Genomic DNA, 144,179 nt, shown 5'->3' on the forward strand with positions numbered 1-144,179 from the left:
TACTAGGACCCGGGTGGTGTCTCCCCAACATGCAGCCTTGGGGAAAATCTTCAGAAAGGAGCCAGTCAAAAACTCTTTTAGGTGGAAGCAGGAGCAGCCACAGCAAGGATCTCTGGACATTGAGAACTCTACAGTTTTGACAGGACTTTCTCTGCTGTGTGCCGATGGGCTGTTTGCTCATACCCTCTCCCTCAGTTTCTTCACTTCAGCTTCACTCCAGACCTACCCTTCTTACACTCTTCTCCCCAACCTGGCTCCTCACTCCCTTTCCCTCCTTTGTCTTTCCATTTACCTTATGCCCCTAAGCAACTCCTCCCCCTCTAAAATGTGGAACTAACCTGATGTTTGCTGGTGTCACATTGTTTGTTTGCTTTGCTTGTGTGTTATAGCCCTTCCCAGACCTGTCTGTCTTGTCTATTTCTATAGTAAGCTCTTTGGGGCAGGGGCTGTCTATTACTTTGTGCCTGTACCATGCATAGCACAATGGAGTCCCATTCTTGGTTGGCCCTGAGGCAACATGATGAAAAATAATGAGAGAGATTATGGACTTGTACTTTTATAACAATGACAGGTTATTCATTAAAACAATAGCAAAGCAACTGTCTATTTTAAGAATTACTTTGATTGTCTCAACCTGTGTGACCTGGGATGTACACGTACCTAAAATGTGCATTGTTCTTGAAATTCAGGAGGTTTAGTATAATTGTTATTTATGTTAATCTTGTTATAGATATTGTGTGCACTGATATCTAGCGATGAGGTGGAAAAGTGCATGAGAAAATGGAAAAGGAGGTGCGGATACCAAACAAAGGTTTGTTTCAGCATGTTCACATGAGGTAGAAGGTGACAATGGGAAATTAAACACTTCACATCCTTTAGAACAAACATGCTGAGACATGATTGGATGGCCGTTTACTGGGCCAAGCATCTACTATGTTCATTTCATGATCATTTACATGTGTTATATCCAGCTCATTTGTGTGATCCTTTGCTAGAATCTTTGTTCTTGTATGAAGGGTTTTGTAAGTCTTATTCTCTTTCCATACCTAGTAGGGATGGCTGATTTCTTAGGCCACGTCCAGACTAGGGTATTAAAATCGATTTTAGATACGCAACTTCAGCTACGTGAATAACGTAGCTGAAGTCGAATTTCTAAAATCGAGGTACTCACCCGTCCAGACGGCGCGGCATTGATGTCTGCGGCTCTCCATGTCAATTCCGGAACTCCGTTTGGGTTGATGGAGTTCCGGAATCGATGTAAGCGCGCTCGGGGATCGATACATCGCGTCCAGACTAGACGCGATATATCGATCCCCGAGCAATCGATTTTAACCCGCCGATGCCGCGGGTTAGTCTGGACGTGGGCTTAGAAACATTCAATAGTAGGGACATGATGCTGCTACCCTGCATATCTGCCACCATTCCAGACGAGAGCAGAAAGTTTGCACCTAAGAAAAAAAGTGATAAACATGTATTGTACCACGCAGTATAATTATTTTGCCGCACAGTTTTAAAAATCTTTCTCAATAACTTGGGCTTTCAAAGACAGGATTTTAGCTGCTTACCAGCAGCCAGACCACTTGAAAGCCTTTACATGGGATGACTCATTTCCACCATAATCTAGAACTGTACAATTTTAATCCAGCTATGTTAGCCTACTGCCACAGAACTATATTTAAATTTCTTCCTCATCATCCTCAGAAACTGTAGCCTCTTACTTCTGCAGTTTGTCTCCATTAAATTTGTTTATCACTGGTACCTGAGTTCTTATAGGAGTGCCAAACCATGCAGTTTTGACCTATGTCGTGTCTCCACAGGGAAAATATGTTCCTCATATTTTTGGTTATAAAGTTCATGCCACTAGGGTACAGATTAATGATTGCTATTGGATTATGCCCACCACTTACTGTGTCAGAGCTGCTACTTGTCCTGTTGCAGCTACTTGCTTTTTCAACAGCTAAACTTGCTAATAAGCTTTATGATGGCTGGCTCTTCAGCCAGTGTGAGTGAGTAACAGGAAGAAATCCATAGTGATCAACAATAATCATCTCACTTTTTAAAAACTAATTTTGTTTTAAAATATACTATTAGAGCTGGTCAGAAAATGAACTTTGCAGAAAATCTCATCAGAATACAAGAAAAAATGAAATTTGCAGTGGAAAAACAGAACACACCCCCCCCAAATCGAAATGTCTTCAGTTGTGAAAAACTGAAAAACAACAAATGTATGAACACTGGTAACAATAAAACATTTTATGGTTTTTGGCCAACATTTTTAAGTTTCTGAAAAGCAGACTTTCTATGAAATCTCTTTAATCAAAAACTCAATTTTCCATCAAAAATTTCTATGGAAATTTTTTTTGCCAGACCTCAGTTCTCTCCTATACTTACTTATCTGGAATCAGTAATAGCTGTCTCTAAAAGCAGACTGACTTGTTTAAGTATGACCAACTGTCATAAACAGATGGTTAAGGGTTAATGTCTCTTTTACCTGTAAAGGGTTAAGAAGCTCAGTGAATCTGGCTGACACCTGACCAGAGGACCAATGGGGGGACAAGATACTTTCAAATCTTGGTGGAGGGAAGTCTTTGTTTGTGCTGTTCGTTTTGTTCATTGTTTGCTCTTGGGGCTAAGAGGGACCAGACCTGCGACCAGGTCTTTCTCCACCCTTTCTGAAACAGTCTATCATGTTCAAAATAGTAAGTACTAGCTAGAAAAGGCGGATTAGTCTTATGTTTGTTTTCTTAACTTGTGAATGTGTATTTTGCTGGAAGGATTTTTTACCTCTGTTTGCTGTAACTTTGAATCTCAGGCTAGGGGGGGAGGGAGTCCCTCTAGGCTATATGAATCTGAATACCCTGTAAACATTCACCATCCTGATTTTACAGAGATAACTTTTACTTTTTTCTTTCTTTAATTAAAAGCTTTCTTTTTTAAGAACCTGATTGATTTTTTTCCCCTTGTTTAAGACCCAAGGGGATTGGGTCTGAACTCACCAGGGATTGGTAGGGGGAAAGGAGGGGGGATGGTTTATTTCTCCTGGTTTTAAGACCCAAGGGGTTTAGGTCTTGCCTTCCCCAGGGAAGGTTTTGGGGGAAGAGAAAGCGTGCCAAACACTATATTTTGGCTGGTGGCAGCGCTATCAGATCTAAGCTAGGAATTAAGCTTAGAAGGGTCCATGCAGGTCCCCACTTTTGGATGCTAAAGTTCAAACTGGGGGAAAAATACCTTGACACCAACATATGGCCCAATATTGGATTTAGCTAGAAGACTTAACGTAGGAAAATATAGGAATTGATTTCTTATTTTTTCCCAAACTTTTTGTTATTGCAGGTTGCAATGAAAAAGAACATAATCAGTACAGTGGTTGTTCACAGGCTCAGGTAAGTTACATTTAAATCTAAATATATTCTAACATATTAGTTTGGGATAACGTTAGACAATATTTTTTCTTTTTATAATTTAATGGCTCTTCCTGCACAAAAAAAATGCTGGCTGTTAGGACTGTAATAAAGAATTTTTTTCTAAAACTAGTTATCTTAAATTCTGTCTCTCACTTTAGTGAATAATTTATTAAGACAATATACTCAAATTTCCAGTTCTTAGCAATACATTTTAGAATATTAACCGTAGTATCAGCATTAAGTGGTAGTGATCCGTTTTGTCAGTACCAAGCAATACTTCTAATCCTGTAATTGTCTATGTTCCTGTAATGTTTTCCAATGTGATCCTTTCTGAGTGAAAATAATCTATGAAAATTCTGCCATGTGTGTTCAGAATTCCCCACTTCACAACAAACCATCTCATATAAAAGCCTGGTCTTGCAACTGACTGTGGATAGACCGTGTGGAATTCCATGTGGGTGCCGGATGCAGTCTCTATTTGTGCGTCATTCATTGGTCCATGTGTATCTTGTAAATTATTTTTATAGGATCTTTAATAAATAGTTAAGGATCATAATGAGTAGAGCTTGAAATAAATAGCTGAGCCTAGCTAAAATGTTCATTTTCAGAATATTAATGTTAAAGATCCAAGATATAAAGGTTTCCCATGCTATAAATCTCAAAGAAATTTCTTGTAAAGAGTGTATAATTCAGGTCAAGTGTCTGTAAATTTTCCCTTGAGCTGCACTCTAAGGGCTTGTCTACATAATCAGTTACTGCACAGCAACCATGATTGTGTGAATCTACAGAACACCACCTTGCCACGCAGTAATGTGCTGTGTGGACGCAGCAAGCTGAAAGTCCTAGAATGTGGTTTAGTACTCCGACATTCACTGCACTGTGGCAGTGTCTGCATGGGACGTTTCTGTGTGACAAGCCTGTGTGTTGTATCCCTGCTTGCTGTGCAGTAATTTATCATGTAAACAAGCCCTAAGATACTAAATGGTATCTATCTGAATGTTCTTTCAGACCTTTCAAGTAACTGTTGTTATTCATTGAGTACAGACAATGTGCTTGGTGCTGTACAAGGCATGGACATATAGACAGGTCCTGCTCCTTGGAGATTTGTCTAAAGCCCAGATCCTGCATTGAGAACCACACACATATCCCCCTGCAGTGAAGTCCATGAGTGGTTTTCAGTGCAGAATAGGAACCTAAAAGACACACCAATAAGCACCCAGAATGATCAGTTCAAGAGCTCCAATATAAGAGTTGCACAGGGGAAGCCATTTGCAATCTCTAGTGCCCCTTCCCCCTCAAAAAATTTTTATATTGGTCCTACAAACCCAGGAGCCAATGCCATATATGTGAGCATCACTTACTGACACCTTATCTAATAACTAGCTATTCTGTTGACATGTGAGCCCTGCTACAACCCATGGAAAGCCGTTAATGTAGGTTGGGTTTTTGTTGCTAATGTTTTCCTGATCTCACTGTCTTCCCCACATGTGTGATAGGGAAGGTATTTACAAGAATGCTAATGTCTGTGCATTACAGATTTAGTGAGTTTTTTGGAGGGACTTGAATGCTGGGGGATGGGGGAAAGGTGTTTCTGTACTGGAGTTGGTTGGGATTCCATGCAGGAGGGCAGCCTGGAAATGAACTGAGATGAACATGGGAGAAGGAAATGAACAGGATGCTGAGTCTGGTATTACTGCACCCAGTAAAAGAGTAGGGAGCAGTGCACTTAGTGAAACCTTGAGCAGAGCTGGTTTGCCACACAGGGAGTTGTAAGCTATACCCTAGAAAAGATTGTGGCAATAAGCACAGCTCCTGGCTCCTCACTGTGGGCTGGGTCTACAAGGAACAATGAAGCCCATTGTGAATAAGGCTTGCAGGACTGAGCCCATTCTTCTGTGAGCCCAATTTCTGCCACGTTTAAACAATGAATTGAGCTGTAACTATATTTTCATACCAGGTATTGTAAATTTAAATTCAAATAAGTCACCCTACAGGGTTTTAACCATATGTCTGTAAAGGCCATTAAAGAATGCCATTCTCAGCTATGTGGAAGTATTTATCATGTATTATTTTGCATACTAATGGAAATAGAAAGTATTACTTCTTGTTACTCCCTTACATGATTCATCTGTTAGTATTTCTTGCTGGACAATATGGACTTGATTAACTGGAGAATAGCTAATACATGCTGAAAATAAGGCCTTCATTTTTCTTTCCAAATAATTTTTTTTTCTAGCCAGTGCATGCTACTAACAAAATATTTGAAATGCAAAAATTAGTTATGTTCTAGTGTTAAGGTTTTTATTTTTTAATTTTTTTATGGAGTATGTATATTCAACATCAAATCTCAGATAACTGGGCACAGAATAACACATTGTACCAAAGTAAAAGAAACACACAATTATTAGGCCAAAACTAGTGTCCAGTCTCAGAGACCAAAAATATATCCTCATGGAGGACAAAAAAATCCTCACTCCAAAGAACAAGCAGTAATGAAAGACATTTAAAATGAAATAACAAAACTCCAACATAATTATCCCGGTACCTAAAACCAGCAAAGAATGCCTGTAGACATTTAAATGTTATTCTAAAGAGGAAAATGAAGATCATTAAACCCATGGATTATTTCTGTTTGAGAACATTTTGTGTGTGTGGAGGAACTTGGGCTACATGGCAATGATTAGAAAGCGGCATTAAAATATATAATGAGACTGTTATAGCCCTGTTGGGCTTCCTTTTCTGGACACTCACCAGGCTGTTGTTTGGATTCCAAGGCTTGATCTGTGTTTTTAAGTTTGCCTTTGGTCTGGGTAGGCTCCAGCACTGTCTTTCTTTGCCCTCCGGGCATACTCTGTCTGTCTGGTAGCCCTTTTAGGAAATGCGATCTTGCAGTCCAGCTGCCCAGACCCCAAGACCAATGCCTTACCCCACAAGACTCTCTTGTAGTTTAAGGACTCTCCACCTTTGTGCATAGTTTAAACCTTCAGGGACTCCGATAACTGAGGCAAACAGACATATAGACATTGCAGAAGAATTTCTAAAACAAGCCCTCTTTTATTTAGAAAGCAGATCTAGGCAAAACAATAAACATCTGTATGCTATACCCTGTTTCAGTTTCCCCACCATGCTTGAGTGTTCTTTGTGGTTTGGGTCAATGCCCTTTCAGGGTTCAAAGTTCCATCTCCTGAGCCTCACACCTCAAGCTCATGGTGTTTCCTCTCTGACCTCTGCAACCAGCTTCAGATGATCTAGTAGTCAAATGGTGGCCTCTCACCCATTCCTTCAAACCCTAACTCCCCTGCAGACCAACTGGGGTCAAACTATTTTCACCCAGATTTGAGCTAGCAAATTGGTTTTTCTATTCAGTTCTTGGTGATCTTTAACAACAATTCCATTCAGAGGCAGATCTTCAGGTATCACTTGTGTCTACTTAGCATTAAATGTGTCTCAGGAAAGAAACTATATCTTTGAGAAGAGGTAGTTTTAGCAACAGTTTAAGTGCGTAAACTGAGTCACACAGTTTTCATAAAAGCAATACAGAAATTTCACATGATCTCCATAGTGACCTTTGCTGGCTGCTCACACAAAGAATTTTGGGTAGCACAGTGATAGGAGGTGGAGGGAGGAGTCTGCGGGAGGTGGGCAGCAGGGGTTGGGAGCAGGCAGCATCAAGGCTACATACCCCAGCACATCAGGTAGTGTAACTGAACTGGAATACCATGGAAGCAAGCTGTGCCACGCATTCTGCTGGTATAGATTATTTCCATCTCAGAACCAAGGAGGGAGCAGGGATCAGATTGTGACTCTACAGATTCAATGGTTTTCTTCATTTCTTGTCAATACGTGGCTAACTCATACATGTGGCCTTTCTTTTAGATAAAATGTTTACATGTGGGCAGACTTTTTGTTTTTGTTTTGTGTTTGTTTTTTTGTCACTGGGATGAGGCATAAATATTAAAGAAGCCCTACAGGGCTGGGAAAAATGAAAAGGGAAGGGAAGAATCACCTAGCTTAGAAGCTACTGAGTTCTTTAGCCCCCTGGTACCATAGAAGGCTGCAAAGCAGAAAGAGTGGCAAATATTGGGCAATACAAAAGACTAGACTTTCTATGGGTAACTCTTTCCCTTGGGTTCTGTGTGAGGCTGCAAAATTGCTACATCTTAGCCAGAGCTCAGAATCATTTCTGAAGATTCACATGTCCAAGCTGTTTTCAACTTGCTTGTCTCTAGAAAAAAGATGAATATTTCTGTCTAAAATATTTTAATAAAAGCATGGGTGCTTTAATAAAAGCATAAGTGAGAAAAAAAATCCCCACACGGTAATCTCAAGAAACTGTGTTAAATGCCAGGGAGGTAACTGAAAAACAAAATAACCAGCCTCTGACAATGCAAAATAGAATTGTTTACCTATAATTTAAGGGAAAGCTTGTAGCAAAGGCAATTCTAAAGTCACCTTTGTGGCATTGGTAGATTCCTAATGAACGTGAACTTCATCCTAACCTGTGTTTTTCTGAGATAGGTGTCAACTGGATAGCATTAAATAGAATGTATATGTATGTGTGTGAGGTTGAATTTCCTAAAATTGTAGGTCTGGAAATACATTGCAATCATGGGTATAGTGAAAGTAATTTACAAAAACCCTTCATTAATGTTTAGATAGTCTGTGGCAGATTGATCTTAACTCAGGTTATTTTGGGCAGTTACTCTGTGAATTGAAGTACACATGAAAACTTTATTTGGAACTAGACTGTTCTGAAATTACTATTTATTCTTTAAATTAAATTAAATAGTATATTTGGGCTATTTGGCACTTCTAATTTTAACTATGAGCACCTTTATTTTGGGTGCATTAAGGATTCTTCTGTCGAACCTGTCAAAGCCCTAATGGGAAGCCTACACCTCATCTACATAATACAATTCCAGGACTGTCACCTATTTGTGTGTCATTCTGAAGCCCAGGAATATCTGAAGTGGTGAAAAGAGCTACAAGCATGGTTGAGAGCTCTTGTTTAAAATATCACTTGCTTGAATCATCAGTGGGATTTGCACCCTACCATCTAATTTTTAAGTTCTCAGCCGTTTTGATTTTATGAATTACACTTGTCCGGTGTACAGCTACAATAAGGCATATCAAGAGTCTTAGACCATCATGATATTAAAGGTAACATAACCAGTCACCACCTGTATTTTGTAGCTAATTTACATAAAAAGACTTCATTGATCATATGAGGGAGACTACACAGATGGTGTCTTACTTGGCCCAACTGCTATACCAATGCAACAGCATAGGCTTTCAGCTACCAGTAACACGTAACATAAGTGTAAAAAAAAATCACTTTACAGTCAGCAGCATACAGAAAATAACCTTGGGAATGTCAGCACTGTACATGCAAACAAAACTGTAGACATGGAACCATAGAATCTATAATGGTATCCTTATCTCCTATGGCAGTGAATTTCATGAGGCCAGTGGAGGAATTTTTTCTTAGTGGACTGAGTTGACTTTTATAGTGTCAATATTTTGCTGGTCAGAGGAATCCTCTTGTTGTTTGTGATGTAGGGGGGAGAGTGAATATTAGTGGTAATGAATGTAAGGCACTAATAGAATTAGTTGGTCAGCAAGTGGGAAAATATTGTTAGGAAGAGAAGAACTTGTTCTGTCAAATTTGGAGCCCACTCAAAAATTGGTTCAAAGTCTAGAATAGAGGTGAATATTTTGAAGTTTGAATTGCATTTGCCCATGGAAAAATACAAGTTCTAGGGCTACAGAATGACTTTGTACTTAATTTTGCTAGTAGTCCTGGGAGAAGGGCAAAACTCCTATCAAAAAAGAATTTTTGTTTTCATTGCAACAGTTCTATTAACTAAAGGTATGATTTCAAAAACAGGAACCATATTTATGCACACAAACATTTGGCCGGATTTTTCAGCAGTTGCTAGGTACTCAGCTGCTCCCACTGAAATCATGTTCTTAATGTTTTTGAAGATATGATACTTCTTTAGTGCCTGAATATGGATTTAGGAGCCTAACTCTAGGCTCATTTTTTTTTAAATATACATTTATTTCAATGAAATATTTGGAAAACAACACAATGTTTTAACTGAATCTACATCTATGCAACTCACGCAGACATCCTGATGCTGGCTGTCATCTGATCTAGCATACTAAAAAGAATGGTGTAGCATGGACAGTGTCGGCATAGATTAACTGTCCCGAGTATAAACCCACCTGAACCTCATGGATACACACTTGGGGCAAGTAGCCCGAGCCACTGCTGCCACTGCTCATGCTACTGCAGCTACACTATTGTTTTTAGCATGCTAGCTCACATGAGAGTAAGAGTAAGTATGTCTGCGCAAGCTGGGAATCACACCCCTAGTCTGAAATGCAGATATACCCTAAAGGGGTGAATATATTTAATAAGAAAAAATTCCAGTTAGCTCTCCTGAATATTCAAGTTTCTCAGCACAGCTCTGCCAACAAATCTAAGGGGGGGGGGTGCGCACTCTCAACTGGGAGGATAATTTCCAGCTTGAAGAGACACATCTCTTCTCATTGAGCTAGCATGCTAAAAATAGAGTCTGGCCACAGCAGTGTGAATGGTGGGATGGACATCTTGGCTAGGTACATACTTGGGGCGGCCACTCATTGCTAACACTCTATTTTTAGCATGCTAACTTGATGAGCACTCGTGCAACTGTCTCCTTGAGCTCGAAATTACATCTCTAGTTTGACGTGTAGACAATATCCATTGTCCTCCCCCACAAAACTGCTCCTATTCCAGTTCGTTCTCTCTCTCTCTCTCTCTCTCTCTGAAAAGGACTTCTAGTCATGCTCTATATTGTTAGATGATCAAATAAGGACACGTATCAGGCCACTAATCTCCTCCTTTTTACATGATTTAATAAGGATTTGAACCCTGATTTCCAGAGGTGAAAGACCATTCCACTGAACTACTGCAAACTAAATCTTACAGTATTTACATTCCTTCCACTACGTAGAGTATTAAGGAGATCAGAATAATATCATTTGCATTATTGATAAAACTGAATTTGTTTGGAGTGAAATTTGAATTCCCCTTTATGGCTACTTCTATAACAGGAGAGTTTTCTCATCACTTTATGGACTTTATCTCTGTCTTTTCTTATTGCGATACTAATTTTTGTGTTCAATCCATAGAATGTTTTTCACGATGAGTCAATTGTGCTATAAGTTTTACTATTAATTCTCAGCTACGATATAAAGTGCCTCACCCAGGTGGCAGTACTTGATTATGATGCTATTACAAATGTAATGTTTGAATTTCAAATCAAATGAAAATCTCACTCTTTTTCTGTATTAGTTTATCCAATATGACCATTTCAGTTTGGAGCCTGACAGGCAGTTTCATTTGCATATAGACTAAGGTTATCTCACTGCCCAGAGCAGAATCTTTATTTGTGGCTTCTCTCTGTCTGATGATCTAGGTTTGATTTGCACTGTGCTCTTCAGGATTGAGTGTAAGGAGTACTGAGAGTTCTGTGTTGGTCTGGTTAGAAGCTGCCTTTGGAACGGCATTTGCACAAGAGACAGAATATTTTTTTTTCAATTTCATATTGATTACTGGCATACTGATCTACAGGTTAAACCCTTGTACTACTGCCATTTGACTTGCAGGTGAAAAACCTGCTATACTATACAACCTTTTTGTTCATAATTTGCTAAGACTTGTTTTCAGTGTTTAGGAGACCATGTTGCAACTTATTAAAAATATATCAAAATATATCACATTGGCAAATTGTGTAAAACAAACAAAACCCATGAATAAAGACAAACTTCAGCTAAATGGGTATTTGATCTTATATATGCCACTGAATCAAAACTCCAGTTTTTGGAAGCCTACCTTGCAGTTTGCAGTTTTTGTTCATGTGTCTTTCACAGTTGGTAGATTTAAGAGCACTCTTCTGTCAAGTGTCAACAATTCTTTCTTGCCATGGATAGTGTAACTTCATCTTTGTGTTCCCCTTCAGAGTTGCTCATCTCTTTTTGATATCTTCAACACTTCACCTTAATGCTGATTAGGCTGTTCCTGAAGCAGTGAATGCAATCCACATTTGATTTTAGTCAGCCTTGTTCACTCCCTTATCTCTCAAAACAAATAAATGATCTTTCCGCTGGATTATCACTTCAACTAATCTTTCAAGTTCAGTATCTGTGAATGTATGTGTTCACAGCCACCCTGGATAATCATTGATGTCATCTTTGGGAAAGGATCAAAATTATATCACCTATAAATACATCTTAAAAATTAGCAGTGCTCTAACACAGATTACCTGAATTTCTACCAGCCTATTTTCTCATAGAATCATAGAATGTCAGGGTTGGAAGGGACCTCAGGAGGTCATCTTGTCCAACCCTCTGCTCAAAGCAGGACCAATCCCCAACTAAATCATCCCAGCCAGGGCTTTGTCAGCCTGACCTTAAAAACCTCTAAGGAAGGAGATTCCACCACCTCCCTAGGTAACCCATTCCAATGTTTCACCATCTAGTGAAAAAGTCTTTCCTAATATCCAACCTAAACCTCCCACACTGCAACTGCAAGGAGACCATTACTCCTTCTTCTGTCATCTTCTACCACTGAGAACAGTCTAGATCCATCCTCTTTGGAACCCCCTTTCAGATAGTTGAAAGCAGCTATCAAATCCCCCTCTCATTCTTCTCTTCTGCAGACTAAACAATCCCAGTTCCCTTAACTTCTCCTCATAAGTCATGTGCTCCAGCCCCCTAATCATTTTGTTGCCCTCCGCTGGAGTCTTTCCAATTTTTCCACATCCTCCTTCTAGTGTGGGGCCCAAGACTGGACACAATACTTCAGATGAAGCCTCACCAGTGTTGAATAGAGGAGAATGATCATGTCCTTCGATCTGCTGGCAATGCCCCTACTTATACAGGCCAAAATGCCATTAGCCTTCTTGGCAACAAGGGCACACTGTTGACTCATATCCAGCTTCTCGTCCACTGTAACCCCTAGATCCTTTTCTGCAGAACTGCTGCCTAGCCCTTCGGTCCCTAGTCTGTAGCTGTGCATGGGATTCTTCCATCCTAAGTGCAGGACTCGGCATTGTCCTTTTTGAACCTCATCATATTTCTTTTGGCCCGATCCTCTAATTTGCGCACCTTTTGAAAGGCTCTCTGTTCCTTAAAACAGATAAACTAATATAGCTGCAACAAACCACTGCGATAAACAGAGTAGAATAATTAAAAATTCACACTGTTATTGCACCTTCAAAACACTTTAGAAACAGATGAAGACCAGGAATTTCAAAGGGGACAAAGGGAGTTAGGCACTGAAATTCAAGGGGCACTGGACACTTATCTCCATCGGATCCTTCTGAAAAGTCAGTTTGACTCATCTCACACCTTGAGAGTAAGTATTGCTCCCATTTAACAGATAGCAAAATGGAGGTAGAGAGAGGACAGTGATTTGCCCAGTGTTCCAAGTTGAACATGGCTTAGATAGATTTATTGGAACTGTGCTGTGTGGTGTGATAGCTTTACTTCTATAGCCAAATATTGCCTTCATTAGTCATCTTGCTCCCTTATTGCATTGCAGTGTCATGCTGATTGAATTAATAATCTAGCAATGTTGTATCTAATTTGTTCATTACTACAGAAGGTCTACTATAAAACTTCCTCTCTTTCATTGAATATTTATTTCTATTTTTTTCCAAAATTATACTGGCCTGTTGATTATAAGAACATAAGAAAGGCCATACTGGATCAGACCAAAGGTCCATCTAGCCCAGTATCCTGTCTTTCAACAATGGCCAATGCCAAGTGCCCCAGAGGGAATGAACAGAACAGGTAATCATCAAGTGATCCATCCCCTGTGATAGAATCATAGAAGATTAGGGTTCAAAGAGACCTCAGGAGGTCATCTAGTCCAACCTTTGCTCAAAGCTGGACAAACCCCAACTAAATTATCCCAACCAAGGCTTTGTGAAGCTGGGCCTGTTGCCCATTCCCAGCTTCTGGCAAAGAGAGGCTAGGGACACCATCTTGGACCAATTTATCATCCTGTATGAATGTCATGTGTTACTCCGTTTCCCCACCTCATTAATGAAGATATTAAATAAAATATGAAATGACTCAGATCTTTGGGGTACTATATTGTAGTGACTCTGGCTGCGGGTGTATACGTGCACATGCATACGTATATGCATGATGTTACACTCTCATGGATGGTACACAGAGAAAATAGGGGCCTACAGAGAAATCTTGTTTAGACTATGAGGTAAAATCATAGATTATTAGGGTTGGAAGGGACCTTAGGAGATCATCTAGTCCAACCCCCTTGCTCAAAGCAAGACCAATCCCCAACTAAATCCCCAAATAGCCCCCTCAAGGATTGAACTCACAACCCTAGATTTAGCAAGCCAATGCTCAAACCACTGAGCTATCCCTCCCCCCTAAAAACATAATTTTGAAGCTGAAACATGAGGATTCTTATCCCAGTTTCCATGCGTGTCATTTAATATACTCACTGTCCGTCTGAAAGACAATGATTTGTTAGAATGCCCCTGTTAGACACCTTCCCCTCTTCCAGTTCTATCCATCAACACTTATCCTTCTTCTGTGAGGGTGAAAAGTGTTCTCTATATAACTTGTGTATCCATCTCTTTAGCACCTTTCCAGATGAAAGGTGCTAATGTAAACTTACTGTATGATGTTCTCCGTATTAATGTATAGGAATGCATAGCAGCTAGCATGGGGGGGAAAGGAAATGAGAAAGCTACTGTGCCACACAACCCAATTTTTACTGGGGGATAGTCATATCACAGGACAGCACTTACAGAGACAGACTACAAACATTTCAATTAAAGGTCCTGCTGAATCTCTCAGTTAATACATATGAATGAATAGAGCCCTTTAAGAATTTCTATTGCTCTTTGTAATTTGATTTGCCATCACTGAGCCTCGGAAAGCCTCTCTCCTTGGGACAGTCCGAAGGGTCATGGGCATGCTAAGCCATGCATCATGGATGTAGTTATTAGTTTAAAAGCCATACCAATGCAGAAATTATTTTAGGTACAGTGCCTATGATTGAAAAGAGTAGAGCCATTCATGCATGTCCCTCAGGTCGTGCAGAGTCAATAGGTGCCTGCTGGGAATCTCCATTACAGTGCACTGACTTGCCTAGCAAGACACCTGCAGACCTACAGGAATAGTTCTACGTTTTTCAAATGATGGCCATAATGTACTGTATACCATTATATGGTTGTTAAAGGGAACACAGAGCTGAAAGATCTGTTTAAGTAGCGAAGAGAGAGGGGTAAAGAGAGGAATACCATAACCAACACTTCACATCTGTGCCAAGAAAATAGTGAGGGGGTTTTGTTTGATTGGTTGTTGTTGTTTTTTTTTTCCCCCTTGAATCATAACTGGACTCCACAGATGCTGAGCTGCAAAAATTTGTGAACCACTATTCTTTACTGTATAGATTCCTTAGCTTATATATACAGTACTATAATAATTGCACAGTGATTAGTTATTTTTAAGGATATGGTTACGTTTATTTTTACGGATTTTACGGTATTTTTACGGATAGGTTGACCAGATGTCCCAATTTTATAGGGACAGTCCTGATTGTTCAGTCTTTTTTATTTTTATATATATAAGCTCCCCCACCCCCATCCTGATTTTTCACATTTGCTGTCTGGTCATCCTAGATATGGTACCTTTTTAGATGAAACCCATATAACCCTTCTGGCAGTCAGAGTTGGCAGCAACAAGGGCCAGGTTGAGTATCTGGGGTTCCTTTTCAACAATACAGCACAAAACTGGCTTGAACCACCACCCAATGACCTGGGACAATTACACAACACCCCAGGGTGCCTCTAAGAGGCAATACTTCCCCTCTAGCACACTCAGAGTCTGAGTATAGCAAAGATGCTTTTAATAAAAGGAGGGAAGTCAACCAACGTTAAAGAGAGAAAATGCCACAAGCAGGATTCATAATCATAAAACTGTGAGCAGGAAACCCACCCAGAGTGTGTGGGCCCTTCTAGGAGTTTTGAGTAAACCATGATGGAACTTCTATTTGTCTTGCAAAGGGGTAGGTTCTGATTTCTGCCCTAAGGAATGGTCTGATCAGGATAGTTCTTATATTTCTAATCTCCATATTTAAGCCAAGGATCCAGGTCAAGGAATGTCTGACCGTGTGCGGGTCCGCTGACTTCCTGTGAGAAGCATAAGATGGGCAAATCAGATAGGAAGTTTGTGCTGAAGAATCTGGGGTTTCCTCTGCATAGATAGTGCGGCCTCCTAAGGAGAACTTCATCTATGTATCAAATAATGTTAATCAGTTCTTCTGGGAAACCTTTTGTGTCTAGAGGTCTATGGCTCAGTATGTTTGATTTATCTCTAGTCTTTGAGATAAAGTGAATGCACTCCAAGGATTAATTTAACTTTTCTTACATTTGAGCTTGTTGTTTTCTCTTAACTTACAGTGTATAGCAGTGTTGCCCAAATGGTGGGTCCTGACCCACAGAAAGTTCTAGATAGGTCGCCACATCCAAGGCCAAATTCATCCAACACTAGCCCCTGGCCTAGGCAAATATACACTTCTCCAAGCCTGGAGCAGAGAGGAGGCCCCAGGCGGGAGGAAATTTGAGAGCAGCCTGACCCACACTCACTCCACAGAGGTAGCTGTAAATCTGGGCCTGGCTCCAGGCATTGCAACTTGGCATACAGGATTGCAGTGTCACTCAGGTTAGATCCAGTTGCCACTCCACACCATGACAGAGGGGTGGCCAGGCCCAATCTGAATGGCACCTCAACTCCGTGCTCCAGATTGCAATGCTCATAGTATGGAGCTGGACTCAACCCTATGGAACAAGAGCTGCTACACTAGAGTGAGTGCAGGGTGGGATTTCTCTCCCAAGCCCCACACCTACCACCAGGGCCTCTCCCTTCAACACTGGTGGGACTCAAAAATAGACAAAATACAGTTGGTGGATCAACTTACTAAAATATTTGGGAGCAACTTATGTACGGAGTAATTGGGTGAGAATTAACTGTGCTAACATTGGATCTGCAGTGTTAATCAGACCAGGATGAGTGACTCTTCTTTGATGAAATCATGGATGGTGATAGGTTTGTTGACTCTGCTCATGCATTTAACAACATGTAACTAATGTCCTGATTCTTGTCTATTTTAGCTACTGGGTGGATATGTTTCATTTTTACTTGTCTTCTGAGATTGTCTTTCCATTTAAAAAAAAAATCCTTATTTCCTTCCATTCATTCTCCCTTCTCAGTAGTCACTATAACTCTGTCCTGCCTATCATCCATTCAATTCACTTCTTTCTTCCTCACATATCCACAGTATGGCCATAGCTAGTATACTCTTTATCACGTGCTCACTTCTATTATCAGCTCCCTTATTTGGCTGCTTCTTGCATTCTTCATCCACTCTTAAACAACTCAGCCCTGCTATATTGCTGCTTAGGTTTCTTCCTGATCACCCAAAACTTTCCCCTGAACCACTCATTTTTGTATCCTTCTCGCATTCATGCCTTTGTGTGTTACTCCTTGCCGTATTGGTGCTCAAAGTTACTACCTCTGTCTTTATTTAAACTCCTCCTGAAAACTTATTTCCTCCATCATGGCTTAAAACTAATTTCTTCCTTGAAGCCCTCTGGTGAGCTCAGTGAGAAATGCTTATAATGAAAACAGGATTGCAACCTTCCATAGAGAGAGAGGCCTGCTGTTTCTCATTAATAATCATGAAATCATAGAATATTAGGTTTGGAAGAGACCTCAGGAGGTCATGTAGTCCAATTGCCTGCTCAAAGCAGGACCAACCCCAACTAAATCCTAACTGTAACTGCTCTTTTTCAGAGAGGTTGGTTTTCTTCATCTCAAATAACTAAATATCGGGGGGGGAATAGGAAGGGCCAAGGATTCACTTTCAATATGAGAGTTGTAAATGATAAATACCCTGGTGTCAGTTGTCATTTGCTATTTCTCAGTAAGCTGCTGATAATTACAGCACATTAGCTCTCATTTCACTCTTTCATATGGCTGTGCAGTTCTGAACAGGAGTGCACCAAATTAATTAACAAATATGTGGAAAAGAGGCAGCTTTTTAATTAGCTAACATGTTTGGTCATAATTCTGAATGTTTTTAGAAGCCTCAGCTAAAACATAAGTTAGTTGAAATGGGGTCATTTTCAGTTGCGTAGGTCAAATGAATTTTGTCTGCCTGTTTCAATGTATTGAACTTGCATGTGAATTTACCCTGGCTGCTATTTTAAAAGTCTCATGGCAAAACAACCTGTATTGAAAGACACCACATTCTCTCCTTTTGCTTTAAACTAGCTATTAAAAATGCTACATTACTTTAAGCGATTCAAATATAGGATCCAATTCTGTAGTCCTCATTCACATGAGTAGTAATTGAAAGTAAATGGGCAATATATAGTAATGATACAGTAATGATTGTAACCTGGGATGGGACCTTGTGATGAGACAAATGTGTTTTCTTCTAGGCTACTGATTGCAAAGTGAGTGGAAGTGAGGAAGTACTACTCAACATTAGTAAGGGTTGCAGATTTAGGCCTATAATGAATGATTTTACTATTAGGTAATTAAAATGTTCTAAATCCATAATGCTTTTGAATTAAAATCCCCCCTTAACTGAGGAATACATCATTATCTTTCAAAGTGTGATATTATTTCCACCCTGCCTCTGAACATTAATTATTTGTAAAGTAAAGCTGATTCAATTTTTTTTCCATAGAAAAATTCAACTTTATATTGGAAAACTTAAAACCATAAAGGTGAAAACTGACAATGATGAAAAAATGGCTAAAAAATACAGATATTTGAAAAAATAGTTCATTTTTGGCTCAATTTTTGCTTCTTTTTTGTTTCACTTTTTTGTTGAAAAACCAAAATTTTTCAAAGAGAGAACACACTTCACATTAAAATTTGTTTAGTCAAAAAGCCCAATTTTCTGTGGAAAAATGTTTTGAAGGAAATTTTTTGACCAGCCCTTTTGCAAAGGTATAGAAATTGAGTACCACAAGATTTGACCCATAAGAATTCAGGTCTGAAATGAAATATCTTGAATATAGCTCAAATTTTAGATGATAGAAAATGAATAACTAATTGGAATGAAGCATCAGAAGAATATATGTGGAACATTATCATAATCATTTTAATACACAATTACAAAACATGGTAAACATGCTATAATCTATTCTATTTGAGTAAGGAAAACGTATCCAACATAACAGAAATGACTGAGGAAGTCTGACACACTTATGGCCTAATTCTCCAGTTCTAATGCCTGCAGCGTGACTCACACATGCAAAAATGACAGCAGTAACCTTCCTTGAAAATGTTTGTCCTTGTCAACGATGGCCTCCTTCTTTACCCTTTCTTTGACTAGGTAATAAATAATGGTGATTATTTTATTAATATCATTATTTAAAGAAAATCAATAACAATTCCATGTCAAGAAAAAGGAAAACAAAATTCAATGCAATAGCATTCTTATTCTGGACTACAATAAATGGAAAATGAACTGCTTACAAAATTTAAAAAGCAGAACTGTCATGCAAATCCTACAAAACTCCTTTATTTGCAGTTCTTCAGTATGTGTAACAAAGGATGGCTCATTACATCTTTCCATTTTTTTCAGGTACTTGGCCATATGACACAGTTGTTAAAGGTTATTTGTTGTTGCTGTTGCTATGGTTTAAACTTTAATTTTAATTGGAACTTCTGTTCTGGAAGCACCAGTATGGCTGTCTTTGTGACATTTGCTGGGCAGGAGCATGCATCCAGAACCCCCAAGCATCAGCTTAGTTTCCCCTGACCAACAGAAACCATCTGTGCTTTTTATTTCTTTCACTCTACTTGTCAGAGCTTTTTATTGACTTCTGGCTAGAAAATTGAACTTCTTTCCCAAGTCTAGCTGTCTCATTAGAATCATGATACACTCATTCCGTCTTCCCGGACTGGTGGCACACTGTAGGGGCTAACAAGAAAGGAAAGTAATTGTGATTTTTTTTTTCCCTTCACAAATTCTAGGCTAGTGTCGCATCAAACTCCCAATTATTTCTTGAGATCAGGGAGCCTCTGGAAATATCTCAGTATAAAGCCAGATTTCCAGGCATGGACATAACAGGCATGCAATCATAAACATGTGCTTATGTGACAGCCAGCAAAATATCTGTCTGCAATAGGAGGGTTAAGTGTGCTCTGTTCAGGCCATGTAGCCATATGCTAGGGGAAGGAACCAATACCACAGGAGACTCAGCAGGGGTCAGTAATTGGACTCAGGGCAAAGGAGAAAGCAGCCAAACTTCTACATGACTCGCATACTGCTTTTTTACAGATCGTTGCCTTAAAATACTGCATGCAGTTGATTATAAGAAAGCTGGCTTTTTAGTTCTAAGATTTCTGTATTTGATTAGTTAAAAGCTAGTGGTCTGATTCTCTATTGCCCTGTACTTTGTGTGGTCATATACAAGAGTGCAAAGTGAAGACAAACTATTTGTAAAATGCTACCAGATCAAAATATTAGTATTTTACATCCCCTTTATATAGTCTTTAACAAGATTCAACTTGCAGGGCCATGAATAATCAGGCAGATGAATTGTAGGAAGATCTGGTTATTAAATCTCTTATTGTTATTTATTTACATACTCAGGTACCACAGAATTGGGGACTGCCTCCCAAGTATTTATCTTTACAACATCTCTGTGAGGTAGGAGAGTGTTTTCCATGCTATACAGATGGGGAATTGAGGCACCACAAGATTTAAGAGACTTGCCCAAAGTCACACAGGAAGTCCAGAACAGAACTTAGAACTGAACTCAGGGCTCTGGAGTCCCAGTACTTCTGCCACAAGATATCCATTAAACTGAATTCTCCTGGGAGCCACATAAGTTAATGTGGGGAATTAAAACTGCAGTGTATGAAACACCAAATACTTTTAAAGTGAACTTTATACATAATGGGCCAAATCCTCAGCTAGTCACAGCAGTGGTTTTATCTGAACTGTGTTTAAGGCACTTCTTTCTTGACATCTGAGAATTATAGTTTGTAACTAATTGTGTTTTCTTTCTCTATTACCCTAATTAAAAAGTGTGAATTTGTTTGTTTTTAATTGTGTTTATTTGGTATAACAATGTATTTACAGTATCAGAGGGGTAGCCGTGTTAGTCTCTATCTGTAAAAAGCAACAAAGAGTCCTGTGGCACCTTAAAGACTAACAGATGTATTGGAGCATAAGCTTTCGTGGGTGAATACCACTTCGCATGCATCTGACGAAGTGGGTATTCACCCACGAAAGCTTATGCTCCAATACATCTGCTAGTCTTTAAGGTGCCACAGGACTCTGTTGCTTTTTACAATTTATTTACAGACATTCCTAGGCACAACCTTTATCAAAATGGTATGTGGAATGGGGTGTATACACCCCACACAGGATTAGAGAGGGTTAAAGGGAGCCAGAGGGCTATATTAATCTCACCTAGTATATCTGGGGAAGTGTAATATGTTCTCTTACCCCCTCAGGGCTGAAAGGCTGGGGTTAGCCTAGGGTGACCAGATGTCCTGATTTTTTTATAAGGACAATCCCAATTTTAGGGCTTTTTCTTATACAGGCACCTATTATCTGTCCCAATTTTTCACACTTGCTGTCTGGTCATCCTAGGCTAGCCAACCCTGATTACAGATTAAGCCACACCTGGGAGAGATCAGCATGATTGTTCTATAAAGAACACAGGAGACTATAATGAATAGGGTGGAAGGTGAAACTCAGAGATTGGGAGGTGTGAGCAGTCTTCAGCTGAGAGTTAGGACTGAGACTCCAGCCAAGTGAGGCTTAGGAGTAGCCTGCCAAAGCAGGAAGGCCTGGGAAGAGGAAGATAAAGCTTTGTTTTGTGTGGACTTCTGGATGGAATTAAAAACTTTATTCTGCAAGTTTGTTAACTCAATAAAGCAAAACCCGAAAAGGGATGGGAATGGACAAAAGTAGTTGAGTTTCTTAAACAGTCCAAGAGGATGAAACTGAGGTAGTGTAACCTGAAGCTACGAGTGGGTGCATGGGAGGCATTAGTCCTGCTACCAACTGGTGTAGTTGCAAGGATCCTGTGGCCCTCCTCCCATTAAGGAGGGAATGTGAAGGCATGGGGCAGGGCAGATCCAGAGAACAGAGGAAGCAGTTTCTTTGCTAGCTGAACACCAGCAATAGAGGCCGGCTGTTCTTCTTCAGGAGCAGTGGCAGCAGTATAAGACACAGTAAGACAAACAGCAGGCAATCCAGGTGGTGAAGCTCCAGGCACAGCAGGAGTGGCAGGGAGACCGCTGTTCCCAGCAGGTGAGGAGAATCCTGCTGACTTGTTAAGTTTTAGAAGTGGGAAGCTAGGACATAAGAGTAGAATGCCCCAGTTGGCAGTGGGAGTGCTTGGAGTGAGCTCAGGGAAGACACACTCCTAGAGTGGTGTGGAGGTAGAACGATCTGTCCAAACGTTTTAAGTATATCAAGGGGACTACAGCTCTGAGAAATGTAAAAAATGCAAAGGGAAAAGAAGAGAGGCAATGAAGTAAGGAGAATGACCCCTAAGAGGCAGAGGAAGGGTGTATAGAACTGCGACAAGGAAGGAAGAACCCTCTATGAATTGTTTTGCTTGTGGAATGGAGGGTTGCATATTAAAGATTTGTTCGGAAAAGATCTAGAACCTTGGGGACGTTAAAGAGGAGAGCCTGTGAGACAGGGAATGCTAGGCCATCTCAAAGAGACAGTCCCTAGACCTATAAATTACTGCAAAATACATTGCATAGGTTGTTTGTTGAACTTAAGCCACTTGAGGTGTTTGAACTAGGAAGGGAAGAAAGACTGCAGCTTTCCGCATTTACAAGTGAGAGCTTCTGCGGGGAAGACCCTGGCACAAGGGAGTTTGGAGGCTTCTGTGGGAAATATTGACTCGGAGAGAAGGGTTGGACCTGGAAACCACAGCCAGAAGCAGCTGTGGGAGCCTCAGCTGTCCTTATTGCCATGAAGCAAGGTAATGCAGGAAGCTCAGAGGGGAAATAGAGCTGTTGATGGCTAGGGGAAAAGATATTAAGTCTGAGAGCAGACCAGTCTTGGAAAGGCATGACCAGAGTGTGGAACCATGTAGGGTGTGGCAGAACGGACTTGATGGGTAGGAGAGGGTGTGGAAAGGACATTGATGGTATGCTCTCCTTTAAAGAGAAGTACTACAGGGAAATCGCTTGCTGCTTATCCTCCTTCAGAGCAGCCCTGCAAGAAAGGAATGAACTAGCCCTGCAGAGAAGTGGGGCTTGGAATGGCAAAGTGAAGTGCTGGTGGATGAGGGGATTGGGCTACAGCTCCACGTGGGGGAGATAAAAGGTGTCATGTAGGAAAGAATCCTCTCACTCATGGGGTTTAGTCAGCTGTAAGTATTGCCAATGGAAAAATAAACTGGCAAGGATGAAAAAGGAAATAAGGCATTCTCTCAAAGAAAACTTGACCTGGGGTGGGCAGCAAAGGGTGTTTTTGGTTTTTGTTTTTTCTTTTAAAAAAAAAAAGTCTCTGGGGGACATATGTAAGCTTGCCAATCCTGATTACAGAACAAGTCACATCTGGGAGAGATCAGAGTGATTGCCTTATAAAGAACAGTGCAAGGCTGTAATGAAGGGGCAAATGCTCAGGGATCAGAGACAGTGTCCTGAGCATTAAGACTGAGACTCCAGCCGGGTAGGGTTTGGGAGTGACCTGCCAAAGCAGGAAAGGCCAAACACAGGAAAGTGAGAGAATCCTTTGTTTTGTGCAGACTTTTGGATGGACTTAAATTTATTTGAATGTTTAATGAAGCAGAACTTGGGAAGGGACAAAAGTGTTCGGGTTTCTTGAACAGTCTGAGGGGAAACTGAGGCAGGCTACCCACCATGGGGGGTGCGTGGAAGGCAGTTGGTTCAGTTATGGGCAGGTATGCTTAGGTAAATGGAAGAATTCAGTGGCATGCAAAACAGTCAAAGGAAGAGGATGGGCAGAAGTCCTCTCCTGGGAGTAGAGATTGATAAGCTAAGGATGTGGAGGTGGGGAATTTAGCTTTTAGTGGGCCCTGTAAAGGGCAAGACTGATAGGCCCTGTGAGTAAATGTCCTGAGGTAAGGACAAAGAAGTGGAGTAAGGAGGAGGAGGGGCTGAAACCTCAAACTTATCTGGAGTGAGAGAGGTCCAGAGAGATTTATGGTTTGGACACTACACTTGTTGGAGAGGTGGATTGAAAGGAAGTCCCAGAAGGGCCATAAGACCGTTGGGGTTTGCTGGGTTTGCTTTAATGCCCTGGAAAGAGTGGGGCTTTAAAGGAATCAGGCCAGATCCAAAATGCAGGAGATCATCAGAAAAGGCCACAGGGGAGCACTTCACAATGATAAGGCTGCTCAGTTCAATATTCACTTTCTTCTAAACAGTCGGGTGTGTGCTCAGTCTGATCATTGCCAAGGTCCTGTTGCTACAGTTCTTCCTACAGCACCTGCAAGTATAAACCTGGGTCTCTACAGCTACATTGTCCCTATGGAGTGCAGCTTCATGAATGAGGCAGTCTCAAGACAAGTTAGATCCCTATCTGTCCAGGACTCTGTAGACGAGGATCAGGGTATCGAAATCTTTTGAGAAGGAAGTGAATAGCTAGCAGAACTTGTGAAACAGGAATGGGATGTGTTCACATCAGCCTTTGCTGCTCAAGAGATGCTGCAGTATCCAGCACCAACTTCAGTGCTTTGGTGGCAGTTATATTTCTGGAACAGCCTTCCAAGAGGAGTAGTGGGGGCAAAAGACATATCTGGCTTTAAGACTAAGCTTGATAAGTTTATGGAAGGGATGGTATGATGGGATAGCTTAATTTTGGCAATTGATCTTTCATTACCAGCAGATAAGTATGCCCAGTGGTCGGTGATAGGATGTTGGATGGGATGGGATCTGAGTTACTGCAGAGAATTCTTTCCTGAGTGCTGGCTGGCGAGTCTTGCTCACATGCTCAGGGTTTAGCTGATCGCCATATTTGGGGTCGGGAAGGAATTTTCATCCAGGGCAGATTGGCAGAGGCCCTGGAGGTTTTTCGCCTTCCTCTGCAGCGTGGGGCATGGGTCACTTGCTGGTGGATTCTCTGCAGCATGAGGTCTTCAAACCACAATTTGAAGACTTCAATAACTCGGACATAGGTTAGGGGTTTGTTATAGAAGTGGATGGGTAGGCTTCTGTGGCCTGCTTTGTGCAGGAGGTCAGACTAGATGATCACATTGGTCCCTTCTGATCCTAAAGTCTATGAGTCTATATTCAGCATCTGTATAAAAGGTAGCATCAGCCAGATCTGAAGGAGACACAAGCATGGATCTCTGATTAGGTCTTTGCCTTAAAAAAGGGTGTCACTTCTGGGTCAGACAGAAGTGGGAGAAGGCATTCTTAAAGTGATTCTCATTCTAATGCAATAATGTACTGTGGCAAGTGAGAGCTGGAAGCAGCCAGACCTATGTATGACTGTCTTTTCATTGTGCTATGTTTTTTCATTGTGCTGTGTTAGTAATATCATTCTCACATTGCCTTGGTGTTTTGAAGCCATAACACACATACCCCACTGTATGTACAAAAATCTGTATTTGCATGCCCAGTCAACTAACTGAATATGCAAACAGATAATGAGGTTCACAATTATTCTTTTTGTGACTCTGTGCAGGATTTGCAGATATAGTATCTACAGCACATGGCTGGAAACTTGCCGTATGGACTCATGTAGCTTCTATATTAAAGTGGCTGCTGCAACTAAAAGTTTACTAGCATTCCATTTTAAGACTCTATTTGTGGGTTTATAAAGTGATAGGAAGAAATAATGCTGTACACAGAAAGTTGTAATAGAAAATTGCTGTCCAGGATATTTTGTGTGTGTGTGTAAATAAAATTGGATTACCCTTATTTTGGCTACTTCCTTTAAAAGGGTGATGAGAAATGGCAGCTGTTTTGTGGTTGTGAACTAAACCTACATTATTAATTTTTTTATTTTACTATATGGGCTAGCTCTAGAAAGTAATTTATTTAACTTCAATGGTTGAGAGAGTGGGAATTTGAAAGGCTGCAGTTTACTAGAAAACCTTACGAGGTGGTTAAACATTTTACCCAATATGCTTTTTATATTCGGCAGAGTACTTGGAGCACACCACATTTTAAGTGATTTTTTGTTTGTTTCTTTGCTCTAAAAGAGGCAAGAAATTAACTATATAGAATATCTTTCTGCAGAAGCCTTAAAAGAAAAGGTGGCAAGGTGCGTGAGGTAACTTCTTATTGGACCAACTTTAGTTGTTGAAAGAAATCAGCTGAAGAGCTCTGTGTAAGTTTAGAAATTGAAAGAAGGGTGTCAGATATACACTTAAGTAACTGCAGGAGGCCTATGTGCAGGATACAAGAAAGGGGGCCATTAGCAGCCCTGGGGTGCTGTGCTGGCTCTGAATAGACCAATGAGGATATGATTGGAGGCAGGGCCAAGGAAGGCATGCTGGATTTACACTTACATGGATTCAAAGGCAGCATACCTCACAGGAGTTGTAGAGTGGTTTCAGTGCAGCTCTGTACCCTGTCTCAGTATTGTGAGGGGGCTGAATTTCAACCCTAATTTCTGCTTAATTCCTCCATAACATATGTAATTCCTTGACCTTTGTCCAGGGTGGTTTAATTTGCCCTTTAGATGGTAGAGCAGAGTGGGAGGTATACAGGTCATGTACACAAATTGTAGAGATCAGTTTTATATTCGCAATTTTGTTTTCGAGCAATTCTTCCCACTTGCTCCATCTTTCGATAAATATAACTCAGCTGTTAACCTAAATCAGGCAGTCTGTATCTCCCTTAGTGGCTATTTTCAGACGTCCATTGATGTAGCAGGCCAAATCGACTCCCAAATCTCACAATGTCACCTTGCCTTCAGCCTGTCAAAGCACAAGCAGTGCCCTCTGTCAATCATAGATGGGAAACTGTGCTTCAAGAAGAGCTGAATAATCAGAATGAGGAAGAAACCTGTGAACTGTCAGCAGCAGCAGATGGAGGAAATGATGTGGTTGGAGCAGCGTAGAAGCCAGCTCAGGGCATGCTGTGAGGTGAGGAGGAGGCCTGAAGGAAGGAAGACAGCCAGTTGTAGAGGAAAGGTCTGAAGACAATGGCAGATGGACAGAGGGGATAGGGAAGACAGTAGTGATTGCCGGAGTGCTGTGCTGGGGCACAGTGCCTGAAGCAAAGGCTAAGACATGGGACAAAGAGACAGTGAAAGAGTGACAGGCCCTCAAAGGAGAAGAGGGGAGAGATTAATGTAATGTATGCAAATCATTAAAACCAATAAATATCCTCAAGAAACAAAAGACAAACTAGCATAGTTAGTTGAAAATCGTTTTTAATCATTTCAACGTTTCTTTCCTTGAGCACAAAAACCTTTTACCCTGTCACTAAGATCAGTAACAAGCAGCACGAGAGAGAAAAATCCTCCTCTGAACCATGCAGAACAGAATGGGCAGCATCAGGGCCAGCTCTACCGCGTAGCCCTATTAGTGACAAATTGTCATTTTTGACACAAGCGACATAAGGACCCAAGGGAGAAGGTTGCAGGTACATTCCCCTACTGGCTTTTTAGCTGCCAAGTGAATTTTAGTGTCTGCAGTATCAGAGATTAGCCCAAGTTGCACTGTCTGAAGATGTGTGGTTCCGGATGTTAAATCATTCCATCTTATGGATCAGGACAATTTAAATTCATATAGAGAGATGGATCAAGAGCCAAACTTTCTCTAAGTCTGGAAGTGCTTGGTTCAAATTCATCTCTGTTCAAAATTAAACTCTTCCATCATCAAACATTTAAATGGGTTGTGACTAGCCATGTGCAGGCCCACAACATGGGGAAGGTGCAAGGAATTGTCTTTGTTTTCCCTATTTGGGCTGTTCACAGTTGTAATCCTTGTTCCTAATAAAGGGTAAGGTGAAGGGGTCTATGGTCCTGTTCCTTGTCTCCCTCACACCCTTCACTGGATAGCACTCCTGGCCAGCTACACATGAGCTTCATAGACTGTATCCCCTTAGCTTCTGTAGTAGTGACTATGATCCCCTGTGAAGCTGGGAGCTCATACAGGGGTAATGTGATCCAGAACTGCCCCTTCCCCCCACAGGCGTAAATATAATGCTAAAGGCCCAATTAACCCCAGAGTGATCAGAAGTGAAATTGTTAACCATATTGTTGACTTCTAGGATCACATTTGTAAGATGTGTAGGCTGAAGTTCTCAGGAAAAACTGTGAGTGTGTGTGTGTGTGAGAGAGAGAGAGAGCGAGCGAGCGCACACATCCATGTTGGCTGACACAGGATGGAACTCAGGACCTCCCGCACTAAACATACAAGTCTCTAAGTCTGAGCTTGAGAGCCAGTTTTATAAGCTGGGAACTGTAAAAGATCCCTGTCATCTGTGGACTAGGTACAGAATGAGGGATCTAGTACACACTGACCAGTGGGTTACTTAGTTACATTAATCATGTTGTGGTGGAGCGCCTGCCCCACCCCCATGTGAGAGGGGGCTAGAGTAGGCCAGAGAGGCTACACAGGCCTGCAGCCAATCAGGGAACGGATTACTGAGAGCCAATTAGGGCTGTGATTGGAGACAGCCAATCAGGGCTCAGCTGGGCCATAAATAAAGGCTGCCCAGAATAGCAGCAGGTAGTCTGTTCCAGACCTTCATGGGGAAGGTCTGTCTGCAGAGTAGGAGATCAGCACCAGGGACAGTGCAGTGCTGGGCAGGCTTTGGGGAATGGAAGAGAACTGCAGCCACTACCTGCCAGGCTGCAGGCCCTGAGGGAAGGGCCTAGCAGGTGCAAGTGGTCTGAAGTGCAAGTGGTCTGAAGCGGAAGTGGCCCAAGGACAGATGGACAAGGGGAGAGAAGGAGAGCAGAGAGACTGCCACTAAAGGGTCCCTGGGTTGGGACCTAGAGTAGTGGGCAGGCCTGGGTCCCCCCCCTTCCCCCTTGTACTGCACCTGGCCATGCACTAGGGAGCTGAAACAAAGTGCAACTGGCCCTTGCGACAAAGGGCTAGACTTTGGAGGTTGTGGTTGGCCACTGGGGTCAGTGCAAGGACTGTTGCTAACCCCTGCCTGAGGAAGGACTAGGGGACACTGCCAGAGGGCAGTGGCCTGAATAGGACACCACTGAGTGGGGAGCATTGTGGGCACAGACACCAGCAAAGAACAGACAACGGATGGGACACCACCGTCAGAGGGTGCTTCTCCAAGGTCTGAGCTAATTCTCAGAGAAACCATTGGGAGGCGCCACGGTGGTGAGTCCCAACCCTGTCACACACGTCAACTATTCATTGCAATTCTGTATGGGTATTGGGTAATGTTAGGAACCTTGCTTTCTGGCATGTGTGTTTGATATGCAGGCACAGTTGTAGCAATTGGTCATACAAATGTGGGCACGTACCAATATACAGATTTTGCACGAAGGCCTCCTTTTCTGAAAATGTTCATGATTAGTTTGACACTAAACCATGGAGGAAAAAATGATGGCAGCTCACACCTCTGTTAAAACCGCAAATAGTCTAAAACAGCATCAAACTTTTGAAACAGTTCTCAACCTTTTTCTTTTTGAGCCCCACCCAGGGCTGGCTCCAGGCCACAGTGCGCCAAGTGCGTGCTTGGGACGATACACCGCAGGGGGCACTCTGCTGGTTGCTGAGAGGGCAGCAGGCAGTTCTGGTGGAGCTGCCGCAGGCGTGGCTGCGGACAGTCCGCTGGTCCAGCAGCTCCGGTGGACCTTCCACAGACACACCTTTGGCAGGTCCATCGGAGCCACGGGACTATTGGACCCTCCGCAGAAACGCCTGTGGCAGGTCCACCAGAGCCGCGGGACCAGCTGACCATCCGCAGAAATGCCTGTGGGAGGTCCACCAGAGCCGCGGGACCAGCGAGCGACAGAGCGCCCCCCGCAGCGTGCCGCCATGCTTGGGGTGGTGAAATTGCTAGAGCTGGCCCTGGCCCCACCCCAAACATTCTATAAAAACTCCACGACCCACCTTTGCTGCAGTAACTGGTTTCCTGCATATAAAAGCCAGGGCCAGCATTAGAGGGTAGCAAGCTGGGCAATTGCCTCGATCCCTATGACACAGGGGCCCTCGTGAAGCTACATTGTCCAGGCTTCAGCCCCAGGTGGCAGAGCTCAGGATCCGGGCTTCAGACCCATGCCGTGGGCTTCAGCACTCTATCCTGGGTCTTGGCAAGTCTAAAGCTGGTCCTGCTTGGCAGCTCCCCTGAAACCTGTTCATGGTCCCCCAGGACCCTGGAGCCTCGTTGAGAACCACTGAGGTAGGCAGCCTTATATCACTTCATATTCAAAAGGATATCTTTGAAAATTTGATAAATACAAAGTAATGAACATTGGAAGACATAATCCCAACTATACATATAACACACTGGGGTCTAAATTAGCTGTTATCACTAAAGAAAGATCTTGGAGTCATTGTGGATAGTTCTCTGAAAACATCCACTCAATATGCAGCAGCAGTCAAAAAAGCAAACAATGTTGGGAATCATTAAGAAAGAGAGAGATAATAAGACAGAAAATATCATTGCTTTTATGTAAATCCATGATACGCCCATATCTTGAATACTGTATGCAGATGAGGTTGACCCATCTCAAAAAGATATATTGGACTTGGAAAAGGTTTGGAAAAGGGCAATAAAATTATTAGGGGTATGGAATGGCTGCCATATGAGGAGAGAGTAATAAGACTGGGATTTTTCAGCTTGGAAAAGAGACAACTAAGGAGCGATATGATAGAGGTCTATAAAATCATGACTCGTATGGAGAAAGTAGATAAGGAAGTGTTATTTACTCCTTCTCATAATGCAAAACCTAGGGGTCACCAAATGAAATTAATAGGCAGCAGGTTTAAAACAAACAAATGGAAGTATTTCTTCACACAACACAGTCAACTGTGGAACTCCTTGCCAGAAGATGATGTGAGGTCCGATACTATAACAGGGTTCAAAAAAGATAAGTTCATGGAGGATCAATCAATGGTTATTAGCCAGGATTGAGAGGGATGGTGTCTTCAGTCTCTGTTTGCCAGAAGCTGGGAATGGGCAACAGGGAATGGATCACTTGATGATTACCTGTTCTGTTCCTTCCCTGTGAGGCACCTGGCATTGGCCACTGTTGGAAGACAGGATACCTGGTTAGATGGACCTTTGGTCTGACCCAATATGGCCGTTCTTATGTTCTTAATGCAAATATAGTGTTAAATTAATATTTCTGAGAGGTTGGGATGCAGAAAGAGGGAGGAACACCACCAGCAACCCAAGTGCTGCAGGACGAGGCATTCAACCAAAATAAGGCACCATACTTTGTCCATTTTTGGAGAGAGCTCATGACAGTGGCACTGTACTCTTTTAAAAGGTACAAAAAGTTCTGGTTTCAATGTAAGTCTAAGGATAACTGCCAGCATATTGGAGGTGGTGGGGAGATTGTGGTCATGCCTCTACACAGACCTATCCCACCTGGGGCAGGAGGTATGCAGCCTGTGGTTGGATGACCTCCCCACTTGTAGAGAGATTTGCTTTCACACTTTGGCCTCTTCTCTGTACAGATGCTCTGTAAGTGAATGGGATCCCTGTGCGCTTTCCCTTTATAATACAACCATGCAAGGCAAAATCCTTCCCTGTCCCCCAATTGTTTATGGGTGAAGTCTTAAATATCAGCAGAAACCAAAGGAGCCACCAGAGACCTCATCAGCTCAGTCTAATTCCTGTACTTTTTTTTTTTACAGTTACACAGGAATTTAGTGTTTGTGGCAGTTGAGTGGCTAAATCTAGCACACCTCTGAAATGCAATATATTACCAGTAATTTCTGAAAAACAAAAAATAAGTCCAAAACTTTCATGTGCCTGAATCATAACATTGCCACTTTACTGCTGCTTATAATGTTGTAGATATGCTACTGTTAGCAAATTAAAATGTGCTCTTGTCACTACATTGGCGTAATGACAAGAAAACTCCTTATTTCCATACTGGATCTTGTAAAAGACCAATATAGTAGACAGGTTTGGGTTTTATTAAAACATTTTTATAACAAATCTGAAGTTATACATTGCTTAAAGGAGAAAGTGTTTTGTTAATTATGCAGTTTGAATTACAATATCTGAAGTTGTCATCTCGTGCAGTGTCCAGAGAGGAGGTAAGCACAGAAAGAGAAGCTTTCCCTTTTAGTTAAGTGACTGGATGCTGATTAGGATTCAGGGGATAGGAATTCATTTCTTAGCTCGGCCACAGATTTATGTGACATTGGGCAAGTCTGTCTGCTAGATTTTTTTTTCCCCAAAAGAATTCAGCTCTCAGGCACCTAAATAAACTTGCCACACTTTCGGAAGTGCTTAGACATTCTCACTGAGAACAGTGGTAGCTGCTGGAAGTTCAGCACTCTTGAAAATCTGACCTGTGTGGGCATCAGTTCTTCATCTATAAGATGGAAACAATAGATACAGTGAGGGAGAAAGAAAATAGTATGTTGTCCACTTCAGTCATGATATATGTATAGCATCGAGCACAATGAGGCTCTGATCTTGGCTGGGATGCCAAGGCTACTGTAACAGAAATATCAGTACTAATAATCTGAACCAATTCTTTATCTTTCTGATTTTTCTTAAAGCTGATTTTTTTTTAAATTGATTATAGATCGCTGTTAGACTTGTAAATGGTGTTGCTTTTATAATAAGTCTCTCATCAGCAGGGCTTTGGAGTGGAGCCCGAAGCTGGAGCACGGAGTAGCAAAGCTGCAGGTTTTTGCCTGGAGATGGAGCGGAGCCAGAGCACAGCTCCAAAGCCCTGCTCATCAGACCAGTACACTTCCATTAAAAATGGAGACTAATAATTGTATGCTTTATTATCAATGCAATCCTATAGCTGGCTTAGGTTAAAGGTATGTATTGAGTTATTGATCGTGCCCATTATCTATTCACTAAAATCCCATAAGCAACTTTCTCCTATAATATTTGCAAAATATTCAGGAAGTTAATCCCATAACAACTGTGTCCTGTAAAACAAGATGATAGGCATATGATTTAACACATGCACATATGTATATTTAATGCATTTGTACAACAGGGTCTTGTTCTTGCAATCATCTGCTAATGGGAGTAATTGTATTGACTTCAGTGGGATTTTAGTGGGACTGCTCATGTGAATAAAGTCCAGCACATGCATAATGTGTTTGCAGGATCAAGGCCACAATGATCATAATGGGTCAGCACCCAACAGCTCCCATTTTAGGCACCTAAATAAAGTGACCAGATTTTAAATAGTATTTAGCACCCAGCTGCTCCTGCTTCATGGAAAGAAGAGGCCTTCTGTCTTCACTACGGTGGATATACTTATGGTTAAATATTCAAAGACGCTTAGCATCCAGTGAACTAAGCTCTTGAAAATCTTCCCATCTGGTGCCTCAGTGGGTGCTGAACTTCTTCTTTGGAAATCTATTCCCAAGTGTGGGTGCTGAGTTCTATTGACAATCTGGCTCAGCGAAACCCGCTGCGTGCTGTGCACTTCTGAAAAGTCTGCCAGTACTCCCTTTCCTGCCATCCTTTCTCATCTAAATAATGAGCATGTCATCTGTGATTCTCAGGTAACAAGTGTCTCAGAATAACTTCAAATAAAAGATGCAGAGAGGGCAATAAAGGGAAGGAGGGTGACGTTTGAGTTATGAGGGCAATATATTTATACTTTGCTGTCATTTGCTTCCTGCTAAATTACATAAAAACTAAAAGCCTCATCCTCCTCTTATTAATGTTCAGCTAACTGTTAATTTAAGAAGGCTATAGACAAAGTTGCCTGAACTTTTTTCCTTTCTTTTTGAGAAATGGGGTTTGTTCCACGAGAGGTGGGTCAATCACTTTAGCAGAGGTCTGTGAGATAGGCCCAGATTAATGTACTAGAGATGTGAACACCTATGAATCTTTAGGTTTCAGTAGTCTGAATTGTAGGCTTTATGATAACTTTTGTTGTTTGGTAGTGATGATAAGCGAGACGACTTACCAGCAAAGAAACTGAAATTTACAGGATAGAATCTGCAAGGCAGCAAGTCAGATACTATTAAAATGAAAGGGTTTCTTTCTCTTTCATTCCAGTTTTATTTCTACTTGCTGAAAAACTAAGATATTTGAGGCCTCCTGAGTACAAATGAATATCGTGAACCTAGCTACCCAATGTCTTTGAATTCTTGTGAGGCTTTCATACTCTGGAAGATTTCTTGGGTAGGAGGCAGGAAAATCAGATCTACAGCTTGACACATCTTCAAACTCCCTAATGCCTATGCTAAAGTAAACAAGAGACCAATTTGTTGTCGTCCTAACCCATGATTCATGTGGTGGAGGGGGAAGGAACCCTGTCATGTAGGTGTAATTTGTACCAGCCTTTGACATCCTCTTTGTAAACTTTCATCTGAGAATAAATATCTGTATGTATGTTTTCATATTTAGGAGAGCAGCAGCCATTGTTATTTTGGGACTATGTCATAGCATTTATGCAAAGAAGTTTCAAGAGGCACAACTAACTTTCTGAAATAAATGTGTGGGGTTTTTGTTTTTGGTTTTTTAACCCATTTTCAACTGTAAAAACTGATGTGTAGATGGGCTTCCTAGTAGAAATAAGCTAATCTGAGGAAAATGTAGCTGTTCTTCTTACATACAGAAAGATGATGCATCTGAGTGATCTCCTTGCAGTTGCTTTGCTGTTTTTCCTTCCTAATTGAGCATTTCAGCAGATTGGGAAGGTAATACAACAACTGTTTGCAAGTCTACACACTGTCTGATGTTACTAAGGTAACTGTAAATTGCACACCAATCTACTCGGAAGCACCTATGAAGATGAAGTGGTCAGAGATGCTGCTCTTTGGAAATGTCAGGCATTGGCACTTTTTCATATTACTCATAATCTAATGAAAGAGGCAAAAATTACCTGGTCATAATATCTGCGATGGATTTTTATATCCAAATTTTCTGTAAGTTGTATTCCCTCTCACATGCCTTTTTCACAGCATTCCCCACTCACTTGAAACGTTGCACATTCAAGGCTCAATCTTCAGCAGTGCTGAAATTTCACTTGGCACAGCTGAAAGGGGAATTGCAGGGAAAATGGCTTTAAACCCCCTTTCTGTTTTCCCAGTCCTGGGCCACCTGGGGTCAAACAATCCCCACTCTAATAGAGAGTAACCCTGCTGTACTGTGATATAATTAATGTAGACTAGCCAACTGTTGTACTAACCATTATCCACAATGTGTCATATCTGACATTCTGTACATAAAGTTGTCCCCTGGAACCCCATATTCACCACTGCCATATAACTATATGTTTTGTACAAAGTTCACTTTTGAGGTATCATTTGAAAAGTCTTGATCTGTTGAACATTAATATCCAGTTGGATTGCATATGCTATCATTATATGTGAGGTTATGATGTATTGCTGCATATGCCACTGAAACATATGGTGAGGTTGGGAACACCCACAACCAGCCTTTCAGGTACAACAATGGAGTAGCCATGGATAGCCAGACAGTATTAATGGCTCGTCAATACCCATCACGGAAAGAATTCGCTATTGCAAAGATGATATCCGATAGAGATTTCTTGCCCAATCAGGACTGCTTATCTCTATGTCATAGCAAAGATCTTTCCAGCAAGAAATGTCCAAGACCTGCTAACATCACTTGGCTTTCCCCCCCACCACACCCCCAACTAAACACCTGAAAGAATGGCTGGAGGACAAAGACTGCAAAGTGTGTGTGTGTGTGTGTGTGTGTGTGTGTGTGTGTGTGTGTGTGTGTGTGTGTGTGTAAAAATAATAGAGCTTTTCAAACTGTGTTAATTTTGGGGGAAAAAATCAGAGCTGGGGGATGTGGCAATGCACACATGACAAAAAGCACACTATGTATGTACGCGTATGCCTACATGCACACTTCATTACAGTTGTAAAAATGCATGATGTCCGCATTTGCTCCCACAATGAGTTGCCAGAAAGAAGCATAAGAGCAAAATTGCAGTCGTCATGATTCATTGAAGGTGTCAAATTGTGCCCTCAAAAATGGTAGCCCAATTTGAAAATTAGATTTATTTTCCTCAGTGAACTACTACCCACAGAAACTTGTTAGCATTAGTTTTCAATCCCAAAGTATAAAATGATAGCATAGATGGGGAAGAGGTTTGGATGAGATTTGTACTCCACAGCAGGAAGTAGAAGCCTTCAGATAAAGACACTTGTTTTGGTGAGAATATAAACTATTGCAAGAAATCAGGCTGAATTTGAGACTTTTCCTTTTTAAAACACATTTTCATATCCTGTACTGTACTGCACTAGTGAGCTGCTGTCTTAGTCCCTTTGGGGATGTCAGACCAGTGGTCTGTCTCTTCACCTTCTTTTGAGCAACTCATTACCAACAGCTGCTTTCAGGTTTCATAAACGCTTTCCAGGAATCCAGTAGGATTACAAAAAAACACAAGCTGCTAGTTCAGAAATGATTATGTAATAGTGAATATGAAAGTCTAAACACTGATCTTTTAAATAATGATGAAGATAGTTACATTGTAAAGTAGCAATTTTCTCCACACAATATTCTCTAATCATATTGGACACCACTAAATCAGTCATTGCATTATCTTTCTGTACCCATGCAAAATCTGTTTGCTTACAAAAACCCACACCGGTAAATGTTCGTGGACAAGTGCATGCAGAAATCAGGTGACTGCATGCCTAACTGTTTCATTTACACAAGCAAATATCTCATTTGCAAGGTCAAATGTGGGGTTTACATGCATAAACAGGTGCAGATATAGGCATATTTTTCCGGCTAGAAACATGCTGTTTGAAAATGTAGGCTTATGAGGAATGAATCACAAGCGCTCTCTCTCTTCCCACCTCCAACCGGAAGAGTAGCTTAGGGAGATTGAGGTCCCGGGGAACCTTAAACTCTGGTTCATTGTCTCTAGAAGCTTAGAATACCAGGCCAGTTATTTGTACTTGATTAGCTGCCTCTTCACGCTGTGGCAGTGTTTTTCTCTGCATCTTATTTTGATGGGTTTGCTAAACAGCCTCTTAAAAATTATTAAACAATATGCTAATCTCGCACTGATTACTTCTCTTGGGCAGCAAAATATTTACATGAGGTTGTTCTTCTTGACTAACTTAGTAAGCAAGTACTAATTTACATGAATATGTCCTTTAGGACTAATCTATGCAAATAATGACCCTAACTTGTTTTCATACAGTAGTTGTGACTTATTAAGGCTTTCAAAGCATTTTGAGTTTCTAAAATAGGAACTATGTAAATTATTCCTCCTTAGTGTCACAGTGTACTATAGCTAGTAACTCCTGATAGTAAGTTTTTATTGACTTTTTGTTTTGCACTGTTTTACAAATATATACTCCTACACATAAAAGGGAGTTCAGACACATTGAGTAATACATTGTAACATCTTCCTACTCAGAAGTCATAAAATTGTTTTCTTTTCATTTGTCTTCTATAAAAGTGTTGTTCTTTTTATAGTGAGACAAGAGACTGGATGACTCAGGGATTGGATTGGGATGTTTTAGAGAAATATTTTTGGAGTCAGGATATATAAATCTGTTTTACACACACAGTTTGTTTAATTTCTGCATTTGATTGTACCAAACAGTTTTTATTGTTTTGAAATCCGTGAGACTTCTAAGCTGTTGGAAAAACAGCTGAGAGTTGGAAAAAGTCACATTTGCTTACAGATGGTCTGGGAAAGAAACGTCCAAGACCTGCTAACAAAAAGTCTATCACCAAAGTGTGTTGGAGGGTTCTTTAATTATTATAACACACAGCTCTGTCTGAAATATAAACTATTTTCTGTCATTTTATCTACATAAGTGCCATTATGGCTAAGCTCATTATGGCTAAGCTCTTCTATACAATAAGGATCCACAGATGGACTGGGGTAGAAGGAAGTAGTTTTCATATGTCCCAATGAGATGGTCTTCAGATTATGCTCCTAGATTCAAAAACAGGGTCTACTCTGTGAAAACCTAAAAACTGGTGTCTTCACTATAGAAAAGACAGTCCCTGTATGAAAGGGCCAATGTGGCCTTTTGGGAAAAACAATCTAGAGAAACTGTCAGCACCAAGGAACAATTGTAGACTGAGACTCTGGCAATGGCATATAGAAATACAGCTTCTACTTTAACCTTTAACTTAGGCTTCCAGACCAGAGTGAGATTGGTTTTCAATAGCTCTCATCTGAACAATATTTGGTATTTTATTTTTAATTTATGTTGAGGAAAGCCTCAACTGTGATGATATAGCATTATCTCAGATAAGGAGATCCCAATTGTTTGACTTCATAGGCCAAATCCAGAACCCTAACCTCCACCCAGAAATCACAGGTAGCCAGTGTAGACTGTGAAACAAGGGTGTAATGTACTTTCAGTGAAACATCCTATTTAACAAGCAGGCCAATTCATTCTATACTTGTTTCAGTTTCTTAATTAATTTAAGATGTAACCCTAAGTGAAGTAAATTGCAGTAATCTACTCTTGAAATGAAAAAGGCATGAATCAAGATAGTGAGGGCTTGCATCAGAAAGTGTCCGTGTCCCTGAAAACTACTGAAATCCAATCATTCAGCAATGATAGGTAATCTGATTGGAACCCTAAATTGCAAATGTGGGTTTAAAAAAAAAAAGAAGAAAACACCTTCAGTCAAAGGGTCAGGTAGAATCCTAATCATATCTATCTATCTATCATATATATATGCACTAATGCAAGAAGTATGGGGAATTAGCAGGAAGAATTCAAAATGCTAGTAAATAAACACAACTATGACATAGTTGGTATCACAGAGACTTGGTTGGATAAAATGCATGACTAGAATATTGGTATAGAAAGGTACAGCTTGCTCAGGAAGGACAGGCAGGGAGAAAAGGGAGGAAGTGTTGCTTTCTAAATTAAAAATGTATACACCTAATCTAAGATTGAGATGGAAATAGGAGACAGACTTGTTGAAAGTCTAGGTACAAACTAGAGGGTACAAATAAGAGGTAAAAAACAAGGGTGATTTTATTGTAGGGGTCTACTACAGACCGTCTAACCAGGAAGAAGAGGTAGATGAGCCTTTTTTTAAACTAACAAAATCATCCAAAACACAGGACTGGTGGTGATTGGTGACTCCATCTACCCAGACATCTGTTGGGAAAATAACATAGCAGGGCACAAATTATCCAATAAATTATTGGATTATTGGAGACTTTTTTTTATTCCAGGAGGTGAAGAAAGCTACTGGGGGAGGGGCTGTTCTAGATTTGATTTTGACAAATAGGGAGGAACTGGTTTGAAAGTGAAAGGCACCTTGAGTGAAAGTGATCATGAAATGATAGAGTTCATGATTCTAAGGAACGGTAGGAGGGAGAACAGCAAAATAAAGATGATGGATTTCAAGAAGGCAAACTTTAGCAAACTCGGGAAGTTGGTAGGTAAGATCCCATGGGCAATAAGTCTAAGGGGGAAAAGTATAGAAGACAGTTGGCAGTTTTTTAAAGAGACATTATGGGCGCAAGAGCAAACTAGCTCACTGGGTGGGAGAGATAGGAAGTGTGGCAAGAGACCACCCTGGCTTAACCAGGAGATTTTTCAATGATCTAAAAATCAAGAAAGAGTCCTAAAAAAAAGTGGAAACTAGGTCAAATTAAAAAGGATTAATACTTTTTAAAAAAAAATATGTAGGGACAAAATTAGGAAGGCCAAGGCACAAAATGAGATCAAACTAGCTAGAGACATAAAGGGTAATAAGAAAATGGTCTTCCTCTTGCTTCTAATGTATTTGTAGAATAAGGACAGGGGGAATAACAACAGAAAATGTGAAATTGACAGAGGTGCTTCATGGCTTCTTTGTTTTGGTTTTCATCAAGAAGGTTGGTGGTGATTGGAGGTGTAACGTAGTAAATGCCAGTGAAAATGAGATAGGATCAGAAGAGGCTAAAATTCCTACCTACCTTCCCCAGCACCAATGGGGGTTCTGGGGCACCTCCCTCAGCACCCCCAGACCACTCTTACCCCTCCATCCACCAAAGTTTTAGTCACTGAGAGTATTTTTATTAAAAGTCATGGATAGTTCATGGGCCCATGACTTTTTGTTTACGGCCCATGACCTACCCATGACTTTTACTAAGAATAAAATAAGTGCAAAACTGGTTGGAAAACCATTTCCAGAGAGTAGTTATCAGTGGCTCACAGTCATGCTGGAAGAGCATAATGAGCGGGGTCCCGCAGGATTCAGTTTTGGGTCTGGTTCTGCTCAATATCTTCATCAATAATTTAGATAATGGCATAGAGAGTACACTTATAAAGTTTGTGGATGATACCAACCTAAGAGGGGTTGCAAGTGCTTTGGAGGATAAGATTAAAATTCAAAATGATCTGGACAAACTGGAGAAATGATCTGAAGTAAATAAAATGAAATTCAATAAGGACTAATGCAAAGTACTTAGGAAGGAACCATCAGTTGCACACATACAAAATGGGAAATGATTGCTGAAGAAGGAGTACTGAGGAAAGGGATCTGGGGGTCATAGTGGACCACAAGCTAAAGATGAGTCGTCAGTGTAACACTGTTGTATGGTGGTTGGTTTTGTTTTTTTTTAATTACCATCATTCTAGGATTTATTAGCAGGAGTGTTGTAAGCAAGAGACAAAAAGTAATTCTTCTGCTCTACTCAGCGCTGATTGGGCCTCGACTGAGTATTTTGTCCAGTTCTGGGCACCACATTTCAGGAACGATGTGGACAAATTGGAGAGAAAAGAGAAGAGCAACAAAAATTACTAAAGATCTAGAAAACATGACCTATGACAGAAGACTGAAAAAAATGGGTTTTTTTAGTCTGGAAAAGAGAAGACTGAGAGGGACATTAAGTTTTCAAGTACATAAAAGGTTATTACAGGGAGGAGGGAGAAAAATTGTTGTTCTTGTCCTCTGAGGACAGGACAAGAAGCAATGGGCATATATTGCAGCAAGAGAGGTTTAGGTTGGACATTAGGAAAAACTTCTTAACTGTCAGGCTGGTTAAGAACTGGAATAAATTGCCTAGGGAGGTTGTGGAATCTCCATCATTGGAGAATATTAAGAGCAGGTTAAACAAACACCTGTCAGGAATAGTCTAGGTAATACTTAGTCCTGCCACAAGTGCAGGGGACTTGACTAGATGACTTCTTGAGGTCTCTTCCAGTTCTATGATTCTGATTCATGCTGATCGCTTGAGCATGAACTTCGTGTTAAAGCTATAAATGGCATAGAGGAAGTGTTTAGTAAGACACATTTTCCAGTTGTCCTATTATTCTTTTGCCTCCTTTTGACAAAAACAGATGAAATTTCATTTTCTCTTAGGAACCTATGATCCAAATAAATCAGCTCTGAGCGAGAGGAAAGTTATAACAACACACACACTTAACATTCTAAACTCTTAAAAGATAATATGATTATATTCAAAATGACTGAGTCACATGACTTATTGAATACTTCCCCATCTTATGATGGTTTGTGAGTATTAAAGAAATCTGAATTATCAACTCCAAAAATGGAAACACTTTATCTGCTGTTACTTAAAAGTGAAATTTTCCAAAAATGCTTTAAAATATAAAATTTAGACTGCCCCATCCTCCAAACCCTCAGTTTTCAAATGAATTCCTAAACAGAAATAAAGCCACTCAAATGTTTGTAGGGACTCTTTGTTTCAAAGCTCAAATGTTTCTCATTTTTTTAGGTTCCGATGTCATTGCAGCAATGTCATGCTGTTGTTCTAAAATATTGCGAAAGGATCAAAGAAGGCTGATTAAAGAGTAAAATAAATTTCCAAATATTACACATGAAGACAGAACGAAAAACAATACCTTAAAAAGACTTCACTATTTTAATAAGAAGTGTGTGTCAGTCGGTGAGGAGTTCATATTTTTCCATAAGTAGCTTATTGGTCTGTCCATGAAATGTTCTAAACTTGTCCCCCCAAGTGGTGAATGTGAGGTGCACATAAAGGTCATATTTGCCTTCCATAATGCCATGTCAGAATGTTTAGAAAGCCTTCTTAATGGATTTTAGAGATCAAGAATGATGGCTACTGACATTTTCATGAAAGATGTAGTATGGACATAGCATTCTGATTTCAATTATTTAGAGATTAAAAATCCCAGTGCCTGAAACGAATGATGGAAATGTCAGTCTTGACTTGTCTGGGAGAAGGGATGCGTAGGAGTAGGGTGAGGCATTTCTCACCTGTTTGTTTGTTCTGGATGCAGGCCCCTCAAATGTTAATAGAAAATTGAAAACAGAGATTTATTTAACTGCTCCAGGTAGTGGATATATAGAAAGGCAAAGTAATAAATGAATCCAACCTTTCGATCCAGTTATTATAAATTTAGATAGCTGAGACAAGATCATACGACCCTCTGCCCTGGAGCAGAAGAACCTCAATATGTAGAGTAAATCTGCTTAAATTATTCTACATATAATGAAACATTGAAGACCATAATTTCTCTCTTTCTCTCATCATATTTATGAGCCACAGAAGTCATGATTAAAACTAAAAAATGTGTGTAAAAATGAAAGTAAATGTTTTGATGGTTTAAGTGTAAGATTCTATACAAAGAGAGGATTTGAACTCATGAGGGTAGATTCTGGCCACTGGACCTCTCACTCACACATCTAAAGAGCAGAATGGCCCTCCAAGGGAATTTCTCCAGTGTGAGAAGAGCATAAGGCTTACATGGATATCCCACCGTCCTGGCTATGGCTGGATTGGCCAGGATGTGAGGGGAATGGCTGGACCTCTCTGTGCTCTGGCTATTCTGGGAAGTTATGCAAGGCAGCCAAAAGTCAGAGCAGCCCCAGGAGCTGCTCCAAATTGTACTGGGAGCTTTACCGGTCTCTCTCCCCCCACTCCACCCCGAATAGCACAGAATTAGGGTAACTCTTCCTCTGCTACACCAGGAGAGGTACAGCACTGAATTTGCCCCTGGATTGTGTAATTAAAGGGTACAAGTGAGCTTCCTTAAGCCTAATTGCAGAATGTAGGTTGTCAGTATAAATTATTGAAAAGAGATCAGAGAGTAAATATTTTGCAATGTCATCAACATTAGTAAAAGAAACTAAATTACACTGTGGAAAGCTTTTGACCTTGGAAATTAACATGAAATATAACAACTTGCAGACTGAAGCATAAGAATGGTATAAGGAAATGTATTCTTTAGACAGGGCTCCGGGTGCACCCAGATTGGGACAAAAACAACCAAAAGAAAGTATTATCTCTATATAATTGTAGATATTTTTTTTTAATTTTATTTTTTTAAGTCAAACTGTGTAGTGGAACAGTAGTGACTTCTGGTGGACTCTAAGAAACTGCATAAAAATTTAGGACAAATTTGTTTGTAGTTAACTTGGTGTCTGCTGCTTGTGCCTTGTAAAGAAATGCAGAGACTTTTTTTAATCACTGGATTTCACTTCAGTCTAACAAGAATAAGAGGAGTTTGAGTGTGTTGGAGCCGCAGGAAGTAGAGATGAGAACAGTGGAGGCCCTACTAGGAAAACCTTACGAACAGCCAACTTTGGAGAGAAAACTTAATCTATGTCTCGTTCTTGGGTTGTTGTGTGGTGGGTTTTTTAATTATTTATTTTATTTTTGAGCCTTTGCCTAAGTTTGGATTATATATCATATGTGAATACTCTACCAAAGCAAAGTGAGAACTTCCTCTTCTTATAATCACATTAGATCCAAAACAACTAACTGGAGTTACTTCAACCTCCTTGGCAAATGCAAACAATGTTGAAATAGAATATGGACCCGTTTCTCTCTCTCTCGCTGTGTACATTACACAACAGTTGAAAACAGGAGTAGAAGAATATTGCCTCCAGTGATTCCTACTGTAATTAGTCAAATAAGAATAAAGCCTGAGCATTCCAGTTAGCATTCCTGTTCTTGGAGTAAATAGAATCTTTATCATAATTTAGAATATTTTCTTCACAATCCATCAGTCAGATGGATCATAGCTTTATACAGCATTGTGAAAATCTTTATTATACTTTGTGTTGAAGAAGGGAATATGATTATAGAGCTAATCAATCCTCTTAGAGATACCCTTTTGTGTTTTCCCATAGGCCATATTCTTTTCCAGCTACAAGGTTTGAAGATGTCAGATCTGCAAAATATCAGAAAATTGTATTGCAGATGCTCTCAAGTGAGTGATCACCTTCTCTGGGCTTTCTTAATTTGAACACCAATTCCTTAAGCATTTCTTAAACTCAGATATCTTATGACCAGTATCAGCATTTTTTTTAAACTTATAGCATGCCAATTGACAAATGTAGAGCTTCTAAATGATCCAGATTATTTTGGACATTGCTGCAAAGAATTGCATCTTTTGTGCCTTTTTTTATTTTACAGTCTTTAACAAAGAGGCCAACATCTCTTTACAGCAGCTCAATCTGATTTCGGAGAAGGAGGTCATGAAGCTAAAACAGTAATGTCTGGGCTGTATGTGGAGAAATAATTCATTAGAGTTGGAAAGTCATGAATGGGTTTCTAAAAAAAAATAGTCTGCTCTTGAAATCTTTCTTAGAAAGAAGAAATGTTTCTTCTTTCTAGAGATGGGACAACTAGAAAGAGGCAGATGTGTTGCTGTTAATCTGACCCCAGTCTTTTTGGGTTTAGATTAAATGCAAGGGGATCTGAATCCACCCCACTTGGTTTGCAAAACCAAAACCTGACCAAGAATTTACAGATCCTTGCACTCCAACTACGTTATGTAATTCTTACCTTCTCTTTCATACATACAGTATGAACTTTCACAGGATAGTGCTGGATCATTGATCTATACCAGTGTTTGCTTATAAGTAATCTACATCTACATGATCTTTTGCTTAAATACTAATGGTTTGGGTAGTTGCACATATTATTTTTATCCACTTACCCCCTCCAGTTTCTGGCACCTGCATGACCAGGAAGTCATCTGTGCACACTGAGAAGCACAGAACGGCCTATATAGATAAATCAAAGTACAGCATCCAAAATATTGATGGAAGAACACTGAAGCCAAAAAATGTCAAACTTGAGTTCCTAAAACCAACTAAAATCATATTTAGACAGCTAAATGCTTCTGATTTTTCAGAGGCAATGAGCCCCCACAATTTGTAGTTAACGCCAGATTTCTCAAAAGATCTCAACACCAGAGTTGGTCAAAACGTTTGAAAAAAAAAAAAGAAGTTGGTTTGTGATTTTTCAGGGGTTTATAATTCAGGTTGGATTGCTTGAAAAAGCAAACCTTTCTTTTCTCATAGTAGTTGCCAGATCAGATGGCATTCAGAGTTGTATAATTATCTCTAATAACACTATGTGAATATACTTCCAGCTTCATGTAACTGTAGTATGTTCAGAAATAGCTCATTTTGTTCTATCCTGGATGGAATCATTCACATTTATGCAATATTTCTCAAATATCTGATCAAGTTGTTAGACCATTGGTATAGAAATACATGCAACATTGTCATCAAAGATATGTTTGTATTAATAGACTGTAAATTAACTTGAAGTATTCCTATGAAGCTTTATCACATTATCTAATTTGATCATTTCTATCATTTTTCAATGTATTCCTTTCACTCACTCTGTCCTGCCTCAAATATTTTTCTTCCATTCAAGTAAAATAACAAAAAGGCATTACAGTTGCTGTAAAAATGCTTCCTTTTTAAACGTAACAATACATCTTTACTTTGCTGTGTTTCATCTGATCTAAATAGTTTTGAAGTTAGTACCTTAGAAATCCCATTATTCCATATAAACGAGTGGATACTCTGACAAAAGAGTAGATTTTTCCTTTAAAATTGCATTTTATGTGGATTTTTAAAAAAAGCAGATGTAAGAATCCCTGCTGGGAGTACTCTATGTAGTCAGACATAGAATGGAAATAAGACAAGATACAAGGAATATTCTTAAGCACTTATGTGTAGCTTACTCTCACTAAGCCAATTTAAATCTTCAGAAAATATGAGGTGTTTATCGGAGAGTAGATCCACTCAGTAATAGGCTGGGGATACAAAGTCTTAAAAAAAATTCTATTTGCTATTGCACAATACTCCAGATAAAAATGCTCATCCTATAAATTTCATCGCAATGACACATAATACTATATTATATTCTTTCCTTGTATTTCAGTTCAATTTACTTTGTATAATACAAACTGTGTCCCAAAATGTTTATGGAACTAATGCAATAAATAACAAATAGAAGCAGAGGGAGAGAGAAGTTAAGTGAGATGATTGCAGAAGGGATGGCGAGTTGATAGAAGACAAAAAGATGGTTTAAAAAAGTAAGAGATGTAGAGGAGAAGACTCTCATACTGAGGTTGATAAGACTGTAAAGGAACAAAAAAAATTGTACTAGGCAAGCAGGATGAGTAGGAAGGGAAGTGGAGAGAAAGAGACCTTCTAAAAGGTTAAAATGTATTACTAGCATGCAAAATCTTAAATTACAGTGAATAAATGAAGACTCGGCACACCACTTCTGAAAGCTTGCTAACCCCTGGTTCTGCTGGGGCTTAGGTGAGAGACAGGTATCCAGGAACTTACTTGAGGCAGCAGTGGACATACCCGGTGGCTGAAACTTAGGTGTGTTCGGGACTCTTATAGCAATAATGTAGGTGCTTAGGGAATTTAGGCTTCTCCAGAGTTTAGGTGGCAGTTGCGGGGCGGGGTTATAAATGCCAGTAGTGCCTAAATGTTGGACCTTAGGTGCACCTACTGATTAGAAGGGTAGCTGTTTTCAATATCCTTGTGTTCGCCTGGAATCATGTTTCTAGGATATTGAGGCATCAGCCTATCCATGAGAGGCTATTTTCATGGTATATCCTCAGACCAGATCGAAGCAGGAGAAATCTCACAGGAAATCTCTGGTAGCCCAATTCCAACATCAAAGTAGGCTGGATAAATTTGGAAAAGCCCCTCGCCCCCTTCTCTCTGTAATGCTTAGATGAAATGAACCTTTCCATGCTTGTCCATTACATTGTACCATGCACTGTATAAGATTGCTTTTCCTTCTATTGATCTTTAAAAATATGAAATACTTTTACAGAGATATAGCAACAAGGCCAGTTTTTATGAGCCTTTGCCAGGATCTTTTTAGTACTTTCATTATTCTTAACAAATTCTTCCATCAGTAAGTCCCAACAATGTGCAAATATGACGTGAATTTGTCATCTGGTGCTCAGATATCAAGCCTACAGTAGCTTTATTGTTGTTAGTGCTAATAAAAGAAGGGGAAAGACCTCTGGAACAAAGCCATACATTCATTTCATTTTGAAGATTTGATATGTTGGCTGATGTATGATCATTATTAAACTAGAAATTCAAAGTGCAGTCTATTTTTTTTTTAAAGTCACTGCCAGTGACTGTAATTGTCCCCCTGTCCTCTGGCTGCCTTGGCCACTTCTCTTCCTTAGCCAGTTTTACCCATTGTTTGCACTGTGTTGAGTAGGTGCAGGGTCCCTTATGGATGGGAAGGTGCAGTGTCTGTGAACCCTGAAGGCACTTTCTGATTGCACACTGGAATAGACCAATGTAGACGGTGGATAAGTTTTCACCATATGGTGATAGTTGTTGCTAAGCATTAAAACTAGAGACTGGCAAATAAAATGTGAATCTGGGGTTTAAAGACCATATCTCCTCCCAGCCCCTGACCCTTTCCCTCCTAATTTCAGGAGTATTAGGATCTAGAATTTGGATTTGGCTCATTATAGGGAAAGGAACTAATCATGAAAATCAGAACTGGAACCAGAAAAGTGTTCTTAATCCGTAGGAAAATTTGAAAATCATTTTGTTTCGGGCCAATTTCTACTTTTTTTTAAAAAAAAAGAGAGAGTGAGAGCGATGGTGCTACTGCAACTACCACTGGACCCAATGAATCAGAGTCAGACAATAAACCTTTATTCCCTCCTGCTACACTATAAAACTCCAGCTAACCCATACAACTGTTCATTCTTCCTATGTACAGTACTGCATTCCAGTGCTTCCGATATTTTTTTCCTGATTGTCAAATATACCATCTCTCTCTTCTAAATCAAGCAAAATTTAGCTATTCAATAATTGTGTATCAAGCAACTGTCACGATAATGTCCTGATATTTGTCAGACTAAATAAGTACATCAACCATTTGATAGTATTAGAATGAATAGCCTTAGGGGTGGTACTGGTGAATCAGAAAGTGGCACTCTTTTGAGCTTGTACCTAACCAAGGGTCACTGTATGATAGGGGGTTGTGCTCTTAGGGGTGTTGTGATCAATGAAACGTAAACCTCAACTCTTTGACTCTTTTCGTTAAAGATCCCATGACCTCTTCTCAAGAGTTAATTTTAATCCTGCCATTAAATTATAGATCAGTTAGTTACCTTTTACTTGTCTAAACTCTATGGATGAGGGATTCATGTTGTAAATTTCTTGCCTGCCATGAATATCAGTAGTTCTTGGGTGTCAGCAAACACTCTGAATGCAGACCACATGTGGTCAATTGCATGAATGGGGTGTTGTTTCATTTCCATTATATACATGGGAAGAGATGGACTAAGTCCACCAATCATAAGAACAAAGCTAATGAGAATTGTGCTAAAAGTGTGTGTGAAGTTGTTTGAAACTGCCTGATTGCCTCAAGTAGCTGGGAATTATAGAGGATTCAAGTTGAATTGTTTTTTTTTCTTTTTTCCTTTCCCCAACTTTGAACCATTTGAAGCAGCTAGGGCTAACTTTTGTTCTCAAGGAAAGAAAAAAAAAACGTTAATTTGATGAATGGTTTGAACTTGACTTACATTGTTCTATCTCATTCATTTCTTAAATAATTCAGACTCAATGCCCAGATACACATTCAAGCTAAAATGGTGTTCTGTGTGAATTGTATGCCCTGGCAAGATCGTTTCTGATTTCAAACAGGATATCATGAAGGTTTGTATTAAATGGTTTGTAATTCCAATAATTAAATTCAGCAGGATTAATGGTGTTAAACTGTAAGGACATTGTATAACTTTTCTAACCAACATGCATCACCATTATCAGTGATCTGTTTGCCTTAGCTTATTGTTAACTTCACTAGAGCTGGTTCAGGACAAAAATACCTCATGTTCTTGGCTTTCTGCACGTGTACTCAAAACATCCCATTTCTTAACAAAATGTGCACGGAGAGTGGATCATGCATGTACAGTTAAACTCTAGAAATTCATAGAAGAATTCTGACTTAACAGAAGTTACAAAGATTCTTATTTTTAAATGAGAGACTCAGTACATGGTATTTCTTCTATTAATGGAAACATCAAGTACTGGAAATTGTGTAAGTGCCAGTCTTATGAGATTTCCAGCCCATTTTTCGGCACCAAGATGCTGGATGGGTTCTGTATCTGAACTTCTGGAAGCTTCCTCTGTAGCAAATCTTTTATTCATCAGTCACAAATTATGATGTCACTATCTTAGGTATTGATCCTGCAAATCAATGGGACTAAAATTAGCCACTATCTCTGGTGGACCCCTTGCAGAATCAGGGCATCTTACAAAAAGTATCAGAGAAAGAGATTTGTCTATTCGTTCCCATGCTATTCATGCAAAGTTCTTGAAGTATCTGCAGTTAGTTCATAATTATTTGGAATCCACACAAATTTTTCTTTTTCAAATTACATGAAATTATCACATGCTATTTGTATGTTGTGCACTTAACTAGTTTGTATCTGGTAAGAATCATGGCAAAAAAGGTTATAAAATAATTCATTTGTTGACACTGCATCATGGCACACTTTTGTCATAACAAGTTCAATTATATCTGCAAGACAGCCTGGCATGCAGACGTAGCACCCCACACCTCCACATCCCTATGGCAGGTAACCTATTTCCACTCCTACATGTGACCCAACACCTCTATTGACATGGGTTGTATGTGTGGAGGACATCTCTTGCTCCACCGATTTCCACTGAATCAGTTTCCTCTACTGAGGGAGTAGAAATAAAGTGCCACCATGCTCCCTTCAGCACAAGTGCTGCAATTATGGCTAGCCCTTATGCTGTTGTCTGTAGGTAACTGATAGATTTTAAGGCCAGAAGGAACCATTGTGATCTGGTGGTCTAGCTATTATATAACAGTCCATAGGACTTCCCTGAACTAATTCCCCCTTCACGTCCAACGGTGGTTGAACTAAACTGTCTTTCAGAAAAAGAACATTCGTTCCTGGTGTGTGTGGAGACTTCTTGCCTTCCCAACACCACATCCACCTGCCACAGAGCCACATAGAATTTGGTTGTGTTCTGGCATGGAGAATACTTTACACCTATAGAATATGCCTTTCTATATATAGCCAGTACATCCATATTACCATAATGCTGTAGTTTCAATGTTTTTTTTTGTTCTATTCATTATTTTATTTACTTTTAAACCAAAACCAATTTGCAGTGTGATTTAAGGCTTTTTCCCCTGAATTTCATAACTTCATTAATATCTGAAGCCAGCTTTTTCTAGCATAGGTGTACTTAAAACTTGTTAAACAGTAATGATTTCAGTTGTATGTTTTTAAGTTCAAAAAGGCTGATTTGCTTTCTCCAGCAGGCTTCATCTGTTACAGATATAGAAGCACCGAACGGATAAGGTGTTTTTTTTTTTCCATTTGTTTTCCCTCTAGCCTTAGTTTTGTATATATGTATTCCGTTTAAATAGAAAATAGTGATTTTAATTACTTTCCTTCTCTAAGCCTAACTTGTATAATGTTGCATACTATGAATATGGTGTCTTTCAACAAGTTTCTCTTCGAGGTCAAAGATAAAGGTCCTATAGAAAATAATGAAATCATTGAATAGACAGCTAGAAGGTTTAGAATTCACTGTAGCAAATGAAGTATGCAGAAACATAATTAAATAACTAGACATCTGAGACACACTTGCACCATAATAGTTCAGCAGGAAGCAATGACACAATGCTATTAAAAATCATAGGTAATGAAAAATACTCTAGTTTAAATTTTGAACTCATCATAAAATGTACTGATTAACTATGCTGAAGGGGACTGGAAAGGAGTGGTCTGCTGAATTTTTGATTTATTCAAGCATTACATTGGAACCCATACAATGTATGCAATAAAAAGATACAGTTTTCCCAAAATAGTGACAGTTAAATTTGGTACCTAAGAAACAGCCCAGTGTACAGTTTCTAAGACTACACATACATCCAATTTAAGAGAAAATAATGCAAGGGAAGAATTTCACTTTTAAATATACTTTCAATGTGAGCAATAAGTTGGCAAAATATTTGAGCTATGAGTGCCTATGAAAACCCATCTGGCAACTTAGGATTTTTATATGAATATAAAGCTTAGCCAAGCTTAATAAAAGTGGCAAATAACAAGACAAGATGACTTAGTACAAAACTAATTCAAAATTGCCAAATCCATATCAGGAATGTAACTGCTGCCAGTGATCAGTGGTTGAAATTATGGTATGTCAAGTCTAAGGAATATAATATGGATGGTGTAATGAGGTAAATAATGAACCAACACAGTAAAGTTCAAATTTTGGGTTTGGTTCAAATAAATGCCCCACAAGCAGAAAACAGACTTGTTTCAACTACAATCCCAACTTCTTCAGTTGAGAAGGAATGAGAGAGAGCAATGGACATGCAAGGCTCTATACTATTCTGGGACTGAATGAGAAAATATCCAGGACAGTATGTGGCACTCCATGATATTCAATGACATAATATCACAGATTTCTCAGCTTGATATTCAGCAGTGATACTAAACTAGAGGGTTCTTTGTCCAGGTAAATTATAATGTTTGGCACATGCCTCTCAGCTCTCATCACACAGACAAATTTAACTTGCTTCCCACTCATACCATGTGTTCACATTGACATGACTGTAGATTATTTACATTACAAATGCTAAGTTATGGAACTCAGGTTACAGGCAATGTTAGAGATTCTTTTAGCATAATGTTTAGATTTCTAGAGCCCAGCCGCTCTTGTGATGTTCATTTTCTGCTTCTCGTTGAGTCCATTGGAACATGGAGCGTGAAAGGAGAAACAGTGGAAGGGCTGACAAAGGGAGCAGGGCAATTTCTTGCTCAGCCATCTTGGATCCAGGCCCAGAAGCAAGGAGAACTTGAGAAACTGACCATCTTGCTTACCCAGAATGGCCTCAACTCCTGCAGCCTCAGATGTGGGGAGATTTTGTCATGGGCCAGTAGGGAAAGAAAACCTATGGTCCCTTTAAGGATTGCCCCTTCCTTTCTTCTGGGCTTGAGGAAGGGATTCCTCTGGCTTATGTAGCACCTTTGTTTCTAGCCAGCTACCTCCCATATACCCAAGAGTGGGTTTATAAGCCCTTGCTCCCTGCATGGAGCACCATGTTATGCCCTGAGAAAAAGCTTCCTCCCTACTTGTGGGAGAAGAGTTAGGACCAGGCTTTGAGACTTTGCTGTAATCATATTATTCACCTGGGAAGGAACTTTTCCCTCACTGCCAGATTGAGCCTGGTCTGGATGGGTTCTTTCCTCTTCCTCTCAATGTACACTCCAGTTCCCTGGGCTGCTAAGCATAAAATTTATGTTGTTGCAATTTGGGAGGTGCCTAGTGCAGGTATTTGTTCAATAAAAACTCTGGTTCCATAATAAACCAGAGTTGGAAGCGGATTAGGAGAAGGCTGTTCCTAAAGACGGTGGGGGATGGGACTGGCGTTCCTTATGTCTGGTGCAGAGAGAAAACCGCACCTTCTTTCCCACTCTCTTAATCCTTGCGTGAGGGGAGGACTCTGCGGTCTCAGCAGCAGAGCTAGGATCAAGTTAAGAGTATACAGGGTGTCTGGGACCAGCCCTCCAGTAGATGGTATGGATTACAAAGAAGGAAAGCCTGCACTGGACAAGTTACTGCTAGCTCCCATATATGTTACTTAATCAAAAAGTGACCTAGTTAAACCACATTCCAGGTGTCTTGCCTTCCTGTGGTGCCTAAAACAATGGCAATACTGTTTAAAAGAGCTATTTCATTTAAGGGGCTGCTTGTATGTTTATCCCCACTGAAGAAAATCCTTCTTTGTCTGTCATTTTCATGTATTTTGGGAGTGCAGAAGGGGATGTCAGATTGGAGGTAGCTGTGATTCTGAATCCCCCTGTACGATGAATAAGGGCAGATAAATGTTCTGTGGAGATGCATTTGTGTCTTATGTTAATAGGTTTATTTTTATTTTTTTTTATTATTCTCCCTTTCCTGTTACCTGTGGCACTGGCTCATGCTGCACTATACAGAGCCCTTGTCGTGTGAAAACAAAGTGATATTTTAAAACGTTTTGACAACCTGTATAAATATCAACTGACCTGCTGTCAAAGCTAGGCTGTGCTGCTACCACTATTGAGCTGAGCCAGCAGTGGGGGTGATATGGATCAAGGTGAACAGACTGAAAGAAATTGTGAGGGAAGAAGTCTGATGAAGGCATGGAGGAGGGGAAGAGGGCCAAGACAGAAATGGACTCAGTAAGGCAGAAAACTTGTAGAATATGGGAGGGGATATTTGGGGTATGGAGGGAGCATGAATGGGAATGCTAGGCTGGAGCAGACATTGAAAAGAGCAGGGAGAGACAGAGTCTCTTGGCCATGGTTTGTTTTATTGATCTTTTTATTTTAAATTTTGCTAGAAATATAAATCTTTAAGGGCGTGACTTAGAGAAATGTTGAATATGCACAACTCTTACTGAAGTCAATGGAGGTTGTGGATACTTGACTTCTGAAAATCAGGCTCTAAACACTTCACACTTGCAGTACAAAAGCTCCTTGCATTACCCACCATAACCTTAAGTATGGTTTCAGGCACACGGCTGCATGCACACATTTTATAGACTTGCTGAAATCTTTGGACAGGGAGCCCTGCTTACCTGTGTCCCTAGAGATTTGTAAGAGCAGGAATCTCTTAGACCTTAAACGCCAGCTTGATTTAAGTGCTATGGCCTAGATTAGGGGAGGGCAAACTACAGCCCGTGGGCCACATCTGGCCCTTCAGACCATTTAATCTGGCCTTAGGTTTCCACCGGGGAGAGGGGTCAGGGGTTTGCCCCACTCTATCCGGGGAGTAGAGTCGGGGGCTTACCCTGCTCTGTTCCCAGAAAGCAGCTGGCATGACCCCCCTCTGGCTCCTACATAGTACACGGAGGCATAGCCAGGCAACTCTGCATGCTGCCCCAGCCACAGGCACCACACTCACATCTCCCATTGGCCACAGTTGCCAACCAATGGGAGCTGCAGGAGTGGTGCCTGCAGATGGGGCAGCATGTAGAGCCATCTGTCCATGCCTTGGAGCCAGACGGGAGACATGCTTCTGGGAGCTGCTTGCAGTAAGCACTGCCACGAGCCATTCCCCCACCCGCCCCAACCCCCTGCCACAGCCCTGATACCCCTCCTGCCCTCTGAACCCTTTGATTCCAGCCCAGAGCCCACTACTGTATCGCAAGCTCCTCATCCCCAGAGCCTTCACCCCCAGTGCCCCAACAGCCTGCCCCACCCCGATCCCTCTCCTGCCCTCTGAACCCATTGGTCCCAGCCTGGAGCACCCTCAGACACCCCAAACACCTCACCCCCAACTGGAGCCCTCACACCTCTCCCCCACACTGCACCCCCCTGCCTCAGCCCTGATCCCCCTCCTGCCCTCCAAACCCCTTAGTCCTAGCCTGGAGCTCCCTCCTGCACCCAAACCCCTCATTCCCAGCCCTACCTCAGAGCCCTCACCCCCCCCATTGCAACACGGAGCTCCCTCCCGCAACCTTAACTCCTCATTTCTGACCCTACCCCAGAGTCCGCGCCACCAGCCAGAGCCCTCAACCCCTCCCACATGCCACCCCCAATTTTGTGAGCGTTCATGGGCTACCATACAATTTCCATACCCTTATTTGGCCCTCAGGCCAAAAAGTTTGCCCATCCTTGGCCTAGATCCTCAAAATAGGCACCTAGCAAGCGTTTAAATCAATAGGATTTGGGTGCCTAAATCCTTCTGAGTATCTGGGCTTTTGATCACCTTTAAAAAATACAAGTAGGTTTGCAAAAAAAAAAAACTTGTTAAAGTTAAGATCCAACCTCATCACTTTTTAATGAGGCTTGTTTACAATACCCCTCGTTAAAAAGAGTTGAGATTGAATAATACAAAAATAGAGAATGAATCCTTTAATTTGCAGCCTGATGTGAAGTAAAGGGCATTTAACATAGTATCCACCCTTTTTAGACTGATAAAGGACTGACATGGGAGTTCTCGTATGATAAAACTTTGATAGGTCATTTTTAAAGGTAAATTGCTTGTTCTCTTTACTGGTAAATTTCAGCCATAGGTTTTTACCTTCCTTCTGCTTTTTCTCCCACAGTGTCACAAACAATAAACTAAGGATCACATTCCCTTCAACCTTCCAATAAATATAAGTTTACTTCTTCCTCTGAGCATTCCACTGTCTTGCGATCTGAATGCTGAACTTGTAGGTGGAGTGCTTTTTTTTTTAACAGGGACAGTCTTTACACATGGGTTTATAAAGGACTGAGCAAATTTGCTCAATGTAATTTTGCATCCACAAAACTTTTTGATTTTTCATGAAATTTTAAACACTGTTAGGCTCTCTGCCTAATCCATTGGACGACTGTGGCTTCCAGATAAGTGTGAATGGCAGCCTGTGAAGGAGGTTAAGGCATATGGCTTCAGTCTTTCTTCGGAAGCAATGCCTAGGAGTCGCAATCTCATAGAAAAGTAGGGATCTTGAGCCATCACCTAGTTCAGCCCCTGCACCGAGGCAAGACCAAGTACACCTATACCAGTGGTGGGCAACCGCCCATTAGGGTAATCTGATTGTGGGCCGCAAGACATTTTGCTGATGTTGACCATCTACAGGCATGTCCCCACACAGCTCCCTGTGTTATGCAGACAAAACTACACAGGATCATTTCAGGGGGCAAAAGGCAAAGATGCCACATTTTATTACGATAGCACAATTTGATTTGTGACCAATAACTAATATCTATACACACACACGCGCACACATGCACACACATCCATTAGATGTTCTGCAGCTGCTGTATAGTTACCAGTCCTGAGCATAGCTTAAGTCCATGGCTTGTTATCACAGCTTGGGTTCATAGCTTGTAGTGGCTAACTGGCCAGGAAAACCACGCACAAGGAAGGGCTGGGTCTACCCTCGCATGTTGGCAGCAGAATGTTGCCGTCCAAAGTCTTCCATCTCACCCATCCTTTTTTGTAGGCTTTAGTTTGAATCTGGAGTCTATAGGTCTTGCTGTGTCATGCTGCCTCTGGGTTTGGTGTTATTGTTCACCCGTCAATTGCAGACTTGACTTTCAGCCTCGGACCTGGCTTTGATCTTCCTTCTATTGTACCTTTGTTCTTTTCTTTTTAGGGTGGACTCTTCTTACTTTGTTAAGGCAGTTGTTGGTGTCTTCAACCATTGGTGTTTGAACTCTATTTCATCAGGACAGGCTGGAGGTTCATTCCATTATCCATACATACCTCATTCACACATCTAAACTAAACTAAAAGATTACAGCAGGGTTTTGCAAAAATGAAGGTTGCAGCAGGCTTTTACAAATGGAGTAACCATTGTAAAATGGATTTTGAATTACAATATGGCGAACAGTGAACAGAAGTTACAATACTGAAACAGTGCAAGTCACAGTGATTTAAGCAGGAACTGGATTGACAGAGAAACTTACAAGGGCAACTGTCTGAACGCTGTGGCTCTTAAGAAGCATCTTAATTGTCAATTAGCCAGTTATTGGGGTAACTGGTTTTATGAATGAATGTTGTTTCATTCATAAAACATTACTTATGAACAATTTCATTTATCAGTTCTACATAGTTGTGTGCGGTTCACCCTGCAGCTCCCATTGGCCAGGCACGAAGTGGCAGGCTGCGGGGACCACTGACCTAGACCATTTGTGACAGGTGTTTGTCTAACTTGTTCTTATAAACCTCCAATGAGGGGGGGATTCCCCAAGCTTCCTTGGAAGCCTGTTCAGTACTCAACTATTCTTATAGTTAGGTTTTTTACTAACATCTAATTTAAATCTCCTTTGCTCTATATTAAGCCATACACTCCTTGTTCTACCTTCAGTGGATATGGAGAACGGCTAGTTAATATCTCCTTTATAATGGCACTTATGATATTTGAAGATTATCAAGTCTTCCCTCTGTTTTCTTTTCTCAAGATTAACTAGGTCAATTTTAACATCTCCACATAGGTCAGGCTTTCTAAACTTTTTGTCATTTTTTATTGCTCTCCTCCAGACTCTGCAATGTATCCATGTCTTTCCTGAAGTGTTGCAAGCAGAACCAGATAGAACTAGACAGCTCAGGCCTCACAGTGCCAAATAGATCAGGACAACTCCCTCCCTGTGTTTTATATGTGACTCCTTAGAACAGTAGCTTCTTTGGAACTACATCACATTGTAGACTCATATTCAATCTGTGATCCAGTATAACCCTCATATCCTTTTTCAGCAGTACTACCATCTACCCAGGGTTATTCCCCATTTTGCAATTTGATTTTTTTCCTTCTCTTTTACACTTGTCTTTTATTGAATTTCATCTTGTTGAACTCAGACCAATTCTCCAATTTGCCATGGTCATTTTTAATTCTAATTCTGTACTCAAAAGTGTTAGCAATCCCACCCTGCTTCCTGTCATCTGCAGGTTTTATAAGCATTTTCCACTCCATTATCAAAGTCACTTAATGAAAATATTGAATACCACCACACCCAGGATAGGCCTCTGTGGAGCCCCACCAATATAACAGCAAACCATTGATAATTTCTCTTTGAGTTCAGTTTCTAAACCAGTTGTGCACCTGCCTTATAATAATTTTATCTAGACCACATTATAGTAATTTAAAGATTTATATTTCCCTATTTTGCTTATGAGAATGTCCTATGGGACAGTGGAGAGGGGGGAAAAAAAGCCTTTCTAAAGTCAAGATGTATCTATTGCTTCCTCAATATTCACTAGGCCAGTAACCCTGTTAAAGAAGGAAAATAAGTGGTTTGTAATGATTTATTCTTGACCTATCCATTCTGGCTATTCCTTATAACCCTATTATCCTCTAGGTGCTTACAAACTGATAACTTAATAATATGTTCCAGTATCTTTCCACATTTCAAAGTTAGGCTGACTTGTCTATAATTTCCCCAGGTGGTCCTCCTTGCCCTTTTTAAAGATAAGTATTATGTTTGCCCTTCTCCAGTCATCTGGGATCTAACCTGTATTCCATGAGTTCTCAAAGATAATTATCGGTTCTGAGGTGGCTTCAGCTAGTTCTTTAAGTACCTTATGGTGAATTCAGATTCTGCCTACTTGAATACATCAAAGTTATCTAAACGTTCTTTAACCCGCTCTTTCCTTATTGTGGCTTTTGTTCCATCCCCCTTTGTGTTAACTATCTGGTCACAATTAACCTTTTTCATGAAGACAGAAGCAGAACTGGAATTAAACACCTCAGCATTCAGGTTGTCATCTGTTAGTTCTCATTCCACATAATGTATTAGACATATATTTTCCTTGCTCTATCTCTTTCTCCACTCCTAATGTATATAAAGAACCTCTTTTTATTACCTTTTATATCCCTTGCTAGATGTAACTAATTTTTATGCCTTAATCTTTCTCATTTTTTCCCTATGTGTTTATGCTATTCTTTTGCATCGTTAGCAATCTGTCCGTGTTCCCACTTTTTGTGGGATTCCTTTTTAGTTTTCTGATCATCCGTGATCTCCTTATTGAGCCCTATCACCTCTTCCTATTCTTCTTCTCACATTTGAGTAGTTTGCTGCTGTGCCTTTACTGATGCCTCCTTGAGAAACTGCTAGATCTCATTTTTATTCTCACTTAGATCGTCTTCTCATGGGACCTTGCCTACCAGTCTGTTAAAATCTGATTTTTATTTTTTTTTAATTCCATTGTTCTTATTCTGGGTTCATTCCATCCTTTCCTTGAATCATGTAATCATCATTTCATAATCACTTTAACCCAAACTGCCTTCAACCTTAAGATTTGCAATCAAATCCACCCTGTTAGAATCAAATCTAAAATCAAACCTAGTAAATCTTTACAACTTGTTTCAAAAGGTGGCTCCAATATATTCCAAGAATGTTTTGGACATGTTTTGTGATTTTTAAAAGCTCTTTGCTGCTTTTACAGATCCAGACTAACACGGTTACCCCTCCTGATACTTTTGTGATTTTTGTTGCATTATTCTTCCAACAGATGTCTGGATAGCTAAAGGAATATCAACTTCCATTATGGCAATGAGAGGGCCAAATGACCTGAATATATGAGGTGTTGTCCCTGTCTGGAATCAGAGAGATAAGAACTGCAAATTGACCAGTCAGAATGCTCCTCATGTATATAACCATTAATTTTTATAATTCTCTGCAGTAGTGGTAACACTAATACTGTCTGATTCCTTTCCCACTGAAATCCATAAGAACAGAAGTTAGCAATTCCAGAGGAGTTGGTGGGTCTGTGTGTCTGTGTGTGTGAGAGAGATGCAGTTACACCAGGGTGGGATATCAGGGTAATAGATGAGAAGGAGAAAATAAGACTTCTTTTTTTTACATCAAAAACTTGCATGCTTTATCATTTTTTTTTCAAATCAGAATTTTGAAAAGAGCTCAGATGCAAACTATCTTATTTGTTCCATTCATTCTTTCCATAAAAGTATAAAAATGGTGTCCAGATTCTCAGCTAGTATCAATTAAAGTACCTCTGAAGTCAGTGGAGCTATGCTAATTCACATTAATTTAAGACCTATCCTGCTTGTTGGTTTTGTTTTTGTTTTCAATAACTACTCACTCTCAATTGAAATATTCCAAAAATATCTTTATAGAGATCCAAAGCATTTAACAACTTTCTAACTGGCTGGACACCTATAAGACAAATTAAATGAAACAAAGTATTCTATTTGAATCTTAAATAATTTGTTTGGGTAAACATTACAATAAAAGTGCTGACAAAACTTCCTTCAAAATGATTGGTTTGATTTTGCATCTGATATTTACCACTGTGTTTGTGTTCACATTTCTGTTACTGAAGAACTGAAGATAAGCTTTTTTTTCTGATCTATTATATGAGCCATATTCTAAATGCATTTGAGCTGAACTACAAAACGATCTGCTCTAATTCATTTTATTGTATCATGTTGCACAAATTGCACCAGCTAAAGATCCTAGTCTGAAAGTTAAGATGCTTCAATTGATTTTTTTTCAAGTCTTAATTTCTCATTGTTCTACATCCCAGTCATAAAAATTGATATTAAGAAAGCTGTTCATGTCACTACTTTTGTTTCCAGTGCAGAAATGCATACAGAAATGCAGTGGTCAGCCATTGTTTCTCATATTAATGCATTAACCTGTGTAGCGGGGTGCTCACCCCGCTCTGGCCCTGAATGGGCTAAAGCAGCCCTGGAGAGGGCTGTGGCAGAGAAGCTAGGCTGATTGGGAAAGCAGCCACAACTGTAGCCAGTGCAACCAGGGCCCAGCTGGCCCTTATAAGAGGCATGCCCTCAATCAGGCCACTGATACTAGCCCTATAAGAGGGCTGAGGATCAGAGGCTGAGGAAGACATACTCTCTCTCTCTAGCTCCCTAGAGAGAGAAGGACTTGGCTGCTGGGGAAGCTGAGGAAAGCACCTAGGGTGGATCAATGCTGGGGAAGGGCAGAGGGAGTTGGGGAGCTCCAGCCTAGAAAAACCCCAGGCTGCAGGCCTTAAAAAGGGCCAGATAGGTACTGGGGCTGCAGAGGGGCAGCCTAGAGATAGGCAAAGGCAGCAGGTCCTAACCCCCTTGCTGCTGATGAGTGGTTTATAGAGTGCAGTCAGCCCCAAGGAGTTGGGGCTAGATGATGACTGGCAGTAGCCACTGAGGCAAGGTGAGGATAGAGGGTTAGAGGTTCCCCTGGGAGGGGAGACACAGAGAAGTGGGCTGCTGCTGGGGACAGAACCCTGAAGTAGAGGAGCACCGGGCTCCAGGAGGGACACCGGCTTGCAGAGGGAGCTCTGAGCTGGAAAGAGCTAATTCCCGAGACGGCCAGCAGGAAGCACTGTGCCAGTGAGTCGTCATCCGGCCACACCTGTCTTGAAAAGCTTAGTTAAAGTAAGCACTATATTTAACAGTTCTTTCAGCTACCCAAAGGGGTGGGCAAAGTTTGCCCAGTCCTTCAGCAAGTATGGATGGATAAGAACTCAGTGGAACTAGTGTGGTCAGCTGCATGGGGAGCCGAGGATATTAAAGGAACTGGCGCGTGAAATTGCGAGCCCGTTAGCGAGAATTTTTAAGCGATCGATAATCTCGGGTGTTGTGCCGTATGACTGGAGGATTGCTAATGTAGTTCCTATTTTTAAGAAAGGGAAAAAGAGTGATCCGGGTAATTATAGGCCTGTTAGCTTGACGTCTGTAGTATGTAAGGTCTTGGAAAAAATTTTAAGAGAGAAAGTAGTTAAGGACATAGAGGTCAATGGTAATTGTGACGAATTGCAACACGGATTTACTAAAGGTAGATCGTGCCAAACCAATCTGATCTCCTTCTTTGAGAAGGTGACGGATTACTTAGATAAAGGAAATGCGGTAGATATAATTTACCTAGATTTCAGTAAGGCGTTCGACACGGTTCCGCACGGGGAGCTGTTAGTTAAATTGGAAAAGCTGGGAGTGAATATGAAAGTTGTAAGGTGGATAAGGAACTGGTTAAAGGGGAGACTCCAGAGGGTCGTATTGAAAGGTGAACTGTCGGACTGGAAGGAGGTCACCAGTGGAGTCCCTCAAGGATCGGTTTTGGGACCGATCTTATTTAACCTTTTTATTACTGACCTTGGCACAAAGAGCGGGAATGTGCTAATAAAGTTCGCGGATGACACGAAGCTGGGGGGTATTGCTAACACGGAGAAGGACAGGGATGCTATTCAAGAAGATCTGAACCACCTTGTAAACTGGAGTAATAGAAATAGGATGAAATACAATAGTGAAAAGTGCAAGGTCATGCATTTAGGAACTAATAATAAGAATTTTGGATATACGTTGGGGGCGCATCAGTTGGAAGCGACGGAAGAAGAGAAGGACCTTGGGGTACTGGTTGATAGCAGGATGACTATGAGTCGCCAATGTGATACGGCTGTTAAAAAAGCAAATGCGATTTTGGGATGCATCAGGCGGGGTATTTCCTGCAAGGATAAGGAGGTGTTAGTACCGTTGTATACGGCGTTGGTGAGACCCCATCTGGAATACTGTGTGCAGTTCTGGTGTCCCATGTTCAAGAAGGATGAATTCAAACTGGAACAGGTTCAGAGACGGGCTACAAGGATGATCCGAGGAATGGAAAAACTGCCTTATGAAAGGAGACTCAAAGAGCTTGGCTTGTTTAGCCTGGCCAAAAGAAGGCTGAGGGGGGATATGCTCGCCCTATATAAATATATCAAGGGGGTTAACGTTAGGGAGGGAGAGGAATTATTTAAGTTTAGTACTAATGTAACCACGAGGACGAATGGGTATAAACTGGATATTAGGAAGTTTAGGCTTGAAATTAGACGAAGGTTTCTGACCATTAGGGGAGTGAAGTTCTGGAATAGCCTTCCGAGGGAAGTAGTAGGGGCAAAAGACTTTCCTGGCTTTAAGACAAAGCTTGATAAGTATATGGAGGGGATGTTATGATAGGATCGTTAATTTGGGCAATTGATCTTGAACTACCACCAGACAGGTCTGCTCAATGGTCTGCGGGGAGATGTTGCATGCGATGGGTACTGAGTTGCTGCGGAGAACTCCTTCTTGGGTGCTGGCTGGTGACTCTTGCCCACATGCTCAGGGTTTAGCTGATCGCCATATTTGGGGTCGGGAAGGAATTTTCCTCCAGGGCGGATTGGCAGGTGCCCTGGAGGTTTTTCGCCTTCCCCTGCAGCGTGGGGCACGGGTCGCTTGCTGGTGGTGTCTCTGCAGCTTGAGGTCTTCAAACCATTTTTGAGGATTTCAAAAACTCAATCCTGGGATAGGGGTTGTATAAAATTGGATGGGTGGGGTTCTGTGGCCTGCCTTGTGCAGGAGGTCAGACTAGATGATCAGATTGGTCCCTTCTGACCTATGAGTCTATGAGTCTATGAGTCTATGAGTCTAAGATTTGGGGAGACTGCATAGGATATGCAGTCCTACTATACACAGTTGAGAAGTACTGTGGAGGGGCTCCTTGCACCCTAGCAGGTAGGGAGTGTTTTGGGAGGGATGGTGTGGGTGAATCTGTGGAGATCCACCAGCTAGACACACCCATAAGAGAATGAGCACAGAATCCTCGGGAGGGGAGGGGGCTACTGCACAAAAATAGCTAAAGAGCAGTTTTGTGGTCTGCCTGGAGGATTCCTTTCCCAGACTCCATCGAACAGCTTTGTTTTGTATTCTGACTGCAGGCGGCAAAGAAGTCTTGGCCCTAAAAGACATTATGCTTATTTTTACACATGATCATCCCTGACTGTGGGATGACTAGCAGTAATCTTAATTGCTACTCAGATCTAGAGATGCTGCCGTTACTTGGTAGTCATGGATTGTGTCTCTACTTAAATCCATGTGATGAATTTAGGGGACAAATATCACTGGAAAATTCCTTCCTGAATGTTGTCTATTTCTATGTGTTTCGTGCACTACCAAGTAGTAGAAACCCTATTCAGTTATGTAAATTGGATCTTTTGGTGCCTTTTTACTTCTCTGAGAGGAAGAGAATATAATAGGGTCTGGCAAGTGTAGGCCTCACTTAGGTGTGTGTGTGTGATGCCTCAAAACTTCAAACTTCATAGCGTCTTGAACCAGGTTTTTAATCCTCTCCTAGCCTGAAAACTAAACTGCAGAAGCAGTGAAGAAAGGGATGGGGGCACTACAAGAACTAAGTCACAGTGATGCTTCTCATGAAAGCAGAACTGATTTCTCAGGAAAGGGGCGGGTCCCGTGTTTTCTTGTATTTACTTTCCCCTCCTTCCCCTACTGCTTTGTTGTCTAGTTTGTAGGGCAGGCTAATTGCTTCATCTCAGTGAGGGCCGCTAAACGGTTCTGAAGCTAGGAAGAAGAAAAACGCCTTAAGAACTTAGGTGAAAAAGGGACCTATTTTTCCCCATCCCAATCTCTTAGCAAAGAAATCTTTTTCCCCTTACCACTTCTGGATGGTCAAGTCCCCTTAGTACAGGCTTTGGCTACACTACTTGCTTTAGAAGAGCTTCTGTCATAAACAGATAAGGGTTAATGCCTCTTTTACCTGCAAAAGGTTAAGAAGTTCACCTAGCCTAGCTGACACCTGACCAGAGGAACCAATGGGGGAACAAGATGTTTCAAAGAGAAAGAGGGAAGTTTTCCTTTGTTTAGAGTCTCAGTTTCAGCCGGAGTGAAAAAGATCAAGGAACCAGCCTCTTATCAGAGTAGTAAGTTTTAGAAAGGGATCAATAGGTTTATGTTTATTTTCATTGTAACTTGTCTTGGTACCATTAAGGGAATTATCAAATTTGAGTATTCTTGTGTGTATTAAAGTTTTTGCCCAGGAGAACATCCTCTGTGTTTTGAATCTGTTGTCTGTGAGAGAAGCTGATATGCTATTCTCTCCAACAGGGTTTTCTTTTACCTTTCTTTTCTTTAATTAAAAGCCTTCTTTTTAAATACCTGATTGATTTTTTCCTTGTTTTTAGATCCAAGGGGATGGATCTGGATCCACCAGGAGTTGGTAGGAGAAAGGAGGGGGGATGGTTAATTTGTCCTTGTTTTAAGATCCAAGGGGTTTGGATTTAGGTTCACCAGGAAATTGGTGAAGTTTCTCAAAGCTACCCAAGAAAGGGAGTGCTTGTGAATGGAGGCAGTCAGACCAGATCTAAGCTGGTAATTGAGCTTAGAGCTTCTCATGCAGGTTCCCCACATCTGAACCTTGACAGCTTCTCTGAAACAACCCTGAGATCCATTATACTTTTTAGTTTAATGAAATTTCTCAAAGATCTGTAAGCTAAAGAGAGTGAGAATACCTTGTTTGTTTCTTCAAGTCTGTACTAAATCATTTTTTCACTTTTATATAGCATTGATTGGTTGATATCGGCTATAACAATGTGTATTTAGGAAATGTGACTGTCAAAGTTATCATTTTGTTCCATGAAAAATGTTACTTTTTCCATTTAAAAAATGTGTGCCTTATAAGAGAGATTTGAATCCGTTCAATATCTATGATTTGGCTAAGTGAAGGCTACGTAGGGGTGGGTGACATAACAGTAGACAATAATACTTTTGAGGGAGTAGACTATAGGGCTGTTCAAAGCTCTTGTGGGGAAAAAATGAAAACAGCTCCTGTTTTGCATTCTTCTGCAAAACCAAATACTCTGATACTTGTGGATCTAGATGAGATGTACCTGTGAAATGGATCTCGGGCAGGGCCAGGGCCAGCATGGTACTCTCCAATATGTATCATGGAATTGTGCTTGCGTGTTTAATAAGCATCATCTTGTCCTCCAAGGGATATCCACACACAATTTTTGGCATTATTTGATGCAGATAGCCTGATACATTTATAGACCCGAGTTCAGCAAGGAACTTTATCCATATGGCTAACTTTTAAACATGTAAGATGTTCCATTGTCATCAATGGACTTCTCACATGCTTAAAGCTTTGGTACATTTGGGCATAGTCTCCTATTCTGTAATCAGAGCTGCATGGGCAGACTTTTATGGCCATGTGGAGACCCACTGATGTGATTGCAGAATAAGGATCTTGAACATGGAATAATGCTATAGTGGCCGTTCCAGCAAAAATAATACGGTAAATAAGTGCAGTTTTTAGTCTGGAGTTAAAAAAAATGTAAAGATGAAAACAACAATTGAAACAGATTTCAATTGTTTGATGCCTGCAGCAAATCTATCATTCTAGGAGCAAAGCTATATTGCATTTTGTATCTATATTAGTCATTGAGAAGTCCCCGGGTCTCAATGTCAACAGGGGTTAATGAAAACCTTATAGAACAACAAAGAAAAATTAGAGTCTACAGAAAAATAATTTCACTATGAAAGATTCGTCAAAGTTAAGAACATAATTGATCTCTTCAAATGGTGTGTCATGAAGAGCTTTCCAAATTTGATTTTGCATTTATTGCTAAATGACTGATTACCAAATAGATGGAACATGGCAAGCACCATATGTTTTGTTTACCTAAAGGCTCATAAATTCAGTGTCTGTTGGTCTCTCAAACATGATGTGTTAGCAGAATCCTTTCAGGAAAACGAAACCAACTACAAAGTCAACAGGTTGAAGTATTATCCCTTTCAAATGATTTTTCAACCTAATTCATTTTTTGGCTGTAAATATGAGCCAGATGCAATATAGAGTTCTGATTAATTGTTTGTCAAAATGTGTGTAGCACATTGAGCATAGAGGCATTGTTGACCTCTTGGGTTGCTAATGATCTATACCCCATAGACTTCAAAAAGTGTATATGTATATAAACAATAAATCTTTCAAAAAAACCTGTTTCAGTAAACTATTTTGTGTTATTGGTGGTGCAAAGTTCACAGTAGGACCTGAGCTGAAGTATTCGTAGAAAAGCATACATTTTTAATTCAAGACTTCTTATAACCCTATACCCAACTGGAACTAGCCTGTCACTAGAAGCAATGTACCTAACCCATTGCGTGAATGTTGAGTAGCTTTAAATCTGGAGCAATCTGATGATGGATAAATTTTTTGTTAATTTTATAAACTATTATGTACTTAGTGAATTAATATCAAGAGGCCCTCAGTGAAGATAAAAAATTGCTCTTATTATTTATGCCTCACCATAGCCTTTTGAGGTAGATAAATATTATTGGTGCCATTTTTCAGCTGGGTAAACTGCAGCACAGACAGGTTATGTGGCATGCTCAAGATGACACAGCAGATCATTGGCAGGGCAAAATGAACTAGGATATCTGGACTTAGTCCCTTAATCTGAACAGCAGCCCACTTGACTTCATAATATATAATTACACTTAATATAACATGTAATGTTAATGAATTACACACACTTGTAAAGCATAAAGTTTCTCTCTTCAGGTTTCATTCAAACAACTCCAGACAGCTGTTGTGCATTGGTATTTCACGTGGCCTGGCAAGGAAGGAAAGTGGAGCTTCAGCTGTGTATATTGTCATAGGTGCATCCTAGTATTTATGTTGAACGGTGCTATGGAAATCTACATTGGCTCAGACTCAATTCCAGTTAGTTTATTTTAACAATCTTAATTGTGGATGCATTCAGCACCCCGGCCACTTTTGAAAATTTGAGATTAGCTGTCAGCTGTCTCAGAGATTGGTTGTTTCCAGTGATGAGAAAAGGAGTTTTTCTGTGGGCTAGTAATGCTCTTCTGTGGGCTTGTCTACACTTACAGCACTGCAGCTACAGCGCTTAGTGACGACACTATCTACGCTGATGGGAGAAGCTCACCTGTTTACCTAACATGCATCTGACAAAGTGGGTATTCACTCATGAAAGCTCATGCTCCAAAATGTCTGTTAGTCTATAAGGTGCCACAGGATTCTTTGCTGCTTTTACAGATCCAGACTAACATGGCTACCCCTCTAATATTGTTTACTTAGGTACTCCACTGCCCTGAGAAACCCTCCTATCGACATAACTCCCAGCGCAGACAGTGCTATGTTAGTCTAACTATGTCACTTGGGGGGTAAGGACTTTTCATAGTTATACTGATATCACAGGTGCCAACTTTCGTTGGTGCTGGTGGATGCCCACACCCCTGGCCCTGCCCCAACTCTGACATCTCCCTAGATCCACGCCCGAGCCCCACCTCTTCCTCAGCATGCTGGGTTCCCCTCCTCCCTGCTCCCTCCCACCACTTGCCACGCGAAACAGTTGGGAGGGAAGGAGGAGAAGCAGGATGCGGTGGTGCGCTCAGGGAAGGAGGCGGAGGTGAGCTGGGTGTCGGGCAGAGCTGCTGGTGGGTGCTATGCACTCACTAATTTTTCCCTGTGGGTTCTTCAGCCCCAGAGCACCCATGAAGTCAGCACCAATGACAGATATTAGTTTGTGGTATAGACCTGGGCTGTCTCTTACTCCCAGGACATCTCAATTTTATTCAAGAGATGAATGAGATTATATGTATTCCTGTCCAACAATTAATATCATTTTAGGAGACAATCCCATAGTTCATATTTAGAAAAACATAGATGCCTCTGATCACACCAGTGCATGAGTGTCTGCAGAATGTTGCAATCTATTACAGTATATTATAACAAAACTGCCAAAAAAAGGTTTGGGCAAAGGCGCTATAAAGCAATTGATTTCTTTCTGTTGGAACGCATCCAATATTTTGATCAGGAAACATATCAGCATAGCCTATTAACTGTGGCAATTCTTAGCTTTTTCACACCGTTGGAATTTCACAGAGGAAAATACTTGGACAGCAACAACTTGAAATCCCAAGCTCAACTTAACTTCTGGCCCTCTGCAATGTTCTGTGTCAGAGGAAACATAAGTGTCCTCTGCTAACATTATGATTGCTTACTGGAAACACCTGTAAGCAGGAGTTACATTTGTGTGATTCTCATGATAACTAAATTGATCTTGTTGAAATGAGCACTAAACCTAAGGTTCTCAATAGAGGATGAAATCTTACCGCTGTAAGACTGACTGAGAAAATTTACAATCACTTGATGCATGTGAGCATTCAAAGAGGCTCTTCCAGATTATACTAAATATAATTTTTCTAGAGTTTGTTCACAGAAATGATTTTGCCATGGGTAGTGGGTTTTTTGTTTTTCTTTTCTTTTCCCTTGTATATTCTAATAATGGTGTTGGGAGCGCAAGGGAAAACCTAATGTCTAAGCACTAACTCACTCTATGTAATTATTTCTCTACTCATCTCAGGTTGTTTTGTAATTTGTGCATTCAAACTGTAACAATGAAAAATTTTTGTTCGTATGACAAGAGTTAATTTGAAGGATTTTCTGAGGGACAGCAGAAAAAAGGAACAACGTAATGTTCTAAATATGAAATAAAAATGTTTCTTGGTAATGAGCAATATGCATATTTGTGTGAGTTTATAGATTAACATTTGGGACAATTTTTCAAAACTTGTTTGCATTTGCAGTAAATAATCCTTTACATTTCCTCCACTACACATTATGCAAAATCCCAGTACTCCAGATACAGAGTGATGCAGCCCTGTCAATATTGTTCACAAGCAGGGCTATATCATTTCATTTAAGAAGACTTGCTGACATGACTTTAAAACTTTGCATCATGTACACTTACGTTAACCTACATTTAAATTAATGTATTAGAGGGGAGGATTATTTATTTTGGAGGATTGTTTGGTGGGTGGATTTTTTTCTGGAAAACCTAATTATCTTAATTCTGAAGAACTTTTGTTGTTGGTTACCATTAGCTGTATCTTTATATGTACCATTAGCTGCAGAGATTGATAGATCTTTAAGGCCAAAAGGGACCATTATAATCACCTTGTCTGACTTCCTGAATAACATGGACTTTCACTCAGTGATTCCTGCACCTAGCTTAATAACTTCTGGTTGAACTAATAGAGCATATCTTTTGGAAAGACGGCCTGCTGGGATGCTGGACCCCTCTAGCATCGTTCCCAGGAGCTAATCTGCCATGTTTGTCAAATGCCTGCCATTCAAACTTGGGGTGGTCTGTCTCTCTGCCTGATAGGGTTAGACTTCAGCACCCACAAGGCATTCCACAGCCTTAACATATTCTATCTAGTGTGTTACAAAACATTTGAGCACTCACTTGATATCCTAATGTTTATATACATGAGTGAACATTTGTTTCACTTTCTTCTGTATAAACTTCCAACAATACATACATTTCACAAGATTATCAACTTTGGAAGAAATGTTATGTGCTGTTAGTTCTTGCACATTGCAGCTGTTGTTCACGTGCTACTGTTATATAAGACATTAGTATGTTACTGTGTCAGTGGGCCCTCTCTACTGCCCCAACTTTTCCTGCAGTTCAGCACATGGACACATACTCACTAGTATGCTATTTTGTCTCCATGCTTGCTTGGTTTTCGATGTTTGAAAGGTGAAGTGTGACTTAGAGCAGGCATTTCCTGCCTCTGGGTCATGACCCTCTATTGGGGTGCCAAGAGGCCTAAGGGTATCAGGAAAAAAAATCTGCCTTTACTTTGCAGTCCCAACCTGAGTCAGGGTTGTTTTTGTCTATCAGCTTACTAAGTCAAATATAAATGCACTTGTTAGTATTACTATTATGCACATGCTTGTTACAACAAGCTTATAATTAGAGCAATTGAAATATTACAAAGCAAGATATATTTTTCTTCATTCAGCTTGAGGTGTGTCTCCAATGTTGGGTTCAAAGCATTTTACCCCTGTTTTGAAAATTGTTCATACAATTGATTCATTTCAAATAGCAAATATTCAAGTTACAAAATCTACAAAAATACCATACACATCCGGTCAGAATATGGAGGAGAAAAAGGGTCTATTTAGGGCAAAATAGGATTCCATGCTCTCTCCAGTCACTCAAATATCTGTTACTGTTCTCTCAAACCCCACAAGCTGCTTTGTTTTGTGATGGCTAGAACTGAACATGATCAGCCAGATCTTCAGCAGATGTAGAGTGGTGTAGCTCATTTAATAACAAGGAACATAATCTGTTGACAAGTGGCCATTATGTGGGTTGGTCGCCCAAGAGCTAGAGAGAGAGAAACTCTGACATCCCTTCTTGATGTAGTCTTTTATTTGCCCCCTCACTGAACTAACCCTTTGCACAAAAAAGTGATGTCTAATTTGCTGTCCAGTGTGTCCCACTGAGTCTCCCTTCTTTATTACTGCTGCTCAACTCTCTCTTTCTCTCTCTCTCTCTCTCTCACTGATTACATGAGTTTCCATATTCTTTCCCCATATATATTACTCTACATTTTAAAATGTATTCTTTACTTATTTCTACTCACTGTAGATCACTGGTTCCCAAACTGCATAGTTCTCCTTTTTCCCTCATATATTTCCAGAAGGTGTAAATCACAGTATACATTCTGTCATGAAGCCTTGCTGATTGATGTGGCTCTGCTTAAACATTTAAGGGAGTTTTTGGACTACCATTAGGGAATTGCACAGATTCACTGGTTCTACTGAAATACTCTAATGTGAAATATTTTTCAAAACTGTATTATGTGTTTCTCCTAATTGTTCAGTATTGGCAAACCTGATGAGTAGGGAGTTACTTCCATGGAATGAAAAATGCTAACTTAATTGAAGGGGAAATGACTTTGCAGATTTATGGATTTATAAGGCTAAGAATCTGCATGAGTGCCTTTAATTAAATTCATTTTTCTGCATAGGCTCTTGTCATTTCAGATATTCAAAATATCTACACCTGTTGCTTCTCCTATACTGGTTTTTCAATTTATTTGCAAGGCTTCATTTAAACACTTGTCAGTTGCCTGCGAGCACTTGATGAGACTGCCATTACTCCAAACATTACATGGAAATAAGTTAGGAAACTAGAGAGGCAACAATTTCTATTTTTATCCTATGATTTTATCCTATCCTACAGACAGTTACGATATCTTCTTACCTGCTATAGTGATAACTAACAAATAGGATAATTAAAGTAAAAGCAAAATACTGAGGGCCAGATCTCTGCACATCTCTGTGCTCTTTGTACTCCTCCAGTGGCATAAAGGGTATTGAAAACTTCTTTAAGCAGGTCACCAAGGATTTTATTGGAGAGAGATCCTCAGATGGTATAAAAAACAGTGTAGGGACTGGAAGTCTGTGGGGTAACATGATCAGAGCATTACTTCCTGAATGATTGATAGATTGGAGAGGAGATAAATGAGAGCTGGAGAAAATGGATGTGGTAGGCCAGATGACAGAAGCCGACTGTGGAACAGTATATTAGCTTAGGGACAGGGAAAGATGGATTTTAGAAATGGAAAAATGACAAGATTTGAGAGCCTGGCTCTGAGGAGAGAAGATAAGGGGCAGTTGTGAAGTTGTGTGTTGAGTGAAAAAGAAGATAGTGGATGTGTCTGAAATTATTCCCATATAAACATCCTACACATTATTGCAGTTTTTTTTCAAAACATGCCTTGTCAGGTATCATTTAAAAGCTAGTAACACATGATCAGTATTCTTGCATAATGTATGTACAAAATGCAAATTAAGAGTTATGAACATAAACTGAAATTATGACTCTAATATGTTTACCAGACAAGATGGAGGTGGGGAAAGGAGGATAAACCACTTTCTAAGAGACAAAAGATAAGCTAATGTCTCTAGCCAGGTGTCATCAAAGTTGCATGGCTGTCACCTGTAAAGTGGCCATTTTTTGGCAAAGAAGTTGGACAAGAACAGATGGATCTGCATTTTAGAAAACAACTGTATGGAACAATGGTGGGTAATCTGCTACATGTGGCCCATCAGGGTAATCCATCGGTGAGCGGCAAGACAGTTAATTTACATTGACCATCTGCAAGCGTGACCTCAGTTTGCCGATTCCAGCCAATGGGAGCTGTGGGAAGTGGCAGGCTGAAGAGATGTGCTGGCTGCCACTTCCCGCAGATCCCATTGGCTGGGAATGGTGAATTGCAGCCACTGGGAGCTGTTGGTGGCTGTGCCTGCAGACGGTCAATGTAAACAAACTGTCTCACGGCCCGCTGCTGGTATGGAACCTCTTTCACCATGAGACTCCATGTCTCCTTCCTCATTGCTGGAATGAATTTTATCTAGGGGTAGCCCTCAGAAAATGCATTTCAAAGGGTGACTGGACTAGAAAAGTGAGGAGTGATTCATCTTTCATTTAAGATGACAAAAGAACCAGCCCTTTGACTTTGCAGGGAGATCCAGATCTGTGATTTTGGTCAGCCCTATGTGTGGGAACCTGGTAAGAATTTTACCTTGAACCAAGTCTAGCTGGTTAAATTTGAGCTATTTGGAAGTGTTATCTGTATTTTTCCTGTAGTAATTTCTGACTTTAATACTCACTTAAAACCTTTCTCTTTGTAGTTAAATAAACTTGTTTCATTTTTAATCTAAACTAATCCAGTGTTGTGTTTAATCTGATCTGTTTGGCAACTCCAGTTAAAATAGCAAACTGTTAAATATTGAGGCATTGCATGGGCAATGACTTTTAATATCAGGACTGTCCAGAACACATGTTTTGTAGGAAAATAGAGACTGGGAATGTGTGTGTCTGGGGGGGTCACCCTGCAAGTAGTAACCAAGGCTGCTGGAAGCCCCAGAGTGTGACTGGAGTGTTGCTGACAGGCTGCTGAGGTCAGAGTTGCTGGGCCAGTGCTGCAGCTATACACAGACACACAGGGACTGACCTGCATGGGAGCTACAACAGCAAAGCATTGTGATGTACCCAAAGTTGTAGGGCAGGTGGTGACACAACCTCTCACTGGTCTGAATTGCACCCCAGCATCTGACAGTGGAGTTGTCATCAATAATGGAGAAAAAGAAGAGGGTTCAGCAGGAGAGATGAAAGTTCAGTTTTTGCCATGATATTTTCCGGCAGGCAGCATAAGACACATGAGATATTGCAGAGACAGGTAGAGAAATCATAGTTGAAGTGAAATAAGAAGTGGTGTCTGAGACATGCGAGAAGGAGATGTTTTCATACACAATGAGCAAACCATGTACTCCAGTGATTACTTAGTTTAGCTTATCTTTTTGTTATTTTTTTCCCAGAATCTAATGTCTCCATGAGCAGGGCCGGCTCCAGTCACCAGCTTGGAGGGAAGAAGAATGAAGTGGCGCAGGAGAGCAGGCGCCGAAGTGCTGCTGACTGCGGCTTTTTTTTTTTTCTCTTCACACTTGGGGCGGCAAAAAATCTGGAGCCAGCCCTGTCCTTGAGAGATCATAATCCTTGCTGACCTTTTATAGGCTGCAATAACTTTGAGAACAAAATGGCTTCTCTACTTTGCTGCACAGAGTTCTTACAAAAGTAAATGTACAGTATGCAGAAAACAAAAGGCACCACAATATCGTAGACATACTACAAAGAGACACGGGCCTTATCCAAAGCTCTCATTGAATTCAGTGGTCTTTGGATCAGGCAGGGCCACACGGTGGGTGGGGGGGGGGGGGTGGCGGCAAGTGGGGCAATTTGCCCCAGGCTCCACGGGGGCCCCCATGAGAGTTTTTCGGGGCCCCTGAAGCAGGGTCCTTCACTCACTCTGGGGGCCCTGGAAAACTCTCGCGGGGCTGGGGCCCCCGGAGCTGCTTCTGCTCTGGGTCTTCGGCGGCAATTTGGTGGTGGGGGATCCTTCCGCCCCAGAGCGGAAGGACCCCCTGCTGCCAAATTACCGCTGAAGCGGGGGGCCCCCCCGCTGCCGAAGACCCCAGACCCCCTGAATCCTCTGGGCGGTCCTGGGATCAGGTCCATGATGAGAAGGGCAAGATGTACTGTGTTAATGTCAGAGGAAAACCAAAGAAGAGAAGTGATGCTGAGGCTGTCAAAGTTATGAAAATCGTAGTTTCAGGTTGTGTGCATTACAAACCATATAAAGACCCTAAGAGCCTTACTTTCAATGTTGCTCCCCTTCCCCCAGACTCAGGAGGTCCAAGGGGAACATCCTGCTAACAGCTGCAGGCTCATGCTGTGTAGAGGGGCAGTTGGATAGAGCCCTGTAACAGCTTTACTTTAAAATCTTGCCTCTCGTAGTGGAGGGATTTTCAAAAGAAAACCAGCTGGCTGCTACGGTCTCTGGGTGTGGAGTTGCAGCTGGAAAAAGCTGTCAGTAAAAACACAGAATAACTATGAAGTGGGATTTTTTTCCCTCGATTTGGGTGGGGGGAGGAAGGTTATTTTACTGTCTGTCAGGAAGAGGGACAGGAAACTGTAGCCAATTAAATACCTCTAAAATGTGTGCTCCATCTGGTGTGAAAATCTGAAAGGAGCCCTCCCCCCCAAAAAAAAAAATGCACAAAAACCTAAAACAGGTAGAGGGGATAAAAATCTTAGTGGAGTAGTCATTTAAGTGCCTGCAGAAGTCAAAAGGACAGTTAGCATTGATGTGTTAATACACAGACAGTTTATCTAAGGGAGGACAAAGACATCAAACTGTGGAGGTAATCACTATATTATAATAAACTCCATTTCACATGAGAACCAGATATTTTAATTTGAATGGAAATAAATATTCATAAACCATCTTTCTTTTTTTTTTTAATAATGTGAATATTATACCATAACACCTGTTAACAGCCGCTATTGGAACTCCGTTTTTTGTCCTTTATAACAGGTGGCCACTCATACCATGTTAACCAAATAGCCATTCAAACGCAAGTCACTGCTCATGCATTTAATGAGTTACAAATGCACATCAGGGATAAAGCAGCATTGTCTTAGTTTGTGTAATGAGGCAGATAGGGTTTGATCCAAAGCTGAGTGAAGTCAATGGAAGGACTCCAATTGACTTCAAAATAGGTTTTCAGTCAGAAGCAAATTTAGTGAACATGAAAACATGCATATTATGCCTATATGGTTCTGCATGTTGTATAATAAAGTGAACAAATCAACATTTCACATAAGTGAAGAGTTAGACAAAACAGCTGATGTGAAAGTTTGCCTTTTATGAGGGAAAAAAATACATGAACAAATAAACTGTAACTCACTGCATGATGTATTTTTAATTGAGAATGCATAGCACACTCTTATCCAAGTTTTATCTTATACAAATAAATTGAAGGAATAAACTAACTCACTGCATAATGACCAAAACTTGATCTTGGATGAGAAATAGGTTATTTTAATTCAATTCCATGTAAATATTCATAAACAATTTGGATTTATACCATGATCCTCATACTGCATGATTTAAATAAGGTTCTTTCAAAATTTGTGGCCAGGGTAACATTCTGGCTGTTAATCTTCAATTCACAGTGTGCTTTGATTCATTTAACCACACATTGCAGCAGTAGAGTAATTCCACAAGTGTCCTTGTGTGAAGTGCCAAATGAAGAGGAGATGCAGTGTAATATAATTTAAATCAGTTTTTAAATATTAATATATACTTCAGCTTTAAAGCATCAGATAGTCAAAGGCCGGTTAGGGCTCTTTAATGAGAGAGTTCTATGTTGGAGCAAATTTGAGGAAAGAACATCTGTATTTTCTAAAACGTGCTTAGGCAATCATATTCTGTATTCCCTTTGCAGTTGTGTTAGATATACGTTTGAATTAGAACTCTCACTCTTAAAACCTAGATTCTCATTCATCTTAGTCTTAGACTACCCTGTTCTACTTGGCTTTATCTCTTTAAGGGCTGGGCAGCCTGAGGCCATCCAGCCTAGTTCAATGATCAGGCCCAGCTGGGAAAGTGTCGTGTGATCCCTATAAAGGGTTGTCTTACTTGGAGGGGAACATGTTGCTCCTGTGACTGGCCCTGGAGAAGAGAAAAAGATCTTTGGCCCCGGGAGCCTGTGTGGACTAGGGAAATAATTTTGTTTTGTGTGGTTCTGTTTTAATTAACAATCCATGGCCTGAGGGAAAGGCCTGGAAGAGATCTGATGATGATGTGTAGAAATAGATGGGCTGTAGAAATAGATCACCAAGATTTAAGCCTGGGTTTGGGATATCAGTTGCTGCTACGTCAAATGTGAAAATGTCCGTTCAGCATCATGTCTTTGATGTAGGATCAAGTAAACCACAAAGGTGGCCTAGAATTTCTTGACTATTTTATCTCATTTTACACTTTCAGTGCACAAGTCATAGTGCAGCGAGAATGGATTGCTGAATTATGCTTATGGCAGGAAATTGTGGCTGGTTCTGGGTGTTGAACAGGGAATGTTGGGTGCAGAGTGTGCCTAGTGGGGGTGATAGGTAAGGAAAGGATGGAGATGTTTTGGGGTGAAACTGCTTGGTGGCTAGTTGATTGGGCTGCTGGAGAGGGCAGAGTGCTTTTGTATTTCTGGCATATGCAATTTCTACTTTCATGCCAAATATTAAGCTCCTATCCTGTCTCAGAGTGCAGGTGTCTACCATCTCTTCATTCAAATCCTGTCTGAAACCATACTTTGTTCCCCAGAGTCCATAGCTATTAATCCATTGGTCCACACATCCATAATTGTTTACTGCAATGGTTCTTCTTTTCATCTTGGAAAGGAGGAGAAGGAGAAAGGGTTTGGGGGGGGGAATGCAGCACCAGTTTCTTGCCACAGCCACAAATGGAGGAACCTTCCTAAAAGTGATGGGGGGCACCAATGTCTGAACCATGGCCCCACCCTCATGCTGCCCCTTCCCCAGAAGCCCCACCCTCCCACCGCTGCTTCCCCCGAGGTCCTGCTCCTGTGCTGCCTCTTCCCACTAAGACTTCACCCCCACTTGCTCCTCTCTGCCCTCTCTACCTTGTTGCTCACCCTCATGGCTGGTAAAAATGTGATGGGGCCAATTCCCCCCCTGCCCTCCCCCTGTTCCGGCATCTCTGGCCATAGTCCTAATCACACAATCTTTTGTATGTGGGATGGATCACTGAATTAAGGTTCTGGCAAGAAACTATGCTGTTTCTGTTTCTGGGTAGCAGATGCTGGTATAGGGTGGGAATAATAGATTGGTGGTTGATGGAGTTCTGGGTAGGCCTTTTGGGGGTTATGTGGGTTCTTCTGTCTTGCCCTCATTTTCAGCTTCTGGGGAAAGCTCTGCTGCAGGTCTCTGTGGGGTGCTGAGCTGAGCCTGCAGGATGAAGACAGTCATTGCACAGCATTGTGAGCAGACACCTTCCCTAAGGGAAGATTGCAGGTTGTGGGGAAAAGGAAAGGAGACATGCAATGAGGATGGTGCATATGGAGCAGTAGTAGAAAGGCTCATAGGTTTTAAGACGAGAAGGGAGTATCATGAGCTTGTACTCTGACCTCCTGTACATCGCAGGCCACAGAATCTCACTCGCTTCTCTAATAGACTCATAACCTCTGGCTGAGTTAGTTATTGAAATTCTTAAATCTTGATTTAAAGAGTTCAAGTTATAGGGAATCCACTATTTACTGTAGTTCAAACTAACAAATTATCCAGGCCCCATGCTGCAGAGGAAGGTGAAAACTCCCCAGGATCTTTGCCTATCTGATCTTGAGGGGCGGGGGGGAATTCTTTCTCATCCCCAAATATGACAGTCAATTAGACCCTGAGCACATATGGTGACCCACCAGCCAGCCACCTGTGAAGGAATTCTCTGTAGTAATTCAGAGCCCTCCACATCCAGTGTCTCATCTGTGGCCACTGGAAATATTTGCAAATGGCAGTTGCAGATGGGCCATATGCCATTAAAGGGATTCTCCTTGTACCGTTCCCTCCATAAGCTTATCAAGCTCAGTCTTGAAACAAGTTTGTTGTTTTCCCCTACTACTCCCCTTGGAAGGCTGTTCCAGAACTTCTCTCCTGTGATGGTTAGGAACCTTTTATTGCTGTGCAAAACAGTAAAGCTACAGAACTTTACAGAGCTGCAATGCATTGGGTTCAGAAATGCTGTGTTTTGCTAAACAAGTCAGTGCTGTCCTGAACCAGGAAAGTATCAGAATTTTCACAGACATGTACTTTTATCTAAACAAAATCCAGAATTTCAACAAATTGAAAGGTTGTTGCTTAAAAAAAAAAACAACATAACCTGTTTCAGGGCAAGCAAAGTCACAAAATTGTGGTTCGTTTTCATGAATTGTATACTCACTCTGTTTAAAACAAAATATGAAAATCTTATTATATGACAGTTGAATTTCACTGCAAATATTTCACTCAGTTCTAATATTTCTAAGTGATGTAATGGCTAAGCAAACAATCAATTAAGGATGCCTTAGGCCAGTAGTGAATAATGACAATTGAAGTTATTTTAAGATATGTCCTTTTTTGTGGACATGGGTGACTGAACAATGTCTAGTATTCTATTCCTGTGAACAATTCTTTCCATAAAATTTCAAGTCTAAACTTATTAATGGCCAGTTTATAGCCATTTGTTCTTGTGCCAACATTGACCTTTACTCCTCTCCTTTTCTGATGTTTATCCCTCTGTTATATTTATAGAAAGCAATCCTATCTCCCGTCAGTCTTTGTTGTGTTAGGCTAAACAAGCCAAACTCCTTAAGTCTCCTTCTGTAAAGGAGGTTTGCCATTCCTCTGATCATTCTAGTAGCTCTTCTCTGTACCTGTTCCAAATTAATTCATCTTTCTTAAATAAGAGAGACCAGAATTGCATACAATATTCCAGATGAGGTCTCACCAGTGCCTTATAATGATAATAAGTATTATCTCTACTGTAAGTACCTCCCACTGACAGGATTTCATTAGCTTTTTTCTTGGGTCACATCACATTGGCATCTCATAATCATCCTTTGTTTGATCAGTGCACACAAGCATTTTTTTTTCCTTCCTCTTTTGCTTCCAACTAAGGGCTGGTCTACACTAGAAAGTTAGATTGAGCCAGCTACGTTGCTCAGGGTTCTGAAAAATCTACCCCCCTGAGCAAACTAGTTAAGCTGACCTAAATCTCCTTGCAGACAGTGCTAAATTGATGGAAGAATTCTTCCATTGACCTCGCTACCACCTCTCAGGGAGGTGGATTACCTTGCTGATGGGAGAACCCCTCCCATTGGCATATGTACTGTCCATGCTTGAAATGCTGCAGCATTTCAGAAGTAATAATAATAATAATTGGAGATATACCTATCTCCTAGAACTGGAAGGGACCTTGAAAGGTCATCAAGTCCAGCCCCCTGCCTTCACTAGCAGGACCAAGTACTGAGTTTTGCCCCAGATCCCTAAGTGGCCCCCTCAAAGACTGAACTCATAACCCTGGGTTTAGCAGGCCAATGCTCAAACCACTGAGCTTTCTCCCTCTCCCCCTCAAAAAGTAGTCTGACAAGATTGGGGGATGGTAGAATATTAGGGTTTTAAGGGACCTCAGAAGGTCATCTAGTCCACCCCCCTGCTCAAAGTAGGACCAATCCCCAGACAGATTTTTGCCCCAGATTCCTAAATGGCCCTCTTAAGGATTGAACTTACAACCCTGGGTTTAGCAGACCAATGCTCAAACCATTGAGCTATTCCTCCATTTAAAGTGCAAACAAATCCCAAGAAGTCCCCAATTTATAGCAGCAACTGTTAGTCCTTAAGTGGGTGACTTTACATTTTGCACTGTTAAATTCTATCCCATTTCAATTACTCCTGTTTTTAAGGTCATCCAGATCTTCCTGTATGATATTCCCGTCCATCTCCATACTGACAATACCTCCTAGTTTTGTGACATCTGCACATTTTATTAGCACACTCCCACTTTTTATGCCAAGGCTATTAATAAAAATGTAAAATAGATTGGTCCAAAGACTGATCCCTGAGGAACTCTACTGGTAACCTCCCTCCAGCCTGGTAAACTTCACAAAAGATGAACTTTCATGTAGATTCCCCTTTAACCAATTCCTTACCTACCTTTCGATTCTCCTATTAATCGCTGTCTTCTCCAGTTCAACTGATCATTTCCCATGTGGAATTGTATCACAGGTAGATTAGATCTACTGCATTTCTGTCCTCTAGAAAATTGGTCACCTTCTCAAAAAAAGATAGATTTGTATGTCATGATCTTTAGTGAAACCATGTATTTTATCCCAATCGTTGTTTATCTATATGTTCTTAAATACTTTCTCTGTCAAAATTTGTCAAGACCCTGTATTCAGTTGACATCAAACTAACAGGCCTACAGTTGGCTACAGTCCTAGCTCCTGTAAAATTCTACTGTATATGTACTTGATCCAATGCTGTTGGAGTCAATGGAAGACCCACATTGGCTTTTTTGTTTTGTTTTTTGATGGATATTTTCCCTTGACTGGTCTTATGTGACTCGGCAGCCACTCGCTCACAGCCCACATTGTGTACACACCACACATTGAGATTATACCATATAATATTTTCCCATGCGTTAAGGTTTGGATAATCTAATTTTAAATGTCTAAAGTGATTTGGCATCTATAATTTGCCTTAAGAGACTGTTCCAAAAATTTAATAAAACCAAAACCCCTCTGTTTGGGGATTTTTTTCCCTCATGTTCAGCCAAAATTCTTTTTCTTAATTCATCCTTTTGCTGCTTTGCCCTGATCCTACTAATAATATTTTAATGTCCTTTTATTTCAAGGTATATTGACTAGTTTGCTAATCAAGAATAACAAAGGACATGAATTTATGTGCATAATTCAGAATATTCTCTAAAGAGAGTAAAAATAAAAACTAGAAGAAAAACAAAGTTTTACGTAGCTGTATATTTGTGAGTTATTTTAAGGTGTGCTTGTGTGTTGTGTTTTTTTTTTTCCTTTGGCTTTGCTATCTTTGATGTAAATGAATGAGATGACCTTCCCCTGGCAGAATAAAGATAAAGTAGGCTAGGAAATATGTATGATTTTTGAAGTATTCCCCACAGATAAGAATAAATATCTCATATAAATCACATCCTTGTGAAAGTCAGGAAAACAATAACATTTCTAACTGAAGTGATGCAAATCATAATAGCCTGTCATTCCCCAACATCTTATCATTGTTTGTTAAATTTTGTAGATAATGAAACAGATATGTAGTGATATCTACACGTTATATGTCATAACGCACATTTTCATGGAGAGGAAGGAGTGGGGGTAGGGGCAGAGGCATAATTCCACTCAAGTCCAACCCACAATTCCACAACTTCATTTGACATACCCGTCATTCTCCATAGTTCTAGAAATTTTTAAATTTTGAATGGTGCAATAAAAAAATATTAGTGCTGGTTTCTTTAATTCAGGTCACGAAAGTATGAAATGTGTTCCTGTTCCAATACATATTCTTCGTCAGCAGCACTGTTCACACATTTTCATCCTGTCAGAAATCAGGTTTGATGGAGCTCATTGTTCCAAAAGGGCATGCTTTGGACATCCTGCTCACCCTCCAGGATAATACGTGCAGGAACACAAATATTTGAAGCTTCAATGAAGCAAGAGCAGGTCTATAGTTTAACTAGATAGGCAAAGTCTTTTATCAAGCCTATGTACTAGGTCCCTGTGTAGTGTCCACTTCCACAGTCATAAAATCTGTTGTGGAATTTGCCCATTGCTGCAGAATTGTGCATCCCAAATCTTAGCTTTTCTTTCATAGGTTTAATGACAGTGATGGAAAGTTCAAAAACATGAACAAAGTGTAAGCTAATGTAAGATTGTCTTGTTGAATTTATAGTGACCATGAAACCATAGCTCTGAGGTATGAACTGCCCCATTTCTCTCAGTTGTGGTCCTACAGACTGCAATTCCTTAGCCGTTGAATTTAGTATTTTTCCAGCATACCAGAGAATTCACCACTTTGCTGTAGACTGACACCTAATATTTGTCTTCTTTCTCCCTGCCCTTCTGTGCCCTGTCTGCTGTTGCCTCTTATTCTACAGCTTTCCCACAAAAGGGGAATTAATTGGACTAAACTCTGCACTGTTCCATGTAGCCATGAGTAAGGGTCTGGGAAACTGAACTGGAGTCCCGACTGAATGAAAGGGACGGAGGGAAGCCAGAAGTGTAGAGTGGCCAATGGGGCTGCCTAGAGACCAACACTGCATATGGGACCTGAGAACTCAAGGAAATGAGCTGCTGAAGCAGTTTAAATGGTTTTCCCTTTTCCTGGCACATGTCAGGGTGGGGAGCTTTTCAGCTGGGTCCACTAGACAATACTGCAGGAGCTGAGACATGAGGAATGGATCCAGGCCATTGAGAGAGAAAGAGAGAATGTGGAGGTGGGGAGAAGAGAGGAATCCTCAAAAGTACTCATTGCATGAGTTTTGCATCAATGAATATTTTCAGCTATGAGCCTAAATGGCCCCATAGAGCCCTACATATAAATAGACATTCATTGTACAGTACTCTAAAGAGTGAACACATCTGATTCTGTTGAAGTGGGGGTATAATTTCCAGACTTGAAGCACTTCCCCTGAAAACAACCTGCCTTTACAACCAAAACATTTAAAATGTGTCCTCTTTCCCAATCACAGCTGCTGGTCAGAATGCAAGAGAAGAGGTGGTTATATATTACACTGGTCTACAATTTTTGAGAAGTCTTCTGCTTCAGAGATAAAAATGTGCTATTTATTATGTATTTTGATGTGCTGAATTCAAATATGACAATTAAAACAACTGATTGGCTACTGTTTCTGTGATATTTAAGTTTTTACATTTTATGTCTATGTATATTGTGTAGAAAGTAGAGTTTTAATCATAAATTGTAAACCTAGGTCTTTTCATGTGTTTATGGTTGCTTTACATGATAATATTTCACCTGTCCTGTTTATGTAACACTTTAAAAATCAGCAAAAGGGTTATATAAATAAAATTTATTATGAAACAAAAGGCAAAAAACTATTATGTACATAGTTTAGTCCTATTCAGTGTCTACTTGGCGCTTCTTGGCTTGTATCTTGGATTCATTAAATGGAGCATCTCTTGTCACTGTCCAGCAATAGTCTGCAAGCATTGATGGGCTCCATTTGCCCTGATAGCCTGCCAGGAGATTCCACTGCTGTAGTCTGGAGCCCAACTGCTCTGCTTTACTCTTGGGTAGTTCCAAATCCCTGACAAGGTCATTCCGTTCACCTTATGTTATGAGGTGTGGTTCAGAGGAGGAGGATGGGAGAAAATGTGGGTCCTGTGACATTGATGGTTCAGGAACAGAAGTTTCATCCTCTTCCTCTTCCTCGTCTGACTCAAATGAGAATGATTCTGGTGCATCAGGAACCGGCAGTCTTTCTCCGTGGGGTACTGGGCATATAGCTGATGGAATGTTTGGATAACGCACAGTCCACTTTTTCTTCTTTGACACACCTTTCCCAACTGGAGACACCATGCAGAAGTAACAATTGCTGGTATGATCTGTTGGCTCTCTCCAAATCATTGGCACTGCAAAAGTCATAGATTTCCTTTTCCTGTTCAACCACTGGCAAAGATTTCTTGCACAAATGTTGCAGCATATGTGTGGGGCCCAGCTCTTGTCCTGATCTCCAATTTGGCAGCCAAAATAAAGGTGAAAGGCTTTCTTAACCATAGTGGTTATACTACGCTTTTGTGATGCAAAAGTCACTTCACCACAAACATAGCAGAAGTTATCTGCACTGTTCACACAAGTACGAGGCATCTCTGCTCACTTCGGCTAAACGGAAATGTGTCCCTTTGCAAAATCAAACACTGACAAATAAGAGAGCATGACACTGTATGATTTCTAGAGCTGATATAGGGCAATTTGTTCAGCAGAGTGATGTAAGCTTCGTTATGATTACATCATCCATGACTTCTAGGAATAACATGATGATATGAATTGCATGTATGACACAATACCAGCTTCAGATTGCAGCATTCATTGTTTTGCCTAAAAAGCAAGTACTGTCCAAACCCAGTCATAGATTTATTCCTAGATCCAGTCAAAGATGTATTTTAGTCATTTCTGGTTTAAATTGAGATCCCTTCCCTTTATAACTCGCTTATCCTTCGCCATTCCCAAGTCAAGGATCGTATATACTTACCCAATAGCATATCTTGAAAACTAGAGCCAATCAACAATTTTAAGCATCATTTTTGTTCTCAGTGACCCAGAATTAGTAAAGTTGGACTACATTTATTTCAGAAGCATTTTGGCTGTAGAGCAGTGTTATATATAAGTTTTGCACATTGTTTCACTTTAGAAGATTAAAAGAAAGCACATGGTTAGAGGGGGAATACAAAGCAAATGTTGTTTTGCATTATTTAGTTCTACCCCAGTGCAAAGGCAAATGCAAAGCTTTACAACTCCCAAGTGATCAAATCTCCACAGATTTATGGTGCGTCACACTAGGATCAAAAATATCCTATAAATCAGAAAGAATATAATTATGGAAACATTTTTAAATAAATTATCAGAGTTTGGTGCATTCCTTTAAAAACAAAAACAAAAAACCACTCCTTCTTGAAACTGAATAGTGTGATATAGGAAATTATTGTATTGTTACTTCTCTCTTACGTATCCATTGTGATCAAAATCAAGGGCAAGAAGTTATTTATAACTAATTATTTGTTGCTTGAGGTTTTGATCTAGTTAAACAAAAGATCAAAATAAAAATTATCACATTTTTAATGGGAGTTGATCATCGTGATCATTCTGTAAAACATTGTACCAAAATTTTTGTTGTACCAGGCAGTTTGGATTACTTATTTCAGGTCTGATCTAGCACTCGCCGTTGACTTAAATGAGCATTTGATTAGGTCCTTTTATGGAATTGAAGTGTTTGTAGGTTATCCATGAGTTTTACCCATCTGAAGCTAGAATAAATATGTTCACACAGCAGAAAATATTGTGACAGAATGAAACAGCATCACAATGTGGTACCAAAATGATTTTAAGTGATATAGGCTGGTGATTCTCTGTATTATATTCTTATATGAAAAGTAAACATTACTTTAATGTGGGTAATAGCCATATTCCATATTTAGAGAGATTCAGCTACATATTTGTACATATGTTTATCTAGCAATGATATCTTAGTACATTTATTTACCAATAATCTTAGAAATTCTAGCACAGTGAACATTAACAAACAGTACAACTGTATTGGTCTTGTGTTGATTCAGACTTACACAGGTCAGAATATGCCTTATTTCTCCTTCTGGCTATCATCAGCGGGTTCAGATGAAATGTTGAAATGGTTCAGATGAAATATGACCTCTGACAGAAAATCATTTTGCTTGTCAATAGATATCTCTTAAGCTACTGCAAGACAGTGACCACAGAATAGTTCAGCTGTATTTTTACATCTACACTGCATTGGTAATATAATTCAAAAACACTGACAGTCTTCACTTGATAAGGATTCCAATCCACTATTCAGAGGACAAAAAAAATGTGATCATTGACTTAGATTCTACAAGGCTGTATGAGCTAAATCCTCTTATAAACTGGTCTTTAACACATCATCTCAGTAGAAAGCTGCTGAATTTGTTCAAATACACTGAACAGATGTGATGTAGCAAATGATCCTTTCGCAAAACTGTCAATTTTTAATGATATCGTATCCGATTATTATTTTTGGTCCAGATTCAAATATTGCCTGTTTAAATTGTTGTCACGTTAGAAACCATCAGATCAAGAAAGCTCAACGTTTTCTGATTAAGGCCCTGCACTGGGACTCAGGAGATTTGGGGTTCTGGCTGTGCTACTGTGTGACCTTGGAAAGTCACTTAATCAGTCCATTTCCCATCAGTAAATTAGGATATTAATGTTTCCTTTCTCCCAGTGTATGTCAGCATTGTCTATTTAGATTATACATTCTTTGGCACAAGGAATGTCTCTGACAATGTGTGTGTTTGTACAGTGTCTAACACAATAACCCCCAATCTTATTTGGGCCTGTAGACACAATCATAACAATAATTAGCTGCAGTGAAACCAGTTAAATTCTTCGTGTTCTTCTGCTATGCTACTATGTGCAATATCTGATGTATAAAAAATAAGTTTTTATTTAAATAGTTTTTAGCGACAAAATATATCTTTGTTTTGAATGCTGTGCCAGCTTAAAATGTACCTTTATATGTTTATTGAGCACACTCATAATATGCTGGTTGTAATGCTGCACTCTTTACTCAAGCAGACTTTTCTCACTGAATAAAATGGAGGCTTGTTTTTGTAGGGTTACCAGGCTGGATCTCATTGTGTATAAAGGGTTTTTTCTTATTGGTCAAGCTAAATGTTTAAAATCTGCTAACAAGGCTATTCCTCTCACTTCTTGTTATAGATATGTTCAGCAGAACTCCTTGTCTACTATAAAATATTATGTGTTAGACTTGACCTTGGTTTCTCCACATCTGATATCTTCCCTTAAATAGAAGATATTGTGCAGATCTGTCTCTTATTCAAGCTGTCAACTTTACATACAGTGAAAGGAGTCATGGATACCCTATTTATTCACATTAGATTGTTTTATTATATCTTCTAAAGAATAGGCTGAAGTGTCCCATCATGTTGCCGTCTAAGTCTCAAAGCTTACCAAGATACTTTTCTTATGTGTAGTACTTTGGTGTCTTATGATACTGTTTGTGGAGTTCTTTAAAAATGTTTGATATGGAGTAAGGTATATTATTTAATACCTCTGCTCTGTTATGTGGATTATCTTTAGGATAGCCTCTTTACACAAATAAACCATGACAAATATTTTATGATTTCAAAAAACTCTACTTGGCCCTGTCATTTTGCTCTTTTGTTTTCAATGCTTTCAGATATTGCTTTCTTTTTTTTTTAATTGTACTTTACCTTGAGCTCTGAATTCCTTGAGTTTCAAATGGTCAATTCTTCATGACTTTAACACTCTTGAGTTTTTGTTGTTGTTGGTTTTTTTTTACCTTCTAGTTACTGATGTGTATTTTGAACCTTGTCTTCAAGGTAATGCTCGGGGGGGGGGGTGGAGGATTCTTTTCATTTCTTATGTATTAAGAACAAGCACCTGGAGGTAAGATACCCTGAAGAGACCCTAAGCTCTGCAGGGCATGGAGATGGAAGAATGCAAGGGAGTGGGGAGCTTTAAAACTTATGTAATATAGAAGCTGTGTGTGTTTCTTTGCCCTTTATTCCCCAGCCTGTCTGCTCCCACAGGTTTCATACCTTAGACTTCTGCTCCCGGTTTCAGATTTGCCTTCCTATGGATTTGGCACACATTTGGCCATTCTGACTAATTCAGCAGTGAATATTTTCCAAATTATTCCTTTTCCTGTCTCATAATTGACCTGGTGTGTTGTGTCTTACAAAGATCTTTAAAATGAACTGCAATTGTAGTTTCTCAGGCAAGCTATGTGCAGCAGAGAAGTATTAAATAGATTTTCATAATATGACTATCATTTAGTTTTGTTTGAAGTCCTATATCTCAAAACTGTATTGTTTGAATCATCTCAAATTTGGGCTAAAAATATAAATAAATGCTGCATGAAACTATCAAAGGGAAATTACCTTTTCTGGAAAGTTTAAGGTGGACTAAGGCAAAGTCACCCTTCTAATTAAAACAAATTTTAATCTAAACAATAGAATGTTACCATCTCTTCAAACTAAGGATTTCAGACATTACCTGTTGCCTAAACTCAAATATAGTTTTCTCATAAACTTAGTTGAATCAGAGGCAATATCACAATAGTATTTTCCCATATAACCCTGGCAAACAAGGTACTGTGGTAAATGAAAACTGTCATTTAACAGTGATAACATCTGGTTATCATTGTCTCTTATGAAAACAATTGCTTCCTCTTCCCTTGGACTGATACTGCTAATAATGCAGAATTGTATTTCAAGTCCTAGAAGCCCCTAAAATAAAGTAGGTCAGCACAGCGGGTCAGATCCTCAATTGGTATAAATCATTTATTCAGTGGAGCTATGCCTGTTAACATCAGCAGAAGATCTGGACCATTCTTTGAAAAGGAAACCCCAGTACGTAAGTACAGAGAAATACTCATATGTTGCAGATTTCTTCATCAAATATTTAGTCCAGGCCGTTCCTTCTCCCGTTTAAAGCTGTGGGAGGAAATCTCCATGAGGTTCTTGGAGAGTCCTTACCATTGTCTTATTGAGGGACAGGGTTGCTCTCCTCATGGAAAAGGCGGCTGGACCAACCTACAAATACCACTAATTACTGCAGATCCACAGGAGTCCACAGACATCCATGACTAGGCCCTGTGCCTCTACATCAGCTCTAGCTCCCATGGCACTCCCACCACTACCCCGGCTGGACAACAGCATTATCTTTCAGGGGCGTTGTTGTTGTTTTTGTATGTGTGGATACATTCCATGGGACTGACAGGAGAGAGAATATGTATTTGTTCTGGCCAACCAAGTCTCTACCCTGTTCCTCTGTTGGTCTGTAGTGACCACCCTCCGCAAGGCTGGCAGGGAGGATGATGCCACAGAACTAGCTGAGTCCCCCCTTGTATGAGTAAAAGGGTCAATTCCCACAATGAAGTGATTGAATATGAATCAAGATGATTCAAGTCCACGATGTGAAATGATTGATGTACACTATGTGGCACCAGCTCACAAGCCTTACTAGGGTGACCAAATGTCCTGATTTTATAGGGACAGTCCTGATATTTGAGACTTTTTCTTATATAGACTTCTATTACCCCTACTCTCTGTCCTGATTTTTCATACTTGCTATCTGGTCACCCTAAGCCTTACAGAACCTTCCCTTGTCATGCTTTATAAGTTGCAGTAGGAGACTCACCACCTGTCTACTAGTGTTAGACAAACCTCACAAGCATTTATTTGTGTTAGCAAAACTAGTGTGAGTTTGAGTCTGTCTTCCCAGTAGTCTAAACCCATATTTCATTTCAAGAATGATTCTTTTGTTTTAAGTCTACCTTCAGGGAAGCCTATGCTGTATCATCATGTATAAATGAATCTTTCCCAAATACTATGCTGCCATAAATGTGTGAGTTCTGTACAGTGTATATATGCTGTATCTAATTTAACTAGACATATACACACTCTCCCTCACCCATTTTCAGTCTTTCTCATTAGCCAAATAGGAACTCAATAACACTTAATTCTGTGTCCAGCATTTGAATCCATGCAGTGGAATCCTGATCCCATTGAAGTCAATGGTAAAACTCCCACTGTCTTCAGTGAGGCCAGTATTTTACCCATGATGTTTGAGTAGATTTGAAACTGGTGAATATGAGTTCAGCCATTCTTCTACTTCTTGTTTCTTGCAGATAGGTTCCTGTTTCCTAGCTCGGGTATGAAAGTCTCTATTACATGTGATGTCAGGGCATTCTACTGAGTGAGCTCAGAGAATCTGTGTGTTTCCCAGGACAGGGAGGGCTAGCAACAGGCCTGATGCTGACCCATTGAGGGCTTTGAAGTCTGATTATATTTAAAACAATTAAAATATATATTGAAAATGATTAAGGGCTCATTACCACTGATCACATAAGAGGAAGAAAACACCTTTCCTCCTGAGAAACACAGCACACATTGATATTTTTCTCACCCAGCTGGTAATAATGAGAGGCCCCTTTGGTTGACATTTAACAAGCTTATTGAATTTAATGCTGGGCTTCCCTAACTAGCTGCAGCTGGTTCAATAAAGCTGCAGTAAGACAGGGCACGTTCTTCTTCCCCCTGCTAATGTACTGAGTGGAGGAAGCAGGGACAAGTAATTTCTGCTCAGCCCAGTGGTAAATGGATTTAGGAGAGACATGACCCTTAAATGATTCCCCTCTGCAGACCGTGATGGTATAGACAGTTATTTGGATACCTCAAAAGATTAAGTGGTGTTCCACAGTTGATAAGGCAAACATCAGATCACCAGCCTTCAACCTACAGGAAAGATCAGCTTAGGAAAGTATGGAGTTGTCGGGGAGACTAACTGCCATATTTTATGAGAAGACAGAAGTTAGAAGTATCTATGGCAGGTGGCATCTGCCAGCTCTCTTTGATTTCATGCATCTGGGCTGATTGTACTAGGACCTTCCCCTGCACTGATTTCAAGTGAATTCAGGGATTTAAACAAACAATTATAGTAATTTCTTGGTTATCAACCATGAATATGCAAAACAAATGGTGGTAGCTATGTTGGTCCCAGAGAGAGAGAGAGAGAGAAGGTGGGCAATGTAATATTTAGAAGTTGGTCCAATAAAAGATATTACCTAACCCACCTGGCCTCTCAAAGAACAATGTAATATTGTGAGCAAGATGAGTTTTGGCAATAAATATTATTCTTATAGTCTCTCTGTGTGAATATGTCTAAAGTGAAGGAGATTCCATAAAGCAAATAACTGGGTAGTCCTCTTGGAAAGTGCCAAAAGACACTTTGTGACCTCTCAGTGCTCCCTAAAGCCTTTGTTTGAATGTTAGGTAGGAACATAAGAGTGTTGGGGCTCCAAATAACAAGAAAGATTATTTTTAAAAGTTGAATGCTGAACTATTTTGAGAAGAGTAGCTGATGATATCTTTATGCATTATTTTATGGCAGTGCTTAGAAAACCCAGGCTTTATCTGTACTTCAATCACATGGTGCGATTGTAGCCAGAGTAGCCATACTCAAGCTAGATTTAATCTAGCTAGCTTTAGTGCCAGAAGAGCGAATCTTTTTGGCTGCGGGAGCTTCAGTGCAGGCAGGAGCGGCTCTAGGCATTGTGCCACCCCAAGCATGGCAGGCAGGCTGCCTTTGGGCAGCTTGCCTGCGGAGGGTCCGCCAAAGCTGCGGGATCAGCAGACCCTGCGCAGGCAAGCTGCCAAAGGCAGCCTACCTGCTGCCCTCTCGGCACCGGCAGAGCACCCCCTGCAGCTTGCCGCCCCAAGCACATGCTTGGCGTGCTGGGGCCTGGAGCCACCTCTGAGAACAGGGTAGCCCCATGAATACCTGCGGTCCTGGGCAGGCTTACACAATCCTCACTGAACTGCGCTCTGCTGCAGCTTCACTGCTCCGGGACCCAAGCCAATGAGATTAAAGCTAGCTCAGATGTGTTAGTTCAAACAACAATCATACCCAGTGATTGCAGTTTAGACATACTCCCAGTTACGCCTGACTTTTGAGAAAGCATGGATGAAACACTCCTCTTCCTGCTAACCCAATTAATAATATCAATTTCAGGGAGATCAGCACTTGACATGGGAAAATAAATGTTGCTACTTTCTCTTTAATATTTGCCTATTTTGAAAGCACCCAGAGGGTCTGGAAATTGACAGGTTTTTCAGAAAAGAAATTTATGTTTTCATTTACATTTCTTGAACTCTCAGAATTTCCATTCTAATGGACATCTCCTATTTATGGGCTCATTGACTTTAGAGGTCTTCTATGGGGGCTGCTTCTTCATTTTCATGTCAATAGTTACTGTGTATTAAGTTCTCATAGTAAAAAAAAAAATAGGGAATATACTGAAATGATTGAACACCAAATACATGTTCTAAGACTGTTTAAAGGGATCTCTGTGATGGTTTTTCCTCCCTATAAAACGATGAGAGGGTGGAAAGCTCTCTTTGTTCCTTTGGCTCATGATAACAACACTCATTTGTAAAGAGCCAGAGAACCAATTTCCGTTACTGCTACTGCCTTTATTTAAAGATACGTCACTTATTATGTACAGCATTGGCACTATCTGTAGAGATGTGTTAGTAGAAGATTATAATTTAGAGATGCTCCCTCATGAGGGACAGTATTATAACCATAGGTATTATGAAGATGTGCCCAGGAGGTGGGGGTTGGGAACACCACATGGTGTATGCAACAACTCATTACAGAAGCTCTCATTTTATTAAAGTTTTATTATTTTCTCATTCGCTGGTTTGTTTAATGAACCTCAAAGTCATTATACTATCTGCTCATTTTCTGGGCAAGAACTCTGATTGAAAATTCCTTCAATGCTAGGAGTTTGGCGGACATGAAGATTCCCATACAGTTACATATTGAAAACCATTTAGCAGCTAATCCATTTTCTGCGAAATGGAGGCTCAGACTTAACTAGTTTGTAGACTAAATTTAACTGTTTGCCAGCACAGCCCATTGAGTTAGAAGACATTTCACCATCCCAGAAAGAGCCTTTTATAGCTTGGCAGAAGAACTCCAGAGGACTTGTAAAGAGACTCTACAATACATTATTATTCTAACTTCTCTGAACAATGGATGGTATTGGAGCACAAAATTATAGCTCATCAAGCTATGAACAATAGCAAGATGATGTAGAATACTATCTGCACAGTTGTAGAGTAATTGATCAAAAGATAGTGACTATGCAGCTTGAGTTAATGAACATAACCAATCATTCTAGGCAAACTCAGTACCCTAAAAGTTTTGATTTCTGTTTCTAAAGTTGAAGAAAGGCGCTAACAGCTCTTATTTTCCCTCTACTATTCCCTATACATAGCTATTTGTATGTTCAGCACTTATCAGTATTCAGTCTTACACAGATGTTAGAAAATCTAGATATTCATATTTATTGTGCCATTAGGATCTAGAAAATGACTCAGTAAAAAGAGCATTATGGGGTTCCATATTTATTAAATCATGCAATTTGCAGGTCAAATTGGTAAGTTTGAGTCAAAAGATGTGTAGTTTTTTGTTTGTTTTTTTAATTTTCAGCTGCCAAACACAAGCTGAGAGGAGGAGCTCAGACTGTTTTTCTCAACACATCATCATCATCATCATCATCATTGGTATTCAAGATTTTTCAGGCAAATTCTGTGTTTGAGCTCAATGTCACTGCAATGTGGTGTATGAAGGCCTTTTTTGGACAGACTATACAAAACTCAGATGCTTATCTGCACATCCCATTCATTTTCTGATCTGGAAATTTCACTAGATCAGGATTCTTGTGAGATTTCTGTTTCTGAGTTTCAATGCATCTTGAAGTTCCATAAGAACAACTGTTCTCTTAGTTCCCAATTCTGGATCCTGCAAAATAAGGAGTACATAGACATGCAAAAGAGTTAGCTAAGCTCTTCCAAACTTGTGAAAAGGGTTAATTAGATTCTAATATGGGTGAAGAATCAGTTTTGCTTGTATTCAGATTGATCCAAGTTGCTTTGTTCTTCCCTTCAAGGGATGTGGATTCTCTTACTCAAAAATGTAATTTAATTATCTTTCAAAATGTTTGGAATCTATACTCTGAGCTGCAAGGAAAGAGAGATTAGATAGATTCTTCTTGCTTTATTTACAGATTTCTAATTTCATTAGGTCTAGGACAGGGCCTGTTTAGTTCAGGAATAAAGTCTACGGAACTCACTTCTTGAGTATGGTTTCCGGAGTCCCTCTGTTGCTTTCTTTAGCATTCAGGATGCCAGGTGTTTCTCTTTAGGTCAGTCTGTCTGATCATTACTTCCTCCCTTCTTCTACCATTCTATCTTCCTTTGTCCATTTTCTAAGAAGGTGTTTATAATTTGAGGTTCACTGGGTCTTTTTTTTTTAACTTTAATATTTGACAGTGTCCCAGATGCTTGTATGTGCATTAGAAAATAATAAAGTAATAAAAATGCAGAGGAAGGAGAGTTCATAAATTCAGAGTTCAAACTATTGGACAATAATGAAGAATGGTGATAAATGGCTGCTAACAAACAAATTAGTCTTTGACACAGTTAGCCACTTGGCTGAAGGGCAGTGGAAGAGGGTCTCTGTAGCAGGAAGCATGTGGCAGCAAGACGCCAAAAATTAGAGGGGATCTTTGAGTCTCTGCAGCTAGGGACAGAGCTGATCTACCAGAGGGTATGGGTTGATGTGTGTCTGGGACTAGCGCTGAGGTTGTAAAAGCAGAATCATATGTGCTGATACAAATTTGTCAAAATTGCCAAATAAGGGAATCGTCCCAACACTGTTATAATAAATTAATAATTTTAAATTTCTGTAAAACGTATTACTGGGGAAGATAATGTAGACATCCAAAGTCAATGTGGCATTGTGAATAATACCACGGTTATGTCACAACAATTTTACACATGCAGAGATATTGGGTTCATTTTCTTGTGAATCCTCTTCAGTTTGGAAAGAAAATGGATCCCCTCCCTGTTTTTTGTGATCCTAGGACAACTCTCCCACTATTTTATGCATTGTTTGGGCTGAAAAATACCATTGTGATCTTCTAGTATTACTCTTCTATAGCACAGGCCATAGGACTTTCCTGAATTAATTCCTGTTTGAATTGGAGCATATCCTTTAGGATAAAAATGCAATCTTTATGTACAAAATCGCAGAGATGGAGAATCCACCACCACGCTTGGTCAGTTGTTTCCATGGGTAATCACCTTTGCTGTTAAAAAGTTGATCCCTATTTCTAGTCTGAAATTGTCTAGCTTCAAGTTCCAGCCACTGGATCGTGTTATACCTTTGCCTGCTAGGCTGAAGAGTTGCCTTTTAAATTTCTATTCCCTATACAGGTTTAAAGACTGATCAAGTCACCCCTTAACCTTCTCTTTGTTAAGTTAAAGAGATTCAGCTTCTTTCTGAGCTCTTCTACCTGCTACAATTCTGGAGATACTATTGGTTCTACTCTATTACAGCTATGTAGTTTATTTAGAGTCTGATTCATCCAGAGTTCACTGAAGCCAGTGGAAAGACTCCAAGTGCTTTCGATCAGGCTTTTAACCCTTCTGCTGAAGATGGATTTTTTTTCTTTCCATTTTAACAATATGTTATGAAATATGTAGTCAGTACAAAATATCATCTAGTAGTATTATCTTAATGCTTAACATCTTTTTTGGCAATGTTCAAAGATCTATAGTATTGACTTTTTATTTTCTGAAGGTCAAACAGCAGATTTTGTGGGCGTGTTTTCTTTTAAAATCTTTTTTTTTGACAGTTTCAGTTTTTTCAGAGGTATTTGATATGATTCTCTTTGTACTTCCTTTCAGCCAAAGAGCCTCCTTCAGAGAATCAGACAGAAATAGCCATTTAAACAGTGCTAGTAAGAGAAGAGAATAAGAAACTGCAAAAACCACAGAAACCTTTTTAATATGTCGGTTACATGCCACAGATGAAGTTTACACTAATTAGAAATCATCTGGAGGCATTGTAGCAGATTGAGCCTTCGGCTGGAAGTACTTCCTGACAGGTGGTTTACCACAAAGCAACATTACAATTACCTAACACGCTGTTTGATTTGTGTAAACCCTCATTACTACTCACATTATTTAATGAACTATGTGCATTCTCTCACCTCCCTGCAGAATGCAATGTTCCATTCCAATTTGACAATGAAGGTTGATCAGTTTTAACCCCTTCTTTTTCAGACAAACAGTAATAATCCCTTATGAGGAAGCAATGGTTTAAATTCAAGTGTCAAAGCATAAATGTTGCACAAACATGGTACCTACTCATATGAGGTGGTGAGCACTCCTCCAGCTCTCACAGAGTTCAGTTTAATAAACAGTGAAGCTCCATTTAGTAAAACATCTAGCATATAGAGAAACAAGTCATGATAGGATGCTGAGTGAGTTAGTTATTCTCTGGTGGGAAATGTCATGTAGTTTTAATACTCATCTGAAATATGAAAGAAGAAATTCAGGCATGGATTTTCACATTATAGTAAACATATTTAAGATGCTTGGTGTCATTAGTTTATTTGTCGCTATGGCACTTCCTTGTATAGGTTTTTTAGTCATATAAATACATGCAGACCAAACAGTTTGCTGCAAACATATAATAGACCTATATAGACAATGTAGAATTTCATTATGGGGTAAAAGACACTCAGATGTGCTTTACATGCTCTCCTCTGTTAACAGTTCTATTTAATGGTTAGAAAAGCGCAAATTAAGAAAAGGAAGAATTGGGGAAACCCTGTAAAAGACAAGAGGAAAATCAACTGCGTTCAATAAATTATTCAAAAATACTCTCTCATTTGTTGGTATTGTTTTGTAATGTACATGGGTTTGATAACTTTCCTCACACACATACAATTCCTATTTGTTTCAGAGGATATTATGCCTTTTGTCCTCAAAACTGTTTCAATTAAGAAAATTGTCCTTGCCCTTCCTGATTATTTATATTTCAGTATTGCCAAGTGGCCCCAACTGAGATTACAGTTCCACTGAGGTAGGTTCATGTACCTATGTTGGAAGCTGTCCCAAAGAGGTTATGGACTAAATAGATCATATACACAAAGATAAGAGAAAAAAAAATTGCAATCTTGATTTTATAGATGGGGAACTGAGACATAGGGTCAAATCCTTGCCCCACTGACATCAGGCATAAAGCTCTGATTGATTTAAATGTTCTGGGATTTCACCCTAAAGCCTCAGTGACCTTTATATTCAAAGTCACATAGGAAATCCCAATCCATGATAACTTCAAAAGCATTTAGATGGGGAATGCTCAGATTTCTAATTTGATAGCATTATAATTTGGGATATCATTAATCCTATAGTAGTAATCTAGGTCTCTTTTTCCCAGTTGCTTTTTTTTCCTATCTCAGTAATGTCACGTAAAAAACATTCATGCCATTTTGTATCGCAAGATTCAATGAAAATGCAAATGGCTCATAGAAGATTCAGAGTGGATCTCCTTACGGTCATTGATGTGTAACCTTGAAATAGTGTTGTAATGAATGTTCTGCATTTTATTTAGATTTTATAGTTAACTCCTCATTATAATCACTCATTTGGTGAGCTGGAAAAATCATACGTAACTGGTCCACTGACTCATTTTTTTTTAAAGAAAATATATTCAAGATCTCACATTGATCACACACAACTTTTTTATTAATACAATATATTCCAACAAGCATTTTGAAATGTATAGACCAGGTATAGCCAAAAGTAAGAGAATGCAAATGGTTCCCTTTCTGCTGAAGATGAATGAATTCCACCACTTTTCCTCATTGTAGATTTTAGGTAAGAGTCCCTCAAAAGGATTATAGTCCTTGATTATCTGCAGCCCTCAGCAAAATTCTTACTATTTTACCACTGTACAAAGCATTTTAGAGATCATTTGCTGAAAGTAGCAAATTCTGTAGAATTGAGTGCACTATGACCCTTAGGAATGCCCTCATTTTTTGAGGTAATACTTACTGTCCAACAAGCACATGACTATTGAAGCTTTCCTTCTTATGAGAGGCTTGCTGACTATTTATTCCAAAAGCCTTTTGGGAAATTTGAATGAACTACAACTCTACACTGATAGTCTTAGGGTATAAATTTTAAGCTGCTTTTTTAGCTGCACTTCAAAGATAACGAGTCACTATTTAGACCAGAGATGCTAAAAGCAAATCTTTCATGAAACCCTAGAAACATTACCATTGTGCCAGAATTGTGGGTCCCCATAGGATTACTAAGCATAATGGAAATCAGAAGAGTATTTCATTAAAATTACTTATCACTGGGTAGAGTTGACTAAATCTGTGTACATTTATCTATGTGAGATATTACATAAGATCTTGCAGGAAGGGAATTTTGTACAAGTTGAATTCTACTAACTTTTTCTAAAGGTATGCCTATACTACACGCCAGATTGGCAGCCAGCGATCAATCCAGCGGGGGTCGATTTATCGCGTCTAGTCTAGATGTGATCAATTGACCCCGAGCACTCCCCTATTGACTCCTGTACTCTACTACTGCAAGAGACACAGGCAGAATCAATGGAGGAGCAGCAGCAGTCAACTCACCGCAGTGAAGACACTGTGGTGAGTAGATCTAAGTACATAGACTTCAGCTCCAGCCAAAATAAAAGACTTAAACATTTGTATAAACAAGGGAGGCTGGGTTGGGAGGAGATTGGAATAGTTTACATAGAAAGGGAAATAGTTTTGAAAAAAGGAATACTGACATCCATTCAACTTGCAGGTCAACACAAACAGTGCAAAATCATTCATGGCATATGTGATCGGGGGCAGGGTTGGTGCAGAGAACCCCTGCTTAGCAGTCATAGTCCCAGCAGTGGCAGTTCTGCCCAGTGGGTGAGCAGAAGTAGGGGAACCTGGGCCCACCCTTCTCCACTGGGTTCTGACTCAGGGCCCTGGAAGGCTGACTTGGCTGCTCACCTGCTCCATACGGTGTCCATCCTCTCATCAGCTTCCCTGAGTCACTTAGTACTCCAGTCCGGGTCCCATCTGGCCACTGCCCGACTCTGGGAAACCTTGCCTTTGGGGTCCCAACTCTCATTCCTGATGCCAGGTATTGGGTGTCTCCTGCTCACTGGCACAAGGCAGGCTCCACTCCGGTCATTTCTGGGAGCACTAAGGGTAGGTACATCTTCCTGGTTGGCTGGCCAGCCCCTGAATGAACTTCCTGGCTGGCTTTTGAACCCTGTCTTCAGTCTGAGCATGCTTAGTAAGCACTTAGTAAGGTGGGGCCTCCTTAGCCCATAACTGTTCCTTAACCCCTTCCTGGCCAGTAAGGGGTCTATACACCTCATCAAACAGCTTCCATCTCAGGGTCAGTGTCAGGGCACCATTCTGTGATTTGTGTGTCCCCTCATCTCTGAAAAGAAACTTGTGTTGTTATTGTCCTTCCCATCAAAGTGAAGGGTTTCAAAACTATATAGTTGTAATGAGAGGTACTCTCTCGTGATCCTGGGGTCGGTGTCCTTCAAAGTGTTCAGCCAGTGTAGTGTGGCACAATCATCACTAGTTTGAAGGGGTTCCCCCAGAGGTAATACTTCAGTATGTCCATGGCCCATTTCAGAGCTAAAGCTTCCTTCTCAATGACTGAGTAGGAGGTGTTCTGCAGGAACAACTTCCTACTGAGGTATCTTACAAGGTATAGCTCGCCGTTGATGTTTTGAGCTAATACCATGCCCCTGCCCACTTCTGAGACATCTGCCTGGAGTGTGATCTTGGCAAAATCTGGGTGGATGAGCATAGGCTCTCAATTTAGCTGCTCTTTTAGTTCACAGAAGGCTCTCTCGCAGGCCGCTGACTCTGGGATCTTTTGGGGGCCAGATCCGTCAGGGGGTTGCAATAATAACAAAGTCCTGGATGAAATGTCAACAGTATCCTGCAAGTCTGAGGAAGTGAAACACCTGTCATTTGGTCGTAGGGATTGTGCCAGGGCCTGTACCTTGTCCATCAGTGGCGATAGGCTTCCTCCTCCCACTTGGTATTTCACTTCCTGCCGGCCCAGCCGGCGTTTGTTTGGATTGACCATCAGCCCCACCTCATTAAGAGCCTGCAGTATGGATGAAACATCTTTGGTAGTCTTCCCAGCTTTGACTATATATGACAACATCATCTATATATTCCATGGCATATGCTCTATGAAGATATATCACCTGGTCCATCAGGCACTGGAACATAGTCCCAGACCCATTCGATACAAAAACTGGATGACTCATTGGGTTTCAGCACTAACATGATGGGCCTCTGCCAGTCACACTTGGATTCTTCAACAGCCCCTATTTCTATCATCGCCTACAGCTCCTGGTGGATTGTTCCCCACATAGTTCTCCCAACGAAGGTTCTCCCAGATCATCTTATCTATCTCTGTGCCTATATGTTGCTGTTTCATGTGGGTCTGACCTAGCTGTCCAGAAAACACTGATTGGAAGGCCTCTACCAGTTGTCTTAGTTGTTGTTCTTGCTCGGGCAGGAGTCCTTCCTCCACTGTTACTGATCTGCAGGTGTGTTTGGAGACTCCTTGGGGACCCAACTCTGGTTCTGGTGGGTTGTCGGGAGAGCGACCAGCAAGGCCTTTGGTGTTCCTGGGCCTCTGACAGTTGACACTGAGGGCAGGGTACACAGTAACCCTTGACCTCTGCATGCACCCCCAGTCAGTAGAATCGGAGTATGACTCAGTCCAAGGTCTTCTCTCACCTGAGATATCCCTCACAGGGTTGGCCAGTTGCAGTACCTGTTGCCGAAACTTCTTAGGAATCAGTAGTTGGGTCAAGGTCTCTCCTATCTGTTCCTCCGAACTCTCATTCCTACTGCTGGATAGTGGGTCTCTCCTGCCCATCTGCACTAGTAGTTCCTGGGAGCTCCAAGGGTACAGCCTCTTCTTTGGCTGGTCAGTTCCTGACTGAATGGCCCGGCTTTTGAACCTCGCCTTCAGTCCGAGCAGGGGATTTCAGTATAACATAGTCGTAATGAAATAGAACCACAGATTCCTTAAAGCACCAAAAAAAGCCAGAAAAACCATGACACTGATGTTCATGGTTATCACAGTTGAGTAAAAATTCATCATCACTCATTACATATGCCAAACCTTGAGGACATTTGGAAACAATTGCATGTCTTCTTATTATATCTTTTGAAGAACAGGATAAATAGCCTACAACTCATCAGAAGTATCCCCTGAGTGCTTTCTGAGGAAAGATCTTTCAAACATTTTGATACCTCATGGCTTGCCCAGTACAGTAGAACCTGAAGAGTTACAAATACCTCACAATGGATGTTGTTCGTAACTCTGAAATGTTCATAAGTTTGAACAAAATATTATAGTTCTTTCAAAGGTTTACAACTGAACATTGACTTAATACAGCTTGTAAACTTTATTATGCAGAAGAAAAATGCCACGTTCCCTTTTGTTTTTAGTAGTTTACGTTTAACACAGTACTGTACTCTATTTGCTTGTGTATGTGTGTCTGCTGCTGCCTGATTGCATACTTCCAATTCCAAATGAGGTGTGTGGTTGGCTGGTCAGTTCATAGCTCTGGTGTTTGTAACTCTGAGGTTCTACCGTCAGGGCTGGCTCCAGGCACCAACCCAGCAAGCAGCTACTTAGGGTGGCCAACGGTGAGAGGCAGCAGGTCCGGATCTTCAGCGGCAATTTGGCAGTGGGTCCCTCACTCCCTCTCGGAGCGAAGGACCAGCCTCCAAATTGCCACCAAAGACTGAAGCAGCGGTGGTAGAGCTGCAGATCGCGATCACGGGTTTTTTTTTTTCCTTCTGTGTCAAAAACCCTGGAGCTGGCCCTGTCTACTATAGTGCAACCAGGTGGAAGTACATTCTTATAGCCAAGAAAAAGAGAGAGTTCAATGGCCGTATGGTTTCAGAAGTGTGTACTTTTGCATAAGTACTGCAGAAGCCCCAGTGAAGTTGTCAAGGTTCCTTCCCCACTCTGAACTTTAGGGTACAGATGTGGGGACCTGCATGAACACTTCTAAGCTTAATTACTAGCTTAGATCTGGTACCACTGCCACCATCCAGAATGTCAGTGTCTGGATCACTCCCTGTCCCCCTAAAACCTTCCCCTCCCTGGGTAGCCTTGAGAGATTCCTTCACCAATTCCCTGGTGAGTCCAGATCCAATCCCTTGGATCTTAAAACAAGGAGAAATTAGCTATCCACCCTCCTTTCTCCCACCAATCTCTGGTGAGTCCAGATCCAATCCCCTTGGATCTAAAAACAAGGAAAAATCAATCAGGTATTAAGAAAAAAAGGCTTTTAATTAAAGAAAAGAAAGGTAAAAGAAAACCCTCTGGGAGAGATTACCATACCAGCTACTCTCACAGACAACAGATTTCAAACACAGAGGATGTTCCCCTGGGCACAATTTTAGTTACACATAAAAAAAATAATACCCAAATACCCAATTTGATTCTACCTCTATTTGATTATGACAGGTTACAAGGAAATAAACATAAACCTATTTAGTCCTTTCTAAAACTTACTACTCTGATAAGAGGCTGGTTCCTTGATCTTTTTCACTCCAGCTGAAACTGAAACTCTAAACAAAGGAAAAACTTTCCTCCTTCCTTTTGAAACATCTTGTTCCCCCATTGGTTCCTCTGGTCAGATGTTAGCTAGGCTAGGTGAACTTTTTAACCCTTTACAGGAAAAAGAGGCATTAACCCTTAACCATCTGTTTATGACAGCAATACTAAGTTTGATATGAACTGCTGCAGTTAAACCATTTGAGAAACCATTGAATGACATGACAAAACAGCAGAGGGAAACTTGCACAATTGACTTTTGCCTCCAGGTTCTCCAGTGGAGGAGGAAGGTAAGTTAAGTAGTGGGATCCCCTCCTGGGAAAGGACACATCTTGTTTGCACCCCCAACCCTTTGCGTCCTTCTCCCTGCTGCAAATAAAAGAAAATATTTAAACTGTGGCTGAAAGTCCATAAGCATTCCACCTGCAAAAGATTTCTGGGGAATGTGCTGAATGAATATAAAACCTTGGCATCTGGCCATACCTCTCTCCAGGCAGGGCTGATTTCTCTCTGTGCTGGTCTGTCTGGGCTCCCCCAGTGGAACAGGGATTTCTGGTGCTTTACACCACTACAGCCTCTTAATTTTAAGGCACTAATCCTACAAAAATCTACACACTTCTAGCTTTATTCCACTGACTTTCAATGAGATTATTCACAGCCCATAAAATTGTGTGTGTCTAAGTCTTTGCTGGATTTGAGTCTAACACTGTACTGAGAGAGAAATCTAACACATGAGAACATAAGAATAACCATAGTAGATCAGACCAATGGCCTACCTAGACCAGTATCGAGCCTTCTGGCAGTGGCCAGTGCCAGATGCTTCAGAGGGAATGAAAAGGGCAGTTATTAAGTGATCCATTCCTTGTCATCCAATCCCAGGTTCTGGGAGTCAGAGGTTTAGCGAAACCCAGAGCATAGGGTCATTGGTAGACCTAGTGTCCATGAACTTATCTAATTCTTTTTGGAACCTAGTTATACTTTTGGACTTTACAACATCCCCTGGCAATGAGGTCCACAGGTTGACTGTGCATTATCTTTAAAAAAAAGAACAAAAAAAAAAGATTCTTTGTTTTTTTTTTTTTAAACCTGCTGCCTATTCATTTCATTGGGTTATATAAAGGGGTACATTACACTTTCCTATTCATTTTCTCTGCACCATTCATGAGAAGTTCTTTAATTTATTTTATTAAAGAAAAAGTGGCATGGGAAATCCCTTACCAAATTTGAGTCAAACACATTATCAGAGTCCAAAGACATTTCAAAATGGATTTATTTTGTGAAGTGTGGAGGAAATTACTCTTTGGTTTTGCCTAATTTAACAGCTGCTTCCCTCATGAAGGAAGATCTACATGTGAAATACCAAGAGCCTGAGAGCCAATTTGAGTCGAGGTTATTTGGGCTTCACATAGGACCTAATCCAAAACTGGAACGACTCCCATTGAGTTCACTGGGCTTTGGATCAGACCAATAAAGATTTAAGCTTAAGTGCCTAGTGCTAAACTAATACATAAAACCACAATAAAGATGGAAGACTTGTGGAAATACAAGGGTTTTATTTATGCTGCTGTAAAATCACAAAAATAATGGACATCTTTCAAGGATAGCTAGTTTAAAATGCGGGCTGCATTTTGCGTGGAGCTGATAGTTAACATTGTCAGTTCTTTGGTGTATTATTTATTTAACATACCTCCCACACTTCTACTCCCCACAAAAGCATGAAGCTGAAATCAAGAGAGGTCAAAATGTCATGGTTTTTATTTTTGTGGCAAAAATAGCAAGTCAACTATCCATTAGTAAAGTTGTAGGAGGCTTTTACCTTTTAAGATATTCTTAAGGTTTCTTTGTCAAACTCTACCTGCCATACCTACATCTGTTCACAGTTCAACAGGTGCCTGACATTTTCTAGTATGCTATTTGTACGTATGTAGCAAATTACTGTTGTAGCTTTCCTTGAAAAGAAACACTGTGGGGGAAAAAAAAATCTCACTCCAGATACCACAGTGATAGCTGTATTAGAGCAAGAGGGGAAGAATTATATTAGATAACATCTTTTACAGAATTATGTACCTGATGCAAGCACATGAATTTTAGAGACTCTGTAGATGGTTTGTTTGTTTTGTTTGTTTATTTATAGTAAATAATGGGCTCCTCATTAAGGTTTAGTCTATTCTAAAGGCAGGTTGCTTTATTTCCCAAGCGCAGAGCAAGCACTGCAGGATGCTAAAACTGAATAAACCATAAGCCCAGCAGGTACAGAATAAACTGATTTTTACCTCAGGATAAGAATGTCACTAGAACATACCTTCTAGTTTCTGTAACTAACCTCTAAACAGTGAGTAAATATTCTGTGTCACTTTTTGCTGATACATACATCAACCTTATGTATTAAAAAGAGTGTTGTTACTATTCATAGAAAATAAATTAATTTCTCTAGTGAATAAATGTTGTCTTTAAACAAAACTATTACCAGTATCTGAAACATTCCACAATCTGGTTTAGAGATATCTTGTTTTTCATTATAGCTTCTGGCATCCTCTTTCCCGCTACCCATCGACACCTTCAACTGTCCAGATTATAATCTTCTATGCTAGAGATATTTTTGCTTTCTTGTTTAAGGACCTTACTCAAGGCATTTATACAAACTTCTCCCATGACTTTGTTGTGCATTACCCGTCTCAATTATTCTGTCTATTTAGAAAAGCGTTTGTTGAAGATGTTAGTGCAACATGTGTAGAATAGATCAATATTATACATTATGTTTGTAGCTGGAGGAGTTGGGATCGGTCAATTAGAGGTGCCAATTCCATGGGTATTCTGGTCCTGGAGCACTCATGGGGGGAAAAAAATAGTGGGTGCTCAGCGCCCACCGGTAGCCCCGCCGATCAGCTCTTCCCCTCCCCTTCAGCACCTCCTGTCTGCCGGTGATCAGCTGTCTAGAAGTGTGCAGGAGGCGCTGGGGGAAAAGGGTGGAGCTGATTGACAGTACAGCCAGTGGGGGGTAGGGAGAGGCAAGGGGAAGGGGTGAAACGGGGGTGGGAAGAGGTGGGCATGGGGTTTTGGGAGAAGGGGTGAAGTGGGGGTGGGGTCTGGGGCAGATCAGAGGGCCAGCACTCCAGGGAACTCAAAGTCTGCACCTCTGCATTCAATAATTAGTTAATTTTTCATAAACTCTATGTTATTAGGAATATGGGGCACTGAGGTGATAGGGGTGGCAGAAGATCTTGAAGGGATCGACAGGGAAGCTGACTTCAATGGAGCTGTGCTATAGCTATATTTTATTATGCCAGCTGAGGATCTGGCTCCAGAATTTTATAACGGTAATCCTACAGATCATCACTGGATAATATTGGAGAATGTTCCCAAGAAAGACTCTTCTTATTTGAATCCAGGAAGAAGCACCTCTTGGTGGGAGAAAACCCAAAAGTGAAACATGAGCATCTGACCTCTGAACCCGCTACAATATCTGAAATACCTTCAGCAAACGTGAAAGGATTTTACATGGAAGGATCAATTATTCAAGATTTAATGAAAAGATCATGCCTATTTCTACCTTGCTACCATCTCAATGGCTATTTAATTTATCTGAAGAAGTTGTGGAACGTCACATTAACTCCAGAAAAATAATATTATATCTCTACATGACCATTTAAACTGAGAATATTGACAAACTATATCAACAAGCTGCTTAAAATGTATGAAAGAGAACAACTCATTTTAAATGAGATGGGTAGCATTTCGGTTTGAGTTCTAGACCATTATTCTAGTTAGTGTCACATTACTTATATGACAGCTTGTCATTTATCTGAAATCATTCTGTGAGCTTTAAGAACACATTTTTATTTTTTTTTTTAGAAATTGTACTGCAACGGCTGCATCCATTGCCATTCATACTTCAATTAGCTTCTCAACTGCCATAGTAATGGCAGGGTATTGCCATCAAGCCACTAGATAAAACTAGCTGTTTTACTGTTTATTTGCCAAGGGCCAACTAGAGCCACTGAATGGAAAAGCACTGAACTGAATCAATGGAGAAAACGGTTGTTTTGCTGCCACATCACATGTGAGAGAGCTTCAGTCTCTTCTAACTTCTTGTATGAAATATAATCATACCCCACTATTGTTCCTTTGAGGATTGTCTCTCACTCAGACTCAGACTTCGGAAAGCACAGAATTGTTAATGTATGTATGAGGTGACAGCATGATCTATTGTATAGGGCAATGGATTGAGAGTCAGCAGACTTGGATTCTAGTCTTAGCTCATCCGTTAACTCACTGGGTGCCCTTGGGAAGGTCACTTCACCTTCCTGTGCCTCTGTTTCCCTTCACCCTTTGTCTATTGGTACTGGAAGCTCTGTGGGGCAGGTATGTGTTTCAACAATGCCTAAAATAATGGGAGCTAATCTTTCTTTACTGTAAAAAACAAAACAAAAACAAAACAAAAAAACCCCGATGAACGTGGGAACTATTGAATGATTAAATTAGAAGGAAAGAAAATGTTAGTGAAAGTTAGTGAATCCCACATATGTTATTTCAACAGCTGTCTGCACTACGATTTTTCATGGATTCTTCATTTTGGTGGTTCAATCTTTGAGGTGCAGCAGGATATGAGTTATGATGAAAAATTGTAGGCATGGAAATATGGTGCAGAATTATAAGATGTCTCCAATTCAGTTAGAAAAACCCACCTCAGCTGCAGAACCCAAACATGTCAAATTATTTTAAGAAGAAAGTTCAGATTTAATAAAATGCACAGTACCATATCATAGTGGATCCTGGAAAAATAGAGCTGTTCAGTTTGTACGCATCTACTGCAAGGATAAAGCCAATAGAGACTCTGGACTGTGGAGTAGAATGTGTCATTCAATTTAGCTTTATCCTCTGCCTGTGTGAGTTGGTTACTCAGGAGGCTGGAGCTGGTATTGTGAGCTTTAGTTAAGAGATTCCACTTATCAGAAACTTGCACCTTTTGCTCAAACAAATGTGAACACAATCTGAATGCAAAGGTGGTGCTGCTGCAGTGGTCTTGACTGACAGCATGACTTTGAAGCTGGCCACAGACTTCAGAGTCAGTGAAACATTTGCCAGGAAAAGACATGCAGTATTAAAATTACTTCATACATATTCTGTGTTGAGAGAGAAACTTTCATAGAATGTAGACAAAGATTATTGGATTTTTGGATATGAAGTGATCTAAGACAATGCCAGATGCAAACAAATTTCTGCACGATTCTTGGGGAAACAGCCTACCAGTTGAGTGCAAAACAGATTGAAGAAATAGTGACATTGGTAACGGCAATGGTTAGGAGAGCATGAGTCACTGCAATCCATCCTATACACAACATATTTATTTCATCTTCATCTTAGAATACAGCAGCATAGTCATTGCCACAATTCTAGTAGACAAATATCTGAATGATGAAAGGTCAATCATTCAGTGACCCTTTAATGTAATGAGAACTGAAAAACCAGCTGGGTAGCCAACTCTGGAAAAATTGCCTTCGTCTGTTCAAGTGCTGTATATAGTACAGATTTAGTACATCCAGTTGCTCTATGATAGACAGTATGAATAAGCCTATTGAGTATAGACAATGCAAGACATTGCACTCTCCTTCAAATAAATTAGTAAAATATTGAAATTTATAGGCCTATCTTCTTAAAACTTACTTTGGCAGAAGAGGCGGCATAAGGAGACATGGAGGAGACTCAAACTTTTTAGTGACATAGGTCCACTTTCAATCCTAAAGTTCCTCCCCAAGTGGAATTCCTATTGAATTAATAGGAGTTCCCCAAATGGATCAGATGCAGGAGTGGGCCTCTCACTGAAAATCAGTGCAGTTTCGCTGATTTACATCAGCTGAGAATTAGCACACCTGATGGTGTTCTGAAAAACTGTACTAGATAATTTTATGACTCTGTGTGTGTCTGCATTTAGGCCCCAATCCTCTGCACGGTTCCAAGCATGAGTAGCTGGGCCAGGATGTGGATAGATATAAGGGGGGGAAAAGAATTCTCCCCATGAACACGTGAACAGGCTCCAGCCAGTGACTGAAGTAGCAGTGCATGCCTCTACCATACCCTTCCCCTCCTCTGGGAAAGGAGACTGGAAGATCTTCATAGCAGTACATTCTTTTTGGTCCTTCCCCAGCCCACCTCTCAAACTTTGTGTTATCATGCATTAGGCTTCAGGGAGCTGAACTCTGCATAAGGAGTGCCTGGCTCCTGCACAGAAGACCAACACACAATCACTGCCTTGTACAGTGGGACTATTTAGGAGGCAGAAGCAGCATGATTTGGGCCGCAGAATAGGAAAAATTATTATAGGGAGGTAGTAGCACCACTTTTAGTTAAGGCTTATTCATAACTATTGAAAGTTTGTGGCCTCAAAAACCATAGCCTTCTGCATGTTTCATCCAGAGCTGTGATGTAAGGTTGTTTGAGGATTTTCTCCCAGTCACTAGCATAGGCCCAGTTTGAATCATGCCATTCCTCCACATGTGTAATTCCTAGTGAATCAATAGGAGTCCACCCAATAAACAGGTGGAACAACAGAACCCTTTCACTGGATGTCAATAGGGCTAAGCTAATTTACACCAGGAACTTCTCTCTCAGCAGTAAGTATGGATATTAACTCAAGGCTGGATTTTTTTTATGTTTCTCCATAGTTGTTAAGAACCTCTCTTTAATAATATATTTTTGCATTTTAACTGTCTCAGTTATAATTAAAACTTCAGTCAGAACCTATTTCCACACAAAGAATTTGACCATTGTGTTAATGAGAAAAATAACGTCAAATGGCTTACGGCAATGAACAGAAAATGATTTTGGACCTATATTTTGGTGCAGTGTGTGCAGCGTCATTCTGGGTAAAGTCCTGCACTCAGGCAAAATTCTCCAGCCTGCACAAAGAATTCTGACACCAATGGCTGTAACTGAGGCTATCCATCATATCAAAATTAAAAAGGAGTTGTTATTCTCACTTAAGGAAGTCAATTTCATTAATACATAATTTAAGAATGTAACTTTATTATATATTTCCCTCTGCCTTCTACAAAGACATTGGGAAAGACATGAATAAATGAGAATGCAATTGTATAAGTTTTACTGAGTTGTAAAACAAAAAGTTAAATGTCCTTACTTTCTAGGCCATGCTAAATGGAGTACAGGGGAAAGTCAGAGTCCTCTTGCCAGAACTGGGTTTAATATGAACACTTGAGACAGTGGTTCTCAAACTTTTGTACTGGTGACCCCTTTCACACAACAAGCCTCTGAGTGCAATGCCCTTATAAATTAAAAACACTTTTAAATATATTCAACACCATTATAAATGCTGGATGCAAAGCAGGGTTTGAGGTGGAGGCTGGCAGCTTGTGACCCCCCATGTAATAACCTTGTAACCACCTGAGGGATCCCGACCCCCAGTTTGAGAACCCCTGATTTAGGACATTGATATATGGGTTTACTACTTGTGAAATGAAAATGAAAAGAAAAGCAGTTGTCTATGTATTGTGCTGTTCGTCATCTACACTTCTTTACTATGTTTGGGAAGGCATGCAGATAAACAGGCATTTACGTTCAACATAACAGGGCTAATCTAAAGTAACTGACGTTCACTACCACTGCATCATAACACATTATTAAGGTCTCAAAATAGCAAGACCATCATTAAGATTGTGTCAGAATTTTCTGTTTCACAGAGACTTTACTCAATGTCTCATCTTTATTCAGAACCCTCTTTTGTAATCATGCCACGGGAAATTTGAACCAAATTTCAGCCGCTGATTAATGTGTGTGTGTGTGTAATGATCTCCCATGTTTGTTGTTTGTTAGAAAATATGAGGAAACTGGAAAAGCCTGATTTTCTTCCGTCCCTGCACAATGCACATTTGCTACCCCATACCCTTGCCTAAGCAGTAACATTTGGACATTAGAAATAATCAGCCACTCATCATTCCCTCCCTCATTTGTATACTTGAGGAGGTCACTATTTCCCTAGTTGTTATGGCAACAACTGCCTTTAATAACTGATATGTCTGACTCCCATAACGTTATTCCAAAGAAGGGTCCTAGGAGGAGATGCAATGAAAGCAGATTGGGTTTGGAAAAGCCTGTGCTCCTTGCGGGTCTCTATAGGGTAGGTTACACTGTTTCTTTTCAAAGGGCAATTGTTCATTTTTATTATAATTTTTTTTAGAAATACAAGTTTACATGAAAATAAGGTACAAAATTCCAGTTCCTTTTCCTGTTTATTTTTTACCTGCTTCTTACAAAGTGGAGGCTATAGCTTTCTGAATATTTACCTTTTTAATATGGGAAATTTATAGCACTGAGCCCTTACTCAGATTCCTGTCACACAACTTTTATTTATATAGATATAGATAGATATATTCAATGGCACTAAACTTAGTCCTTCTTAATGTTTCTTCATAATACATTTTGTAATGTTAGTAATGTACATAGGACTACACTAAACATACTTATCATAGCAGCTGCAACTACTATTCATACAGCTTTTGTAATTATCCTTGCTAATTACAGTTGGGAGGTAGAATTGGGTACTGTGTGCTACATTAAAACTAGAGAAATTAAAACAGAGCCATTTTATGGAACTATTATGTTCTTTTGGGGACTGCAGCTCTTAGTGAAGCATTAGCTAATTAAAAACACCAGCATAGTTCCTGAATAAACCATTAAAGTTAAAGGTTACTTTCACACTTGAGTGGTATATGTCAAAACACTTTTTCCTGGTTTGTAGGCCTAGTGGCACACATAATTTAGTAACAGTGTGCACAGTGGAAAAATTCTGTATATAATGGTGACAAAAGCACATAGGATAAGGGATCTTGAAAGGAGATTTGCTGTGTTGTCAATTCTGTTTTGCTTCCTTTAAGAATATTTTTTCAAGTCTCCATCTGACTTTTTAGATCAGTCCTTATCTGTGGGTTGTGTATGTGTTTTGTCTCCCCCTCCCTCTGCTTTTTGTGTTTTTAAAATTGAGCATGCTGGAGTATGAAATCCATCAATAGAAAAAAAATTTAATATTTCACTATATTCTATATTTCAATCTCCAAACATGGTATTGTTTTCAGATGAGGGAGGTTTCTCTAAAACGGTTTCATTTTTTACCTAAATGTACAAATATTTTTAGTATCTTACTTTGCTCCAAGCTGATCAATTGCAATAGAAAATAAATAGATCTAACAGACCCAAAGAAAGGCAATTTCAGAAATGTTAGATTTTTATTGTCAAATGTCAATAAACATTGAGTTTGTGATACACACACACAAAGCGATGTAAAGTATTTCTGTTGATGATAATCAAAATGTGTCGGTAGACAAAATAGAAAAAAGTTAAATTTAAGGTTATTTATTTTGTATATTTTGACATATGATCCCAACAATTTGTGGGTTTTTTTAGGTTATAAATCTTTTGAATCTCAAACATCTGTCATTTATGTTTGACACTCACCCATAGTTTCCTGCAGCTGTGAATATTTAAACTTATAAAAATAAAAAAAGCTTAAAAATAAATGAATATTGTCTGTCAAAATGTATTTACATAACAAATTCTGAGAAGCCTATTTATACAAGAGTGTCCCATGTCACAATCTGGTTCAGTTGCACTCTGAACAGGCACCAGTTTTTTGCTAGTGGACCCAACCATTGGATCCCACATGCTCCTAAGCCAACCTGGTCTGGGCAGAAGTGGGTCACTATTCCTAGGTCTGGGTCTTTAAAGCGAATTCGCAGGTGCAGTCCTCATGTCTGCCACCTGTGGGAAGTGGGGCCTCGCAACTTGACTGCCTTAGGCACCGTGCACCCACTTTCTTATGTACGCTCCATCAGAGTTCCAGCTCACTGGGGTGCTCTCAGTTTCTTGATTAACCCCTTCAGGGAAAACATGGCTGAGGAGGCATTTAAAGTAGGTTCACTGGGGGAAGCAGACCAAAGTCCTGAGTTAAGTGGGGAAGTGGGATGCCAGGAGGAAGCATGAATAGGAAAGCACAAGAAAGGAGTACTCCTGCCTCATACTGAGAAAGCAGGATGATCTGTGAGTTATGTTAAGTGACTGTACACAAATGTAAGAAGCCTAGGAAACAAGCAGGGAGAGTGGAAGTCCTGGCACAGTCAAGGAATTGTGATGTGACTGGAATAATAGAGACTTGATTGGATAACTCATATGACTGGAGTAGTGTCATGGATGGATATAAACTCTTCAGGAAGGGAAGGACAAGCAGGACAGAAAAGGTGGAGGAGTTGCATTGTATGTGAGAGAGCAGTATGACTGCTCAGAGCTCCAGTATGAAACTGCAGAAAAACCTGAGGGTCTCTGGATTAAGTTTAGAAGTTGAGCAACAAGGGTGGTGTCATGGTGGGAGTCTGCTATAGACCACCAGACCAGGGGGATGAGGTGGACGAGGCTTTCTTCAAGCAGCTAACAGCTGCTACTAGATCACAGGCCCTGATTCTCTTGGGAGACTTTAATCACTCTGATATCTGCTGGGAGAGCAATACAACGGTGCACAGACAATCCAGGAAGTTTTTGAAAGCGTAGGGGATAATTTCCTGAGGCAAGTGCTGGAGGAACCAACTAGGGGCAGATCTCTTCTTGACCTGTTGCTCACAAACAGGGAAGAATTAGTAGGGGAAGCAAAAGTGGATGGGAACCTGGAAGGCAGTGACCATGAGTTGGTCAAGTTCAGGAACCTGACACAAGGAAGAAAGGAGAGCAGCAGAATACAGATACTGGACTTCAGAAAAGCAGACTGACTCCCTCAGGGAACTGATGGGCAGGATTCCCTGGGAGAACAACATGAGGGGAAAAGGAGTCCAGAAAAGCTGGCTGTATTTTAAAGAATCTTTATTGAGGTTGCAGGAACAAACCATCCCAATGTGTAGAAAGAATGGTAAATGTGGCAGGCAACCAGCTTGGCTTAAAAGTGAAATCCTTGCTGATCTTAAACACAAAAAAGAAGCTTACAAGAAGTGGAAGATTGGACAAATGACCAAGGAGGAGTATAAAAATATTGCTCAGGCATGCAGAAGTGAAATCAGGAAGCCCAAATCACACTTGGAGTTGCAGCTAGCAGGGGATGTTAAGCTTAACAAGAAGGTTTACCACAGATATGTTAGCAACAAGAAGGTGGTCAGGGAAAGCTTGGCCCCTTACCGAAGGGGGGAGGCAAACTAATGACGGAGGATGTGGAAAAAGCTAATGTAGTCTGCTTTTTTTTTTTTTTTTTTGCCTCTGTCTTAAGCAAGCACTGGATATCTACAGGTCTTTGCGTAATAACAAAGAGTTCTCTCTCTCTCTCTCTCTCCAACCTGGACATCTGGCATGTAGTTAAGGACAGTCCTCCCTTCCAGAGAGATTGTCCTCATTAAATAATGTCTCTGACCTCTGTCAGGTGTCAATTTGGAAATTCCAACCAACAGCCATGTGAGTCCCACATGAAGAAAACCATTGTCTACATGAAGTGGGCCAGTCATTGAGAGGCATTAAAAGCTTAGAGCTGTTTCATTGATCATTCTCTCTAAGGTGTCCCACACCTCTCCCTAACAAGGCAGTGTCTGGAATAAATTGGCCTTATCAAGATCATGCTGGGTTTTTTTTCAATCCAGCAGACAAAATGGAAGGGTGTAATAATGGACTGCAGTATCTGATACAGACATATCCCCCTCGGTCACAGTCTGCACCACACTTGCAGGGTAAAGTTGTCTGGGGCCCCTATATAGAAGGAGCAGAGTGACTTATAAAATTTGTTTTTAGAAACAATAGTTAAAAGTCGAGCTTCCTCCTCCTGCCTTTACAAGATACCATGTCATTACTAAGATTACATTTCTAAAATCCATGCTTAAGAAACACCCTCATGACATTAATCTCATCAGATAAGATATGGTCCTTAGTAAAGCAAAGAGTTCACGTGTGTGTGTCTTGGGGGCAAAAAGCATCCCAACACCAATGCTTCTGCTTTCCTCTTTTGGTCTGATTGATGGCATGCCTTTACCTACATAATCTAGTAAGGCAGTTATTAAATCTCACCTTGAAAGATTTATGAGTTTGCTTCTCAATGAGCAATGCAAGTGATCTCTTCAAAGGTTTGTGGAAACCTCATTGAAATGTTGCTCATGCATGTTTGTGACCTCTGTAAAAATGAACATTGATCAATGCTGATGTAGCTAAAAAAGTTCCATAACTTTATTGTTTGTATGGTGTAAAATCTGTTCACTTTCATCCCTGGTATCAATACCAGTTACTTCTACTCTTGCCTTTGAATTTTACTTTGCAATGAATTTCCACAATGAATGCATGGGGAGATGGGGAGTCGGGTGCCTAACTGATATTTGTACTTTTGAAAAATCTTTCCTGCTGTCTGGAGTAAGTAAGGATTGTTATGAGAGAAGAAGGAAAGATCTTGCCACTGGGTGAAAGAGTGAAAGCTTGGGGAGAAAATACTGCAGGTAAAACAGATCAAGTAAGATGTACCTAGAGAATCATTAGTATGAAGAGAGATTTAAAATAGAGGACTTGTGTTGTATTACAAGGATAAGGTTTTAAAAAGATAAGATTGTATCTTTATGATGGATGTGTCCATAAAAATGTTTATTAGGCAAAGCTCATTCAGTTTTGGTATCTCAGAATTCTGGGCTGGCATCAGCCCTGTTGTGTAGCACTGTTCTGCTTAACCACTCTTAAAGCTTTCTAATACCCCCGTACTGTACAATTGAAATTGACTTCACTGGCACCAGGAACAGGCCTTAAAACTGTGCAGAAGCCTCCATTTTATCTTTGAAAGCCTCTTATGAATGTTTCCAGGTCCAAATGTATACATCTCTTAATTCAGCATAAAATTTTCTACACTACACCTCCAACCAGTCAAAAAATTATATGAGTCCCAGGCCGCTATTTTTTATAGCGCTAGGATTGCATCAAAACTCCAAAAACATATCTAGGGAAGCAGATAGGAGCTGTTCTCACAAACCCCTCAGGGTTTGCCTTGTGTAAATGCTAAGCAATATTCTAATTGCTATTATCAGCAGGGATTTGATACTACTGGAAGGACAACCCTGGCTGAGGGTGTTAAGTAGGGATTTTCTTTTATTTCCTTAGGGCTCTGGCCTTATATGTTTTTTAAAATTATTATTATTGGGAAACACATTTCAAGACTAAATCGCCTGCTTTTTACTTTTGTCTAAAATGTGAGTCACAGTTGCAGATCTTTTGCGTTTTCTAACCATTCAGTTTGTGTGCTTCTTACCATATAGATCTATGCATAGAGTCTAATTGAATGGCATCTCAAAGAAATAAATAACATGCTGCTACAATGGGTCAGAGTAATAAAAGGGATATTCATGGATAGAAACTAGTGTCAGTGATTTTATTCCCTGCACATTTCTGCTATGAACTTGTAAGGTATTAAAGGTATAAACAGTTTCAATAAACAGATTAGGAGTATTTGCGGCACCTTAGAGACTAACAAATTTCTTTGAGCATAAGCTTTCATGAACTACAGACCACTTCAGCAAATCAACAGAATGGAACAAATAGTAAGAAAATATAAATATAAATACAGAGAACATGAAAAGGTGGAAGTTGCCATACCAACTCTAAGAGGCTAATTAATTAAAATGAGCTAATATTACCAGGAGAAAAAAGAACTTTTGTAGTGATAATCACACCTTTTTGTCAACTGTCTGAAATGGGCCATCTTGATTATCACTACAAAAGTTTTTTTTTTTCTCCTGCTGATAATAGCGCATTTTAATTAATTAGCCCTGTGGAGTTAGTATGGCAACTTCCACCTTTTCATGTTCTCTGTATGTATATATATCTTCTTCCTATATGTTCCATTCTATGTATCTGATGAAGTGGGCTGAAAATGAGAGAAATATTTGTATTTAAACAATCAAGATAAAAGAAATTTAAATGTTCCTCTTACACTCTGTTCTCAGCTAATGGCTCTGATACATACAAGCTTATGCTCAAATAAATTTGTTAGTCTCAAAGGTGCCACTAGTACTCCTGTTATTTTTGCGGATATAGATTAACATGGCTGCTACTCTGAAACCTGAAATAAACAGATTTTTTTGGTTAGGGCCCTATCCAAAACCCATTGAACCCTTTGATTTCAGTGGGTTTAGGGTTAGTCACTTAACCAGCATTGGGTTATTGCTTGAAACAGTTATTTATGACCAATTCCTTTTTAAATATGTATTTTCATCAAATGATATTATATATACGCAGACACATGTTACACTAATGATCCTCCTTCAAAACCCTCCTTAAAACTCTGCTTTGAGATGAGGCCTACACAAACACAGACAATGGTAAGGTTTCTGTTGTGCTGAGACCACAGCATACCATGCTGACCATATTTGTCTCATTGTTTCTTTGTACTCCCCCATCTGTCTGTATCCATCTGTTGTCTCTTGTTTTAGATTATAAACTTTTTTGGACAAGGACTGTCTTTTTGTTCCTGATCCATGATAGGAGGTTCTAGGTGCAACTATTCTTCTACTATACTACTACTATTAAAAATAATAATAATTATCCTGGGGAGAAAAATCTCACTGGGAACTTGTGGTAACATTCAAATCAATGAGAATTTTGACATTGACTTCAGTGGGGCCAGGGTTTTCTTCAACATCCTTGGATAGCCTTCAGAATTGTGCCTGTGAATATTAGACATTTTCTTGAAGACTATGGATTTTGTTGTTTTGCTAAGCACAATCTATATTTGTAGTGCTGTACAAGACACAATGATAAAGAACATGCTTGCCCTAAAGTCTAAAAAAGCAGTACACAAGGAACACAGATGGTCTAAGAAATGTAGCATAGGGAGTTGCTTGTTTTTATTTTACATAAAATAATCCCTAATTTTTCAAAAGATCCAGGTCATATTACATAAACCAGATTATATTGCAGTTTTTATTCAAGTTTTGAGCTAGTAAAGTAACCAAAGTGTGGGCTGATCCTGAAAACCTTTACTCATGCATGTATTTCTTACTCCCATGAGTAAAGCTTTGCAGGATTGTGCCGTATAGCATTAACAAGAATATTTAATTTATTAAATTTATCAATTTATCTGTTGTTTTAATTACCCAGCCTGATTCAAAATCATTCCATATCATTACAGTTCTAATTTCCCAGCAGGTAGTAAACTATAGCTACAGCACTATAGTTATTTTTGTGTTCCTTCTGAAGCAGATTTTGAATAGAAAGTGTGCTAGTCTTGACCTGGTTCCTGCCTGTTGAGATGTCCCTTTTGATCCTTATAGGCAAAGGATCTCTATATGGTTTGAGACAGAGGATCTTATGAATCTCTTTCTTTCTCTTTGTGTATAAGCGGCCTTAGCTCTGAAGATTTTAATACATTTTCTTCTAGCAAGAATTTCCAAAAGCTTGTAGTCTTACAGACATAATTCTTTCTGAATATGTATTGTTTCTGCACATACTGGGAAAGATGAAATCATTTATTTTAGTGAACAGGCTGCAAGGGCTGAAGTACAAACAACTATTATGAAGGATTACAGGACCCCAGACTGAAGAACTTCCAAGAAAGAAATTGTTGTAGCCACCTACAGGAGGAAAGGGGGAAATGAACTGAATGTGTACTATATTTGCATATATAAAGTAGATCCCGTGTTTTAAAAGTTGTTGCTTTTCACTGTGTAAGTTGTTTACTCTTCATAACTTATTAATTTCTGTAGCAAGTAAGTTACTTGAATTGTGTAAGATTTTTTAAAACTAAGACAGTAATCTTTGTGGCACCTAGATATCTTTGTATGAAAAGTTATTTTTCTTAAAATATCTATCTTTCTTTAGTCTTAAATGTCAGCATGGGATTGTGTTGCCTTGTCAGGAATCAACGTTCAGATTACTCAGCAGAAAACTTTAAGAACTGAAACAAAGAGTTCCTAGAACTCTGTTTTAAACAAAATGGGAGCAAATTCATCCTTGGCATCATTCCAGCGGCTTTAATGATTCAAAGAAGGTCAGAGTTTGGCACTATACTTCTAGAAATGACATTTTCCAAAATAATTTTCACTTAAATCCATATTCTTGACTGAAAATTGTTGAAGCAATTTTCAGTGTAATTAATTTGTTGTTGGCTGAAAGATTTAGAAACGGACACCAAATTTAATTATAATCAAAGTCTTGAGTATTTTGGCACCTGCACATTGGCTGACGGTTAGTGGGCATGGCAGTAGTGTTTTTATTTTTAATCCTTCTAGAAATCCAGAGGAAAACCTTTCAGAAAGAACAGAGCCCCATCCACCATGAACAGGTCAGTGTAGTCAGAGAACCACCAACACATGCCTGGAAGTATGCTTCCCAGCCCCAGTATACAGACAAGCATTAGTTCTGATCAAGCTAGTGGGCTAAACATAGCACTTTGAATGTGGCAGCACAGGCTTGCTGTCTGAGTGCAAGCCCATCCAGCTACCTGGATCTATACTCCAATGGCTAGCCCGTGCCATCACCATTTCCAGAATGTCCACACCTCTATTTTTACTCTCTATTTTGAGCGGAGCTCACCCATGTCTGTCTGTTCAGGTTGGGAGGTACACTAAGGTTGTGTAAACATACCCTCAGAGATTTCTACAATATCTAAAATAGGAGGTGCCTTTGGTACCTGTGTAGTCATAGCAAATGCTGACTATTATCTTCTTCTGTACCTACATCACAGGCATAATGTAGGAAATCAATAGCTAATATTTGTAAACTACTCCTGAGGATGGAAAAGTGTTTATTATCAAATAGAATAAAGATATTGAATTTCAGTGGAACAAATTTTAGAAAAACTGAAAATATTTAGGGGGATAGAGTAGTAGGAGGAAGGCGATAGAGAAGAACAACAACATTTTTTGTAAAAGATAAGTTAATGAATATCTAATGTTTATGTGCCATCTAGGAGTCCAAGCAATATCAAGAGGTAATAATGTGCAAAATGTACTTTAAGTGAGAGAGTCAAATGAGGGATAAACAATGTTTTTGGCTTGTCAGTTATTCTATTTTTCTCTATTTTTGTCTTTGTTTTTTAAGCAAATGATGAGTTTGTGTCAATTTTAATCCAAAGCCAACACCCAGGTACAGAAGAGGAATGGAAATCTGGAATGAGAGGGAAAGAAATAGTATAGCAGATGGTAAGAAACATAAAGCTACAGCACAGAACCAAAGGCAGAATGTAAAAAAAGGTGGTATTTCAAGAATGTAACTAAGAAGTCAGTAAAGGAAGCAGTAGGGCCTCCTAAAAATGGCAAGTGACATTTATAGACAGAAAGGTAGGCATTGCTTAAGAAAAGAAAAGAAAAATGAATTCTTTATCTGTGTTTAGAAGGAAGATGAGCAACAAAGACTAGAATTTTACTTAAAATTACCAGTGGGAATAAATCTAAAAGTGATTAAAAAACAAGGTCTTGTTAGGAAAGGGGATCTAAAAATTACTGTCAGAAAACTATTAAAATATCTGGATTTAGATTTTGAAAAAAGTGAATGCTTGACATAAGTTGTGAAGATACCAGAAATTCTTTAAAAGCACAGAATGCGAGGAACTTCTTTACAATTATGATTAAACTAATCACATCCAGAAATGCATTTACAGCAGGTCATTCCTAATAAAACAAACTTTTTTTTTAAAGTAAGCAACAGAAAATTGACACATGGTAAGTTTTTTATATAGTTAATCTGCATGTTTTTAAATTAGTATTTTAATACATAGTAACTACATAGTCCCTAAACATGGAAAGAGATAAACTACTTGAGCAGATGAAGAACTGGGTTCGGTAGGAAAGACAAAATAAGTGGAAGCAGATCATACTGGAAGGAGGTGGGGATGTGACAAAGTTCAGAATTAGAACCAGTTGCCTTCATTTTATGTTCTATATCAATGACCCGCAGAAATGAGCATATATTTGGAAGAGGAAATTTACTGCTGATTAACTGCTCGGATGCTTGACATTGGACTATGAGTGCAAAGGAGAAAGCAGATGGGGGGTGGGGTGGGATGGAATTGAGAATTTGTTGGGTCTGCTAGGAGACAAGCAGATAAGTGACTTATGCAATTAAGTGTAGAGAAATATGAGGTGAAACTAGAGAAAGGAAATAAACAGTAATCTCAGTGCTCATATGCTACAAAATATTCCAGCAGGAGAAACATCTGGGACTCTGGAGGAGGGAATGAAAATAAAACCTTTAGCATAATGCTCAATGGCACTAAAAATGATTCTATGTAGAAATACAGAAAGTGGATATTACTTAGAGGGATTTATTTTTAGTACTAGGCTAAGGGAGTATCGATTTAGCAACAGTCAGACTGTATTTTAAATTGTGTGCAATTCATCTCACCTTATTATAGCAAGTTTTCATAGCTATACATACAGGTGGTAGATCAAAGGACTGCAGAAGACAACAGTCTTATACAAGCATTCAGGATTTTATTTCTTTCAAAGGCAAAAGACTATGTTATAATATGATTATGTTGTTGTTATAAGTGATTGAAACAGAGATTCTAAATATATTCTGGGGAAACTTGGGCTAAATCTTGCTCTAGGCTCAAGGTTGCAATAGGAGATTCATCTTTGCAAATGGGAGCTGAATGTGGACTCAGATTTTATTTGTTTGTTTGTTTGTTTTTCAAGGGTTAATGAGGGAGATTCAAGGAATAGTCAGAAAGCGGGAGGGCAGACTTTTATATGTAATTTATATTATATATAAAGACATTGGAATGGATGATCTTTTGCTCTTTCATCCTAAAATTTCTTATGATATAAAGTACAGATCTGTGTGTGTTTTGAGTATTTGGGAAGGATTTTAGAGATGAATCAGTGGAGTATACAGGATTCTGAGGTGCCCATATTTTGATACTACTAGAATCTGTGCATAAATGGGATATAGGAAGGGCCACGTTCCACCATTGGATAAACAAATGGGGAACTCAGTGAAATCCTACTGGGAGCACTGTGCATGCGTCGAAAACTGGAAATTGGCCTTTGGGGAAAAGATGATGAATTGTTAAGCTACAAAAGAGCCAAATAAGAAAAGAAAATAATTGGAATTTCTTTAAAAACAGAATGGAACTATTGTAACACCGAGGACTAACTTTACATTTTTCAGGCAACTGTAATGTGATGTATTTGTTAGCAAATGGGGTAAAAGAAGTTCTCGTCTGTGTTATTCTAATGTTAACTAATAAATTAGGGGGATTGACATTTGAATAATTATAAAGAAATTGGGATGAGGAAATACGGAGGGGTCTGTTAAGAGGAAGAATGTTCCATCTGAATTAAAGTAATTGTGATATAAAACTAGAAGGCCATACTGATCATTCAGTCTAGAATATAAAATCAATTTTTTATGTAGAGTACAAAATAATCACTTTGATTCATTCATCAAAAGTGTGATCTGACTGATCAGAATGGAGTGATAACAGGGTTTGTCTATTTTCTTCATTTCCAGTTATCTGGATTCTTATAGGCTAGTGCAACATTTCTGGGTGCTGAAAGGGGGTTTAAAATTAATAATCTGTTTTGAATAAGTCTCCTAAGTCCCTGTATAATATGTTTGAGCCAATGGTAGGGAAGAGAAGAAGGACCACGTAATGATGCTTTGATTTAGTACATTGATATTATGGCTTTGACATATGTAAAAACAAGACATTCGAAATTATTGAAGATCTGAGTGAACTGAAAATCTCAATTTGCACTTCTGTGAGACTGATCAGAACCAATAATGTGCAAATTAATGTATATCGGCAAGAAACAGGGTTTAAAAAGTAATGTTTATAGTAAGATTAGCTACATGACTTCTTTAAGGTTTAACTCTGGGGCATTGCAATCCTGAGAGAGTCAAATGAAATATTTCATTTAGGCTATATATCAAAGCTTTAGTGGATTGAGGAAAGTTGTACATGTACATGGATTGGCTTGGTGCAGTCCCACAAATCATATTTTGTGGGATGCAGTGGACCATAAAATTGGAAAATAGGTACTATAACTGCATTCAATGAATGCAAACCTATATGAGGAGACTTAATGTTCCTGTCTGGAGTGTGACGCATTTAAGAGGATAGATTTTTAAAAGCACTTATTATACTTTTGTATAATTTCCACAGCATCCAAAAAATTAACTTCTCTCAAATGCAGTACAAATAACTTTGTTGTTTTGAGAAGCCAATAAATGGAATGTGTAGAATTTTTGGAAGATAGGAAAAATTCCTTCAAAAATGCCTGGGAGCCAGGAAATCAAAGAAACTGTAGTTACTACAAAATGTAATCAAAGGAAAGACCCATTTGACATTACGGGCTCGTCAACATAATGTATACCAAGTGCACTTGTACACTCATTTGAAGTAGGTCGTAGGCTGGCCTATTTGTCACAGCTTAACAAAGTAAAATCAATAGGAAGAAATATCAGAATTATATGTATTTAGCTTTATCGTGGAAAAGGCTGTAAAATCTCATGAAAATGAGAGAAATATTTGTATTTGAACAATCCAGATAAAATAAATTTAAATGTCCCCCCCCGACCCTGTTCTCAGCTAATGGCTCTGATACATACAAGCGAATAATGTACATCTCTAAGCTGTCCCTCTCCTTCACTGGCTTATTTACTGAGCAGCATACTTTCCATGTGGATACTAGATATTGGTTTTTAGTTAGACTATTGGTCTCTATAAGGCAGCAAAGGAAGATTTGCTTTGGAGTTAGGGATCTGCAATGTGAAGGGAGAGATCTAACACTCTGGCTCTCAGACAGTCAACAAATGAGTTGTGGGATGTTGAGTTAAGTCATAGTACTACAAGAGTGTGGGGGGGTTGAGATGTACCCAGTCATGCAATACCGACTTGCCTAGTTTGGAGGTTGCTGATGCTAGGATCTTTTCTTCTTTTTTTTCTCCACAGGGAAGAGAGTTACCTCAAAAAAGGAAATTTCAGTTCATGGCAATCTCAATGAGTGCCCATTGTTGAAGTTCCCCTGGTGAACTGGGATTTTATTTACTCAAGATTGGAGTGGTTACCTCCACATGACGGTTTGGTGTAGGAGTTCAATGGGTTATTCCCATCAATGGTGCCACCCTAATGAATAAAAGAGGCCCCTGTTGGGGAGGATAGTTCAGTGGCTTTGTGCTAAATTCTTCCTGTTTATCCCTTTCTTCAGGCTCAAGTGAATGGATCACAAGAGGTGGTGTGGCTGGAGTCACGTTCTTTCCCCAGGGGAAATTATAACCTGGTTTGAGAAGCTGCATACACAGAGGGTCTGGCATGGAAGCCTCAAAGCCTTTGTGAATAGACAAGGCCATGTGAGAGGGGTAAATCAGCAGTGGCTAAACTATGTGAGTGGAAAAGGCTGATGGTTGCTTATCGTGAAATTGCGTATCCACTGCTAGAGTTATTCCAGGAAGAGGCAGAAGACCTCTCCAACTAGCGAGTGGATCTGACTGTGAACACTATTAGGAAGGGATGAATAATAATCTGAGAATCCAGTAGTGGGAGGGGGAAGTCAACCAGTAGTGGGGTGGGGAAGTCAACCAAGTAAATTGCTGGTGCCTCCTAGTGGCAGATGCCTAGTGCAGGTACTCATTTAATAGAATGGGTTTGGACTCCTAATGGCTGGTACAGTGAGGAAACAACCCCCGCTCCATACCCCCTTAATGGTCAAATGAGGGAGGGTGGTGGGGTCCCAGGATTGGTTCTGAGACCAGGTTACCAGGGTTAGGGGGCTGACAGCAGTTTTGCTCCAGGTAGTAAATATTACAAAGGAAAGATGAACTGCTCTGGGTGAGTTATTGCCGGATAGCTCCCAGATATGTTAGTAATAAAGCTGAGGCCTAGTTAAACCATATTCCTGGTGACTCGTCTTCCTGTTGTGTCTGGGGCAAGCCTTTGATGGGTTTGACAGAGTAGGGAGTACACGGTAATCCTAACTCTATCATGTTAACCTGCCATAGAAAGCAATTAGCCAGCCACATGACTTGGGGATATGGGATCATGTCACATATAGTGCCTGCTTCCTGACTCTCCATTCTGGCTGGCTATTTCTGTTTTTCTGCACACACTGTGGAAGGCAAAAAGCTAGTGTGGAAGAGCTAGCAGCTATGCTGTGTGGGAAGTAAACCACATGTCCCCCTTTCCCGTCTGTGCTGTCCCTATGGCTTGATTTGCATGCAGTTACTATTCGTTTGCTTCCCACAATGCTGTGCATGGGAGTAGAATTCTCCTGTGTCAATACAGGGCAATCTTGATTGCTAAGGATATAAAACTTCATTATGATATCTCATTTTACAAAATAATCCCTAAAATGATTAATGTAGTAAACCAAAAAAGCCCATTGACTTCAGTGGGTTTTGGATCAGGACTAATATGAAAGATTTGAGTGCTTTAATTTAAGGCTTTGCTCAATCAGGACTATAAGATCTAACACAGTGGTTCTCAAACTCTTATACTGGTGACCCCTTTCACACAGCAAGCCTCTGAGTGTGAGACACACACATACACACTGCTTATAAATTAAAAACTTTGTTTGTTTTTACATTTAACACTATTCTAAATGCTGAGCTGAAGGAGAAGTGGGGTTTGGGGTGAAGGCTGACAACTCGCAACCTCCCCCATGTTATCACCTTGTGACCCCCGAGGGGTCACAACCCCCAGCTTGAGCACTTCTGGTCTAAAGTGCTGATCAGTTGAGGGCTGAGCACCTCTCAAGATCAAGCCCATAGCTAGACTAAAGTCCATAGCATGGGTACATTGATTGACATATTCTTTAGTGCAACATGACCCTATCATCATCTATTGTTTAGATTGTATAGAAGCATGTTCGATCCCAAGTGACATATGTGTATGAATTGCAACATTATTGTAACAGTTCTTGGGCTTATTCATTTTTTTATACTATAGGTAAGGACAATTTACCTTATTCAACTTGTCTTTGATTTTAAAGGGACATTGGCCACTGAATTTGGCCTCAAGTGTACATTTCTGTAAAAACAAACTTTTACAAACCTTCAGACCTTTGACACGTGCCCTTGCATTAAAAGACAATCCAACCGAAAGTTGTTTTTAAGAATTTTGCTGTCTAAACGTTGCACCTTGGATAACCTAATTGTGGAACTGTCTTAAATGATCTTTATGTCCAAGCTTGAAAGAGAGCATACTCAAAGTGGGGGCATCACAAGGGGTCACAGACCTTGCAAAATAAATAAAAAACAAATAAATAAAAATCAAGCCAGGTTGCAGAGGACAGCACTTAAGAACTGCTATACCAAAGTGGTTGCTCCCAGATTAATATTAGATCCCACCACCACCATTTATTTTAGGGTATAAAGAGTCAAAAGGCAGCTGAATTTTAAAAATTCTTTCAGCTTAAATATTCTAGTGTGTTGCTGGTGACGTTTGTTTAAAATGCACTAAACTTACAATGTCCCAGTAAAAATGGATTAATAGGACTGATCATAAACAGTTTGCAAAAGTGTATACATCTTTGCATTTCAGCACATGTACTCTAACATTTTACAACTCTTAATTTCTCTCTTTCGAATACTGGTTCTATAATGTTTATTAAAAATTGTTTTGCGATGGCACGTGGCTGTTGTGTACCAAGCTTTGGTATCACCTGACCTATTTTTGAACTGACACCCTGAAAACAGTGTGATGTACATGACACATTTGATTTCCCCACAAACCAAACAAGATTACTAGTCTCTTACAGTTTTGCAATATGTTATGTACATAACGTAGTAAAATGAAAGGAGGTCATTTTTTGATACAGTGCAGAGTTTGCTGTTTGATTCCTACTTAGGGTATAAGAGTCCATGCTTATATTATTTCAGGTGTAGGAGAGTGGGCACCCCTTTTTAAGGGAAAACTTCTGTTTAGATGATTAAATGATATATCTCTGAGATCTGAATGCTAAAAATATTCTGCCTCACAGTTCTCTGGAGCAATGACTTGGAAAAAATGGAAAAGAAGACATTTTAATAAAGAAACAATGGTTAAGTGCTGGATGTTATCTCTAATTAAGTCCTAAGAGTTTGCAAGGATTTTTGACACGATAACGGTATAGTACATGAAAGGAATGCATCAACAAGAGGTGAGTGAATATGATTTATTTCTGAAGATTCCCCTTGTTGAATAATCAAACACACTGAATGGCAGATGGATAAAAAATATGAGTAAATCATGGAAGTCTGTACATTGTTGAGTTTGTAAAAGCTCCACTTTAAATTATATTTAGACATTTTCCATTAGCATTTTCTCCATATAATTGTATGTCCGCACCCATCTGGAACTAATTTGAAAATCTGAGGTTAATGGTCACAAAAGATGACTTGTACCGATTACATGGAATATTTATAAGCTCAGTCTCAATACCAGTTCCCACTTTAAATGCTGTTTTCACTTGTCTGGCAGTGACTCCAATAATTAAGTTTTAACTGTTACATTGTTAACATATAATTAACATAGAATCCAGCTACAGTAATGGCATTTTTTAAAATTGCTGTTTGACAGAGGATCCCCATTCACTATAATGGTATATGCCTTTAAAATACTAAGAAAATATAGATTGTTTCTGAAATACCTAAGTTATTGTAAGCCTTCTGTATGGGGATTTATTTCCCCTCTGAAGTTCGTTTAGTGAGACTTCCTGACATTGTTCAATTATATATTCTCTGTATTTGTATATTTGCAGTGTTTTTTTTTAAGGCAGATCATTCTCCTTCCATTAAAAGAAGTTTTCTGCAAAGAGAGCTCTCTCAGGCTGCAAATTAATTGTGTGCAAGGGTGGACTTAAAAGTTAAGGCCATAGTGCTCACTGGTTCTTTTTTTTTTTTTTACAGGAATTGTATGACTGTCTAGAGTGTTTGTTTGTTTGAAATCTCACTGATGGAAAGGTGTTTTTAGTATTATTATTTTGGTTTAAAAGAAGTTTATTTAGAAAAAAATATTCTGGGGAAGTCCCTTTGATCAAAGCATGGGTGATTGTCTCTTTGTTGGCCCTGACAATGCATATGCTCTGTGTGTCTACATCTCAACAAATAGAGTGGCTTAAGAAGAAGCTGGCCAACATGAGAGGATGTCGTGAAGGCTTTCACTAACTTTTCATTTCAGTTACCCTTCCACATATATAATCCAGTTATAAATTCCCTCAAAGTAGCAACCAGAACTTTTGCTCTCACTCATGTGAGTGTAGGTGGGTAAACCAAGAGGATATGTGAATGGCATTCACATGCTTTGTTTTTCCCAGGTGTTGAAAGTATCATTGGTGTGATGCACTTAGGGGAGAAATGATTAATGGAGACCTTTCCAAGGTAAGGTTCTCAAATTTGGTTCTCCTGCTTAGCAAAATATTGTACTGTATACTGGGCCAAATGGAAGTAAGAAGACTAAATTCTAGATAGAATAAAAGGTGTGTCATTAGAGGTTAGAGATAATACACAAAACATAATTTGTCAAATGTAGGCTCTTTCTGTGCATGTGGAATATCTACAAGCAGATTTGGGTTTCCTGATATTATTAATTATTCAAATATAATAAATTAATATCTTTTACAAAATTGTTTTACACTGAGCAGTAACTGTGACTGTTCAAAATTTGAGCTGTGGCAGAGTGATGTGATTGGCCAGAAAGGTCATGTAGTATTGAGCATGTCATCAAATTAAATAGAAAATCATATTCCTTGCTGTAGAATTATATAAGATGGTTCACAATATATAAAAAAGAATATCAGTGTCTACCACATTTTATACAGTTTTAGAATTATATCCATAGAAAGCTACTGAATTTCTGTTTAACATTATTTAACCCATATTAGTTTCTGTAGAACTTTCCAATAAGGGCTGTCATTTCCATCTAAGAAAACCCACAGAAACAAAATACACAAAACAGAAGAAAACCACCAAAAATCCTCCAACACATCTACATCATCTACTACTGAACTGTTGAATTAATAATACAATATTGAAGAATGCATTTATAAATCAGTGCAATAGGATAAATTTCACCCTCATGTGTCTCTTAACTATTATTTTATAGTTGATTATATTCTAATGAACTAGTAAATTTAGGCCCCAATCCAGAAAACAAATACATGCTTAAGTTTACCCACATTAATAGTCTCACTGATTCCATTAACTTCATACATGTTAATAAAGTTAAGCACCTACATAAATGTTTGCAGAATCTGGCCTTATTTTTACACTTCCTTTCTTAAGGGGAAATATTGCATTCACTGAAGTCTTCAACTTTCACGAGTCCTTTTTCCTTATTCCCTACTAAGCTTTAAATATGTATCTTCCAACTTTACCCTAGTGGGGACAAGCTACATCTTAAAGTATTTTTCAAGATTAAACAATTTAATAAGGGGATTTCTCTAGACCTCTCAAATCTATAAAGCCCAAGGCTCTAATATTATTGCTCAGCAGGGGTTCAAGAATGGTTTGGATTTTACTTTCATTTACATTTGCCTAGCTTCTAAAATGTAGATGACAAAGCGTGTCAGCCATCTGGATAGATAGTGATGTCAATGGTCAACAACAAAAAAATGGATCTCTCTTTAGATAGAAGAGAATTTAAGATGAGTCTAAATAGATGGGGCAGTAGCAGAAAACTATCATCTCTAAGTTTGGAAGAAAATACCTTTTGTGTGCAATAATACTCTAACCTTTTGTGTTGATTATTCTTTCAAACAGTGCGGGAATGATTTCCCATTTACACAGCAAACATAAGGTTAATTATCTCAATGAAAAAACGCAGTATGTATTTCATTCTGTTAAAAAGTATATCAAGATTTATTGAACTGGAAGATATTTATCATTTTGTTTATATCAAACCTTTAGGATCTGGCAATCTTTCTAATGACTTAGGGAAATATGAGATGCACTTTTTTTTTCAATCTGTAGAGGCTGAATTATGTTGGCTTGAGGTATTTCTAATACATTATCTTGGCAAGTCTCATTAGCATAATCTTATGCACCCTTCATGGTTCAAGAAGGAGTTTAATATATTTAAATGTAAACTGCTTCCCATTAAAACTCATATCTTGGAGGAAATCTTGCAGGATCAATACAGCTGGGTAGCTCCCTAAGGATATATAAGTATGCACTTTTTTCCAGAGCAGTAGACTTGTTGTAAGATGGCACAGTTCCTTGCCCTTTCAAAAGGGGAGCCTCAAAGGGACTAATAAGGCATGGAAACCAGAGGTCTGTCAGACAGAATTGGGCTATTTTCATCACAGGCCATAAAACACAGTTAACCTCCATTATCATCAGCAGCTTACAAACCACACTAGATGGTGAGAGAGAATCAGATTAAATTTGTCAAACTACAGTGAACATTGGCTTAAGCGCAATTATGGGCCTGCAACTAGTAACCTCTTGCAAGCTTGAGAATTAACTCCATTTCCTTACCATACTTTCCTCCATCACACAAGGATTTGTTAAAACATAAAATTATAGAGATACTCATGAGAACTTGGCTGCTAGTATGTATTTTTATTTGAAAGGTATCAATGGGGTAGATGCATAAATAGTTATGTAATTGTACATAGATGCAATATAAGAGGAAAGAGGAAAATAACCAAGGTACATAGAGTCTGAGAAAGCTGGTGCTACCTCACTGTTCTATATCTGTGTATTTGCAAATAACTAGTTAATAGATAAAGTGTTGCTAGTACATGATGCTCAAGAATATGTAACTTGATTTGTGAGTTTATTGGTTCTGTAGGACCAATATAATTTGTTGTACACTGTAAATGGCTTCCTCTGGCAACTCTCAACACTGTCAGCACTAAAAGACACATTTGTTAAGTCCATGATACTCTAATGCGGCCTCTGTGCCATCCCTCCACCACAACCCAGGATCCCTCATCTTGGCCCTATGACCTTCACTCCTCTCCTGATTTTTCTCATTTTTGCCCTTCCTCCACGATCATTTGCCTATTGGGCTCAGTCACTCCTCCCTCTCATTTGAGGGGATGGACGTTTAATTTTGGGCCACGTAGCCCACTTACACCAATATGTGCAACAGGTGCTCTAATTTGTCACTTGTTTTCCAAATTATTCCCAATGTAGGAAACCTGCATAGATGTCAGAAATTTGATTTTGAGTTGCAGACCTTCCTCTGTGGGGAGTAATGAGGTTAGCATATGCCATAACAACAAATAGGAGGAGTTCCATTGGCATAAATCTGCTAGTGTTCTGAGCTCCAAATAGATCCTGGGTTACCTATGAAAGGGCATCCCACCTATACCGAGGCCCAGAAAGTCTCGTGCTCAGTCTCTCAACCATTTGTCAGTGTCTCCTTTCTGGCCATTGCCCTGAACTTTTTATGATTCTGGTTGTTCGCTCATGTCATAAACAGATAGCTAAGGGTTAATGTCTCTTTCACCTGAAGCACCTGACCAGAGGACCAATCAGGAAACCGGATTTTTTCAACTTTGGGTGGAGGGAATTGAGTGTCTAAGTCTTTTGTCTGCCTGCCTGCTTTCTCTGAGCTTTGGAGAAGTAGTTCTACTTTCTAATTTTCTGTTTCTAAGTGTAAGGACAAAGAGATCAGATAGTAAGTTCTATGGTTTCTTTTCTTTGGTATTTGCATGAATATAAGTGCTGGAGTGCTTTGATTTGTATTCTTTTTGAATAAGGCTGTTTATTCAATATTCTTTTAAGCAATTGACCCTGTATTATATCATCTAAATACAGAGAGAACATTTGTATGTATTTTTCTTTCTTTTTATATAAAGCTTTCTTTTAAGACCTGTTGGAGTTTTTCTTTACTTCAGGGAAATTGAGTCTGTACTCACCAGGGAATTGGTGGGAGGAAGAAATCAGGGGAGATCTGTGTGTTGGATTGCTAGCCTGATTTTGCATTCCCTCTGGGGGAATAGGAAAGTACTTTTTGTTTCCAGGATTGGGAACAGAGAGGGGGAGTCTCTCTGTGTAGTTTCACAGAACTTGTGTCTGTGTATCTCTTCAGGAGCACCTGGAGGGGGGAAGGGAAAAAGGATTATTTCCCTTTGTTGTGAGACTCAAGGGATTTGGGTCTTGGGGTCCCAGGGAAGGTTTTCCAGGGGGACCAGAGTGCCCCAAAACACTCTAATTTTTTGGGTGGTGGCAGCAGGTACCAGGTCCAAGCTGGTAACTAAGCTTGGAGGTTTTCATGCTAACCCCCATATTTTGGACGCTAAGGTCCAAATCTGGGACTAAGGTTATGTCAGCTCAGCAAAGGGGTCACCACAAGATAATGGAGGGGAATCACTATGGGACTTAACAAGGATAGAGATTATGTTGAAGAAGGCAGGCATCCAAATACACGAAATCCAATGAACCTGAGGAAAATCATCTGTGATTGAGAAAAGGGGCAGACCTCCTGTTCAGTGCATCCCCCTGTTGTCATTGCTGTTTGCCCCAATGCTATGATCTCTAGCATTCAAACAGAGAAACCAACTGACTCATCCACCAATAAGTGCCATTTTTTGGAGGATTTATCTCTGCATCTCTGTCAGGTGTGTAGTTGTGCAGTTTCACAGTTTGTTTCACCTTTGTCAGCTTGTATAATGTAACAGGGTAGTCTTTTGAGCCAACCATGGCCAAACCCCCTAAAGGCCAAGAATTCTGGTATTGTAATCCATAGAGTGAACACATGACTAAAAAGGATTGTGGGACCACATGCTGAAAGCAGTTCTGATGCAAAAGAAGCAGACTTCTCTTAGGAGACATATCGGGTTCTAGCAAGATCTTGGTATAGGGCTCTCCACAGAGGCCCAATGAAGACGTCTGGTGAAGAGTAGTTGTTTGGAAAACTGCTGGCAAGATAACCTGAATAGAGAGAATAATTCTAAGCAGTGGCTCTCGCTGTGATTTAAAATAGCAGGACCTGTAGAAGAGGGAGAGTATAAGCCCTCGTGATACTACGTAGAGGATGGTGAGAACACCTCTGTGACCCAGAGGTAAAGGAATTTGAAGAGATTAAGGAACTATTTAACCTGTAATACAATTTGTTGATCTTGGATTTGCAAGGTGAAGGATGTGGCCCAGGGAGGCGTTGGACATATTTTGCTTTGTGTTGTGTTTCCATGTTACCTTGGAAGGAGAGGATGTTATGGTGTGGCTGGAGGGCCAAAGCACAAAAAGTCATGAGACACCACAAGAACAAGGGGAAACTGAGAGTGGACATGTCTCTATGTAGTGGGTTAGCAAGCTGCTATCTTCACATAATTTGTGTATTAATTTTGTCTGTAAATCTCCTTATCGCTTAATAAAAAGGAATAAGATGAGTTACAGGAGAACTAACTAAACAAACTAATAGCTGCATTAATGGAAATCAATGGGGTTCGGGGTCTGTGCTACTGATCTGATTTCCAGATTCTTTCCGAAGGCCCCAGACCTGCAAACACTTACTATGTGCCTAACTTTATGTCCATGAATAGTGTGCCCTTGGAGTCAGAGATTATTCACGTGCATAACATTCAACAGGTGGGTAAATGTTTGCAGGATTGGGACCTCAGTTAAAAAAGTATTTGTTTTATATTGATGAGATTTAATTTTAAAATCAATAGTTTCCTTTAAAAAAATCTAATAGGATGAGACTTTGTCAGACTTATTTTGCAGGAATGACTAAACTGTAAACAAGTGAAGAAATGGTGTTTCTAATGGAAGTACTGATATGGCCTTCAGTTTATAGAATTTCAGAAATTACAAATAGCCCCCTCACCTATGGGCATCTGACAACCTGATTTACAGATTTATTAGGAAGTCACAGAACAGACTGGATTCCTACAACAGCCATTGTAGTTTTCTAATTTACTAGATACAATCCTACACCTCACACCACCTATTTCCACTGTCCAAAGAAGAATACAATACAAATGCTTGGCATGTGGAAAAGATGGTCCAAATTAGTAATGTAGTGCAGTTACATTAGCTCTTTTTCTTTACTGTGGTTTCTGTATAGTGTATTTCAGTCAATAAAAAGTGCTGTTTTGACTGCTGTCCAGAATGATTCTTAGTTTTTAACCTCTCTCTTATTCCCAAAGCTGATGTCATGAGCAGAAAATAAATTGTCCAATGATCTGGCATCAGCAGTTTCCTCTTGAGAGTTAAATAAACAAAGACTATCCTATTCTTAATTCAACTGGATTTTTTTTCCATTTGAGTTCAGTGGATGTACAAATGTATTGCTTTCCCCTGTTCAATTGTTTTATTATTTCATTAGGATTACAGATAGAACTTTTGAAAATGTCTTGATCTATATTATTCCTGTAGTTCAGTCCAAGGGCAATATAACAATTAGGGAGCTGAGGTAAGTTTAAAAAGTTTAAAACTTAAAGGGTCCTATCTTCAAAGTATTCTTAAATGGTTTGTATCTGAAACAATGCTTGCTTCATTTCCACAGGATGTTTCCTATTCTTTGCAACTGTAAAGGGAAAAGAGTACCATCTATTAGAAGGAAAACATTCTTCTGTTTACAACAAATATACGATAGAAAACATTATTTTGATAAGGTAAACTATAGGATAACAAACTTTCATAGCTATGGTGATCATCACAAAAGCCAAAAAAGAAATGTGGAAAAAGCTGGTCATGCATAGACAGCCTAACAACATTATTTAAAGCAATTACATTCAAAGGTGTCATTCTTACAGTCCTTCTGTACCTTAAATTCCTATTCATTTCAATTGGAGTTATGCACATGGAACCATTGTATGATCTATTCTTACCTTGATTACTCTACTCCATTATCTGAAATGGCTATCCAACACAGGATTATGCCCTCTGATGTCAATTAATTCCATTACAATTCTCTTTCATCCAAATTCACTTAGTCTCCAGCCACATTTGAATATCTGGGACAACATTTTACTAAGTTATGTAACTGAAAAGATAAAGTCAAAATCAAATTTAATGTGATAAATCTAATTCACTGTATCCACGACATTCATACTGATTATTCCTCATACAGCACACCTTTTAAAAACAATCAGAGTAATTCAGGTCCATATAATAGGATGAAGCAGCCCTACCCTACAACCAGAGTTAATGCATGCTGAACTCTCCTGCAGCCTGAGCACGCACAGATGGAGGAGTTTGGGGGTTTTAAGGTAATAAGTAATGGCTCCTGACACAGGGCAATGAGATGCTAAGACCAATCTTTTCAAACTTGGGTACCTAGAGTTGGTCACCCAGATCAATACAATATTGCATGCGTCTGCATTACCCATCAATCCTAATCTAGCCATTCTTTGTGTCTTGCTAAATTCCTCACCACTCTCACTCCATAGTGTTCAGATCAATGAGTACATAGACATTCAGGTTGTCTGCTTCTCCATCTGTCCTTAGTGAGCTCCTCACAGCAGGGACCCTCCTTCCTCAATATTTGGAAAGCCCTTACCACATAGTGCTACTGTAAATAACTAAAAATACTATTGTTGAGTAATGTATGCATTTCACTTAGCTAAGTGAAAGCCTTTCTAAAAAGAAAGAGCAAACACTGAACTCTCAATACAAGGTCTTTGACTCTGTGCAACTTTTACAGCTGCTTTCATCGCAGTGAAGGACTGAGTGCTAAGGAGCACCAAGGAGACAGATTTTCATGGCAGTTAATCAAGCACAGGCTTTGCTTGGTTAGAGCAACACCTCTTGGCTCTGCAGGATTTTTTTTGTTTTGTTTTGGTTTTTTTTTAAACTAATCTAAGTTCTTGTTTTTGTAAAACTTGTTTTAAGAATAAATAAATTGGGATTGGGGAAAGAGAGTTTCAGCTATTCAAGACCATGTTGGCTGACTCCATCAGCTTAAACCATATCCATTACATAAATTAATAATTATTCTTTTGTGTGGTAAGAGAACTAATTTGATCATCTCAGAGTCACCCAGAAAATTTCCTGGAGTGATCTCTTGAATGTTCTTTTGCAGTTGGTTTTTCTTGCACAGGAGCTACAGAGACAAATCCTTTAGATCAAAATCTCTTTATCTCCTTCCCACACAGAGCCTGCCAAAGCAGAACAAATAAAATTTATTCAGTTGGAGAAATTATTCATTTTTAAGGTAGTTAAACCAGAAAATGGGGTAACTCTACCACTATCAAAAGGAAAATACTTTTGCCTGACGTCTCAAGGATGTTCAATGACCTCTTCAGCACAATAAAAAGTTGAGGTAGCACTGAAAGATTTCTTATCGCTTTCTCTTCAAGATGACTCTTCAAAGAAAGAAAACAGGATAGAACTCATTGCCAATGTCCAGCATACAGTAGAAAGCCCTGATTCAACAAGTTACTTAAGCAGGTGCCCAACTTTAAGCATGTGAGTAGTTCTTTGAAATCAGAGGATTTACACATGTTTAAACTAAGCTCTCTGCTTGAGTACCCTGCTGGACTAGGGCCTCTGTTAATAGGTACAGAAATGGTTTCACACTAATGGATATTTTATTTGGAGTGATCTTTAACATTAAGAGCAGTGCATTTAAAATGTCAGTCAAAGACATTTTAAAGCAAGGAATGTGCTGTTATTTCACAAGTTGAAAAATTATTTCTTTACTCTGAGGTATAAATGTTCCTTTTACATAAAATAATAAATGTAATTAAAGGTAGTTAATTACTCAGTAATTAGTTGCTTATTCTTCCTAAAGTCATGTTTACTTCCCCTTAACAAACACTGAAAATAATTAAGAGCAAAGAAGTGACCTTGTTTCTTCTTTTCATGGTTTTTGTCATAATGTACAAGAGAAACTTGGGGAAGGGTAACGGATGGAAGAAGAGGGATTTGAGGGAGTAGAACAGTCCTTGGAGCCTGCTTGTTTTCCACAGGCGGGTGAGGGGAAATAATGAACAGAGCAGCCTCTGAGTCTCTACTCCTTTAAGAGTGAGGTTGGGGAAGGGAAGAGTAGTGGGCCCACTGGAAGGAGAAGAAGCTGGGAAACAGCTGAATCTTCTGAATGCCCTAGCAAACAAAGTAGACAGAACCTGAGGAGTTCTGCAAAGAGGTAGGAAGGTACCAATAAACATGTAATCTTTGCTTCAAGTAAATAAGATACTCAACAAGCCATTTGTAGCCAATATTGCCATACATCTTCTCCATGTGCTAGACTGCCCTTTCCAAAGAGCAAAAAACACCTGTCATGCTCACAATATCTGTCTGCATCTTATCTTCCAATCAATGCATGTACAGTCATTTTGCTATGGTAGCACTGATGACCATTGTGCAGGATGGGAAACTTTCCTCCAGTGCCATAAACTGGCCCATTTTTCCCTCTAAATCTTTACACGTTTTAAAATATAATTTAAATGACTTTGCTCCCCTTGCCTTTGAAAATTGCCATCCTAATGCAAAGCACTGCAGAAACCTTACTTTCTGAACAGATCTTAGCAGCATGTTGACTAAGGCATGGTCAATTGCTGAGCCTTGAGTTTTTGACTTAAAAGTGTTACATTCTTGTGATAGGAAATGATGATAAGGGCTGCGAATCAAGCCATTCTGTATGTGATGTGAATGTCTGTGAGCTGTTCTGCACTCCAGAAGCATTGTATCTGATGTGTGTTAAATCAATTGGTAAGTCAATACTGAACATTTTCTCTTTTTACCTTTTAGTTCTATGCCACTGTTATGATTTTAAAACACTTCTCTGAACACAGTAATGCAAGAAGATAAATTGAGGGCCAAATTATGTCCTTATTTGCATATGAGGAGGTCTCTCAATTTAAGCAGCAGTGACACAGGCAGGTGAGAGTAGAATTTGGGATATAGTGAAGAAGGGGAGGGCAGGCTGCTTTTATGAAAAACTTTGTACAAACATACAGCATCCTTGAGTTCAGCATGTAAGGTCTGAGGAGGTCTTGATTTCCTGCAAATGTATCTATATGGGATAATTATCAAAGGGCTTCCCTGTTCTCAGGGAAGGATGAGAGTGTTCTTTGTGGGGCACTCGGAGAACAAGGAGAATATTCAAAGCAGAATATATGTGGTGCATGATGACCATATCTTCAATCTACTGTGAGTGTTGTCTCATGGGTGGAGTGTATTTTGTGAGTGGAGCTTGGAAAAGTACCCTTGCTTGCTTTCTTTTCTTTCTTTCTTTTTTTCTTTGTTCTCCGTCCAATGCCCTTTGGTACTGAGGGCTAATTGAGACAGTACAATGAACTGTCTAATGCATGAATTGTCAGAAAATCCTCAGAAATAGATGGAGGAAGGCAGTGTAGAACTGGTCCCTTGTTTTAAAAAAAGCACTATAAAAACAGTTTTTCTTGTACATGAATGAGCAGGAGAGGAATGTGATGCAGCTAAAGGATGGTTTCTACACATGACTAACATTTTCAAAAGCATGGGAATAAGCATTTGGGCCCCCCTCTAGACATTCAAATGGGCACCTAGGGAATTTTGTAAGCTTGTGTTTGGTTATCCCCAGGTTACCTGAGCACTCAATGTGATTTTTAAAAGCACTCATGAAAATGTGCTGGGTGCTCAGGGCTGATCAGAAATGCACCCTTGGTGCATCCGTTGTTTTTCATGATATATGTTGTGTTTTCATCTGTGCTGAGTTCAGCCAACTGTCCTGAATAAGCTGCTATTTCATTTTTTTTTAATTTGTTGCAGGAGTACCTAAGCCTTGGATAGGTGTTCCTTCTTAGTATTGGCTACACCCAAAGAAATAATATGTGAGTTAGCAATTTACATACATAAATAACGTCTGGATGTCTAGTGCTGAGCAGTTTAGAGAAAACTCTTTAGATACCCCTGGATAGTGGTCAAAACCACATGACTTGGGCAAGTGCAGGAGATGGGAAGATGACAAAGGATGAAGAAGGCAAGAGAAACCCAGCTACAAACACCTAGGAACAGAGGCTGTGGGCTCAGGTGATGAATTAGTTAAATACTGCTAAGCCCAATGGCAGGACATAGAAATCGGGATGTTTTAAGATAGCGAGCTATCACAGACATCATTGTGTCACCGTATTCATGGAATATGATGTGCTCTCTGCTCTGGTCCAGTTAGAGAAAGAGAGAGTTGCAGTTCACAAGTCCGGTACAGATGGTAATTTCTGCTTGCTTTAGTATTGATAGCTCTGTCTATCACTAGGGAATCTAATGACTATAATTCTACAGATCACAGAATTGAGAATCCTACAGGCACAAGGGGGACTGGCTGATGGAAAAACATTACCTTATGGGTCCACTGAAAAGATCCAGAGGCAAGGATGTCAAGTGCAGAAGTGACCCTGCGTGGGACAGAGAGGGCATGGCTCCTTTGGTTCAATCGATTTCCCCCTGCCGCTCATCACAGAGACCCTGGATGGCTTCAGCAATAGGCCATCACCTCTGCATGAACTAAAGCTTAGCGAGGCTGAGGAAGGTCCTCTGAGACTCATGAGCCCTGTTAGAAGGTTAAAGGATGTCTCCTTTGACCCTCAGCCTTCCTTGCTCCCAATACTTTTCCTGAGACAATATATGATACGCAGCCATGACATGAACAAGTGGTGTACTGCAGCCTCCTGGAACTCTCCCTTTGCCCCCAAACTCCAAATGACCCTTTCTTTGAAGCCTTGGCATATATTATGCTCCTCACAATCCCCAATGCTAGGATGTGCCTGAATAGTAATTTAAGCCCCTATTCCAGTCTGATTCCTGAGTCTATATGGCTTTTCCTCAAAATTAATAATGTTTCTGGGATGTGCCAGAGGTGTTGTAAAATCAGGATGACTCCTGTGAGGAGTTAGGTGAGTAGTGTGGATTTAGAAGAGGTGAAAGAAATAAACTTTGGGCTCTAGCCTGATATTTTTTGTTCACAATGCCAGAGGAGAAAAGTGGGGGGAAATTAAACAATGTGCCTTCCCCCCCCCTTTGCAATCTTTTTTGTAGTAAAATCAATTATCTCCCGTCTCCAAGGGGAAAAAAAACCAGTTTGCAGGTCTGAGAGTCTGGTGAGGTCTAATTAAAGCCAGTGACAAATTTTATATTTATAAGCAAGACAAAGATGATAAAAATGAATCCAAAAGAAGCCATATTTCCCCTATTTGAGTTATCATTGATTTGATTGATATGTTAAGCATAAAGTAGTATCATTAGATAACTTTTCTGCAATAATGCAGTGTGGAAGGAGTGGGTAACTACCTACCCACTTAAAAGAAAGCATATTAGAATAAGTGTATGGCTGAATATACTTTACAGTAACAGAGTTAAATATTACTTATATGTTCATAGGAAACATTTTTGTTCTGCATGTTTTGTAAGGTACCCTGTATCTCAGCAGTGAAATGTATGAAGAGCTTATGGCCTAAATTTACTGGTAGTGTAAATTCTTTTAGTGCCATTGAAATCAATGTTTAGTTTGGAAAAGAGAAGACTGAGAGGGGACATGATAGTAGTTTTCAGGTATCTAAAAGGGTGTCATCAGGAGGAGGGAGAAAACTTGTTCACCTTAGCCTCTAAGGATAGAACAAGAAGCAATGGGCTTAAACTGCAGTAAGGGAGATTTAGGTTGGACATTAGGAAAAAGTTCCTAACTGTCAGGATGGTTAAACACTGGAATAAATTGCCTTGGGAGGTTGTGGAATCTCCATCTCTGGAGATATTTAAGAGTAGATTAGATAAATGTCTATCAGGGATGGTCTAGACAGTATTTGGTCCTGCCATGAGGGCAGGGGACTGGACTCGATGACCTCTCAAGGACCCTTCCAGTCCTAGTGTCTATGAATCTATGAATGGATGCACCAAATTACAGTGGGAACAAATTGGCCTTACCTTCGATAATAAGGAGAGGTAATTCTATACATTTGAGGGAAATGTTGTTCTATGTTGATTGTTTCCCTTTGCCCTTTCAAGTAGCAGGTGAGGTCTCCTTCAGATCCTTGTTCCATAAAGCTTGCAATTAAACTCCCCTGTAAATACTGGTTGCTTTCCCCTCACAGCTGGTTTTCAATGAGACAACCTCAAGAAAAGCTAAACTGTGCATCAATCTAAAATTATTATAATCAACAAGGAAGAAGGTTAAAGGGGTAAATATACTCTCAAATATAAGCAGTATCATCCAGAAAGCAAAGCACTTTTCCTTTTTGCATAGAACCATAAGCATTTGTGAAGTACACACAGAAGTCACACTTTCCAGGAACCTAAGAACCTAAATATATAAGGTAATGTCCTAACTGCAAAGTCCAGGTTAAAATCTAAGAGCAGTGAAATGACTAATCTTCAAAGGAAACATCATATAGGCCTCAGCTCAGTAAGCATGTATCTAACTACTCCCTAAAGTTAAGCATATGCTTAAGTTCTTTGTTAAATCAGAGCCGGCCATAACTGGTAGAAATAGTCTTCACCTCTATCCTGTTTTGTCTTCTGTCATAGGCCATGGGCTCTCTGAGTCTGTACACTGACTGGTGCTTACCGCTTCTACCTTTTTTCTTTGTTTCTTTTGTGGAATCCTGATGTACTGGTTGTTCCATAATGGATGTTCTAGAAATGAATGATGTAAAAAATAATTGGTAATGCCATTGATAATTAGCAAAGCTGGTTAAAAAACAATAATTGTTTTCAGTTATTTATTTTAATCAAAATACAGAAAATGCTGATAATTTCTAGTGATTAAGGACTTCTGAAAGGGAATCTTCATCTTTCATTCAGATATAGCTCACAGAACTAAATGTCTGTCAGCATTACCGGGTGACATATTTGTTGCCTTTTCATTCTGAAAGCTGCAGCTCAGTAACCTGTTCCTGAAAACTGGTATTGTGGAATTATAGCCAGCATCGTGTATATGAATGTCCGTGAACCTTCTCTACAGAGCTCTCCTTGTGCTCTCCTGGTATGTGGGAACCCAGCTTCCTCAAAACCACTGGGAAGTCAGTCAGGAGTTGTAGTTAGCACTCAGTGAAACTGTGGTCTAGAATTAATATGTCAGTCCAACTGGTCCATCATTATTTTTTACCAATGCTATATGATATATAGGGAAGGAGAGCATACAAGTATAGAAATTGTAGACCATTTTAGAGGATAGAACTTTTGGACATCATCAGCACCTAATATGTCTGCTTTGGAAACATATAATATATTGTCTGTAGCTACTCCAGTAATATTTTGATCCACCTGGATTCTTCCATCTTCTAAAACTTCTGCGGGCTAGATCCTAAGGCAGCACAAATCAGCCAGAAAGCTCTCCTAAAGAGGCAGCTGGAGGAGTCCCTTGAGGTAGGGGAATCCAAAAGAGGCATTAAGCTGGCATGGCCCTCACCTCTTTAAAATCCATAGTGACTCATGTGATCACATTTTGTAGAATGTAAGTTAATACTTAATATATTTACAGAACAAAAGAGAATGTACAAAATATTAATCAGCTCATTGGGTCTGGGAAATTACACTCAGCTGACAAGTATAAACATAAACAAATTTCATTCCTAGTTCACATTGTTTCTCCACTGAGGACATAACTAAGGTTCAGTCCCTAGAATGCTCAGTAAGGCACGCTAACTGACAGTAAAGAGAAACATACAGCTATGGCTTTGCTACATATTTGAATGAACACTGGCCATGTTGACAGAAACACAGATCGATCATATATACCAGATATGTTTGTACACTAGAATAATGGGGGTGGAGAGGGAAGCAGTATCAAACCTAGTGCACTGATAACAAAGATGCCTTCTGACAGACTCAGACTTTAGAATGGTGTATTTTTTTCATCCCAGTTGTTGGAAGATATGTATTTAAAAACAAAATATAAGTTCTAAAATGGATGTCATGCTAAACCCACTTTCTGCTGTTACATTCTAAGGTTAGTGCCACTGAAATCAGTTGGATTACTCGTGGTAGTAAAGTTAAGCAAGCATGTACGTAAATCTTTTCAGGATTGGGACCTAATGCACTGACTGGTTCAAATTCATGTTTGTTTTATCCTTTTCGTACTTTTCTCTCAAGCACACAGATAACATTCAGAACAAACCCTTGATGCAGTGATCTCATTCTAAGCATGACCTTTATTTTGGTGACTCTGTTAACTCTTGTTCTTGTAAAAATTCAAATTTCTCTTTGGTTCACTGGTGCAAACATGAATGTTTTCTCAGATTTGCTCTTCATTGTATACCCAGTGGGCACATTCAGGCTTCTGATGGAAAGTGATCCCACCAGAGGAATAATCAGAAAGCTTGTAAGCTTTGAGGGGCTTGTTTGTCTCAGCTCCTGCAGAGCAAACAGCTCCCAGCAATCAGAGAGTCAAAATACAAATCCAAACTAACATTTTCAGTGTCTTGTGCTGCAATATAAAATAGAGAGGGACAAACAATAACAAATTCGAAGTTCGAATCTGATTCAAACTTTCCTAAAGTTCATGGGTCAGGTGTGCCCATTAGAAAAAGAAGGGCTAGTTTGGGTATAGATCTATAATTCCCCATAGTTCAGATTCAGAATTTTCCTTCAGCACTATCCCTAGCATAAAGAAACTAGCAAAGAGTCACAGAAGAAATGTATAAACTACAGTCATCCTCCACCAACCATTTCTATATTGTATTATTATTTTTGTAGCTTTCAAGTGTGGCTTCTTAATTTGAATCCATTCAAACAGGAATGAAGTTATTTAATCTCACTGCCCTCCTGCAAATCCATCATTAAAACTCTTTGAATTCTTGATGCCTACAACAAACCTGACAGCTGTTAAGCAGCTGGCATGCTGAGACTGCTGCTTATCATCCTGACCAATGTTATCTCATTGTTTCCTTGTACTTGTCTGTGTCTGTCTGTCTCCACCTGTTATCTCCTTTGTTATACCTAAATTGTAAGGTGCTTGGGGCAGGGACTGTCTTTTGTTGTTCTATGTTTGTGCCTGGAACAATGGGATCCTGGTCCATGACTAGGAATCATAGGCACTACTACAATACACTTTCTCTCTCTCTCTCTCTCTCTCCCCCATAATTTTCAACTAACAAAATATGCTCATTGTGCAGCAGTTTCTGAAGTTCCTGACTAGAAAAGAAAAAAAACCAGAACAATATAAAAACTTTGGGTGGATGTTTTATCAAGATAAACTTTATAATGTCACAGACCTTTCATTTAATTTGCTGCCATCCTTAGAGTACAGCAAGTCTATATGTGTTAACAGCCAATTTAGGTTGTTTGGTCTGTAATCAGGCAGCTGTAATAGTGAAGATAATGCACTAGTGAACTCTAAGCCGAGCAGAGGTTTGGTGGTCAATTAAAAAAAAAAAACAGCCAGTCAACACATTTTATTGTCATGACCTTCAAGGTTAGAGATAGATGAACTGAGAAGCTGGTTACATATTGATGTGGATTTTTTTCCTTTTAAAATCTAGTGTCTAGAAATTTCAAAATTAGGATACAGCTCCTTATCTCTGCAGTGAAGTGTCAATAACCTTTGTCTCAGCTTATTGAATATACTTTCTGAAGAGCATTATTAGGTTTTATTACTTCCATTGTTTTAGATGATAATTTCTGTATCCTTTGGTTTAAATGTTTTCTGGTAAATTTCTCAAGAGTATTGTTTGATTTCACCCCACAAGAGTGAAGGAAAACAGGGCATTAATGGCAAAGTGTTTAATCTACTGTGTTATTTATTCTTTGGTAAACCATTTTAGTTATACTTTATAAAATCACAAGGCAATTTATATTTGTCACGGAGGAAATAGGCTTTTGTGTCATGTTACTTCTCTGATTAGATCATGAATTATACCAACCAGGCATGTATTTTAGATGGGATGCTTAGTAAGTGAAGCAGAAGATTTTTATCAGTGAAATCAGTATAACATCTGAGATTTTATTTGTTCTGTTCAGCACAGAAGAAAGTATAATTTAAAGCTTTGACCCCCAGACCTTAATACCTGTACTGCATTTATAAATAACTGAAACTATCAAAATGTTAGTACAGAGCTCTGCTATTAACACCAGACATCCTGGGGAACAAATTCTGAGTGTCCCATTGAGAGTCTTTACTTGGGCAAACTTACATCTTGCACTGAAGGGTTAAATCTTGCTGTTTTTGAAATCAGTGGCAAAACTTCCATTGATTTCAATGGGAGTGGATTCTGACTCCAAGTCAGATGTTGGGGCCAGATATTTTCCGGTATTTAGGTGCCTAACTCCCATTGATTTCAGTGGGTATTAGGTCCCTTAATACCTTTTAAAAATCTGACATTTGATCTGTTAGCAATGCCTTTAGAAGCAAATAACATTTGGAAGATTTAATATGACACTTTGTAAGTTTCTTTTGCAGCTCCAAGTATGTAAAAACAAATGATAGAATCTTCCTTCCAAAAAATCTGATTGAGAATATTTCATTATCACTTTCGTTTTCATACTAAGCATTTTAAGATAAAAGACTGATCTGAAATAGATTAAAAATTAACTATGCTGCATGTGTCATACAAATATTTTCATCCTCTCCTAATGTCCCAACAGCACATTTACATATGATATGCCAGTTAGATCATTTACTCTGAAAATCCACAGTCTTAAAAAGGTGTCATTTACTCAGCATGGGGTAATGCACGTCAAACTATCAGCATCAGTAGCCTTTTTGGTTTGAAGATTGTTGAAGAAAAAACTTCACTAATTGCAGGTTTAAAATTAGAGTTTTTGGAAACAACAAATGGAAAAACTTCCATTGAACCAC

Source organism: Gopherus flavomarginatus, chromosome 8 (genome assembly GCF_025201925.1).
Source record: "Gopherus flavomarginatus isolate rGopFla2 chromosome 8, rGopFla2.mat.asm, whole genome shotgun sequence".
Taxonomy (NCBI): domain Eukaryota; kingdom Metazoa; phylum Chordata; order Testudines; family Testudinidae; genus Gopherus; species Gopherus flavomarginatus.